Source organism: Gobio gobio (genome assembly GCF_949357685.1).
Source record: "Gobio gobio genome assembly, chromosome: 1".
NCBI lineage: Eukaryota > Metazoa > Chordata > Actinopteri > Cypriniformes > Gobionidae > Gobio > Gobio gobio.
The window spans coordinates 78,400,215-78,522,251 of NC_137097.1; the positions used below are offsets into that span (position 1 = coordinate 78,400,215).

Below are 122,037 nucleotides of genomic sequence, written 5' to 3' on the forward strand. Positions count from 1 at the left end.
TGGATATGTGCCCAAGGTTCCCACTACTCCCTTCCGGGACCAAGTGGTGAGCCTGCAAGCACTGCCTTCGGAGGAGGCAGACCCAGCCCTAGCTTTGCTCTGTCCCGTCCGTGCTCTCCGGACTTACGTGGACAGAACGCAAAGCTTCAAGACCTCAGAGCAGCTCTTCGTCTGTTACGGAGGACAGCAGAAGGGAAAGGCTGTCTCCAAGCAGAGGATGGCCCACTGGATAGTGGATGCCATCGTCTTGGCGTATGAATCCCAAGACGTGCCCTGCCCGCTCGGGGTTAGAGCTCACTCCACCAGGGGTGTAGCTTCTTCCTGGGCGCTGGCTCGTGGCACCTCGCTGACAGACATTGTAGAGCTGCGGGCTGGGCGACACCCAACACGTTCGCTAGGTTTTATAGCCTGCGTGTAGAGCCGGTGGCTTCTCGTGTGCTCGCTTCCCATAGTCAGCTTCACTGAAGTGCCCGTTCTAGTGTCGGCTTGCTGCGCCATTCCCTTCCCCTGGAACGGATACGTGCGCTTATTCCTCCAGTCGAGTTCCCCAGGATTGGCGAACCCTGTTGAGTCCTCCGCACCCCTCGGCAGTCGGATGTTGCGGAGCGTCCGACGCCAGGTCTGGCACTCGTATGCATTGGTGGAACTTGTGTCAGGCTGGGTTCCGTATGTCGTGACCCCTACGGCGGTCCCATACGTGTATTTTCCACGGTACAGCTCCCTACGGCGAGCTCGTGTCTTTCCCTTGGCAGAGTTCTCTGCCGTCTCAGTACGGTGTCGTCCCCCGCCTGCATTAGGCCGGGGCCTCCCCTGGGACTTCGTATGTCGAGCTGCCCACGGCCAGCCCATACGTATTCTTTCCACATGGTAACTCCCTCTGGGCATGATGTGGCTCCCGCAGCGTCCTTCGGGCACGCTTTCCCAGCGTTATCCAATCAAGTCTGCTGAATGGGTCTTGCGGAACAGCAGTATGACTCTTCTAGCGTGAATATTCCCGCCCGCTTCAGAACGGGGTCTGAGGGGCTCTCGCTGGGCGCTGGAAGTGGTAGTAACTGTGGCGTTTTCCATAGGGATCCCAATTCGTCGGTTATTACCGACGTACGTCGTAGTGACCGACTGAAAGGGAACGTCTCGGTTACGTATGGTAACCCTCGTTCCCTGAAGGAGGGAACGGAGACGTACGTCCCGTCGCCACAGTTCCTTCCATCACTGCTTGGCCGAGTCACTGGTTCGGCTCCTCAGTGAAAAACGTCAGTGCGGTGCTCTCGCTTCCTGTTTATACCCGCGGCGCGGGGCGGAGCGCGAGATGCAAATCTCGCACGCCAATTGTTCATTGGCCTGTTCTTAAGTTCTCGAAGCTGATAGGGGCTCTCTGAAGTGATCCCAATTCGTCGGTTATTACCGACGTACGTCTCCGTTCCCTCCTTCAGGGAACGAGGGTTACCATACGTAACCGAGACGTTTTCTGTAGTAAGCTTATTTTTGTTTGATACTTTTCTCAATAGAACTAGTGTTCGTTGTCTGTAGCCTTGAATAAGTTCTTTGAAAGTTTTGTTTTCACTGAAGGTGTGACAGCTGCAGATAACACCAACTAAGGAGTTTGTTATTGTGTTTTTGTGTCATTGGCCCTCACCCATTGAAATGAGAGTATAAAAGAACGAGTGAGGGGCTTTGTTTTTTGTCTTTCCTGACTGCAGACAACCTGCATGTCCAAATGGACCTTGGCAAGGATAAAAGCTTTTAAAGACACTTTGCATGTGTTTTTCAGTTCCAGCTTCACCATGATAATTATTAAAGTTTATTTTTTCCATGACAATTTGTGGTGATAAACGCCTGATGATAATGAGCAGAATTAAACAATTAAACAACTCCTCAAACAGCATTACCAGATTCACACATTACTAACCAGATGACTTTTTTTCTATTTTAATGAAAATAATAGTTTAAATTCACTATGATGGAGATCAGTGTTTGCATTAGTTGGGCTCTTTGCCCTGTTAACATAAGTTTTTCTCTGACTGCTTTAACTGTGTGTTTATAAAGCACATATGTTATGACATTTACATTACATTTATGCATTTAGCAGACGCTTTTATCCAAAGCGACTTAAAACTGAGGAGGACAAGAAGTGCTTCGTCATGAAGAGGCAGCGAGACACAAAAAGTGCCTGAAGTACAAAGTTTTGGACATTACACAAAGCATCCTATGCTGGGAAGGAGTAGTTACAGGGAGTGAGTAGAGGAACATAGAGGAAAAGAAGAGGAAAGAAATAAGGAGGGTTTTTTTCCCCTCAAGAGGAGGATAAGTGCTCATGAAAGAGGTGAGTTTTCAGCTGTCTTTTGAATGTTGCCAGTGAGTCTGCAATTCGGATGGAGGTGGGAAGATTGTTCCACCAGTAGGGAACAATGAATGTGAATGTTCTGGAGAGGGATTTTCTGCCTCTCTGTGATGGTACCACCAGCTGTTGCTCCTTAGCTGAGCGAAGGCTTCTGGTGGGGGTGTAGATTTGAAGGAGCGAATCAATGTATGCAGGAGCTGAGCTTGTGATTGATCTGAAAGCGAGCATTAGCACCTTGAATTTGATGCGAGCAGCGAGTGGTAGCCAGTGGAGAGAGATGAAGAGTGGAGTGACGTGGGTCCTTTTGGGTTCGTTGAAGACAAGACGCGCAGCTGAATTTTGGATCAATTGGAGCGTTTTGCTTGCACATGAAGGGAGTCCAGCCAGGAGTGTGTTGCAGTAGTCAAGCCTAGAAATTACTAGGGCCTGGGCGAGAAGCTGTGCTGCATGCTCTGTTAGGAATGGTCTGATCTTCCTGATGTTGTGTAGCGCGAACCTGCATGAGCGAGCTGTCTTTGAGATGTGTTCTTTGAAGGACAGCTGGTCGTCAAAGATTACACCAAGATTTCTGACTGACCTTGACAGGGTGATCAGAGATGGGCCTAGCTGTATGGTGAAATCATGTTGTATTGTCGGATTTGCAGGGAAGACGAGAAGTTCCGTTTTTGCCAGGTTGAGCTGCAGGTGAGGATTTTTCATCCATACCGAGATGTCTGCCAGACAGCTGGAGATTTGTGCAGCTACTGTGGAGTCATCTGGTTGGAAGGAAAGGTAGAGCTGAGTGTCGTCAGCATAGCAGTGGTATGAGAGGCCATGTGTCTGTATGAGGACCAAGCACTGAGCCTTGGGGAACCCCTGTGGTCAGTTGATGTGCTTTGGATACCCCCCCCTCTCCAGGCAACCTTGAAAGACCTACCTGTGATATGGGACTCGAACCAGTGGAGTGGAGTCCCTGTGATGCCCAGGGATGAGACGGTGGACAGGAGTATCTGCTGATTGACAGTGTCAAAGGCCGCTGATAGGTCGAGGAGAATGAAGACTGATGATTTGGAATCAGCTTTGGCTAACCGCAGGGCTTCAGTGACTGAGAATAATGCGGTTTCTGTGGACTGGCCCCTTTTGAAGCCTGATTGGTTGGTGTCCAGCTGATTATTCTGTGAAAGGAAGGAGGAAACTTGGTTGAAAACAACACGCTCAAGTGTTTTTGTGATAAATGGCAGGAGAGAGACAGGACTGTAGTTTTCTATGAGTGCAGAGTTTAATGTGGGTTTTTTGAGCGGTGGAGTTACCCGAGCCTGCTTGAATGTGGTGCGGAAGATGCCGGTGCTGAGAGATGTGTTGATGATGTGTGTGAGTGCTGGTAGGAGTGTAGGAGAGATGGCTTGTAGGAGGTGTGAGGGGATAGGATCTAGAGGACAGGTAGTGGGACGGCTGGAGAGGAGAAGTTTAGATACTTCTGTCTTCTGTCTCAGCAAAGAAATGACGGCTTGTGGTACCATCACAGAGGGGGAAAAAATCCCTTTCCAGAACATTTTCATTCAACGTTCCCAGCTGGTGGAACGATCTTCCCAACACCATCCGAAACGCAGAATCATTGACATCATTCAAAAGTCAACTTAAAACTCAGCTCTTCCGTGAGCACTTAACCTCATAAAAAATAAATAAATAAATACTTTTCCTCTCCTCTTTCTCTTTCTTCTTCCCTCCCTACTCTAGCCTGTGCTACACTGAGCAATGTACACGGTCTCAGGATTTCAGGCTCTTATTGCTCTTCTCGACTCTTCATGACCTATCACTTCATGTACCCCCAAGTTGTAAGTCTCTTTGGATAAAAGCGTCTGCTAAATGCATAAATGTAAATGTAAATGTGAGTGGTGATGTTCGGCAGAGGATTTGACTGATGAAGAATCCTGTGTGTGTGTGTGTGGGATGGGGGGGGGTACGAACTGATTGCTAATATATGAGGTTTTATTTGTGAAGAAATTGGCGAAATCGTCAGCAGATATGGAGGTGGTGGGAAGTGGTGGAGGAGGACAGAGGAGAGAGTTGAATGTTTTGAAAAGTGTGCCTGTGTTTGGGGTGCTGTTGATTTTGTTGTGGAAGTATGAATATTTGAAAAATCTGAAAGTTACTGGTAGAGGAACTGGTGGTGCATGAGTGGTAAGTTGTAGATTAAATGTAATGAATTAATGATCTGAGATGTGGAGGTCTGACTGTAGTGCATTTGCGAGTGTAAATGAGGTCCAGATGATTGCCAGATTTGTGGTTGTGTGAAGTGATGGTTTGTTGATGTGAATGTTGAAGTCACCAAGGACTATAAGTGGACTGCCATCCTCTGGGAATGAGGACAGCAGCACATCCAACTTCTCAACAAAGGTGCCTAATTGACCTGGGGGTCGGTAAATGACTACAATATGGGTGGTAACGGGAGTCGTGAGTGTAATAGCATGGTATTCAAATGAGTTATTATTGCATAGAGATGTGTGTGTTGTGTATTTCCAATTGTTCGAAATGAGAAGACCTGTACTTCCACCCCTCCCTATGTGGCGAGGGGTGTGAGAGAAGGAGAAGTTGTTAGAGAGGGCAGCAAGTGTTGCTAAGTCTTCTGGACGGATCCAGGTCTCAGTCAAGGCATGGGCGTTTTTTTTTTTTGTGTGCACTATTACATAAATCTTACCTGTTTCAATCGTATAACTGGCATATATGAATCACATTTAGTTTATTAATACAATTACATACATCTTACCTGTTTCATTTATGTATGACTTACAAATATGAATCGCATTCAGTTTATTAATTTGTTTATGTTAAAATTATGTAATCCAAATGCATGGAAAATGTATATACAATTAAAATACATAAATCTTATGTTTAGACATGTTTGTTTTTTTGAGTGACTTTCATACTTTATTTTTATTTTTAAGAACAACTGACTAAAACTTTAGTTTTTACAATATTTGCAAAATTGTTTTGTTATGAGTATTACAGTATTTCTGTTTTTGATACCAATATTTGTACAACAAATACATTTGATTATAATCACATGTTGTTGTAAATATAAAAAAACATTCTGTTTAATAGTTTACAAAAGTTCTCTGTGATTTAAACAAAACAAATACGGGGGGGGGGGGGTACTTTACTTTTCTGTAGGGATTTTACATTGTAAATTTTTTCTCTAAATGTCACAGTATTTTTTCTTTTTTTATTGACAAAACAGTAGATTATACAAGGTAGGGGATCAATGATATACATACACGTACAGAAGAGAGAGAGAGAGAGAGAGAGAGAGAGAGAGAGAGAGAGAGAGAGAGAAAAAAACAAAACAAAAAACAAAAAAACAAGAACAAAAAAAGGGAAAGAAAATAGTCATAGTAGAAGTAGTAATCATAATAATAATTATAACAACAATAATAATAGTAATAGTAGCAGTAATGGTAGTAACAGCAATAATATTCATGATAATAACAGTAATAGTAGTGGTAACATTTGTAATTTATAATAAAAATAATGGTATTAGTAATAATAATAGTAGTAGTAGTGGTGGTGGTAGTAGTGGTGGTAGTAACAACAATAATATTCATGATAATAATAGTAGTAGTAGTGTACTGTTGTTATAAATTACTAATGCTACCACTACTACTACTATTATTATCATCATAAATATTTTGGTTGTCACTACCACCACTACTATGGTAGTGACAACCAAAATATTTATGATGATAATAATAGTAGTAGTAGTGGTAGCATTAGTAATTTATAACAACAGTAATAGTATTAGTAATAATACATTTAGAGTAGTCAATAAAGTTATTGTGAATATACACTATATTCTCTAGGTCAGGGAGCTGCTCCACAATTGCCAGTGAGCACAACCAACAGACATCCCCGACATGGACACCTCCCTTCGTTCCTCCGTTCCGTGACACCCAACCCCAGCAGTTAACCCTCTATGCTTTAACTGAGTCTTCCTCTACAAAGTATGCCGGGGCACCGTAACAGGCACCTCGGCACTGGACCTAGACCATTTTATAAAATAAAGTATACAAATTTTAAATATTTATGTACAATGTTTGTTTTTTTTTTTTATATTATTTATTTAGAGTAAGCAAAGGAAATAGAATAAGACATAGAATTATAATAAGATAAGAAAAATAGTTTTATAACGTCAATATCAATACCAATACCACCATCCCTTCCACCACCAATAATATGCAGATTTACATATATAGATAATGAATTAATGATGTATTCAATAATACTCAGAGATTATTTATGATACGTTTGTTAACATGTGGTTGGGAGAGTGCGAGGATCTGGTTCCAGGTGATTTATATGAAGATGGATTAGGAATGGTTTCCAAATATCAAGAAATGTAGATATAATATTCTTGTTAGTGTATGTTATTTTTTCTAATGTGATGTATTCTGTAAGAAGATTGGTCCAGTGATTAATATGTATACAATTTTTGGATTTCCAATTTAGCAAAATTACTTTCTTGGCGATAGTTGGTGAAATGAGGAGTGTGTTTTTATATATGACAGGGAGATTATCGACTTCTATACTGTTAGTGAGTAAACAGAGTGACGGAGATGATAATGGAGAGTTTTGTGGTCACTGATATCCAAAATAAGTGAACTAGTTGACAGGACCATGTGGCGTGAGTGGTGTCTGTGCTCCCTAACCTGCATTGTGAACAAACATCTGTGTCCCTCAAGCCCATTTTAAACTTCATTCTTTCAGTGATGTGAGTCCTGTGAATAATCTTGAACTGTATGACTTGGAGGTTTGTGTTGTTAGTCATTGAAAATGTATTGCTACAGATTTCTTTCCATAGGTCGGTATTGGGGAGGAGGGTTAAATCTTGTTCCCATTTGGTCATGGCTGTTATAATTGTAGCATCATTATTTGATATAAATTCATGTAGATTGGAAGTAAATTTTTTGGAGTTAGGGATTTTCATTATGTCTTCCATTAACTGAGAGAGATGAAGTGGGTTATTGATTATGTTAATCTTGGATTTAACTATGTAACTTAATTTGTTGATATTAGTGTTGGGGTAACAGCTTAGGACCCAGGACCAGTAGTAAAAAAATGAAGACCAGGAGTCAGGAGTCAGATTAATTAAAGAAAATTTTTACTGAAGACTAGTTTGCAGTTTCATCAGCAGAAGCCAGCTCAAGAGGAGTTTGTAGGCCGCACTCCCTCTAACAGTCTCCCCGCCTCCGTCTAACGTACATACAATTTTCTGAACAGTTATACTGTTTTCAAGGTCTAGACACGTCATTACTGCCATGTGGAATGATTCTGATTGGTTCTAACAACATGCAACGTAAGCAACTTTCCACACGTAGACAGATAGGAGCATATATCTCTAAAAATGCGTAGACTTGATGTCGCCCAGGCCCAGATTAGTCCCCAGTGACCTCGGAGGTCATAGAAAAGACGCCTCCAAGTCTAGAATCGTCTGCCGAAAGGACCTTTCCAATACAATAAATATTGTAGCTGGTTTGCTAAAAAGTAATATTGAAAATTTGGAGCTTCTAGGCCGCCTTGTGACTTTGTCTTTTGTCATTTTCCCAGAGATATTTTTGGTGGTTTGTTCTTCCAATAGAAGTGAGAGGTTAATGAATTCGAGTGATTTGAACCATTTATCGGTGGGTGTTGTTGGAAGCATTGAGAAGAGATTGTTGACTTGTTGTAGAGTTTTCATTTTAACTGTAGTAATGCGGCCGTTAAGTGATAGTGGTAGGTTAGTCCAGCATTTTAAATCATCTCCAATTTTTCTTAAAAGTGGGGTATAGTTGAGATTAAACAACTCTGACAGTCTGGGGGAGATGTTGATACCCAAGTATATAATGCTACCGGTGTGGAGTGGAAGAGAAGAATTATGAGCTGTAGAATCCCAGGCATCCTCAGAAAGGGCTAGTATTGTTGATTTATTCCAGTTTATTGTGTAATCAGAAATTTTGAGAAAATTATTAATAATTTTAAAGGTTTCTTCTAGTGACTTGTAAGGGTTTTGTAAACATAACAATAAATCATCAGCATAGAGACAAATCTTATGCTGTGTGTTGATGTCTTGTACCCATTTGATATTATTGTTTTGTCATATTGCTGCTGCAAGTGGTTCTATAAATATGGCAAACAAAGAAGGAGAGTGGGCATCCTTGTCTGGTCCCTCTGTGAATGAAATTTTGTGATGTTATCCCGTTTGTGATTATCGTGGCCTTGGGTGAAGTATATACTATTTTTATCCAGTGGATGAATGACTCCCCAAAGCCGAATCTGTGTAAAGTACTGAGAAGAAATGTCCAGTTAACTTTGTCAAATGCTTTTTCTGCGTCAAGTGGTACAATTATAGTTTTGGTTTGTTTTTTTTGAGTGAGGCTAATAGGTTGAATAGTCGACATATATTATCTGAAGCATTCCTGTGTTTGATAAAACCTGTTTGATCATGGTGAATTAACATCGGGATAACTGTTTCTATTCTAAAGCTTTAAATTGCTAAAGCTTTGGTAATGATTTTTAAATCTGTGTTTATTAATGAGAGAGGGCGGTAACTGGAAGGGTGCATTGGGTCCTTGTTTGGTTTAAGTAAAAGTGTCATTACTGCTGTATTCATATGTGTAGGTATTTTGGATGTAATTTTGATTTCTGTGATTACTCTGAGGAATAATGGAGATAGAATTGGCCAGAAATGTTTATAGAATTCGGCTGGTAATGCGTACAGTTAAAATACAGTTAAAAACGCATTACAATACACATGAAAAAGTCAATATGAGGACTTTTTAACATCAGATTTTCTCTGTTTAATGTAGCTGTGTTTGTTGTGGTGTATATATATATATATATATATATATATATATATATATATATATATATATATATATATATATATATATATATATATATATATATATATATATATATATATATATATATATATATATATATATACACATTAGCGAGGCATAGGCAGCCATCAAACGCATCACTAATCGTTGCTTTCTGGATTGTGACTGTCAGACAGCACCAAGGAGCAGGGAACAGAGGTGGAGAGTCCAGGGGTCAGAAAGTAAAAGTCCTGCCATATGTTTATTCCAATCATGAACTCAGTTCAGCTGATTTCACTCATTAATTCTACCTCCTGCTGAAAAACTGTGATACTGAGCAAATCCAGGTGTTTGCAACAAAATACAGAGCAGGACTTTTTATCTTCTGAACCTGGACTTTCCACCTCTGTTCACATTTCAAAGTCTCTGCTGCCCTGTGGTGGACAACTGGAGACACTGACCATCACAAGATCTCATCAGAGGAGGATTAAACAACTCCACAAACAGCATTACTAGCTTCACACATTATTAACTTTATTTTATTATTAAAAGAAAAAATAAATATGTTAAATATGAATTTAAAACCGTCAGCAGGTGTCATATTCCAGCCTGTGTTTCCCTGTCTTGTGAGGGCTCTTTTGTTATTTCCTGTCTTGTCATGTTTTGTAGTCTTTTGTAGTTTTTCATGTTGATTAGTCTTCCCAGATGTTTCCCATTTACCACACCCCCTCCTTGTTATCTTGTTAAGCTTGTCTGCCTGTGTGTATATATATGCTTGTGGTTCACTTGTCTTTTGTCGGTCGTTGTTAGCTGTTAACCTGTTCGTGTCTTGATTCTTGAGCTCCCGGATGTCACGTTTTATTTATGGAATAGTTTAATTAAAGTTGTGTTTGCAAGTGGATTCCATCTCTCTGCTTCATCTCTCAGCATTCGTAACAGCAGGCAAGTTACAGCCGAGACTAGAGAATGGGAGATAATTTTTGGATATTAATATTTACAAACAATTTCTCATTTTATTTAAAAAAAAACAATTGCAGTAACAACCATTAAAGCTTCATGTTTATTGTTCACATTCATATATTTACAGATATCGAAGAATACATAGATAAAAATATATATTTATACATTTGTGGTCAGAATTAATGGTACCCCTGGTAAATATGATCAAAGATGGCTGTAAAAATAAATCTACATTGTTTATACTTTTTATCCTTTATTCAGAAAAATCTTACCTTTCATTGAAGTAAAATAATTGAAAGAGGGGGGTAAATCACATTATGAAATAAATGTTTTTTCTGCAAAACACGTTGGCCATAATTATTGGCACCCTTTTATTAAATACCTTTTGCAACCTTTGCCAAGAATGAGTCTTGTTCTATAATGTTGTGCTCAGTGACGCATTTGTGTGTTGATTTTGATTTGTTTTGGGTCCTGATGGAAGATCCAACTACGGCCCATTTTAAGATTTCTAGCAGAGCCCGTCAGGTTATATTGCCCGCATCTGGTGTGTTTGCTGCTAAAAAGCTCTTTTTATAGTTTCATCTGACCACAGAACCAGGTCCTGTTTGAAGTTTCAGTCGTGTCTGACAACTGAATCTGCTGGAGTTTATTTCTGGATGAGCAAGGAGGATTTTTCTTGAATCCCTCCCAAACAACATGTGGTGATGTAGGGATTGTTTGATTTTTTTTTTTTAGGCTTTATGACCCCAAGACTTAACTAATCTCTGCGATTCTCCATTTGTGATACTCTGAGAGTCTTTGTCCACTCAAACTCTCCTCCTCTCGTGCATTAGGACAATATACACACATGTCCTCGTCCAGGCAGATTCGTAACATTTTTAGTTGATTGCTTAATTATTGCCCTCATGGTGGAAATGGGGATTTTCAATGCTTTAGCTATTTTCCTATTTTGTGAAGCTCAACAATCTTTTGCTGCTCATCAGAACTATATTCTGTGGTTTTACTCTTTGTGGTGAATGATTAAGGGAATTTGGCCTTTGTGTTTCCTCATATTCATACTCCTGTGAAACAAGAAGTCATAGCTGGACAATTTCATGTTCCTAGTCACTCTGGTGTGCTAGAAAATGTCAATATGAATGAGAATATACTTCAGAGATATTGGTTACACTTTATTTCGATAGTCCACTTTAAACATTCTACTAACTATAAGTAACTTTGCAACTACATGTCAACAAACTGTCATTAGAGTATTAGTTGACTGTCAGTAGACTGGTAGGTTATGGTTAGGTGTTAGGGTCCGGGTTAGTAGAATAAGTTGAATTGTAGTTGCCAAGTTACGTATAGTCAGTAGAATGTCTGTTGGGGGACCAACAAAATAAAGTTTTAGTAAATATTAAGCAGACAGTCTACAAATACTCTAATGACAGTTAGTTGACATGTAGTTGCAAAGTTACTTATAGTTAGTAGAATGTTTAAAGTGGACTATCGAAATAAAGTGTTACCGAGATATTTACTCATAAGAAATTCTAGGGGTGATAATAATTGAGGCTAGCATGTTTTGGAAAAAAATCATTTATTTCATAATGGGATTTTCCCCCGACTTTCTATTCGTTTACTTCAGTCAAAGGTTAGGTTTTTGCAAATTGTTTGAACGATAGATCAAAAAGATAAACAATGCAGATTTATTTTTACAGCCATATTTGATCATATTTAACAAGTGTATGATAACTGTATAGTAATTTGTAAGAAGAAATTTTGCAAGCATTTATATATTCTTGTTATAAATCACTCTGTGTTGTCTTATATATTATTATTTTCTATATTATTATGACATTTTAGGCTACATATCAAAAATGGAGCCAAAAGCGAGTTTAAACTTGGTCTTACTGAAGACAAAAGTATCTGTGAACAGTTCATCAGGAAACACACTACTGGGACAAGAAGCTTTCAAATCAAAGAAAAGATCAAAATCCATCACACAAGATGTTGCTGTGCAGTCTGTTACTGTCTGTGGGTTTCCAGTCACTGTTTATGACACACCAGGGTTTTTTGACACAGACATGAGTGAAGATGAGATTCAGCAGAAATATAAAGAGGTTCTTCAGAAAAGTGAATCTGGTCCCTGTGTGTTTCTGCTGGCCATCAAAGCTGACAGATTCAGTGAAGAAGAGAGAAGAACTGTGGAGAAGATTGAGAAGCTGCTGGGAGAAAAACGGCTGGAGAAAACCTGGATTCTCTTCACTAATGGAGAACAATTGGAAAAGGGAAACATGACAATAAAAGAATTCATCGATGAATCTGAACCCTTGAAGAAATTAGTTCTGAAATTTAATCAGAGATACCACGTGCTCAGTAACAAATCAAAAGAACATAATGAAGAACAATTGAAAATACTACTTTCCAAAATGATCCTGACATCTTCAGGGTTAAAGGGTGAGTCTTCTTAAAAACATAAAAAAAATATGATATTTGAAATTTGTCCAACATACTGTTGATAAAACTTGATAAAATAACTATTTTGATTTTAAAATGTAAATTCAAAACTACATTGTTCACAAATTACTGTAAGTTGAACATACCTTGTAATGTATGCCCTTGTAATTATTGCCCTTGTATATTTTTTTTTTCATGTAGGTTTGCAAGTTGTAATAAATAAAATCAGACTACTATATAGCCATAGAGTTGATGGATTAATACTTGTAAATGATTTAAGACTATATTATAAAGATTTAATTCTGTTCTTTGCCGAGTTGTTTCTAAATGACTGCTTACATCTGTTTTCTCCTTTATACAGCATCAGAAGGAGGGATGCTAGTCAGACGGATTCCTGCCATCCTAAGCAGTCAACACACTCATGCTGACAGTCTCTCATCCAGACGGATTGCTCTTCTGGGTAAAACTGGTGCTGGGAAGAGTGCAACTGCAAACACAATCCTGGGACAGAAAGTGTTTAAATCGGCAATGAAAATGAATTCAGTCACCCGTGAATGTTCAGATGCTCAGGCCACTGTTTCAGGCAGATCTGTGTCTGTAGTTGATACTCCTGGATTCTTCGACACACAGATGAAACCTGAAGAGTTAGCCATGGAGATAGCCAGAAGTGTTTATATATCCAGTCCTGGACCGCACGCTTTTCTCATTGTGATTCCTCTGGGCAGATTCACTGAGCAGGAGCAGCAGATCCCTCAGCAGATTGAGATGATGTTTGGTCAGGAGGTGTTAAAATACTCCATCATTCTCTTCACTCATGGAGATCAGCTAGAAGAAGAGTCGGTAGAGGAGCTCATTAAGGAGAATCCTAGGCTAAGACAACTAATTCAAGAGTGTGGAGGCAGATTTCACGTCTTCAACAACAGAGATGAGAATAACAGAGAGCAGGTGAATGATCTACTGCAGAAGATTGACTCAATGATAGAGCAGAATGGAGGAGGACACTACAGTAATGAGATGTACGAAGATGCTCAGAGATTCAGAAAAGAGGAAGAAGAGAGGAGACAGAGAGAGGAAGAGGACAGAAAACTACAAGTGGAGAAACAAATACAAGAGGAGATTGAGAGAATGAAAAATATCACAGAGAAGAAAGTCAGAGCAGAGATGGAAGCTAAACTAGAAAGATTTAAAGCAGAGAAACAGAGAGAAGATGAGAGAAAACGACAAGAGATTGAGAGGCCTGGATTTGATCAATTTTATAAGCAATATGAGCAGAGGTTCAGCTTTTTAGGCATTTCAATGAGTAAACTGGACAAAATTACTACAGGCGCATGTATCGGTGGAGCGATTGGTGGAGTTTTAGGAGTTCTAGGTGGTCCTGTTGGTTTAGCTGTTGGTGTAGCTGCTGGCACAGTAGCTGGTGCTACTGTTGGAGCAGTACTGGGTTTTTTCTTCTAATGTGGGACAAGTCAGTTATCAATAATCAGCATATGAATCTCAATAATGGTGACGTGCTTAATGCCACAATGCATTCTGGGAGCCATAGACTAGTTTCGTATGATTCACCCAGAATGCATTGCGGCATGTCTCAGTTATTGAGATTCATACGCTGATTGGTGCTCAATCGCTCAGATTAGAGCACTGCTGGATAATCACTGGGTTTGAAGTGAAAGTATTTTATGAATGTATACTGAATGTATGCAGAGAGCATTCACTCAGTATCGTTATCTCATTTTATCGAAGTATCGAAGTGGCTTTTAGAGGCTTTTGCATCTGAACTCTTCATTTATTGTCAAGTTGGCCCTAAATGGCCAACATGTAAATTTGAGATGAGGTTTACACATTCCAGATAAAACTGAAATGTTTATGGACGATCTTTTAGTTGAACTCTTTTAGTTGACTCAAGAAGGAGCACACCAGGCACCTCCGGAAAGCAAAAAAAGAGAAAATAAGGATGAAGGCAGCATGCGAGGACTTACCCTCCCAGTGGAGGATTGATCTGGAGGGCCAAGCAGATGATAAGAGTCATCAGACAAATGGAAAAGTTGAACAAGAAATTAATGAATGGTGTTACAAGTTTTATGATAGAAAATCAATTTGAATGCTCCAATTGTGAAATGCTCAGAAGTTTGAATTTCTTGAAACACCGTATAATTCAAACTTGCCTTGCAACAAAGTTTACTTTTTAGATGTAAGTGTGGTTTCTTATTTTCTTGTTTAGACGTGATAATGAGCTGTTTCTTTAACAGTTTAACTGAAATCTTTAAAAGGGTTGAAGTTCAAACTGTCTGTCAGCTATAATAAGAGTTGTGTGGTTTTGACGGGGCCTGAAGCCGACATGAGTCCACTGCAAAGAAAGATAAAAAGAAATGTGTGTGTGCTTTCTGCAAAACTTGTAGTAGCCTTGGACAAATATTATGATTGCTTTAGTCCAAGATGAGTAGCTTGCCTTATAAGGAGTTATTATATTGTAAGGGCAGTCATAGCCTCTTAAGGCTGTGCCCCAGGACATGTCCAAGTATAAAAAGGAGCCACCCTTCAGGTGAAGACTTACACATTGTTTTATTTTTGCCTTTTTGGTTTATTAATCTTTGTATTAATCTTTGTATTAATCTGAAACTTCTTTTTTGAGTAAAACGAAACCATTCTGTGGTGATTCGAGAAAACTTTTAAATCAGGTCTCAGAGTGATTTTTCCTAGAGATATCTTTATTTTGTTGTAGTTTAGATATTAATATTATTAACCTGCCCAGTGCACTCAAACTCGAGATTGAGCTGGTTTAAGGATACCGCGAAGACCCTAAAGCAAAACCTGATCCTGACATCTTGGAACAACTATAATTGTTATAGGTTATGGGGATGTTTTGGATGTTTTAGGATGTTACAGCGGTATAAAACATGCAACATGATGGATAGAGGCACTTTTATGGACTTCAAAACAGATCAGCCATTCAGCAGACTTAAAAGTTGTTGATAAAATATATAAAGTAAAGATAATACACAGCAGATAATAATAAAAAGGCAACATTTAATCAATAATTATGCTTACGTTAAGAGACAATGTTATCGGGAAATGCAGCCCTGGACATTTCACTACACAACTAAAACTTGGAATCCTTTAATAATGTTGTTGGGTTGACACTCAAGAGGTTTTTTTTATTTTACCATTTGAGATTTACATTACTCTATGTTTGATGACTTATATGTTAATGAGGAACGATGGCACATGGTTACAATATGGACAATTTTAATGGTGATGGTGACATGTCAGATTCAGGTTTTGGCAGAGGGAGACTATTCAGTGACTTTCATTTACACCTGTTGCAGGAAGGGGTGATGTAGAACGAACATCACCTGATGTTTTGTTCCACTCAAGTAACTGAACAAACACCTAGTCATTTTTGGGGTAATCTATTTTCAGTCTACCCAGATTTAAGTGATCTAGCGTGGTGTAATCTCATAACACACATAGCTCAGATAGTAGGACAGGCTATACTTTCTGCTCAAAGCGGGGTAGCGCATGGGGAAAGAGAAACCAACAATGCACAGACACAAAGTTTAGGTGCAGGTCAGTCATTCTCAGAGGCACCCTCACTTAATTTGACAGGAGTTAAACTAGTTATGCAGTCTGAAGCAAAAAAGCCACCTGTTTTCAGAGGAGATGGAACAGATACTATCCGTGTGTGCATGAGTGGGAGGATTTAATGGATACTTACTTGCGGAAGAGAGGTATACCAATGCTGGAGCACTATAACAAAATCCTTTCAAGGCTGATGGGTCAAGCCAAAGACATTGTTAGAATCACCCTTCGCAGTCACACTTCCTTAAGACCCTCAAAGTGATACTTGATATTCAGAAACAGCATTTCAGTGAGGTCAGCAGTGTTTTAATCAGATAAACTGAACTATTTTTAAAAGTGTGCATACATTTTGTTCTCTGGTTTAATAACGCCTCATACAATAAGCACTTCTAACTCCTGCCACAGTGCATTCTGGGTTCAAAGTGCACAATCTGTTTAAAACTTATTCAGCTTTTCTGATTAAAACCATGTGCTGAATCGTTTCAAGCGTCACAATAAAACAAAATGAAGAGTATATTGCTCATACTCAGTCATAAGATCTGTGACTTAAGTTACTACACAATGATCATATTCTTATCAAGCAGTCAACAGCATCTGACTGTGTTTTCTCTTGCCATTGCAAACTCAGTTATAGCAGTCAGAGAAACACTAATATTAACATTAAAAAGTCAACAAACTGCCCAACTAAAGATAACACAGATCACCATGTTGGTGACATAAAAAAAACAATGTTAAAAAGTCAAGGGTCAAGAGTCCAATTAAAGGAAACACTGATTACCATAATGGTGACATCAAACTAAAATTGTATTTTCAATAAATCATCAACATATAAACCTCTGTTGATTCTCAATAAGAGCTTCTGTAGATATCTGACAGAAATAAAGTCAGTATGGTTAGTAATGTGTGAAGCTTGTTGTTCTGTCTGTTGTATTGTGGGTTTCTTGACTGGGACTCTTATTTTGAAAATTACCCGACTAAGCATTGTCAGTAAGTAGTTCTTGTAAAATGTGTAAATTGAGAATATTTTCTTTATTTTTATGTTATATTGGTAAAATAATTCAGTGTTAATTGCTCAACTGGTAACTCTGCTATTCCATTATTTATATTGTATGTATATCATAGGTTTTGAATTCTATTTACTAAAAGGATTTTATTTGTGTATTGTTTTTGATAGTTTCACTCTCATTTAATACATATTGGAGTAAACATCAGGGGCCTCATTTATAAACGTTGCGTACGCACAAAAGAAGGCGTACGCCACTCTCTACGCACTAATTGGTATTTATAAAAAGCAAACTTGACGGGAAAATGTGCGGTCCTTCACGCAAGCTCTGACCCAGGCGTACGCACAAAAACGGGTGAAATGAGAAATGGCGACACCGTCGGCAGATGAAGAAACACGTGAAAGTGTGTGAAACTGTAGACCGTTGTGTAAAAGAAATGGCAATAGGCTACTGCCTCTCATAAATAACATGAAGACTTCACAAAGCAAGTATTACAATTAACAGCCTACACAAACACCCGTTTGATCGATCTGCAGCACAAACAAACTAAATCAAACGAAAATTACAACAGAAATGCAAATTAATACATATTTGCAAAAAGAAAAGTGAAATATGTTCTGCAATAATATTGGCAATTCATCCTCATAAATAATATGGTAAACAGAACGAAATAATGTACAAAACTGATATTCTCGTCAATGTGTCCGTCTGGCGGAGCAGATATAGATTAGATAGACAGATAGATACATAATTAGGGAGATATATAGATAAATAGATCGATAGATATATTAATTGTCCGCTGGGGAAAGTTGTTTTGATAGTAAAAATTTCTTCATCAGCTACGGAATCATGGTAGGCTATTCATGCATATGCCTTTAGTTTTTTTTTAGTTTTGATAAAATAACGTATGACGACGTATGTCTCAACCATTCAGAAAGCTGCAAGAAATTACATTTGCACTGAACTAATTCCCATTTCCACGTAGATAATAGGGATAGGGATTAATAGGGATTCCGCCAGTCTCTCATCAAGAGGGGTCAGCTCCGGTGTCCCCTCTCCCCCACCCGTGACACTCTGGCGATGGAGCGCTAGACGCTTTTTTGCCTCGACTTTGATGTCCGACCATTTCTTTTTTATTTCGGCCATGGTCCGAGGTTGTGAGCAGCATTTACGGCGTCTGCAACCTTTTGCACCTCAAGTGCCTTTTTGGCATTAGTAATGCCCACACTGTGCCCTCCAAAAAATATTTTTCTCCTCTTTTCCACCTCGCCAACGATAATTTCTACTTCACATTGAGTGAAGTTACGTTTTTTGATTTCCTCTCTGTATTTGCCATGATTTCGCAATCGATGAATATTAACTTGTGGGCGTTTCACTGACTATTTATGGGCAACTATGGGCGTGACATGAAGCCGCAAAAGCTGCGCTACATTTAGAATTGATTGTGATTTATTAAGGGAAAACTGCGTAGGATGTGCGTGCGCACGGTTTTATAAATCCGAATATTTCTGTGCGTACGCACGTCCTATGTTTCATACGTACGCCACTTCTGACGCAAATCCTACGCAAAGTTTTATAAATGAGGACCCAGGAGTTTTGGAAACTACACCCTGGCTCCAGTTTTTATTTGAAGGGAGTTTGGCTCACTGCTGAATTGTGTTTAATCCTCCTCTGATGAGGTCTTGTGATGGTCAGTGTCTCCAGTTGTCCACCACAGGGCAGCAGAGACTTTGAAATGTGAACAGAAGTGGAAAGTCCAGGTTCAGAAGATAAAAAGTCCTGCTCTGTATTTTGTTCCAAACACCTGGATTTGCTCAGTAGCTCAGTTTTTCAGCAGGAGGTAGAATTAATGAGTGAAATCAGCTGAACTGAGTTCATGAGTGGAATAAACATATGGCAGGACTTTTACTTTCTGACCTCTGGATTTACACCTCTGTCTAGATCTTTAAAATGCATCAAAATTACAGCTAAGCACAACTGTATGGTGCTCTGCAGGAGTCAAAAAGGATATAAACAGTGAATTTTGAAGTGATATATTCTTTGAAACTCAGAGATGTGGATTCAGATGGCAAATAAATCACCACACGACCTTGGTGTTTGTCTAAAAATAGTAGGTAATTCGACCGGGGATTTGTACGCGGGTGGTGGGAGAAAAAACACTGACATTCTGGATTCGGACGGCATTAAAATCACTGACTAGCCCCTGTCAATGATGAAAATACCTTACAACCCCACGAGAAACAATTACAGTCAGAATAGGGCTAAAGGCTGTGGCTGAAGTCATCTGTAGTGTTTCTCTTTCATTCAGTGATTCTGCTTGTTATCATCAGGTGTCATCACTCAATCATCACTCAATTAATTACTTAAGTATCTCATTAACTCTAACACTGCTTCAGTGTTACTTTTACATCCTGCTGGTGGATATTTTTGAATTAATAGTAAATTAGTGTGTAAATTTCAGTGTACAGTGTCCTCAGTTCTTCTTTTTCTCATGCAGGTCCCCAAACATTTCCTAAACACCACAATGCTTATGCTTTCTTATTCCTGTAAATCATGTGCATACTTGTCAAATGTTTAATCAAGCATTTTCATCTGGACCTCACTGATGAATGGAAAGATTTAGTGTTTAGTGTAGATAGATTTAGAGTCAGTGTTTTCATGGTTTTAGCAGCAGAAATGTAAATCATGCAGGAAATTTAAGATTATCATGAATCATTCCACCCACATAAGCAAATATCAGACTTGTACAGAAACAGGTTCTTTGATCAGATCATTAATAAAGGAGAAAACATCACATTGTTGATCTTTCATTTGTTGATTTCTAAAATGAACCTTTAACTACACTGCTCAAGAAAATGAAAGGAACACTTTTTAATCAGAGAATAGCATCAAGTCAGTTAAACTCCTGGGATATTGATCTGGTCAGTTAAGTAACAAGAGGGGGTTGGTAATCAGTTTCAGCTGCTTTAGTGTTAATGAAATTAACAACAGGTGTACTAGATGGAAGACAACCCCCAGTGAGACAACCCCCAAAACAGGAATGGTTTTACAGGTGGAGGCCACTGACATTGTTTTCCCTACTCATCTTTTCGGACAGTTTTTCACCAGTTTTGCATTTGGCTAGGGTCAGTGTCACTACTGGTAGCATGAGGCGATACCTGGACCCTATAGAGGTTGCACAGGCAGTCCAGCTCCTCCAGGATGGCTCATAAATACGTGCCATTGCCAGAAGGTTTGCTGTGTCTCCCAGCACAGTCTCAAGAGCATGGAGGAGATTCCAGGAAGACAGTCAGCTACTCTAGGAGAGCTTGACAGGACCGTAGAAGGTCCTTAACCCATCAGCAGGACCGGTATCTGCTCCTTTGTGCGAGGAGGAACATGATGAGCACTTCCAGAGTCCTACAAAATGACCTCCAGCAGGCCACTGGTGTGAATGTCTCTGACCAAACAATCAGAAACAGACTTCATGAGGGTGGCCTGAGGGCCCGGCGTCCTCTAGTGGGCCCTGTGCTCACTGCCCAGCACTGGGGAGCTCGATTGGCATTTCCCATTGAACACCAGAATTGGCAGGTCTGCCACTGGTGCCCTGTGGTTTTCACAAATGAGAGCAGGTTCACCCTGAGCACATGTGACAGACGTGAAAGGGTCTGGAGAAGCCATGGAGAATGTTATGCTGCTTGTAACATCGTTCAGCATGACCGATTTGGTGGTGGGTCAGTGATGGTCTGGGGAGGCATATCCATGGAGGGATGACCATCCGTCGTCTCATTAGGAGCATGACCCAACGTTGTCAGGCATGCATACAAGCACGTGGGGGCCATACAAACTACTGAGTACCATTTTGAGTTGCTGCAATGAAACAATGAAATTCAGCAAAATTGACAAGCCTGCTGAATCATTTTTTCACTTAGATTTCCGGGTGTCTTTGAATTCAGTCCTATGTAGGTTGATCATTTTCATTTCCATCAAACGATGTGGCATCCTTTCGCTCATAACACATTACCCAGTCCATATTAGTATAGATATCCAGTATGATATTTTTCCCCATTGAGATCTGATGTGTTTTCAAAGTGTTCCTTTAATTTTTTTGAGCAGTATACTTCTTAAATGTGTTTCTCGTTTCTCCAAAGCTTGTGAAATAGGAACATCGACTTCTGCGAGGAACATGCGGGTGGATGCAGTGGTGGAGCCAGAGTGGTGTCCAGGGTCCAGCACTGACTGGCCACCCTGGGTGCCACTTCAAAATTTTGATCGCTAGTTGCTACTTCCATATCACCTTCTATTGAAAGAAGCGTGTATTTTGATGTGCGGCGGCGCAGCACATTGTTCATGTATTAACATTGAATATTAAGAGAATATTAACGTTAGTTGCCAAACAGATAATTAATAATAAAAGGGGCCGTGCATAAGCGCAGAGTTGTTAACAATCCTGCACCACTATTCATAGTTTTCTATTAAACGACACAATTGGTCTTAAATTGTTATTAATGCACACTGCTCAAAAAAATAAAGGGAACACTTAAACAACGCAATGTAACTCCAAGTCAATCACACTTCTGTGAAATCAAACTATCCACTTAGGAAGCAACACTGATTGACAATCAATTTAACATGCTGTTGTGCAAATGGAATAGACAACAGGTGGAGATTATAGGCAATTAGCAAGACACCCCCAATAAAGGAGTGGTTCTGCAGGTGATGACCACAGACCACTTCTCAGTTCCTATGCTTTCTGGCTGATGTTTTGGTTACTTTTGAATGCTGGCGGTGCTTTTACTCTGGTGGGAGAACGTTCTGCTGCCTGCAACATCCTCCAGCATGCCCGGTTTGGCTGTGGGTCAGTAATGGTGTGGGGTGGCATTTCTTTAGGGGGCCGCACAGCCCTGCATGTGCTCACCAAAGGTAGCCTGACTGCCATTAGGTACCGAGATGAGATCCTCAGACCACTTGTGAGACCATATGCTGGTGTGGTTGGCCCTGGGTTCCTCCTAATGCAAGACAATGCTGGAGTGTGTCAGCAGTTCCTGGCAGAGGAAGTCATTGATGCTATGGACTGGCCCGCCCATTCCCCAGACCTGAATCCAATTGAGCACATCTGGGACATCATGTCTCGCTCTGTCCAGGAGTTGGTGGATGCTTTAGTCCAGGTCTGAGAGGAGATACCTCAGGAGACCATCCGCCACCTCATCAGGAGCATGCCCAGGCATTGTAGGGAGGTCATACAGGCACGTGGAGGCCACACACACTACTGAGCCTCATTTTGACTTGTTTTAAGGACATTACATCAAAGTTGGATCAGCCTGTAGTGTGTTTTTCCACTTTAATTTTGAGTGTGACTCCAAATCCAGACCTCCATGGGTTAATAAATTTGATTTCCATTGATAATATTTGTGTGATTTTGTTGTCACACATCGATGCCAATTTTTTCATTCTTGAAGTGAACCTTTTTTTCTGTACGGTGATTTAGATTCAATGTTTTGCATTGGAGCCTTGAACATGAGAACGTGACGCGCCTGGTGCACGGCATATGACGCTTCATCAATAGCAGAGCCTTGTGCTTGAACGGATAAATATGCATAAAGGTATGCCAAAGAAAGCTAGTATCAGTTAATACGGTCAGCTATGTCTTCGGATGAAGTCAGCAGCCAATTCTTTACACCACAAACCGACACGCACATCTCAACAACCATCACACCCACGCTTCCCTCCTTCTCTCTGCTCTCTGAAGCAGATGTCTCCAAACTCATCCTTTCCAATCATCCCACTACCTGTCCGCTTGATCCTATCCCCACTCACCTCCTTCAGGCCATTTCTTCTTCTGTTACTCCTGCACTCACTCACATTGTCAACACCTCTCTTCACACCGGGACTTTCCCCACAGCATTTAAGCTGGCTCGGGTAACCCCACTGCTTAAAAAACCCTCTCTAAACCCAGCACTTTTAGAAAACTACAGACCGGTATCCCTTCTACCTTTCATTGCAAAGACACTTGAGCGGGCTGTGTTTAATCAGCTCTCTACGTTTCTTGAACAGAACAATCTCCTGGACATCAACCAATCCGGTTTCAAAAGCGGCCACTCAACTGAAACTGCCCTGCTCTCAGTTACGGAGGCACTGAGACGGGCAAGAGCAGCCTCCAAATCCACAGTACTTATCTTACTGGATTTGTCTGCTGCTTTTGACACAGTTAATCACCAGATCCTCCTGGCAACTCTCATGAAGATGGGCATCTCAGGAACCGCTCTCCAGTGGTTCAAGTCTTACCTCTCAGGTAGGTCCTTCAGGGTGTCATGGAGAGGTGAAGTGTCTAAGTCACATCATCTAGCTACTGGAGTTCCCCAGGGCTCAGTGCTTGGACCACTTCTCTTCTCCATCTACATGTCATCATTGGGATCGGTCATTCAGAAACATGGCTTTTCCTATCACTGCTATGCCGACGACACTCAACTCTACTTCTCATTTCAACCTGACGATCCATCGGTTGGTGTTCGTATTGCTGCCTGCCTAACAGACATTTCAGCATGGATGAAGGAACATCACCTGCAACTCAACCTTGCAAAGACAGAACTGCTTGTGGTCTCAGCCAACCCAGCACTTCATCATAATCTCTCCATTCAGCTAGGTTCATCAACCATAACTCAGTCCAGGACAGCCAGGAACCTTGGGGTTGTGATTGATGATCAGCTAAAATTCACTGACCACATTACTGCAACAACCCGATCCTGTAGATTTGCATTATTCAACATTAGGAAGGTTAGACCCTTCCTATCAGATCATGCCACACAACTACTGGTCCAAGCTCTTGTTCTCTCCAGACTGGACTACTGTAATGCTCTTCTTGCGGGCCTTCCGGCATGCACTACCAAACCCTTGCAACTGATCCAGAATGCAGCTGCGAGGTTGGTCTTTGGTGAGCCGAAGAGAGCACACGTCACGCCTCTCCTCATCAGTCTGCACTGGCTACCAATAGCCGCTCGCATTAAATTCAAGGCACTGGTGCTCGCCTTCAAAACATCCACTGGCTCTGCACCAATATACCTAAACTCGCTCGTTCAGACTTACACACCCTCCAGGAACTTGCGTTCTGCCAGTGAACGACGCCTTGTGGTGCCATACCAGAGAGGCATGAAATCGCTGTCACGAACCTTTTCCTGGACCGTTCCCACCTGGTGGAATGACCTGCCTATCTCAATTCGTGCGGCCGAGTCTGTAGCCATTTTCAAAAAACGTCTAAAGACACATCTTTTCCAGCAACACCTGACCGATCGAGAATAGCACTTATCATTCTATTCATTGTCTGTCTGTTTAATTTATTTAAAAAAAAAATAAAAAAAACAATTGTATTTCTGTGCTAGACTAACTGAGACTTGTTACAGCACTTGCATATTGCTGATATTGTTGCCCTTCGACTACTCTAGCTGCTTCTATTGCCCCCATTTGTAAGTCGCTTTGGATAAAAGCGTCTGCTAAATGACTAAATGTAAATGTCTAAATGTAAATGGATGAAATCAGATTTAGGATTCAACATTGTGTATTTGGTCTGAAGGTGGCCGCACCTCACTTAGTCATTTAAAGAACAAAAGAAAAAAAATAACACCCACTGATCTTTACTGAATAACTTTTGTAGTTTTAACATAAATTAATCTACGTATATTGAATTCATATACAGTGAAGATTATGCAATGTTATTTTACTTTTGATTATTCAATTTCCTGAAATACTGTTAGACCTGAACCTTCATTTAAAGCAGTTAATTCTTAGCACTGCTCTCGCTTTATGGCTGACTGTTCACTTGTATTCAATAATGTTTTACATTTATGTAACCTATAGCCACTTGTAGTTTTTGCTGTAGAATAGTCGTTGGAATCAAGAATTGTGAAATTTCTACAATTTTGGTTGTTTATTTATCAGAATACTATGTTACATCGGTAAAAACGATGAAAACAAATAAGTATTACACATTATATTCTTTCAAGTCAAGTCAACTTTATTTATATAGCGCTTTTTTACAATGCATGTTGTTTCAAAGCAGCTTTACAATGTTAAACAGGAATAATGCGACAGAATTTGATTGGGCTGTACAGCCGCTCTGGAGAAAACGGTGATGTCATCAGCTCATTTCAATTATCATACAGTGACAATGTGTGCAGATCAGTAATGTAGTTTATATAGTTAATTTAGTTTACTAATTAGATTTATTTGGATATTTAGTTGAAAATTTAGTGTCCCCAACTGAGCAAGCCAAGCCAAAGGTGACAGTGGCAAGGAAACCAAAACCCCTTCTCATCACGTCGGAGACGCATTTATTGAGGATGCCATAGGGATTTAACAATTATTAAATAGGAATATTCAAAAGATCGGAGTTTCACAGTCTATGGACCCCCTTAAGTAGCCTTGGCCACCCCCCGGCCACTCCATGTATAAAAGTCTAGTTCTGCCACTGGGTGGATGTTTGCTTTCTTATTCCTGTAAATCGCGTGCAAACAATATTGTGACATTTTAGGGAATGTTTAGGGACATGAAGATCCTGCTTGTGACTATAACGAGAAACTGTATAAGAAAATGGAGAAATGACAACACAGAGTGTGTTGACCATAATTTTGAGTTTTTTGTAGATTTTTGTGTGTTCAAATGTAACTCTCGATAGAATAGCACTGGGTGGAGGACAGTGTGTGGTTATGAAAAAAAATAATAGGTATATTTTATATGGTATCCCATAAAAAGCTCTAAAATAAATAAAACAATATAAGAAAACAAATCAATAAAATCTTTATAAAACGTAAAGATTAACAGGTTTTACATCTTCTGAATCCTTCATGTTTACATTACAAACACATCCTGGAGGTGGCAAACTGTGATTTTTTTATTTATTTTTTATTACAAATGATACAATCATTTAGAATTATTTGGATTTTAATTATATTAGAATTAGAATTATTTAGAATCATTTAGGCTATTTATTTAGTTATTTATTATTATTATTTAGGCTATTTAGAATTATGTAAGATTTACTTTAGGCATGGCATAGCTAATAAAAATGGTTCTGAAGAAATAAGCTTTACTGTGGCTTTATTTATTTATTTTCATATAGTAAATTATGCCGATGATGTGTGAATCATGATCTGATGCAGTATGAAAAGCACATATGGCAATAGTGATAAGCTGTGACATCAGATGTTGCCAGGCAGAATTCATTCTGGTATGTTCTGATACTGTTACTGGACGGATGTGGAGATTAATACCACTAGTGGTCAGTTTCTCATATTGACCCCGAACGTGTGACTGATTCACTTGGGCCAAATTTATCACAGAATTTTAGGTTAAAATTTGAATCCCTCAGACAAAGCATAACGTTTTTTCTGATATGACATATGAAAACACATATATATAGGGTGAATTCAGGATGATTGGGACATTTTTTCCAAGTAATCTCAATGGCAAAAAGTGTCCCAACCAATTGAACTTAATTTAATTCTTTGCTGCTTCATAACGGAATGGCCTCCTATTGGAGACAAACAGCTTCACATGAAAGTGAAAGTAAAATGCCAACACACGGACATTTTGTTGTGCTCTCTTCTGACGGAAGACATCTGACCTCGACTGTCTTGTGTGCGTCTCAGTAAGTAAATTCATATTAATGTACAGATGGAACACACATTTTACTGAAAGTACGTCAATTCACTCTGTAAATTCTTATCAACCCATAATAGATGGGACTTAAAGTAAAGTAAGTGTTTTAAGGCGCGGTGAGTGTTTTCGGGTTTGGGTAAATGACACCAGAACTTGATAGTAACCCTACCTACAGTTTTAAAGTTTTGTCACAATCTTTTTGAAACATAAAGGTTGTCCTGTCTGTTTAATCCCTTAAGACACAACTGACTGTGTTTACATTCATTTCCTGTCATAAAAGCATTTTGAGATGCTCGTACATTTAACCACGACATGGACTCGCGCACAGCTGCATGCACGAGCGCGCTTCACTTTTTATGCTTGCTTCCAATCTTTACACACATACGCTTTCCCCGCTGGTATAAAGGCATCATCACCCCACGCACAGTGTGAAATTCTCCGATTTCGATACAGGAAAAATAAAACAGAACTTATAACATTGGGGCTAATATGTTAGCAAGCAAGCTGCTGATAGTTTTCGACTACAGTCCTTAAAGTTAACTGCAAGGAAGCAAACCAGCTGTAGCATTATGCCAGTTCCGGACGGTTCCACCGCACCAATAACACGGGGCTGCCCGCGGACGTGCCCGACTTTAAATCGGCACTACTAAACACGTATATTGGCCAATGCCGATATATTAAAAAATGACAAATATTGGCCCAATATATTTAGTATTTAGTACTAGTATTTAGGGCTGCACGATAAATCACAATAAAACCTCATGCGATTTGGAAAAGGCTGTAAAAGTCCTGCCATATGTTTTTTCCACTCATGAACCTCTGATCACAGAGCCATCCTGCACTGACAAACTGCAAATAAAAGATAATCACAGACTTTGCAATTTCATAATCACGATTCGTCAAATCATGATATGTGCGATTTCATGTAAATTGCGATTTATTGTGCAGCCCTATTAGAGACCTGAAATCAGAGCTCAAATATACAGTGTCAAAGATCAAAACAGTCCAGCCCAATCACTTCCTGTTCATAAAAAACATATGGCCCCGTGTTACGGCCCTTTATCCAATTTGGCTCATTTAAATCACACATAAGACAAGGACCGAACACATTAGAAATCACAGATGATTGGGGTGGTCTTTCTGACGTTAATCACGCCATAAGTTTTAATAAAGTCCACAGAGACAGACATGAGGGAATGCACCTCAAAATAAACAATAATCAAATTAATAGCACAGGTAGGGCAGCAAAAGAAAACAGAAACCCTTAACTAAACCTATCGTTGCAGGAGAGAAAACAACAAACAGGTGCCACTGCTTCCCTAGGGTATTCTAAATAAATAACAAAAAGTGAACAAAGAAAATAACCACTACCTGGCTTTAAAATAATGAAACAAAAGAACATGATCAGGGCGATCGCTCCAGCATAGAGAGGTGAAGCGAGGCGAAGAGCGTTCTCGCCACGAGGCAAGAAACAAGGCGGCCAGAGAGCAGCAAGCGAGAGTTAGGAGAGAACAAAAAGAGACCCGCTCTCAACACTGGACCGGCTTAAATGCAGGAATTCCCATGACGTCACTCATTCCGCAAATCAGGGAAATCCTCATAACTCCACCTACGAACTCAGATACAAACAATTAATAATAAAATCAACAGTTCAATGCACACCCACGTAACACCCCCAAACACAAACAGTCCCGTAAGCGGAAGTCAGAGTGAAAACCCAAACCTGTTGGGGGTTATAAAGCTTCATAAAAAGGTCAAAAATTTTTGGACATCCAGAAATAGAGGTCAAAAGGTGAACACCTGTTCATGTGTCATAAATCATGTCATACAGTCAAAACTCATAGGGTAATAAATCCTTTTGACAGGTAGTCCATCATATAGACTATTTATGTGAAATGTTATAGTTATTTGTGTGCTTAATTTTTCATGTGGTTTTTTTTTTCAGACTATATCTTGAAAATGACAGAAATGACTGCCGGTTTAAATTTGGTCCTGCTGGGTAAAACAGGAGCTGGGAAAAGTGCATCAGGAAACACAATCCTGGAACGACCAGCTTTCATCTCAAAGAAAAGCCCCAATTCAGTCACTCAAAACATAGCTGTGGAATCTGGTGATTTTCTTGAACTACCAGTTCATGTTTACGACACACCAGGGTTTTTTGACACAGACATGAGTGAAGATGAGATTCAGCAGAAATATGAAGAGGTTCTAAAGAAATGTGAATCTGGTCGCTGTGTGTTTCTGCTGGTCATCAAAGCTGACAGATTCACCAAAGAAGAGAGAGAAACTGTGGAGAAGATTGAGAAGCTGCTGGGAGAAAAACGGCTGGAGAAAACCTGGATTCTCTTCACCAGAGGAGACGAACTGGAGGATGAAAACACAACTATAAAAGAGTTCATCGATGGCAATGAACCACTGAAGAGACTCGTTCAGAAATATGAGCAGAGATACCACGTGTTCAACAACAAGAAGAAAGGACCCAGTGATCAAGTTCAAATTCTGTTCACAAAAATACTTAAGACATACATTGACACAATGGGTGAGTCTTTCATAGCAATATTAAATATTCTGGACATCTTTTAACCCTTTCGCACATACGAAAGTGCTAGGACCGCTGCTCTTCACCCTGTACATGCTACCACTGGGAGATATCATTAGGAAGCATGGCGTTAGTTTTCATTGTTATGCTGACGATACTCAGCTCTATATTTCTTTGCGCCCTGACGAAACTTACCAATTCACAAGATTTACGGAATGCATAGCTGATATAAAACATTGGATGACCAGTAATTTCCTGCAACTCAATTCAGAAAAAACTGAATTCTTAATTAATGAACAAAAAAGCTCCACAAGTATTAACCTAGAATACTGTCTAACACTTGATGGCTGTTCTGTCACGTCCTCGTCGTCAGTGAGGAACCTGGGTGTGCTCTTTGATACCAATCTTTCGTTTGAAAGCCACGTTTCTAGCATCTGTAAAACTGCATTCTACCATCTTAAAAAATATCTAAATTACGGCACATGCTCTCAATGCAAAATGCTGAACAGTTAGTTCATGCGTTCATGACGTCAAGGTTAGATTATTGTAATGCTCTACTGGGTGGTTGCCCTGCTCACTTAATAAATAAACTCCAGCTGGTCCAAAACGCAGCAGCTCGAGTTCTTACTAGAACCAGGAAGTTTGACCATATTAGCCCAGTTCTGTCAACACTGCACTGGCTGCCTATTAAACATCGCATACATTTTAAAATCTTGCTTATTACTTACAAAGCACTAAATGGTTTAGCTCCCCAATACTTGAGCGAGCTCTTAACATATTATACTCCATCACGTCTACTGCGGTCTCTAAACTCTGGCCAGTTGATAATACCGAGAATATCCAAATCAACTGCAGGTGGTCGATCGTTTTCCTATTTAGCACCTAAACTCTGGAACAGTCTTCCTAGCATTGTTCAGGAAGCAGACACACTCTGTCAGTTTAAAGCTAGACTAAAAACACATCTCTTTACTGTGGCATACACATAAAACACTTTTCAATGAAATTATTGTTAGGCTGCATTAACTAGGTCAGCCGGAACCGGGAACACTTCCCATAACACCTGATGTACTCGTTACATCATCAGAAGAATGGCGTCTATGCTAATATTAGTCTCTCTGTTTATCCCGAGGTTTACTGCAGTCAGCCGTATCCGGGCCGTATCCAGATCAAATGGTGGACATGCGCCCAGACATGACCAACGCATGACCCTGAAGTGTCTGCAGAGACCGTGTCAATTAGACTCCCCCTGAAACTGCCTCATCGACACGGCATCTTAATAAAACCGTCTCCGGCGTGATGACTCCAATCTTTCGAATATTCCTATTTAATAGTTGTTTGATCGATATGTTTAAACAGTGGATCCGTCACCGGCGTGTTGCCTCCAATTCTTCGATTATTCCGATCTATTATGACCTCTGACCTGTACACTCTCAGAAAAAAAGGTACAGGGCTGTCACTGGGGCGGTACCCTAAGGTGCAAAAGTGAAAAGGTACATCTTTGTACCTTACTCACCCCTGAAAGGTACATTTTAGTACCTCAAAAGGTACATATCAGTACTTTAAGAGTGCATATTAGTACCTTAAAGGTACATATTAATACCTTAAAGGTACATATTAGTACCTTTTTTGTTATGTACCTTAGGGTACCGCCCCAGTGACAGCAATGTACCTTTTTTTCTGACAGTGTAAAGTTGCCAGAATAATAATCATACGCTGTTTGTTAATTGGCCAGAGGAGAACTGGCAGCCCGACTGAGCCTGGTTTCTCCCAAGGTTTATTTTTCTCTATCATGCCAGGATGGGGTTTTGGTTCCTTGCCACTGTCGCCTTCGGCTTGGCTTGCTTTACACACATTTTTCAATCTAAATATCCAAATAAATCTAATTAGTAAACTAAATTAACTAAATCAATTAAATTACTGATCGCCCACATTGTAATTGTATGATAATTGAAATGTGCTGATGACATCACCGTTTTCTCCAGCCAAATCAAATTCTGTCGCATTATTTCCGTTTAACATTGTAATAAGCACTTTATAAATAAAGTTGACTTGACTTTATTTAAAAGGGGGCGGGGACACAGACATCAAGAATCAGCACATGAATCTCAACAGTAAAAACGTTTGGCTCCCAGCATGCACTGCAGCATGAAGCATGTCACCATTGTTGAGATCCATGTGCTGATTCTTGATGTCTGTATCTTAAAATTTATATGAAGTAATGTGAATATAATCTAATAGTAACAAAGGAACACTTTTCTTATTATTTTCTTGGCATAAATTATTCTACTTTATGAAATATAAAACTTTATCATCTGATCATAATTTTTGTAATGATGTATGTGTTTTGGTAAACACTATTACAAAAGCCATAAACTGACGTAAAAAGATGCGAGTCAAACTGTCCAACTAAAGCAAACACTAACTAAATTAACATTTATTAATTTCAATAAAACATCAACATCTAAACATCTGTTGATTCTCAGTAAGAGCTTCTGTAGAAGTCTGATAGTAATAAAGTCAGTCTGGTTAGTAATGTGTGAAGCTGGTAATGCTGTTTGTGGAGTTCTTTAATCCTCCTCTGAAGAGATCTTCAGAGATTAAAAATGTCTTCTTTTGTCTTCAGTTGATCTAAGGCTGTGGCTGAAGTCAGTTATAGTTCTTGTGTTTCTCTTTCCTTCAGTGATTCTGCTCATTATCATCAGGTGTTCATCATGAATGGTTAATAATCGCTTAATTATCTCATTAGCTTTAACACTAATTCAGAGTTATTTTAACTCTATGTAGAGATGTGTACTCTGAGTAGAGTTAATTTAACTCTGGCTTTTTCTGTGTGGAGCGTACAATCACACAGATGTGATCAGTCTTGGCTGGTCCCTGGAGTGTACGATCACACCTGTGTGATTAGAGCGTTCAGTGCATCACATGATCAACTGTTAAATTCAAACTGCTTTCGCGCTTTGGGTGGCCCTGAGCCATAGACAGACATCCTCAGCACTGTCATATATCACAACTATCCAGTGTCTTCAACCACACAAGGTTTATTTTAGGTTTCAGACATTTAACAACAGTAAAGCAAATTTCTTTGTTGGATTTCAAATATCTTTGATTATTTTCAATTCCTTCATTTCCATTAAAATTAGACACTTTTTATTCATAAAACATTGCGGAAGTAACTTTAAAGTTTACTCTATTTTCTCCCAGTTCACCGGCCACTCACTTTCATGTATTTCTGGAGAATTCACATGTTGTAAATCCAATAGATCCAATTCTTTGAACTGCGGCACAAATATGGCAGCAGCCATCACGCAACTAATGCAATCGTTATAAATGAGTTTAAACAACAAAACACATCCACTTGCCCTGATTTGACAATAAGAATATCAGATTGTTCATGCTATAGTTAACACATTTGTGAATATTTATAATAAAAAGGAAAAATGAAATAAAAGCAGATCATCAGTCATACTGCACTATTGTGACTGCTGTGTCAAGTGACAAACAATGACGCGTCACCATGGAAACAAAGTGTTACATTCTAAATAACAGTCGCCTTGAAAAACTCATGCTGAGATGTCAACCATTAAACTTATGTGTGAAAGGGTTAATCAAAATTATTTGCAGTGAGTTCATTTTAAATAATGCTATTCAATTTCTGATTCTTTTCCTACAGTTGGAGGAGAAGCCATACTGAAGCCGAATCCACTGAAGAGAAAAATACCAGAAAATGTTGAACCAGCCGCTCCTGTCTCCAGTCTCTCATCCAGACGGATTGTTCTTCTGGGTAAAAGTGGAGTTGGGAAGAGTGCAACTGGAAACACAATCCTGGGACAGAAAGAGTTTGACTCTGTGATGAAAATGAATTCAGTAACCAGAGAATGTTCAGATGTTCACGCCACTGTTTCAGGCAGATCTGTGTCTGTAGTTGATACTCCTGGATTCTTCGACACACAGATGAGCTCTGAAGAGTTAGTGAAAGAGATAGCCAGAAGTGTTTATATATCCAGTCCTGGACCGCACGCTTTCCTCATTGTGATTCCTCTAGGCAGATTCACTGAGCAGGAGCAGCAGATTCCTCAGATCATTGAGATGATGTTTGGTCAGGAGGTGTTAAAATACTCCATCATTCTCTTCACTCATGGAGATCAGATAGAAGGACAGTCTGTAGAGGAGCTCATTAAGGAGAATCTTAGGCTAAGACAACTAATTCAAGAGTGTGGAGGCAGATTTCACGTCTTCAACAACAGAGATGAGAATAACAGAGAGCAGGTGAATGATCTACTGCAGAAGATTGACTCAATGATAGAGCAGAATGGAGGAGGACACTACAGTAATGAGATGTTTGAAGATGCTCAGAGATTCAGACGAGAGGAAGAAGAGCAGAGACAGAGAGAGGAAGAGGAGAGAAAACAACAAGTGGAGAAAGAAATACAAGATGAGATTGAGAGAGTGAAAAAGATCACAGACAAGAAAGTCAGAGCAGAGATGGAAGCTGAACTAGAAAGATTTAAAGCAGAGAAACAGAGAGAGGAAGAGGAGAGAAAACAAGAGAGAGAGAGAATTGCAGCAGAGAAGAAAGCTGATGAATCAAACGGATTTGGTAAATTTCTGTCCAAGTACTGGGGTCGTATTTTAATAGGCGCAGTTGTAGCGGGATTGGTTGTTGGTGGACTTGTTGCTCTGGCTGGTGTTGCAATAGGTGCTGGACTAGGTGCTGCAGGAATTGCAATTGGCATTGGTTATTACTGTTACAAAGAAAAACAGTAAACATTTTCATGGCAATGACTTAAAATAATCTCATATACAAAATATTTAATGATTTGTAAACTGTGATGACATTTAATGTGACAAGTCATGAGCCAATCAATCTTTAATTTGTGAAGTTGCTTGTTGCTCCTCAGTCAGTCATTGATAATAACATAAAGTGTAAATGACCATGCAAATTGAGAAAGATACTCTTCAATTTTTCCTCATCTTGCCTTGCCATGAAGGAAATATGTTCCTGTATTTACCACAGCTGGCCCCATTCCTTTGGTTTTGTTACCTGCAAACATATAATGATTAGGGAAATGTATTACTTGCAAATGGAAAAGATGCATTTAAAAGCTATAGACTTGATTGCAGTATTTTCGCTTGTAGTGTGTGATCAGGGTGTCATGGCTGGGCAAGAATTCATGACAAAACTTGTAACATCACCTCATCAATAAAGCTCTGTGATTCCACACAGTTTGCAATAAAACATCTGTACTGTCAATTTATTATACTTTAAATTATTTATTTCTGTGAAGCAAAGCTGAATTTTCAGGATCATTACTCCAGTCTATCACATGATCCTTTAGAAATCAGTCTAATATGATTCATTATCAAAGCTGGAAAAAGTTCTGCTGCTTAATATTTTTTCATAACTTGTGATACTTTTTTAGGATACTTTGATGAATAAAAAAATTATATATATATATATATATATATCTATCTATATATATATATATATATATATACATAGATATAGAAATCTTTTGTAACAACTATGTACACTACTGGTCAATAATTTGGGGTCAGTATATATATATTTTCTTTTTTTGAAATAAATCAATTCTTTTATTCAGCAAGGATGTGTTAAATTTATAAAAAGTGATAGTAAAGAAGATTTATATTAGACATTTTTTTTTGTTTTTTTTTTATAAATGCATCTTTTTAACCTTTTATTCATCAAATATATTAGACATCATAACTGTTTCCAACACTCATAATAAATCAGAATATTCGACTGATTTCTAAAGGATAATGTGATAGACTGGATGTTACACGTGACACTGAAGACTGGAGTAATGATGCTGAAAATTCAGCTTTGCATCACAGAGATAAATGATCATTTAAAGTATAATAAACTGAAAACCAATTATTTTAAATTGTAATAATATATCACAATATAAACATTTTTCCCTGTATTTTTGATAAAATAAATGCAGGCTTGATGACACAACTTTTGCCCTGTACTGTATAGTTTTACAGAAATGTGTTCCAACCACAAATACCATAACATGCAACCCTAACTTGCATCATCTGCCAAAGATGATTCCATTTAAGTGACATAAGAGAATGACTGACATTTTTGGACATGTAAGTTTATTGTATTTAAAACACCTAGATTAAAACTGCGTTTAAACAAGGTCAGTTTATTAACAATTTCGATAGAATGTTCACACATCAATTAATCATTAAGTGCATAAAAGGTGTTAGAATAATTATGAAATTTCTTCTTTTATTCCCAATATATATCAAAGAATAATGCCAAGTATAAGGAGGCTTTATTCCCAATATGTAATCAAGAATTGTGCCAAGGATAGAGAGGCCTATGTTAACCACACAAGTATGTTATGTATTGTTTTATTATGTTAAAACTGTATCGGAAGTTCTAATACAACTCTTGTAAGGAAGTTGTTGATGTAGCCAAAAGACTTTTATAAGAAGTCAGAAGAAAAAATAGTGGAGGCTTTATAGAGAGCCTTAATGTCAGGCTTTATAAGAGCCTTAAAGATAAAGATTAGTAAAGGTTTTATAGAGAACCTTTATTGTTAGGCTTTATAAGAGCCATAAGTAGAATAGAAATAGTAAAGTGAAATGAAAGGTTGTTTATGTGGCCTAAAAACTTTTATAAGAAGTTTTTTGTTTTCTAAAACTTTTATGTGCAAGCTGTTTATGAGGCCGAAAAACTTAAAGGAAGCTTTTCTTATACAACTTTCATGAATGACTTTGTAAACATGGAAAAACACAAAAACATGATATTGTATGTATGCTTTACTTTGATTTGTAGTGAATACATAGAAACATGATTTTGTAAAATTTTTTTAATTTGGTTTATAGTAACGACACGGAAGCAAAGACTTTGTAAAAAATGTTTTATTGGTTTTATAGTAAAAACACAGGAGACTTGTTTGGTAAAAAAATATTTTATTGGGTTATTAGAATGACCACACTGAGACATGTTTTGTAAAATATGTTTTATTGAAAAGATAAAGAAAGACACTGAGCCATATGTATGAAAGTCATTTATTAATGTAAAGGACAAGCAAATGAAATATAACCTGTATTAGCATGCAAGCATGTAACAAAGTAGGATGGATGAAAGAAGGATGAAAGAATACACGGCATTATATTCTAAACATGTTGAAGGAACTTAGGGAGTTGACAATGGTCCAAAATCTGGGATTGGATAAACTGTGGATAAACTGTGAATATGTGAATGAACATGTAATGAAGAGGTGTGATGTTAATGGTATATAAGGTATTGATCTCTGTATGGACATCAGAAGCTGTGAGCCACAGCTGCTTCTCCATTGGTTGATGATCCGAGTCTGACATCTACTGGTTATACTTGTGAACCGACTTTTTGTAACTTAAAACTTTTCTTTTATGTAATCATTTTTGATTGTATGTAAGACTTTTTTGTAACTGGAAAAATAAATATACTTATAATCGATTTAAAAAAGAAACAGTTCTCCACGTCTCTGCTTTCTAAAGGAGTTGAGCTGAACCAGACACGGAGGGGGTCTGTTCTTCTAGAGAGTAAGTATAAATGTATATATTTATTATCTAGTTAAGGACTCGACCTGCTTTACCTAGCCTGAGATTATAAACTAAAACTGGGTAGAAGGTGTGTGGGATCTAGATAGATTGTACACCGAATAACAAAGGACTTAAGTAAACTGTAATGATACAAGTTTTCACTTACGAACTCTGCTGGCTTTTTCCCGGTTCAGTGCAAATTGATCGTTTCTGAAGTCTGTGCAAGACTGCAGCGCCCGCCCACTTTTTTTACATAACGTACTGGTTCCAGGAGTATTTTCGTTCAATTTTCCTCTTTGGAGATTTGTTGCTTTGAAGCGTTATAAGCCATGAATCATAACTACCAGCTAAAACTTGAATAATAACGTGTACAATATTTGATCAGAAATAAAAATATTTGAAAATTTGTTAAAAAAAATACATAAAATACAAAAGTACGAGACGATGTGTGTTAAAGCCAACTGGGTAAATAAAACTACAATCCCATGAAGCACTGCAAATGATAATTGCGATAATGATAATTTTTGGCCAATTTTGCTCTGATCAGCTTCGCATTTCCGGGTTTTTGAAATCCTGATTGGCTGTTGGGCTGACTGACACTAATCCACCGATTCATGCGGAAGCTTTGTTTCTAGAAATATCCGTCATAAATGGCACGTTTCTATTATTTCTCAAATATATTTAATCTCTTTCAATCACATATATGTTCAATTTGTGATCATCTTAATATATTTAACCAACTGGTAAGGAGTAATCATAGCCTGGATGCCAGACGAATTTAGCTCCGCCCACAATTTTTTTTGCACGGGCAGTTCGGTCTGGACTTGATCCATAGAGAAGTAATTATGCCCGAACAGAAACTGTTCGGACCAATGAAATTGTCAGGGCGGGCTTTAGACAATGATGGACAGATGATAAACAGTAACGTAATCACCCACGTCATCAAAGGCGCTTGGGTTGAATTTGTTCTAATCCTAAACGGAGAACTTGTTCGTATATGCGTTCACCTTTACTATTTCTCTCAGAAATGATGATGGTGTTGGTAAGTACTCTGTGTATCCTTAAATTCTTTTTTTACAACACCGGCAAAGATCGTTTACACTCATCTTCTTCTACTAATGTGACTTATTCTAGCGTGCGCATAGACAGGGTTGCCAAGTTTTTACAGCAAAACCCGCCCAATTCCTACTCAAAACAAGCTAAAAACAAGCCCAATAGCTTTCTGAGTGGGGGGGTTCTCCGGGAAAAATGGCATTTGGGAGGTTTCGCATTCCTGGGTCTGTATATCACATAATTGGGGTCGCTTCAACCCGCGGACTTGGCAAGACAGTGCAGTTGAGTTCTGTTGACATTTGACAACTAATGTTATGCGTCGCTCCGTTGCTCTGATTGGTTGTAGGTCTATCCAATTGAGGTCTTTCCTGGTTCGGTTTAAACACGCCCCATAATCACAGCCCAACGGAGCAGTATCAGACTCAAATTCTGACTAGAATTGAGTATGACGACGTCAGGCTAGAGTAATCATGGAGTAACTAGAAATGTGCAACAGCAACAACACTAATGGAGCCATTGTTGCTGTTGCACATTTCATAGTTACTCTGAAAAGACTGTGATTAAATAATGTGCGGTGTTGAAATTAAATTATGTTTTATAGTTTCATTTTAATCTGTCAGGATTTGGTATAATATTGAATGCAGGATTTAATCATATAGGCTCTCATATAGAAATGACAGTGGAAAAAATGTTAAATTATGAAAAGAAAATTCCCCTGGTGTACAGTACATGGCATAAAAAAATGGTGGTCTAAGTAGTTATTTAGCAATGTGCAGGAACTGAAATCAAACAATTACAGTTGATTTTCATAATTCAAATAATTAAATATGTATTGTTGCCTGGATTAACTTGAAGGCATTAGACCCAGGATGTAAACAGGAAGATGAAAATATCTTTGTGTATTAAAACACTGGAATTTTAATCAAAAATATTTTAAACAGATTTTAAATGTGGGTCAAGATCGGCTATACTTATGTGGCCCACATATCTCCATTTGACATCTGGCCCATGTCTTGGGTGCCGTTTTTAACTCAGTGCCATCTTTGCCAAATCCGGGCCATGTTTGGCCCTCATGCTGTATGCCAGTTCCGGGTGAATGCCAGCTGTGCCAGACACATGCCAAATTTGTTTACTGAGCAGTACATAAAGTCAAATAAAATGTCCTGAAACTTAATTGTTTAAGTGGATATGGCTACATCAAACTGTAAACTGAATGAGAATATGAAAGCAGTGCATGCAAAACATAGTTTGAAGTCAGTCATATATATATATATATATACATATAAAATTTATTTATTAACAGGATATACTATTCTAAAATATAAGATAACATCATACATCATATAATCGCCTGTCATATATGAGGCATGAATATAATTTTACATATAAACACACATAATTAAATACACAATAAGCTGTATGTTATGCCTTTTAAAAATATATTTTCTAAATGTATTTCAATATATTTTACAGTGTTTCACATATGTGTGAATATATTACCTTTCTGTATGGGAAAACATTGGGATTTTACTCAAAAATATTTGAAATGGATTTTAAAATGTGGCTCAAGATCGGCCATACATATATGGCCCACATATCTATATTTGACATCTGAGCCAAATACTGCATTGTAGACATTGGCATCTGGTGGAATAATCTGAAACCGATCCAGCCGTTCTGTGAGCTGGGTCAGTTGAAGAGACAGCTCCGAAAAAGCGTGATGAGAAGCGGTGATCTCCTCCTGCTGTCTACCCAGAAGTACGCCTTGCTCTACGACAGTACGACAACAAGGGGCAGAAATCTACTGACAACAAGGGGCAGACACAGAAGAGAATATAAGGGAGGAAGGGAACAAGCGACAGGTGAGGGCAATAAGCTTGTGATCTGCACACACCCGCGCTGATGAATCAGCACTGATTGCCCAGGGAAGCCGATAAGGCACCCTGAACCATGACAGTTACCATGGCTGTCTGCATACTACATGAAAGGAGAAAGGGGACATACATAGCTTTTTCATAAAGCAGAGTGTAATTTAAGTGGGCAAAATAACTAACGTTTGCCACACAAACTAGCAGCAGCAGATTCTACTGTGAAAAATAGCATTAACTGGTGATAGTATATGTTACCCAGGAAATTGTTACAGCTAAACCTAGCTTCTGTAATCTTTCAACCAAGGTTTCAACCAAGGTTAGGAGTATTGATTAGGGGTGTGCAGCGCGGATAGTCACATAGAAGTCACATAGAAGTCGCGTTACCAAGTCACTGAATGTTAATTAGCCTACCTTAAGCCCTGTGTATTGTTCAATTTCACTACCCTTTCATTATGTTCGGGATGAAAACATCCACTAAATTAAACTGCTGTAAAAATGTATCAGATAAATATTTTTTAAATGTTTTGCATACATCTGTTAATCAACCTCAGTCCTGATCAAAACTACTAAATGTTTAAAAAAAAATCCAGGATTTTAACTCATAGTTCATAAATGATGCCACTGATTTGGGAAAAAAAAAAAACCCTAATAAACCCTATTTATTTATTTATTTTGCACAGGCCTATCTAAAGCAGTGGTTTTCAAACCTGTCCTCAAGGCACCCCAGGACAGGTTTGAAAACCACTGATCTACACGGTTAATGGTACCACCTGGTGATCAACAGTAAAACATTACACATTTGACCTCTTCCCAACAGGGAAAACCACCAACAATCAAGAATTATATGATGTCATGGCTTTGCAATCAAAAAATGTCGTTATAATGGAAGTCAATGGGGCAAAACAGTATTTTTTGTTAGTGTAAATACTACTGTACATAATCATTTATTGATAAAACGTTTGGTTGTTCAGCATTACACAGTCTCAGGTTTGTTTGTTTTTGTTGGGGTTTTTTTTTTTGGGGGGGGGGGGTGCATTTTTGAGATTATACAGTTATACTAGCTCTTTAGGGACAGTGTACAGGATGGTGTAACAGTCAGGATACAATATAATGAGATGAAGCAGATTCGCTTCTGTATTGTGATATTCTGTATTGCCAACAGTCTGAAATAAAGGAATTGCCATTAAGGCTCTGGTATCTTAAAACAAAATAATTCCAATTACAGTTAAGCATTAATAAAGAAATACAAATATCATTTTAGAGCCTCATAAATTCATAAACTTATTATTTCAAAAACTATGGTGCATTTCAATACTCAGTAACATAAATAATAGACTATATAATCTGGGCAAACCTGGTGGGATGTCCCCACCAAAGCTGAGACCAAACCAACACCTTTGGGGTCAGCCAACTTTGACTGACTTTGATGGAATGCTGTGAGATTGCGAACTGAGGTGAGTGACAGCTTAATGATTGTAAAGTGAGCACTCTTTCGGGCTTTCGGGGCTATAGCTATAATCCATTCAATAAAATTATTGTTTTTCATGCTGGAGAAACAACGGCCAAATACACGCTGCAAAGTTTTGGAAGTGACGTCTACATAATTGCGTGATTCACTCTCAAAATTGCAATTGACAATGATAACTAGCAAGGGACAAAAATATGGCATATCAAAATAGATAGGCGTTGTAAATGCAGAATTATAGATTAAAAAAAAATATTTGTATTATATATATATATATATATATATATATATATATATACACACACACACATATATATATATATATATATATACAGTGAGGAAAATAAGTATTTGAACACCCTGCTATTTTGCAAGTTCTCCCACTTGGAAATCATGGAGGGGTCTGAAATTGTCATCGTAGGTGCATGTCCACTGTGAGAGACATAATCTAAAAAAAAAAAATCCAGAAATCACAATATATGATTTTTTAACTATTTATTTGTATGATACAGCTGCAAATAAGTATTTGAACACCTGTCTATCAGCTAGAATTCTGACCCTCAAAGACCTGTTAGTCTGCCTTTAAAATGTCCACCTCCACTCCATTAATTATCCTAAATTAGATGCACCTGTTTGAGGTCGTTAGCTGCATAAAGACACCTGTCCACCCCCATACAATCAGTAAGAATCCAACTACTAACATGGCCAAGACCAAAGAGCTGTCCAAAGACACTAGAGACAAAATTGTACACCTCCACAAGGCTGGAAAGGGCTACGGGGAAATTGCCAAGCAGCTTGGTGAAAAAAGGTCCACTGTTGGAGCAATCATTAGAAAATGGAAGAAGCTAAACATCTCCCTCATACTGGGGGTCCATGCAAGATCTCACCTCGTGGGGTCTCAATAATCCTAAGAAAGGTGAGAAATCAGCCCAGAACTACATGGGAGGAGCTGGTCAATGACCTGAAAAGAGCTGGGACCACCGTTTCCAAGGTTACTGTTGTTAATACACTAAGACGTCATGGTTTGAAATCACACATGGCACGGAAGGTTCCCCTGCTTAAACCCGCACATGTCAAGGCCCGTCTTAAGTTTGCCAATGACCATTTGGATGATCCAGAGGAGACATGGGAGAAAGTCATGTGGTCAGATGAGACCAAAATAGAACTTTTTGGTCATAATTCCACTAAACGTGTTTGGAGGAAGAAGAATGATGAGTATCATCCCAAGAACACCATCCCTACTGTGAAGCATGGGGGTGGTAGCATCATGCGACTGCACTGTATTAAGGAGAGGATGACCGGGGCCATGTATTGCGAGATTTTGGGGAACAACCTCCTTCCCTCAGTTAGAGCATTGAAGATGGGTCGAGGCTGGGTCTTCCAACATGACAATGACCCGAAGCACACAATCAGGATAACCAAGGAGTGGCTCTGTAAGAAGCATATCAAGGTTCTGGCGTGGCCTAGCCAGTCTCCAGACCTAAACCCAATAGAGAATCTTTGGAGGGAGCTCAAACTCCGTGTTTCTCAGTGACAGGCCAGAAACCTGACTGATCTAGAGAAGATCTGTGTGGAGGAGTGGGCCAAAATCCCTCCTGCAGTGCAAACCTGCTGAAAAACTACAGGAAACGTTTGACCTCTGTAATTGCAAACAAAGGCTACTGTACCAAATATTAACATTGATTTTCTCAGGTGTTCAAATACTTATTTGCAGCTGTATCATACAAATAAATAGTTAAAAAATCATACATTGTGATTTCTGGATTTTTTTTTTAGATTATGTCTCTCACAGTGGACATGCACCTACGATTACAATTTCAGACCCCTCCATGATTTCTAAGTGGGAGAACTTGCAAAATAGCAGGGTGTTCAAATACTTATTTTCCTCACTGTATATATACACATATATATATATATATATATATATATATATACACACATATTAGGGGTGTAACGGTACACAAAACTGATGGTTCGGTATGTACCTCGGTTTTGAAGTCCCAGTTCGGTATGGATTCGGTACAGCAGTTTTACAAAATTGCTTTTTATTAATTTTTATTCAACAGTGGTTTAATGAAAAAAATTGTGTCTGTCCTTAAATGAATTAAATTATAACTAAAAGTTTCTAAAAGATAATTCTGAAAACTATATAGGGAGCCCTTACTTACATATAGCTATTAAAGATTAACAACAGAGCCCAAACTATTAGCCTAAATCAGTTGCTATTTATTTTTAGATATAACAATCAACACTCATAAGCTTCACATAAGCAGTTTTTGCATTAACTTCTAAATCAAATTATTTTTATTCGTTGTTGAAATATAATCATTTAGTGGCTGTAATTTTCATGACAGGTTTATTTAAACATACATTAAATAAACAAGACATCACTAACAGGCTAAGCAGTATATAATGAATATATATATAGGCTAATATAATGAATATAACGGCTAATATAGTGCATGTATTCAGTGAAAGAGTTGATTTCTCTAGTGAGCTACAGCTGTGGACACTGAATGACTTCTGAGTAAACGTGATTCTGCATGACATTCAGCAGTTTTATTGTCTTTCCGCGGTTGAAACACAGATGGAGCGATTACACGACATATGATACATTTCAGTAAGTTGTAATGTATCCTCAACATACCTTAAGATGTATTCATTTATGTTTATTCTTTAGGAAGAGATGATCGCATTGACTCGCGCGCCGTTTTAAGTTGAACTGATAGCTACGCTTCTATCAGTCACGTCACCCCTAGTAAACACAGATGGAGCGATTACACGACATATGATACATTTCAGTAAGTTGTAATGTATCCTCAACATACTTTAATATGTATTCATTTATGTTTATTCTTTAGGAAGAGATGATCGCATTGACTCGCGCGCCGCGCGCTGCCGCTTTAAGTTGAACTGATACGTCTATCAGTCACATCACATTAAAGCGCGTTAAAACGGCATTTATCGTTTGAATTTTGTGATAAAATGGACTGAATACTTAATATGTTCGTGTGGGAACTCGGATTGAAGTGTGTTCCGCGCTTACAACAAGCCGACTGTTAACTGTTAAAGATTACATTCATAACCGTTCGGTACACGCGTGCACCGTACCGGAAGCCCTGTACCGAAACGGTTCAATACGAATACGTGTACCGTTACACCCCTAATATATATATATATATATATATATATATATATATATATATATATATATATATATATATATATATATATATATATATATATATATTGTTAGAATAATGATGAAATTGATTCTTTTATTCCCAATGTATGTACAGGGAGACGGCCTAATGTATGGAGGTCTTGCCCCCAATGTGTAACCAAGGGTGATGCCAAATGTAAAGAGGCATATGTTAACCACACAGATATGTTATGCATGGTTTTATGATGTTGGAAATATATAGAAAATGTAGTGGAGGTTTTATAGAGAACCTTTATACTGGACTTTATAAGAGCCACATGTAGAACAGAAGCAGCAAAGTGAAATTAAGAAGTTGTTTATATGGCCAAGAGACTTTTATAAAAAGTTTTTATTTTACAACTTTTATGTATTAGCTGTTGATAAGGCCGAGGAGCCTAAAGGAGGTTTTTTTTATATACAACTTTCATGAATGATTTTGTAAGCATGGGAAAACATGACAACATGATATTGTAAAAATGTTTTACTTTGATTCATAGCAAGAATGCAGACACATGATTTGGTAAAAATGTTTTATTTGGTTTTATAGTAAAGACATGGAGACAAAGACTTTGTAAAAGTATTTGATTGAATAATTGAAATGAACACGCTGAGATATGTTTTAGGCAATCTGCTTTATTAAAAAGATGAAGAAAAACACTAAGTCATATGTATAAAAGTCATTTATAAATGTAACCAAGTATTGAATGAAGAAACAGGTTTTACCCAGGATGATGTCTTGCAGACGAGACGAAGGAGGAGATTAAGGAAACAAGCCAGAAGAAGAAGAATGAAAGAATACAGAGCGTTATATACTAAAATGTTGAAGGAATTGAGGGAGTTGACAATCGTTCAAAATCTAGGATTGGATGAACTGTGCCTGTGTAATTGAATATGTGATGAAGAGGTGTGATAATGAAATGGTATATAAGGTATTGATCTCTGTATGAACACCAGAAGCTGAGAGCGTTATGCTGCTTCTCCATTGCTTGATGATCCGAGCCTGACATCTGCTGGTGACACTTGTGAACTGCCGCTTTTGTTACTTAAGACTTTTTCTTTTTGTAAACTTTTATTTGATTGTATGTAAAACTTTTTGTTATTGGAAAAATAAATCTACTTATAGTTGATTTATAAAAAGAAATCGTTTGCCACGTCTCTGCTTTCTAAACGAGTTGATCTGAACCAGACACGGAGGGGGTCTGTTCTTCTAGAAAGTGAGGATGAATATATATTTATGATCTAGTTAAGGATTCGACCTGCTTTACCTAGCCTGAGGTTGTAAACTAAAAATAGGTAGAAGGTGTGTGGGATCTAGGCAGATTGTACACCAAATAACATGGCGCCCAACTAGCGGGGCACGATTGCTTATTGATTTCTGGCCAAAATCAATAAACAAAAGTGCTGACGAAAAACGTGACTATTGTATAGAAAGTACAAAAGAAAGAAAGCTTAAAAATAGGATTAAGGAAAAATCCTAGAAGGACTTATAAAGTCAAACGAAAATATAATTTAGAAACGAATTATATTAAACCTAATGAAAGGTTAAACCAGTAGTGTTGAAATCTCAAAGAGTGAGATGAAAGTCTAAAAAAGGAAGGAATCCTGTAGACGAAAAATAATTCAGGGAAGAATTATTATTATAACCTGGGTAGGGTTATTAAGTGCATGCACGACACTACTAAAATCTCTATAAGTATTGAGTCGGAATATAGAAAAGCGTTGAGAGCTCGTATAAGAGAAGCGCGCTCCGATAAATACATTAATAGGCTGAAAAAATAGAGATTGGCTAAATCTTTAGTACAAGAGATTTAGTATAGACTATGTGAACTGTTCAACGAAGTGCACATCGTTGAATGGGAATCATAGTGAAAAGCAGATCCATATTAGAGTGTAATATCAAATATATACTAAGTGCTGATATGGATAGAGAGAGCTTGATGAAGTAAAATCGACAATAAGAGCAAATTGCGATTTTAGCTGTGACTTCCATCCAGAAAGTTGTTAAACAAAAGTATATGAAATCAATTAAAAAGTTTCTGAAGAAAATGTCAGAAGAACAAACAATTGATGAGAGAAGTAATACTCCTGAAAGGCAAGGAGCAATAAATAGAGATATGGAAGAAGCTAGGGAAGAAACTGAGCTAGGTGAGCGAAGAAACCTAGTTTCTGAAAATAGACCTCCGATTGGAGTAACAGGAAAAAGAACTGACAGAGAAAACAATTCAAGTTCTGAGGAGAGTGAAGATGAGGAATTAAATTCCACAAGGATTAGTACTGATTGTGATATCAGTGAGGAAGAGATAGTGCTCAGAAAAGAGACTAGATTAAAGCACAAAAAAGGTGTGAAAATAACATTACAGAGAGTAACAAAACAAATACAGAATGATTGGCCAGAAGTAGAGTTAAGGGGAACTAAGTATAGAAATCCCAGTGGAAAGAAGAGAGATCAGGAATTGTTAAGTAAATGGAATAAAAGAGTAATACCTGAAAAGGAAGTAACTTATGGTCAAATAAAGACTGCCAGTATGTCTCCGTCTGCGACAGAAATAGCCGAACAAGAAGGTTGGTCAAAGGCAGGCAAACAAACTTTATTCCAAGAGGGATATGAGTATAATAGAAAAATAGTAAAAGAATTGGATAATATAATAAAAATATTGAAGAATCAGAATAAACAATTACAAAGAGATTTAGAAACAACTAGAGCTCATAGACAAATTGAGAATCTGAACAAAGCCACAGAAGAAATCTGGGAGGAAGAGAGTGAGGAGGCCGTATATCAAGAGAGACGGGAAACCCCCAGTGAAAGGGAGACTCCAGTGAGACAGCTGCAGTTCAGCACTCCACGGAAAACCGACGGGGAGAAAAGTGAGGAGCAAAATGTCCAAGCAAAATTATTAGAGTTAAAATTAACTGACGTTGTGAGAAACCAAATAGGTTCAAGGAAATCAAATGAAGATTACTGCAGTTATATGGATAGAATCATTAAAGCGGCAACGCAGGCTGGCTTAGGTTCTGAAGCAGTAACAAGATTAGTGCATACGTGCACAGGACATGCCATAACGGCGAAGGCCTTAGAAAAGGTTAGAGACCTTACAGGAGTTGAAGACAAATACAAACAATGGAAAGATATGTTAGTAAATGCAAACAGAGAGCAAATGCCCTTACTTAGTGTATGGTTATCAATTGAGGATGAAATCCCAATGTCAGATAAAGTAAGGCTGCTACGAGACGTAGGGCGTAAAATACCAGGAGGGCAAAAATTAGGAACCATACTAAATAGCACGACCAAAAAACAGATAGAAGAGAGACTAGCTGAATATGATTTAAATAGTCAGTTTATGAAAAGAAAGGAACCACAAGGAGCTAGGGTTCAAAAACAACAAAAAGATAAAGTAATGAATAAACAGAGAGCCACCGTGGAGAACGCGAGACCATATAACACAAGATTCCAAGCTAGGCAGGGTGAGAAAGGTCAGTCTAATAGGCCCAGAACCTGGAATGCAAGGAAGCCAGCATGGCAGAAGAATAATAGTGCCAGAAAACCCTTTAAGGATGACAGATATAGTAGTGCGCAAAAAACAAGTTATGTTCCAGCAGGAGAATGGGAGAAGTTAACCTCAGCACAGAAAGATCAAGTGATTCAAAAACGCAGAGGCACTGATTCCAGTGTGAAAAGATTTGGCAGAAACAAAGTGACTCACAGTACAGAAGTACAAGAAGCCACGCAAAAAGGACAAAATGTCCGAGATAGAGACAACACAGAAAATAATGAACAATGAAACGAAATTGGCCTGTTGAAGGAGAATATCTGTGATGAGAGAGTTTTGGAAAGAGATGAAGATTTGTTTGTAAAAGTGAAAGGTGTGGAATTCCTGTTAGATACAGGAGCTCAGATATCCTCCACGACAGAGCCAATAAATTACACAGGAAAAGTGCTAGTTCAGACATACAATGGAAATATAGAAGAGGAACCAATGGGAGAAAAGTTTGGTGTAAAAATGATAAAAGGTAATGAGAATTTACTTGCAGGAAGAGATCTTAAAAAGGTGCTGAGATTGAAGGAGGTAGACACGGAACAGGAGTTAACTCGCATCAAAAAGAAGATGATTGGTAGTGAAGAATCAAAGGAAGAATTAATACAAGCATTGAGAGAAGCTCCATGTGGAAAATATAAAAACGACACTGGTTTGGTTGACCAAAAATACGCACATGAGATTTTGGGCGGAACACATAAACCACAGAGACAATATCCGATAAACAAATTGGGTAAAGATGAATTGGATCAGACAATAAAAGAATTAGTGGAGCAGGGAGTTATTAGGGAAGTAACTTCAGCTATCACAAACAGTCCCGTCCAATTAGTGGCGAAACCTGGAAATCAAGGATTTCGTATGGTGACAAATTTCAGGGCCCTTAACAAACTGACCCGTCCAGACCGTCGATACCTGATTAATGCAAGAGACACAATTGAGAAAATGAAAGATGGCAAATTTCTAACGAAATTGGATCTGATTAATGGATTTTGGGCTGTCCCAATATCAGAGAATAGTCAAGAGAAAACTGCCTTCACTGTTGGAAATAAACATTATCTATACCAGCGTTTGCCACAAGGGTATGTGAACTCATCAGTTGTGTTTCAGGCAGTAATGATGGAAATATTAAAAGATCTGCCCGTGGAAGTATACATAGATGACATTTTGATTACGAATGAAAACGAGAAAGAACACGTAAAAACCGTGAAAGAAGTGCTGAAAAGAATAGCAGAGGCAGGACTAAAAATCAACATAAAGAAAAGTGAAGTCATGACAGACCTAGTTGAATTTCTAGGATTCTGGGTATCTGCAGGGAATCGAGGCATTACACAAACGATGAAGGAAAAAATAGCTGAGATAAAGACACCAGAGAATGTCAAAAACGTACAACAAATGATGGGGCTAATGAATTATGTCAGGGACGTAATTCCTAAATTTAGTCAAATGGCAAAACCAATCTACGCAACGATTAAAGGAGACAGACTGAGCTGGACTGAGGAGGCAGAAAATGCACTGTGTGCTTTAAAGGAAGCAATCTTATGTTCAGGACAGCTGGAAGGCAGAGAGGATGACAAAGATTTAGAGGTTGATCTTGATATAGACGAGGCTGGTTATCAACTAATAATGCGAAACGAAAAAAGCTGTATACCAATACGCATTATGACAGGAAACTGGGAGAGCCCAGAGAAAAAATTTCTACCAGTTGAGAAGAAATTGGCTGCAATCAGCAAGAGATATGCAGAGATAAAAGGTCTGGCTAGAGGAAGGCAAATACTGATTAATACAGATGAAATGGTATTGGCTCATCTGAATAAAAATAAAATCAAAGATGCTAAGGCCCAAAATACCAGATGGCAGAGATGGCAGAACGTTATACTAGATCCTAGCATAACTATAATCAACAAGGAGCGTAAGAAATGTCAGAAGAAAAGTTTACCATTGTTTAAAGGAATAATGGTATATACTGATGGATCTAAAACTTTGGCAGATAACGAAGCCCATTGGGCGTATATAATCAAAAAGAAAAAAGGTAACGAAGTAACAGACAAGGGATCTTGTCCTGGTACAGCCCAAACAGCGGAAGTAATGGCAGTGCTTAAGGCACTAGAAAAATTGAAAGAAATGAATGCCAAACAAGTTGTTATAGTCACCGACAGTAAATATGTAGAGGCAAGTCTAAATGAAAACTTGGAAGTTTGGGAACAGAATGGTTTCTGTAAGTACAATAAAAAGCCCATTGAACATGAGCAGCTGTGGAAGGACATAAATTCTTTAGTGAAAGATTTAGACTTAGTCGTAATCCACCAAAAGGGTCACTCGAAGGAGAAGACAGAATTATCACAAGGGAATGAAGCAGTTGATAAATTAGCCAGGCTAAGGAGAGTGGTTATAATCGAGGATAAGGGAACAGGTGCGCTTCAAAAGCTGCATGACTGTTTAAAACACCCCGGTGTAAATCTAATGGGGAAAATACTGTCAGACAATAACATAAATATTCCTAATTGGAGGAAGAAATATAGAGATATCAAGCTGAAATGCGAGAGCTGCATGAGAAAGGGATATCACAGAACAATCAGGAAAGATTATGGCAGGATACTCCCAGACAAGGCAAATGTAGAGTGGGACTTGGACATAGCTGGTCCACTCAACCCACGCACTAAAAAGGGTAATAAATTCTTTTTAATAGTAGTGGAGGCATATCTGAATAAGATTTGGGCTAAGCCATTAAAAGACCCTAGTGCTAAAAATATAATCAAAGCACTTAGTGAATTAATGTCCGCGTGGAATAGACCAGAATTCATCAGAGTAGATAATGGATCGTACTTTGTAGGAAATCAGCTTGAAAACTGGCTAGCGGAGAAACATATCAAATTGATTAAGTCCGTACGTTATCGTCCAGAAAGCAATGGATTGAGTGAACGATCAATCGGCAGCTTGAAAAGCTTTTTTCGGGCAAACTATAACAATACGGAATGGGATGAACATATGGAAGAGGCTTTGTACTTCGTTAATATGAATACGGGGATTAGAGAAGCCAAAACAGAAATCGAACAACCTGAGGATAGATGTCAGGTGGGAGATTCTGTGTGGATAAAATTAACAAATAAACATCCAACTAAACCATTCAAAGATTTAATTACTAAGAAAGACAGAGTAATGAAAATCATAGATAAGCACACGGTCCAGCTGGAGCAGAATGGCGTGTGGAGCAAAAATAACCTCATTTTAACTAAATGATAGTGAGTAACCATGAGATTTCAGTGTGTGAGCTGTAAATTTTCTGGATGGAAGGTGAAGGTTATTAGAATCAAAGAACAAAAGGATATAGCTAAAAGACAGCTATGTAACCAAAGTGTAAAATGAAAGCTATGAAAGAGACTGTGGCTGGCAGAAAAGCCAAAATAGAGAAATACAATTGCAATAGTAATATACTGAAGAGTGGGCAGTAAGAAATGGCTCGGATCATCAAGCAATGTAAGTATGGAACTATATTTTTTATTAACCTTGCAACTGCAATGAAGGGGAATGGATATTGAAGGATTTTTAAGAAGGGGAAATAAGCCCAATTGAAGTATTAAAAATCTCTTCAATACTCCATACACAAGACTTGTAAGGAAGACTAGAGTGGATGAATTTGTGAACCACTTGAGAATTAAAACACCAAGGGAAGCTTGATGTATTACAGGAATGGAGGCAGAAAGCCAGCGTGGGCCTTCAAGGTCAAGAGATCCCAGGAGACAACGAAGGTGGAATCAGCCGTGTGTACAAAGACCTGCTGTGGCGGGATTGGTAAAACCATTGCGATAGCCCTAATTATATTATGGACTAAGACTAAACTAAATGATAAAGACACAGATGAAATAGACACAGTACACATTGATCCAGATTATGAGGTGGACACTACCTTTCTGATAAACGAAGGGCAGAGTGAGAAAGGGAGAGAGCTAGAACAGGCGAAGTCGCCTGAGACAAACGGGAAAAAGATGAAAAGAGTAAAGGACAGAAATATCATAAACGAATGTAAAGAAGAATTCACAGACAAAAAATACACGATGTATGAAACAAGAGAGAAATTAAGCAATCCAATTCCTGGGTTGAAGTGGTATAGCGAAAGTACAAGAATGGCTGAAATAGCATTAGGACGAAATAAATTCGGAGAAAACGAGGAGAAGCTTTATCAGATAAGCATTAATACAAATAAATCCTGGGAAGAGTGTAGTGATAGTGACTTAAAGAAATGCACTGAAACAAGCTATAATTGGGAATTGCACAATATATGGAGAAGAAAAGTAATAGAAAAATTGATTGAACAATTTAATGGTAAAAATTGTAAAGAACATGAGATGAGTTGGATCGGATGTGCATGCATGCAGAAATGGAAATGTGAGGCAGACGAAGACGGAGCAGAAAATAATTACGATGACAGAGAACATTGGTTGTTGTTTAGTAATGCAAATGGAATCATAAGTCAAGGTGTAAAATTAATGACTATGTTGGAGCACTCTCAAAAATGGATAGATATAATCACGGAAGATAGCACAATGACAGATCAGATGATACTTCAGTTTAGATTATTTGACATATTGGAAGATGTAGCCACAAGAGAGAATGAAAAAGTAATTCCGATCAAAATAACAGATATGGAGAAAGGAGAAGGGGTAGTTATCAGTTATGACAACAACCTATTAGGAAAATATTATCCAATTCCAATTGTAAGGGTGAGAGCGAAAAGAGATAAAGAAGTTATGTTGTGGAAAATTCCTAAAGAAATAAAGGAGTACCATGGAAAAGAGAATATCCCTGAGCCCGCATTTATGATGACATGGGGTGATAGGGGAAAACTGTCAAAAGAGGAAAAAATGGTTGACTTCAAAAGATTTTGGACAGTAGTGTGGAGTGCAAGTATCTACCGATGGATGTACACGGGATGGACGTGTAACAATGAAAAGGTAGATGGGAATTGGAGGAGAAATGAGATAAATCAAGGAATATGCAGAATGGTTTCAGAACCAGTAGCAACTGAAAAAACAATTTATGCTGACACCCTAGGAACCTTCAGTTCACAAGAGAATGGTAGATGTATGCCACCATTTCCTTTCTATTTTATGTTGGCTAAAAAACTATTCTTCAACAAACAACTACATGACATAGAGCCCAGAAGAGCAACATTGAGAGAGGGAATTCAAAATATAAATGATAAGGTGAAAAAGAAATTTTTAAAAAATGGCCGGAATCGGAGAGAATACCTATGAATCAATAAAGTGGCTAATGAATAACTTTAAACTGATATTGACCATGATGACAGTAGTATTTGTATTGATTCTAATCGAGTGCACAGGATTAGGAAAGGTATTACGATTATGTATGGTAGCTGCGTGGAGATTGGGCAAATATATTAAGTGCTGTGAGCAGGACAGACCGAGATCAAACAGTTTGGCTCAAGGGCCCCGGGACTCCCCTCGGGGAATAGTCAAACCCATAAGGAGTGTAAGCAGAGTATAAGACGAATGCATGAGATGCCATGAACTATTGTGGCCGGAGACAGAAGTTATTCTGTGCATGGGTAGCCTGTGCAACAAATGCTTTGCTAAAAACCAATAATGTAATATGGTACAATGAACGAGATGTGATGGAATACTGTGTTGATGTGTTTAAGATGTTAGAGGTGATTAATGTACAAATGATGGAGAAACTGAAATATATGTTCATGGAGCTCCACCCAGTGGAGAAAGAAGTGTATAGCGACCTATTGGCTCATAGACTGTGGAGTAAGGAAGAGCAATTATTTGTACATAAATTGTATGCAGAAGGAAGGGGCCGTGATATGAAAGTGATTAAACATAATGGGATATTTTATCTTATAGCTAAAAGAGATGCGGGACTTCCAATTGAGAGAGAGGCCGAATGTCAATCCCCAATTGACCTATTGGAACCCCAGGAAAGTGACGACGGCCCAGAGCGAGGTAGTAATACCGGAGACTTTTATCCCGAAATTCAGCCAGTGTCAAGCTTGTCTGAGTAATGGGAGGGGCCGCACCTTTATCTGTGAAGCTCCTGATGGGCAGTTAATTGGGGCATGTCCGCATGAAATAACTAATGGTAAATGGATGCGTAAGAGATTTGGAGCATACCTGACGATTATTAAGCAAAGTACAAAAAATTGGCCTTCCACAACCAGAATTAACGGAAAAATAATAGGTGGTGAATTAATCAGACCAATGAACAGGAGACCCTGGGTGGCGAGATACATGAACATATCTCAAAGAAATGTTTATACTGAAACTGGACAGGTTTATGCTCAATTAACCAAGTATGATAAGAAAAGGAAGTGTTATGTGAATTATCTTGATTTGGAAATAAAAGACTAAAATTTGCATAAGGGGCATGTTAGAATAATGATGAAATTGATTCTTTTATTCCCAATGTATGTACAGGGAGACGGCCTAATGTATGGAGGTCTTGCCCCCAATGTGTAACCAAGGGTGATGCCAAATGTAAAGAGGCATATGTTAACCACACAGATATGTTATGCATGGTTTTATGATGTTGGAAATATATAGAAAATGTAGTGGAGGTTTTATAGAGAACCTTTATACTGGACTTTATAAGAGCCACATGTAGAACAGAAGCAGCAAAGTGAAATAAAGAAGTTGTTTATATGGCCAAGAGACTTTTATAAAAAGTTTTTATTTTACAACTTTTATGTATTAGCTGTTGATAAGGCCGAGGAGCCTAAAGGAGGTTTTTTTTATATACAACTTTCATGAATGATTTTGTAAGCATGGGAAAACATGACAACATGATATTGTAAAAATGTTTTACTTTGATTCATAGCAAGAATGCAGACACATGATTTGGTAAAAATGTTTTATTTGGTTTTATAGTAAAGACATGGAGACAAAGACTTTGTAAAAGTATTTGATTGAATAATTGAAATGAACACGCTGAGATATGTTTTAGGCAATCTGCTTTATTAAAAAGATGAAGAAAAACACTAAGTCATATGTATAAAAGTCATTTATAAATGTAACCAAGTATTGAATGAAGAAACAGGTTTTACCCAGGATGATGTCTTGCAGACGAGACGAAGGAGGAGATTAAGGAAACAAGCCAGAAGAAGAAGAATGAAAGAATACAGAGCGTTATATACTAAAATGTTGAAGGAATTGAGGGAGTTGACAATCGTTCAAAATCTAGGATTGGATGAACTGTGCCTGTGTAATTGAATATGTGATGAAGAGGTGTGATAATGAAATGGTATATAAGGTATTGATCTCTGTATGAACACCAGAAGCTGAGAGCGTTATGCTGCTTCTCCATTGCTTGATGATCCGAGCCTGACATCTGCTGGTGACACTTGTGAACTGCCGCTTTTGTTACTTAAGACTTTTTCTTTTTGTAAACTTTTATTTGATTGTATGTAAAACTTTTTGTTATTGGAAAAATAAATCTACTTATAGTTGATTTATAAAAAGAAATCGTTTGCCACGTCTCTGCTTTCTAAACGAGTTGATCTGAACCAGACACGGAGGGGGTCTGTTCTTCTAGAAAGTGAGGATGAATATATATTTATGATCTAGTTAAGGATTCGACCTGCTTTACCTAGCCTGAGGTTGTAAACTAAAAATAGGTAGAAGGTGTGTGGGATCTAGGCAGATTGTACACCAAATAACAATATATATATATATATACACATATATTCTGTCAGAATACACACACAGGAAAAGTTATTAATGAACACAAGTACACTTTATTTGGGAACTCAGGGCAGTGAAGGGTGAGATCGTGAGGATGGGAGAGGGGAATCAGTCATACGGCCAAGGAAGGAGCTCAGGGGTACTGGAACAGCCAGCAGCTGGAGTATCAGAAGCTTTAAAGGAAACCAACACGTTGATAAAAGTCATTGGGAGCCTGGAGATCACACAGGAAGATTCATGGAGACCAGGTAAGTGGGTCATTCCTAGTTCGAGGCTGGACGCTGATTGAAGGTGAGTGCTGGTGTTTTATGGTGAGTGGTGATGAGGTGATTGGATGCAGATGTGGGTGATTAGATCTCGGTGATTGTGATGTTGCATGAAGGAGATGAGAGAGTCTGGCTGATCTGTGACATATACATAGTATATGTATAGCTTAAGTTACACAATTTTTTTGTAAACTTGAAACTAAAGTTCAAGTAAATATTTACTTGTCCATCTGACAGTAAAAATAAAATGTGATTTTTTTTTTATAAACTTGTAGCTAAGGTTCAGGTAAATGTTTATTTGTCCATCTGATTAGTAAAATAAATGAATGACTCTACAAATAAATTAAAATAATTTACAACAACTGCAGCAATAATTTATCGAAGCATGTTATTCATTATGATGCATAAATCTCAATTTTAACAATGAAAAGTAATATACAGTCAAGCGTGCAATAATGTGCATAGTTCTGATCTACTGTCTTAACATAACTTATTCGTAATCATAAGTAGTTTCTATTAATAATGCTTAATATGTAGCTCTGTTTGACACATTTTGTATCAGGGCTCCCTGCTCCATGTCTCTATCGTCTAAGGGGTCCTTGCCCAGAAAAACTTTGAAGACCCCTGCTATAATCATCATGACATAATCAACACAGAGAATAACACTACATGATGATCACATCTGTGTCATCTGATCACGTGTTCTCTTTCTGTTCTCATCATAACAAACACAGCTACAGCAAACAGAGAAAATCTGATGTTAAAAAGTCAAGGGTCAAGAGTCCAACTAAAGCAAACACTGATCACCATAATTGTGACTTTATTATTTTCAAAAAAACATCAAAATCTAAACCTCTGTTAATTCTCAATAAGAGCTTCTGTAGACATCTGACAGAAATGGTAAATGGACTGCATTTATATAGCACTTTTAACTGACCCATGGCCATCCAAAGCGCTTAACATATTGCCTCACAGTCACTCACTCATACACCGACGGCGGTGTCAGCCATGTAAGGCGCCATCCAGCTCGTCGGGAGCAGCTGGGGTTAGGTGTCTTGCTCATGGACACCTCGACACTTGGTCAGGTGGAACCGGGGATTGAACCACCAACCTTCTGGTTTGTAGACAACCTACATGAACCACTGAGCCACTGCCACCCAAAAAAATGTCAATACTTATTTTTTTCCCAGTTCTTTATGCAAAAACGATACAAAATACAAATACTATACAAAAACAAATAAAGTCAGTCTGGTTAGTAATGTGTGAAGATGGTAAATGGTGTTTGTGGAGTTGTTTAATCCTCCTCTGATGAGATCTTCAGAGATTTAATGTCTTCTTTTATCTTCAGTTGATTTCATCTAAGGCTGTGTCTTAAGTTAGTTCTTGTGTTTCTCTGTCCTTCAGTGATTCTTGTTATCATCAGGTGTTCATCACTAACACTCAATCATCACTTAATTTTCACTTAATTATCTTATTAACTCCAACACTGATTCATTGTTACATGTAACACCCTGTAGTGTGCATACTTAACTTTCATTTAATCTGGGCTAACCCATGTGGGACCTCCATGGGAATTGAGGACAAAACTGACTGCGCCCCAGTTAGACAGCCCAAGTCAAACCCATCTGGGCCACACATGACTGTGCTGGCTGGGATGACAAATAATGCGGGAGGAGATACACGCAGAATTGTTTTGTGGAAGATCTATTTACTGATCTAAAGGCCACATTGTCACTGTATGATAATTTAAATGAACTGATGACATCACCGTTTCTCCGGAACGGCTATATGGCTGAATAAAATTATGTCGCATTATTTCCCTGTTTAACACTGTGAAGCTGCTTTGAAACAATCTGCATTGTTAAAAGTGCTATATAAATAAAGTTGACTTGACTTGACTAGAAGAAGAAGCAGAATATTAAGTATGATGAATAACAGTAATGATGCCTTGCCTTTGACAAGCACCACTAATAATAATAATAATAATAAGTCCACAGAATAGTAATAGTGATGCAAGCACCACATGATTATATCCATCTAAATCCAAAGACTGTTGGAACTGTTATTCTTTATTTCTTTTTTTTTTGCATAAAGAACTGAGGAAAAAAAAGAAGTATTGAAATTTTAAAGTATTGTGCATTGGTTACTTTCCTCGTCTCGTCTTTGTTTCTCTTCTTGTCGTTTTCTCTGATCTTCCAATATCTGCATTATAATTGCATGATGTCGTTTTCTCTGATCTTCCAATATCTGCATTATAATTGTGTTATGTCTTTCCAACATCATTCGAACTTCCATCTCTGCTCTGATTCTCCTCTCGGTCTCTTTTCTCACTCTCTCAATCTCCTCTTGTCTTTGTTTCTCCTCCTCTTGTCTTCTCTCCTCTTCCTCTCTCAGTCTCCTCTCTTTTTTCTCTCGTCTGAGTCTCTGAGCATCTTCAAACATCTGATTTCTGTAGTGTCCTCCTCCATTCTGCTCTATCATTGAGTCAATCTTCTGCAGTAGATCATTCACCTGCTCTCTGTTATTCTCATCTCTGTTGTTGAAGACGTGAAATCTGCCTCCACACTGATCAACTAGATCTCTTGATCTACAGTTCTCCTGAATGAGCTCCTCTACAGACTCATCTTCTAGCAGATCTCCATGAGTGAAGAGAATGATGGAGTATTTTAACACCTCCTGACCAAACATCATCTCAATCATCTGAGGAATCTGCTGCTCCTGTTCAGTGAATCTCATATTCACAGGAAACACAATGAGGAAAGCGTGCGGTCCAGGACTGGATATGTAAACACTTCTGGCTATCTCTGCCATTAACTCTTCAGGTTTCATCCGTGTGTCGAATAATCCAGGAGTATCAACTACAGACACAGATCTGCCTGAAACAGTGGCCTGAGCAACTGAACATTCACTGGTTACAGAAATTGTATTAAGTTTAGATCTGAACACTTTCTTCCCCAGTATTGTGTTTCCAGCTGCACTCTTCCCAACACCAGTTTTACCCAGAAGAACAATCCGTCTGGATGAGAGACGGTAGAATAGAATTCTTTGCAGTCTGGTTGACACTGTATGAAAAAAGTAAACAGATCACACAGTCACTTATATTACATTGATGTGTATTTTATATATATATATATATATATATATATATATATATATATATATATATATATATATATATATATATATATATATATATATATATATATATATATATATATATATATATATATATATATATATAAAAAAGGTAATGGAATAATTTACAAATCTCATAAACTTTTATTATATTAAAATAGAATATAGATAACATATTACATATATTACATATAACATTTTAAAATGTCATGCCAAATATGGTCTCATTTTGGATTTCATGAGAGCTACACATTCCAAAAAAGTTTGGACAAGGCCATGTTTACCACTGTGGCATCCCCTCTTCTTTTAATAACAGTCTGCAAACATCTGGGGACTGAGGAGACAAGTTGCTCAAGTTTAGGAATAGGAATGTGGTCCCATTCTTGTCTAAAACAGGCTTCTAGTTGCTCAACTGTCTTAGGTCTTCTTTGTTGCATCTTCCTCTTTATGATGTACCAAATGTTTTCTATGGGTGAAAGATCTGGACTGCAGGCTGGCCATTTCAGTACCCGGATGCTTCTTCTACGCAGCCATGATGTTGTAATTGATGCAGTATGTCTGGCATTATCATGTAGGAAAATGCAAGGTCTTCCCTGAAAGAGACGACGTCTGGATGGGAGCATATGTTGTTCTAGAACTTGGATTTTCAGCATTGTTTGTGCCTTTCCAGATGTGTAAGCTGCCCATGCCACACGCACTCATGCAACCCCATACCATCAGAGATGCAGGCTTCTGAACTGAGCGCTGATAAGAACTTGGGTTGTCATTGTCCTCTTTAGTCCGGGTGACATGGCGTCCCAGTTTTCCAAAAAGAACTTCAAATTTTGATTTGTCTGTCCACAGAACAGTTTTCCACTTTACCACAGTCCATTTTAAATGAGCCTTGGCCCAGAGAAAACGTCTGCGCTTCTGGATCATGTTTAGATATGGCTTCTTTTTTGACCTATAGAGTTTTAGCCGGCGACAGCGAATGGCACGGTGGATTGTGTTCACCGACAATGTTTTCTGGAAGTATTCCTGAGCCCATGTTGTGATTTCCATTACAGTAGCATTCCTGTATGTGATGCAGTGTCGTCTAAGGGCTGAAGATCACGGGCATCCAGTATGGTTTTCCGGCCTTGACCCTTACGCACAGAGATTGTTCCAGATTCTCTGAATCTTTGGATGATATTATGTCCTGTAGATGATGATAACTTCACACTCTTTGCAATTTTTCTCTGAGAAACTCCTTTCTGATATTGCTCCGCCGCAGCATTGGGGGAATTGGTGATCCTCTGGCCATCTTGACTTCTGAGAGACACTGCCACTCTGAGAGGCTCTTTTTATACCCAGTCATGGTCCCAATTGACCTAATAAGTTGCAAATTGGTCCTGCAGCTGTTCCTTATATGTACATTTAACTTTTCCAGCCACTTATTGCTACCTGTCCCAACTATTTTGGAATGTGTAGCTCTCATGAAATCCAAAAAGAGCCACTATTTGGCATGACATTTCAAAATGTCTCACTTTCAACATTTGATATGTTATCTATATTCTATTGTGAATAAAATATAAGTTTATGAGATTTGTAAATTATTCCATTCCTTTTTTACTCATAATTTCTACAGTGTCCCAACTTTTTCTGATTTGGGGTTGTATATACATTGAATACTTTTTTTTTTACTTTTAAAGGGAAAGTATTACATTTAATACCAAACTGAACTTGTCATTAGTGTCTTCTGGTTCACAGTTTTTTTGGACATCTCTCTTATCTAACATTTTATGTTAATCCACTAATGGGCGATTGAATAGAATCTGGTGTTTTAATTGATATCATACAGATGAAGTACTAAGTTTCAATTTTCTCACTTACACATCCTTACTGAAGATGAAATGGGCTATTTTGAAAATCAACACAGTGGTCCATTATAATGGTTATAAGTAGCCTAATGCAGGATGTCATATACATTTTTGCCTGGCAGAAGTCATACTTTTCTGATACTTCTACACAGATACTTCTACACAGTAAGTCTACATTAATCCATATAGATTTTAAAACTGAGTTTTCATTTTAAAACGCTCTCCGTCCACACTAGCGTTTTCCAAAAGTTTCTCATCCACACTGAAACGTCAGTTTCAACCTAGCTATCCAAAATCTTTGTCTGCAATTTAATAATACTGACCTTTCACCAGACCTTTCACCTGACCTTTCGCCTGACCAAAAAGAGCCTGACCAAAAAGAGCCACTATTTGGCATGACATTTAAAAATGTCTCACTTTCAACATTTGATATGTTATCTATATTCTATTGTGAATAAAATATAAGTTTATGAGATTTGTAAATTATTCCATTCCTTTTTTACTCATAATTTCTACAGTGTCCCAACTTTTTCTGATTTGGGGTTGTATATACATTGAATACTTTTTTTTTACTTTTAAAGGGAAAGTATTACATTTAATACCAAACTGAACTTGTCATTAGTGTCTTCTGGTTCACAGTTTTTTTGTCTTCTTTTGTCTTCTGGTTCACAGTTCTTCACTAAGTACTTCACAAGTACTTAGTACTTCACAGTTTTTTTCCACACTGAAACGTCAGTTTCAACCTAGCTATCCAAAATCTTTGTCTGCAATTTAATAATACTGACCTTTCACCAGACCTTTCACCTGACCTTTCACCTGACCTTTCGCCAGATCAGTTTGAAAATGTGTGAAATAAGTAAGGCTGCCCCACGACTTAAGTTTTTTCGAATAGACTAGTAGTTGTTCATTTAAGCCATTAGTCAACTATGCACTTTTTAACGGAGTGTCTATTCGCACCAAGTGCAAATAGCGTGTCTTGTTGGCAAGTGCTATTCACACTAGCTCTGCCTAACAATGCCTGGTTGGACCAAACAAGATTTAAAAACACTGCATGTACTTCAATAGCTTCAGTGGTGCAATCAGTAAAGCAAATGGCTTAAGGATCATTGGTTTTGACCCGATCGACCTGGTTTCTAATCCGACTTTTGCAGAGCTCACTCTTATCTCTTTTCTCATCACATATCACATCAGAAAGGCATTTACTTTCAATAAAAATTAAGAAAATGTTCTAAATGTGAAAATAAAATGCAGAATTAATTGTTTAATAATAATAAAAACATTTATTTGGTAGGGGTAGCCTAAACCATAGCCTAATGAGTAATATATTAGCCACTCAAGCGCACACATAAGCAAAAGTAATGATTATGAATGTGACAAAAATAGCAGGGAGACATTTTAATTGTTTATTAATAAACTCTAGTGTTTTCTGTGCCAGTGTCAGCTGAAAAGATGAAGTTGAAGACGCTGACTCGGCATCCAGTTCATGCGCAATACAAGTGATCGTGCCGGCGCCTCCATATATTGTCTGTTATATATATTTGCTTACTATTGATTAAATCCAGGCAATTGGTTGATGTAACATTGATTAAAATTAAGTTACCATTTATACCAAACAAAATTCACTTTAAAAAAGGCTTTCTACAAAACAAAACTTAATGAAGTGGTCAAAATGATTTCTGACCCACTCCAGGTCTTCCTACATTGTGCATATCATGACGTGTCCTATCTTACTCATGCTGTTCACTTTTCATAATCATAATCATCAATTACATTAAAAAAATATTTTAAACATATTTAAACATAAATATGAAACTAAATACATTTTTTTAATGGGTACAACTAGTAGCCTACAGGACAGAGCAAGTTCATGTCAGATCTGGATTTGAGCGGGTGAGCGTAAGCGGTTCATGAGTGGATTTTGCCATCAATGCAGAAATAAGCCATACTTTTTTTTATTTGCAACTCTTTGGTCTACACTTATACATTACTACCAGAGGTGGAGAGTCCAGGGGTCAGAAAGTAAAAGTCCTGTCATATGTTTATTCCACTCATGAACTCAGTTCAGCTGATTTCACTCATTAATTCTACCTCCTGCTGAAAAACTGAGCTACTGAGCAAATCCAGGTGTTTGGAACAAAATACAGAGCAGGACTTTTTATCTTCTGAACCTGGACTTTCCACCTCTGTTCACATTTCAAAGTCTCTGCTGCCCTGTGGTGGACAACTTGAGACACGGACCATCACAAGATCTCATCATAGGAGGATTAAACAACTCAATAAACAGCATTACCAGCTTCACACATTACTAACCAGACTGACTTTATTACGGTCAGATGTCTACAGAAGCTCTTATTGAGATCAACAGAGGTTTAGATTAGGGATACACAAATCCAGATTTTTGGGGTTTGGCCGAATACCAAATCCACTGGTTAAGATTCTGCCGAAACCGAATAACGAATCCTACTCCCATCCTCAGTCCATTATCACAGTAAACACATTAAGTAAACGTCCACAGCAGTTTAGGGATGCTCACAGTGACCGTTTAGTAAGAACTTTGACGATTAATATATATCAGTTAAACGGTTTAAAAAAATGTAACGCTTTTTTTTGGTTTGTTTGTTTATTTGCTACATGGTTAAAGAAAAATATGTGATATTTGTTCACTCACGGAACGGACATGTTTCGCAAAATGAAGCAATGGAAAAGAAGAAGCCAAAGCCTATTGTGTGGGACCATTTCGACAGAAAGGACGACGAAGTTACTTGCAAAATATGCTACGCGGTATTAAATTACAGTAGCAGCACAAGCTCCTGACTGGTGGAAAGAAGGGCTGTATGGAATTAGATTTGTTTAAAAAAAAAATTACGAAACTTTATGAAACGGAACAGAACTTTATAAAACTGAACGAAACTTTTTCAGAAACTATCAAAAATATCCATTACAAAAGAAGAAAAACACATTGAAAATGAAAAAAATGAACTCAGTCGCACAAATTTAACAGGATATTCAAATATGCTTCATTCTTTGTTAATGTTTTTCAAAGATTCGTTTTCGCAAATCGGTATTCTGAATGCATTGCCACAGATTTCGCTTACGCTTCGCAGTTTTTCGCTTGCTGTTTTGACACAAACATCTCGTGGGGGGGGGCTTAACAGTGATCTACTCTGATTGGATAGTGAGCTTTCGATGGACAGGTGCTCTGGAAGCCTGGAAGTATAGACGTCACTCAGTGGCGCACACACAGTGATGCCAGTAACGCGTTACTTAGTAACGCGTTACTCTAATTTGACCACTTTTTCCAGTAACGAGTAATCTAACGCGTTACTATTTCCAAACCAGTAATCAGATTAAAGTAACTTATCCAAGTCCCTGTGAGTTACTTTTTTTGTCATTTTCCTTAGTAAAAATATATATTTTTGCTTTCTTGTTTAGTCTCAGCAGGGGTTTTCCTGCATAGAGAATTACGAGGCGGCCGCTCCGTCAAATTTCTTGCCGCCTCCGTCTGTCGACAAAACTCAAGACAGGCATGTCGTGATAATTAAATAATCATCAGAAATATATATTGTCACATTATCTTTCAGCAATCATTATTAGAATATTATTATTTGCTAGTAGCCTACAAAGTCATCTAAAGCCATTCCATAGCTGAATGTCTTTCCTCCGCTGTAGCTGTCAATCATTCTCCGTTCAGCAAAACTGCGCGTCGCGTTCGGTTCCAGTCAGCAGCACGGTAAAGCTCACTCCATATGATATATTCCCGTTATAATACTTGATATGTTGATAAAATAATTTATCTTCCTGGAGTTTATCTAGCGGTTTCTTAAAGATGTTGTGCTCGCTACTCAGGTGACAACACAAGGACTATTAATTAGCATCACACGCACAATAACCAGAATTAAAAACTGTGAAGAAACAAATAATCAGTGAACTTTTGGACCGATATAGGCTACATAGTAGACTAGGATTTGTGGGCTCAACGCTCATCTTTTCTTTATGCCGTGAACTCTTCAATGTGCACTCGCGCTGCACTGCGCCCTCTGACTCCATGTTGCTTTAAGCGCATTATTCTGCACCCGGGATGCGCATAAGCGCTTTGTTGCCGCTCTGTTTTGAAGCGTTTCATATATTTTCATAGTTTTGTGCACTTAAAGATTATTAAAAAATATATTGTTCTCACGGATCGATCATATATTTGTCCCTTTACAGAGCTGCACATTACGTTTACAATAAAATATAAATCTTGTAATTTTATATTATTTGTGTAGGCCCATATCATTATTTACATTCATATATAAATTAAAAATGTTTTTCATAAATGTATTTAATAAGAACACAAAGTAATTTGTACCTTTTCATAAACATGTTTAGGGTTTTATGTTTAGTGTTTTATGTTTAGTGTTGGCAAAAACGGTTGTCATGTTTATGTTGAGGCGGCAGGGGTGTTGTTGGCAACTGATGAATGTAACTAATAAAGTAACTTGTAATCTAACTTAGTTACTTTTAAAATCAAGTAATCTGTAAAGTAACTAAGTTACTTTTTCAAAGTAACTGTGGCAACACTGCGCACACATTGGAAAACCTTCGCGTTGCTTTGCATTAAGTTTATACAAGTTTGTAAAGAATTTCTAAACAATTTAGTTTATTAGTTTGTAAAGATGAGCTCTCAGGAGAGACAGGGAGCGGCGGCGGCATCATCTTCATCATATTCCTCCTCCACTTGTTCTTCAAGGCAGTTTGAAGTTCTGTGTTACTGAAGTAACTAATGACATCGATTAAAGTTGTATCCATGTACAGTGTGCAACCGTTCTGGCTTTATTTGACACATTCATTGTTTAAAAACGTTTTATGTATCTCAATATACCGTGTAACGTGTGTGTAGCTGAGGGCTAAGGACTGTAAGGTGCTAGTTGTTGCTAAAGAGGTGGAGTTGGTCCGGGTGTGCCGGTTAGAACACCAAAGCCAGAGAAGGAATCCAGTTCAACAGATTTATTGGTACAGAGCATATGCAGAGGGGGAGCCAGGGTATAGTGGTTGCTTTATCAGTGTTCTCTGTTCACATACAGTAGACAAACATAATACTAATGCAGTGGTATCATCTGTTGCTGTGTATCATGTCCATAGAAGTGTATCAGCATATGTGTGTGGTCTGTAACAAACAAATAAAGATATGCTCTAACAAACAATGCCTCTTATCACGATTGCACTCATAATAACATGAATAGCATTAATAAGCTACTGGCTTCCCTCAAACATAAACACAATGTGTCACATATATAACAAAGTAGGGCATTATAAAACATTATAAACAGCCTGCATTATTACACTATACTGTATGAGTACTCAAGTGTTGCTATATTCCTCATTAGCGTCCATTTATCACTTGAACATCTCTATTCAATGTACAGCAATCAACTTAGCTTGAGTAACAGTGAAATCTACAATACTCACTTTCTCTCTGGACGCACACTACTTAAACACTCAAATGGAACCTAAAGATGACCATATAACTGCCGTCTGTCACGGAATCTGGGTGGCTCGTTCTCACTGAACACAGGTGATAACGGATGTGAGATTGATCGCGTGCACACAGCGTTGTGAAGTCCTCCACCGAATGCGCTGCGCTCCGCCAAAATAAAAGTCCCCGCGATCGGGAGGAAAGAGGTCATACTGTGCACTATTAATTGAGAATGAGGAGATGTCGTCACGACACAGCGCCCCGCCCCCCTTCCGCCATTTTTGGGGTCTGCCTGCCAGGTAATGGATTCGGACAGAGACTGGAGAAGAGATATTCTGATGATTACTATGTACATAGTTTTCCAAACTCAACTGAACATGAAGTTTTAATCCACCCAAGCCGATCTGAGAAAGCCATTATTTCACCACAGGGTGTCAGTCATGGTCTTAACTAGTGAGCGCGATGCTGAAGTGTGCGACACTTGATCAATACGAACCTTTATTTATTTGTATTAAACATGTTGATCACTATTCTGTCATTTTTCATTGTCAGTCATTTTACTGTATGTTATAAACATGTTTATGCCCAAAACGCTTAATTGATATTCACGGTAGGCCTAGTTGACTGTCATTTTCCTCTACTGTGTGCATCACTGTTTATTAGATTAATTCAATATTTAACATTGTTAACGTTACATCCATTTAAGGCACGTACCGAGCATTCATTCTACTTAAGAAGGCTGGAATAAAAGCACCAGCGCACACAAACGATCATTTAAATTTTTAGTCAAATTAATTTAAAAATATAAACTCAACAGGTATAAAATATGATCAGTAAGAGAAAAACACTGCTAATGATGACGAGCACTGGACTGCTGCAGGATAGTGGGGAGATATATTTATTATTCAGAATGCACAGGAAATATATTTATGGAAACATTTCAGTGCAAGGTGGTAAAGAGTTCGGAGTTCTGCCATGGCAGCTCGTATGGGTCAACGTTTTTGATATCAGCTTCTCTAAATACCTCAGCTTGGCGCTGGTAGTAAGTTTCTCCCTGTAAGAGACCTCTTCTTCTCCATTTCTTCTAAGTTTTCTCGTAATTTCTCCGCTTAAACGCCGCGATGACAATTCCTCGAGCCGTCTTTCCTGCTCTGATCTCTGTATCGCTCTTACAATGTTACCCCTGGCAACCGATAGCGTGGGATCCCAGAATGGTGTAGGGCTCAGACTCCGCCCACGACCATGACGTATCTCCTCATTCTCAATGAGACTTTCGCACAGTGTGTGTATATATATATATATATATATATATATATATATATATATATATATATATATATATATATATATATATATATATATATATATATATATATATATATATATATACAATATGTTTGCCTAATCTTCTTTTCTTTTAATGCTATTTGTCAGGGCCCAAGACAAACGTCAATTTTCCAGGTAGGCACTGAATGATGGCATGTAAGTTATAAAGCTTTAAAAAAAATGGTTTGCTTGTCGTTATCATGATGGTGGCTGACTTTGTGCAAATTAACTGGAGAGAAAGAAGGATCATTGGCTTAAATATCCTAAAGGGGCTGTTTTGTTTTTGACCTGTAGGAACAAGTGCAAGAAGACCTATTACAGCATAATTTGTACAGTAATAACTGTACAAAAGAGCAAACAATCAAACTTCATGACATAACACACACATCAGTGCATTGCAAACGTGTGAATGACAATAATAACCCGCAACGAATGGTTGCACACTGTACATGGATACAACTTTAAACTTGTAACTTCTTTTAACTTCTGTAACACAGAACTTCAAACTGCCTTGAAGAACAAGCGGAGGAGGAAGATGATGATGAAGATGATGCCGCCGCCGCTCAGTGTCTCTCCTGAGAGCTCATCTTTACAAACTAATAAACTAAATTGTTTAGAAATTCTTTACAAACTTATATAAACTTAATGCAAAGCAACGCGAAGGTTTTCCAATGTGTGCACCACTGAGTGACGTCTATACTTCCAGGTCAGAGAGCGCCTGTCCATCGAAAGCTCACTATCCAATCAGAGTAGATCACTGTTAAGCCCCCCCCCCACGAGATGTTTGTGTCAAAACAGCAAGCGAAAAACTGCGAAGCGTAAGCGAAATCTGTGGCAATGCATTCAGAATACCGATTTGCGAAAACGAATCTTTGAAAAACATTAACAAAGAATGAAGCATATTTGAATATCCTGTTAAATTTGTGCGACTGAGTTCATTTTTTTCATTTTCAATGTGTTTTTCTTCTTTTGTAATGGATATTTTTGATAGTTTCTGAAAAAGTTTCGTTCAGTTTTATAAAGTTTTGTTCCGTTTCATAAAGTTTCGTTCATTTTTTTTTTTAAACAAATCTAATTCCATAGGGCTGCAGCTATCGATTATTTTTGTAATCGATTAATCTAGCACGTAATCAATCGATTAATCGGATTAAAAAGTGTTTGTGTGTTTTTAAACAACCAAAACAAATAATGCATAACGAAAATTAAGAGGAAAAGAAATTGAATTTATTAATATGCACAACAATATGGTTTCATGCTGTAATCTAGCCCTGAAATCAAAGTAAATATCTGTTTTATGTAGATTTCTACACCTGCAGCATTTACCATTAGGCTACTAACAAATAATATATCATTTCTGGGGTGTGTGCGTGTGTGTGTGCGTGCCGTGCGTGAGGAAGAGTGAGCCCCAGTCAGACCAGTTGCTTCTTTGCAGTTTGGTACGGCAGAAATACATACATTAATTTTCAATAGAACGCTGCATTTGGCTTGCATCACTTGCATTGCGGTGCATTTTAGGTGAAGCATCCGTTCGAAAAATCGCGTCACAACATCACGTCCCGGTGTATACAGTGAATGCATGCTGAAATTATTGTTGCGTGGTGTAAGACTGAAAATACTGGTTGAGGCCCTGGTCTGAGACAAAAGGTCCCCCATATGACCTCACTTCCGCAAACTACTAAGAACTCACACAAGAATATGGTTTAATGTGAATGTTTATCATCGACTGTTATGTTTTTGGTGTCATTTGAAAGGTCTCAAAGTGAGTGGTACAGGTATCTCATATCAAGTTGCATGTTGAATTTGTTTGTCTCCTATAGTGGAAGCTCTGCTATTTCCTATATAGCTGCAGTAAACCATGTACAGGAGCATAGAATTGCCATCTGGCTACAGTGTGAAATTACAATTGCATTAACCATGAAGATGTTTTCACTACAACAGGACTCAATAACCTTGACCTTTTCAATTTCTAATTTGAGCAAGTTCTAATACTTTTCATTGGTTCAATTACCAGTGCCAAAAGGGAGGGGAGTTGTGCCGTTATCTTTTGCTTACAAAACTAGAAATGTGGCACAGATAATAGAAAACCAACTCATCCTGTAAAACAGCAAATGCTAAGAAGTCAACGTCAAAACAGATGAACTCATTTCTGCCCACAGATCTGACTAATGAGACTAATGATTAATCCAAAAATTACCTAGCAGAACTGGAGTGTAAAATGCTAAACAGCAGACAGAAGTACCACAATTTTTTGCAGGTCAAAAAATATCTGCACTAACTGAAATGTGTGAACGACACAATAACAGATCTGGCTGTAATGAGAGAAAGCAATGAGCATTGCACATGCAGCGGACGGAAGGCTGAACTGAAAGAGCAGCTTCAGGTGTCACAACACACAGAAACAACAGCAACAATTCAGACTTGGTCAATGAAACTCGGTTTCATGTGACATCTGGAATTAAAATGCCAACTTACATGATAATGGAACAAGTAAAAGAATTACACACGTCTGAATTTAATGCTTTTGAAATATTGGAATTATCTGTGGTTCGCTCTCCTCTGTTTTCTGTCTCAGGCTTACTTCTGCAAAATGGTGGAGCCCACCTGAAGCAAATCCATGACAGCGGAATTGAGACTCGGGAGATGGGTGAAAAGACATTATAAAAGGCCTTTCCACACGTCACACTATCACATTACTGCATAAATATGGCCTCCCAGTTTAGAACTGGATCGAAATTTGCAACACAATTGTTATAGATTAGATTCCACCCATCACCTAGACATGAACACTGAACACACCCCTCCATCACTATCCGCTCACAGCATCATCACCTGGGGTAGATGGTCTATCCAGGCTGAACACTGCACATCAGACGAAGATGTGTCATCTTCACACTAACAGATCCAGATAGCTTCACACACACAGGGTGGAGCTGATCTCATGATCATTGTCTAACAGAGACACAAAGAATAGCATACGCTATTCACAACAAACTGCCAACTAATGTAACACACATGAACAACTGAATGGCTACAGTCACAAATCAAGACAAATTGCAGACCTGCCATTACATTTCTAACTCTATGATTGTTGGTGGGAGTTGGAAGATCAGAGGGCCCCTGATTTCTCAACTTACCACTAATAACAGAAACATAATTAAAGTGGATAAATTTGAAGTGAGACCGCTTCAATCAATTACAAAAATTTACAATTCAACTCTGTCATCGACTGTGACTTAGCCAGATACACACACACACACACACACACACACTCTCTCTCACAGACAAAAACACACTCTGACGTTCTAAAAAACACTCTCACACAAAACCATTGATTGGTTTACACCGACCTCTTGCTACATTTCTGAATCTTATTTTGATTTTATTTTTCTGAAACTTATTTTGATTTCTGCTTATTCCTTTGAGTAATTCAGAAAAACATTTCTGAATCCTATTTTTATTTTAATTTCTGAAACTTATTTTGATTTCTGCTTATTTGTATATTGTCCATTTTACTCGCAACAATGTTTTTGGACATCAATTCAATTGAATCTCTATGTTTGGTTACACCAAAATGTAGCTGACACTCTTCATGAAATGTTGTTTTAACCCAGCACTGGTTGATTTGTTAGAATGTCATCTATTGAAATGTTTCTAGAAACAGGGTAAGAGCTTGTAAGATCTTCCTTTGTCCTTCATTGACCCTCTATAGGAGTACTATTGGCATGGTGATTGAAAATCAGGTAATTAATGAGACCAAATGTACCACTCACATTTGCTGACATGAACATGGTATTTTACATTGAACATGACATGATTTTGCTTTATTGCATTATGCGTTCCTATGCATTTCCTTACGACTGTAAGTTCATATATGTGCTCGATCGTGAAGCGGACACTTAAGATGCTTTTCAGGTGTCAAAGGAGAACCCCTTCATCCACTGAGGTCTGCCCAGACCACCGCACCGCTGGAGGTGACAGGGTGGGTCAAGGAGGGTCAGATCCTCATCGTGGAGAAGGTGCCAGGGAAGCGGAAGTTTCTCCATGAAGGAATGACACATCAACTGATCAAGTCACAAGAGGTCCAGATTGACTCTATGAACTTTGCTCACGTCACAGGAGTACAGGAAGAGAACCTGAACGCATCCATCCACCTGCCGGACTCAAGCTATACACCTGGTGAGAACAGGTGTACTGCAGGTGAACACAGCCCACTGAGCTTCTACTGATGCCAACAGTGCAAAGACAATTTTTGTGCTACATCTTCAAGGATTATAACAAACGTCTTACTGTGACCCCGTAAGTGTTCATCAGAATGTGACCCACGGGATCAAGGAGGGAATCTGTAAGACTGAAAATACTGGTTGAGGCCCTGGTCTGAGACAAAAGGTCCCCCATATGACCTCACTTCCGCAAACTACTAAGAACTCACACAATAATATGGTTTAATGTGAATGTTTATCATTGACTGTTATGTGTGTGGTGTCATTTGAAAGGTCTCAAAGTGAGTGGTACAGATATCTCATATCCAGATAGATAAAATAAAAGGTAATAAGGTTTTAAGAGTTTATGGATAACTGACTTACAAAGGAAGGTGGTCTCTCAAGCAAATGGTCACCCACCCCCATGAAGGTGTGACCACTGCATGTAAATTTCTTTTGTTAGCACATGTTTCCATGTAAAAGAGGTCTGGCTATTTAAGGAGATGCAGCAGAGAGTTTGGGGCCTTTTCTGTAGTTCAGATCGGCCCGTGAGGCTGAGAGAAAGAAATCTCTCAGCCTCACGTATTTCTTAAAGTTGGGTTTGCATCTTCTCTCTATTCCTGAGCATTTGATGTTTTGTATCGATTATCTTTGAATTGATTATGAAATTGGCATGATACATTTACCTGACATAATAAATTGTTACATTTGATTATTCTAACTGATTTTGACTTTGTTCGCTTAATGGTTAAAAGGAATAGTCAAACATTCGCTCACTTTTAGTGAGGCACAGATATTATTAAAACCTTTCATTTATGGAGTCAGATGAAATAAACGAGTAAATATATGATTAATATATTACAAATTTAACCAACCAATACTTTGCATGAGTGAGGACAGAACACGTGAGACCTTCCCCGTGTATTGGCGAACCGGCAGATTGGACCGATTTCACGGGCCTTACAGTGGCTACATAAATGTTTAAGCATATGTGATGCATTGCCACGATTGGTCTGACTGGTGCGCGAGAGAGAGACGAGGGTGCATGCGTGTGTGAATGTGTGTGTGTGTGTGTGAGAGAGTGTGAAGGGGTTCTTTTTTTAGGCTACTCTCTTGCAATTGAACGTGAATACGTTTACTACTTAAGAACATCAAAGCTAAACATCATATCTAGTCAAACCGCATCACGACATCGCTACAAATACAGTATGTGATTAAAATCAGCGAACATCAATGTATCGGCTTAGGCTGCGTTACCATTGAAGTCGTCCTGCTGTGGAGTGCTAGGTCTACTTTGCAGTAGACACATTGCACCTTGTTCTCTTCTTTTTTAAGAATGTAATGATTCCAAACTTTAGACATTCTCTGCCGTCTATGGACATCTTTACTCTCCTCCATCGTGCCAACTAAATTCAAAATGTATCACGCGCTATGGTGTGCTTCCTGAATATTGAACAGCGGTCCGTGTGAATCAGATCCCTGCGCGTATAGTGCACGTCATAGGAATTTAACGAGGCTTCGAGGCAGAATTTTGGTAATCGAGTTAATCGAGTAACTCGATGAATCGTTTCAGCCCTAGTGGAAAGCAAATGAAAGGCGTTGGCCGCTCTAGCGAGGCGTGATCTCTGTATTCCCAGGGCATCTGAAGCCTAGTGTGGTTTTGGTCAAGTTTATTAAAGTAAACATTGTCACGTATGTTCTTCTCGCCGCTGTTTCCTGATGGTTTATTGAACAACTACCCCGAGTCGCCATCTGTCGTTTCAAAAACAACACAACGGAGAGCAGAAGGCGAGCGTGCAGTCAGCAGAGGCTCACGCTGCAGAGACAGACGAAAGTACAAACTTGAGAAGATGTTTTCTTTATTTTGGGGTGGGGCGGTGGGGGGGTGTTATTCCAACCAAAATTCAACGTCTGCCCAACATTGGAGCTTGATGTCAAACAAACGTTGCATTTAGACGTCTGTCGTCCCTGAGCACACACACTACACTACATGTGTTAAAATCTACACAACATGTGTTGTCCCTGAGCACACACACTACATGTGTTAAAATCTACACAACATGTGTTGTCCCTGAGCACACACACTACATGTGTTAAAATCTTCACAACATGTGTCCCTGAGCACACACACTACATGTGTTAAAATCTACACAACATGTGTTGTCCCTGCGCACACACACTACACATGTTAAAATCTACACAACATGTGTCATCCCTGAACACACACACTACATGTGTTAAAATCTACACAACATGTGTCGTCCCTGAACACACACACACTACATGTGTTCAAATCTACACAACATGTGTCGTCCCTGAACACACACACGCTACATGTGTTAAAATCTACACAACGTGTTGTCCCTGAACACACACACACACTACATGTGTAAAAATCTACACAACATGTGTTGTCCCTGAGCACACACACTACATGTGTTAAAATCTACACAACATGTGTCCTCCCTGAACACACACACACTACATGTGTTAAAATCTACACAACATGTGTTGTCCCTGCGCACACACACTACACATGTTAAAATCTACACAACATGTGTTGTCTCTGAGCACACACACTACATGTGTTAAAATCTACACAACATGTGTTGTCCCTGAGCACACACACTACATGTGTTAAAATCTACACAACATGTGTTGTCCCTGAGCACACACACTACATGTGTTAAAATCTACACAACTATAACAAAATGTGTGATTTTAACACGTCTTCTGCCTGCTGCATAAACACAAACAGACTGCAGTACAGGCTATTGGGTGGACATTGTGAGAGACTGCAAACGAAAACAAGTGAAGAACACACTACAGGTTTTATGATTTTTCGAAATATATCTGCCAGTTTTATATACTAAAATGTGTTTTATGTACTCGTTTTAGCTTCCGATATGCTACTCCTGATAAGTAGGCTACTCACAAACTACACTTTAATGATCGAGTGATATTACCTAAAAACAAAATTAGATTAGATCTGACAAGTCATTGAAAAACCTTTAAGGTGTTCATATAAAACAAATTCTCAATCAACTCTTACCTGTATACTCCATTTTATGATAAAACATTAATGTTCAAAACCGAAAGTAAAAGGGATTGATGTGACGATGAAATGAGCAACAAAAACCTCCCTTGCGCCCCCTTGCGCCCAAACACGCTTTATTTATTCATTTATTTGTGGTTGTCTTGAGCTTTTCTTTGTCAGCTGATCTAAAAACTATGGTAAGATCAAATGGCATAAACAGTAATAATATGCATCACAAAACAATCAAACGTACATCATTTACATTTATTTAAAAAAACACTTTCTTAGCTAAATTACTTTAATAAAAGGGTGTGTCCTAAATTACTTAATCGATAACTTTTAAATCATTCTCATTGAGATTGTATAATTAAATTATTAAGAAAGTTAAATGAACTGCTTCCCTTTGTATGGGGTTCCGTTTGTGCCAAAAATAAGTCGACTGATTTGTGCTTTGTACTATACATTTGTTCTTGTGAACAGTCATTCCCTACTTGTTCAGATTATTGAGTATATGTTTATGTTTATGTTGTATTTACTGTCGTCTTGCTATGTCACGCTTACTGAGCGAGGTAAAGTTAGTTTTAGGTTTGATATTCACAGCACATCCGCCTAGGCTGCTTTAGGGACCGTCTGCAAATTCACCACACAGAGCAAAACGAAGCCCAATCAAATGAATCATCAGATGAATGTTTACAGGGCTATGGAAAATGCCTAGTGGGCAAACTGACTTATTTTATTTGGCCAATATCTTCCTTTAGACAATACCTCCCCTAATGTACATACAGTACACAAATACTTTTAGAAAGAAATATATATATATAAATTCACCAAAAGGGTTTTTTTCTTGTTCCAAAGCTTGTAGTACCTTCTTAGTGACAAGACTGACTAACTACTAATCCTCCTCTGATGAGATCTTGTGATGGTCAGTGTCTCAAGGCAGGGCCGTGCACAGACATTTTGAGGGGCAGTGGCCCAAACCACAAAAAGGGGCACTGGGGTGGGGTGGAATTGGGGTGGGGTGGCATTGGGATGGGGTGGCATTGAGGTGGGGTGGCATTGGGATGGGGTGGCATTGGGGTGGGGTGGCATTGAGGTGGGGTGGCATTGGGGTGAGGTGGCATTGGGGTGGGGTGGCATTGGGGTGGGGTGGCATTGGGGTGAGGTGGCATTGGGGTGGGGTGGCATTGGGGGTGGGGTGGCATTGGGGTGGGGTGGCATTGGGGGTGAGGTGGCATTGGGGTGGGGTGGCATTGGGGTGAGGTGGCATTGGGGTGGGGTGGCATTGGGGGTGGGGTGGCATTGGGGGTGGGGTGGCATTGGGGGTGGGGTGGCATTGGGGTGAGGTGGCATTGGGGTGGGGTGGCATTGGGGTGAGGTGGCATTGGGGTGGGGTGGCATTGGGGGTGGGGTGGCATTGGGGGTGAGGTGGCATTGGGGTGGGGTGGCATTGGGGGTGGGGTGGCATTGGGGTGGGGTGGCATTGGGGTGAGGTGGCATTGGGGTGGGGTGGCATTGGGGTGAGGTGGCATTGGGGTGGGGTGGCATTGGGGGTGGGGTGGCATTGGGGTGAGGTGGCATTGGGGTGGGGTGGCATTGGGGGTGGGGTGGCATTGGGGTGGGGTGGCATTGGGGTGAGGTGGCATTGGGCCGGGGTGGCATTGGGGTGAGGTGGCATTGGGGTCGGATGGCATTGGGGGTGGGGTGGCATTGGGGTGGGGTGGCATTGGGGTGAGGTGGCATTGGGGTGGGGTGGCATTGGGGTGGGGTGGCATTGGGGTGAGGTGGCATTGGGGTGGGGTGGCATTGGGGTGGGGTGGCATTGGGGTGGGGTGGCATTGGGGTGGGGTGGCATTGGAGTGGGGTGGCATTGGGGTGAGGTGGCATTGGGGTGGGGTGGCATTGGGGTGAGGTGGCATTGGGGGTGGGGTGGCATTGGGGTGAGGTGGCATTGGGGTGGGGTGGCATTGGGGTGAGGTGGCATTGGGGTGAGGTGGCATTGGGGTGGGGTGGCATTGGGGTGAGGTGGCATTGGGGTGAGGTGGCATTGGGGTGGGGTGGCATTGGGGGTGGGGTGGCATTGGGGTGAGGTGGCATTGGGGTGGGGTGGCATTGGGGTGAGGTGGCATTGGGGTGAGGTGGCATTGGGGTGGGGTGGCATTGGGGTGAGGTGGCATTGGGGTGAGGTGGCATTGGGGTGAGGTGGCATTGGGGTGGGGTGGCATTGGGGGTGGGGTGGCATTGGGGTGAGGTGGCATTGGGGTGGGGTGGCATTGGGGTGGGGTGGCATTGGGGTGAGGTGGCATTGGGGGTGGGGTGGCATTGGGGTGAGGTGGCATTGGGGTGGGGTGGCATTGGGGTGAGGTGGCATTGGGGTGAGGTGGCATTGGGGTGGGGTGGCATTGGGGTGAGGTGGCATTGGGGTGAGGTGGCATTGGGGTGGGGTGGCATTGGGGTGAGGTGGCATTGGGGTGGGGTGGCATTGGGGGTGGGGTGGCATTGGGGTGAGGTGGCATTGGGGTGGGGTGGCATTGGGGTGGGGTGGCATTGGGGTGGGGTGGCATTGGGGTGAGGTGGCATTGGGGTGGGGTGGCATTGGGGTGGGGTGGCATTTGGGTGGGGTGGCATTGGGGTGGGGTGGCATTGGGGTGAGGTGGCATTGGGGTGAGGTGGCATTGGGGGCGGTGGCATTGGGGGCAAGGATTAGGTGCTTGTCCGTATAAATTATCCATCTTACTCTTACTAGTCAGTCAAAACAGTTTTAATCTAATTTTGTGTCTATCAAGAATAGTAATATATGATATTGTATTATGTTGAATATCAAAGTTTTTGTGTCTATTTGTTAATGAGGGATTTGTGGGCACATTTGTGGGTTTTTGGCTTTGTGGAGTAAATGTTATAGCTTTTATTTTAAAGTAAAAAGATCAAATTAGACTCTTGGGGTAAGATGACCCAGCCATATTTGGCACAGAAGGTCCTAAGTGGCATATTGTTACTGGTGTTGAATGTAAACCTATAGATTAATTGAGTGAATTCTATAATGACAAAATCTATTATGTTTTTTTTTTTTTTATTAAGACATATCTTCAATTAAAATATGGGCAAATGAATAAATATTGATATGCTTGTACATAAGTCATAAAAAAATTACCTTTCAGATGATTATCTTTTAATGGGATTGAGATTTTTCTGTTATCAGTTAATCAATTATTTTACTAAATTGTCAAAATAAAATTTTAAGCAGAATATTTTTAGTGTTTTACATTAATGACACTTAGATATATAAATAGTAATAAGAATAATAATATCAAAAGTATTTTATATATCTGGTAACAGTTTATGGGTTATTATATGAAATCAGGCCTATATATATTCTACAAAGTTTGCCTTCTCATCCAAGAACGTGTAAACCACCAGAAATACAAAAACAAACTACCAAATTACTAATTCAGCAGATTGTAATGCATACTGTTATTATACTCATACTCATGGTCTTGTAAATAAACTACTAATGCTTTTTCAAAGTTCTCAATGTCTGGTTTTAAATGTCAGGACACTCGGAAGTCTACCAATGAAGTGTGGAGCTGCTTTGAGCCTCGTAAATGGTGTGAAATAGTGATTTATTAGCATGGCTAGCCCGATGCCCTATGCACTCCCATTGAAAACATGTTGGTAGCATCAGCTAATTTGCGCCGGATTTGGGAATGCAGGGGACAATCCGAGATGTGCTATGTGACAACACACTTTAGCTCAATATCACACCCAACTTATCCTTTAAGTAAGAGATTTTCTACTGAAATGTAATATATTAATTATATTATATATTAATGACTTTTTCCACAGATATTTAATTTTATTAATAAAGTTACACAGATCCTTTCAATGAATTGACTTGGTAATTGTTGCTACAATCAAGATCTTGTTCCCCCAATTTGTTTCAATGTGTTTGTGCTTTTTGGACATGCACATCATTATAAATAGGCCTGTTTTACAAAACTTTAATAATTTTCCCATAAATGTGTCATATATCACTGAAAATGGGAGAATCTCAGCTTTAATGTGGCATAATAAAATATGCCAGTCAGAGCGACTGTATGTTGGGAAAGAGTACAACATATTCTGTGTGTTATCTGTACAGGCGTACTCTGTTAACATGAGAAAATATCATCTCATCAAAAAATTATCCTCTAGAGGGACTCTGTCTTTCCTAGGAGATGCAGGCTGTGATGCGGAAGCATGAGATCTGCTCAGAAGTGTCATGTCCATTCAAATGACCAATGTCCCTTAGATTAATATATAATAGGTATATGATATAGCCAACTGGATTTATACATTAAGCCACGTTTACACAACGGAAAGAAAAGCGACGTGCTATCAGGCGCATTAATATTACGTTGATATTCTGCCTCATTTGTTCATTAACAGTATGCATCATCAATAAGATGCAAACTGAAATTGGTCGTCCATATACAATGACATTTTTTTCATGTTAAGCTTTTAATTTCAGTAAATGTAATGACTTAGGATAACCTAATTTTACAGACATTTGCACAGCATAAAATCATTAGAGTTACATTCAGACTTATTCACACAGAAACGGATTCTAGGATATGTATGCATTATTATTGTGAGCTCAAGCTGCTTCTGAAAGATGAAAATATACTTTCGTTTTCAGTTACTGACGGAGCACTGCAGATTCAAAACGGAATGATACCAGGATAATAATATGCCTTAAACGTGTTACATTAAGACCTAAAATGCTATAGATCTTTTAGGTTATTTCTCTGCTACATCTGATGGGATCCCAGCGCCTCCTATTGGAGACAAACGGCGTCACGTGATCCAGTGAGAGCCACTGTTGAAAGTGATAGTAACATTTCAACACGGACATTTTGTGGACATCTCACCTCGACTGTTTTGGGAGCATCTCTGTAAGTTCATTTATATGAATGTTTATTGAACAGACTCGTTTTACTGGAAGTATCTGAATTTGTTTAGTAAATTCTTCACCATGCTTTCAGGTTTGGGTAACTGTAAGCTAAAAATAACCATGGCTGCGTTTGTATAAAATAACCATGGAAATTGATGCCAGGTCGACTTATTTTCTGTATGATGAATGTTTTTGTTTCCTTCCGAGACAAAAGATCGTAGGACGCAATGAACCATCTTTTATCCACGTAATAACCTTAAAAGCAAATGTCATACATAAATGTAGTGGGATCTTCTGCATCTAAAGTAAAAACAAAAACAAAACAGATTATATAAAATTTAAATGCAATTTTTTTTCCACCACTAGTGTCCCCGCTGTGAATCTCGGCCATTTCCACTGCTGGATATACATATAACATATGTAAAAAAAGAATATAGTTAAATAATTATGCTAATAAATATTCCTACAATGTATGGAAGGCTATCTGTGCATGTATAAATATACAAATTCATGTGTTAGTTGGCCTTTAATAATGTATAATGAGCAAATCTAAAAGTATGAATATTAATAGGCTAAAATAAAGATGTAGAAATTAATAATAAAAACATTTATCCCATATGCAATTGATTATATTTTTTGTTCAACTAGTTATAATTTTCTTTTTAAGGTTATATTGCAGGTTCTCTATAATGTCTCTGTAATATTATTTGACTTCAGCCTATTTCTGTATGTCTAATTTTACATTATTAACCTCTTAACGGTCACCCCCCTTTTTGAGAATAGTCATGAAAATGCACTATCCGAACTTAAAGGGCTGTAATTCAAGAATGCTTTGCAATATAGACCTGTTTGGTCTTAAAAAAGACACTCTGCAGATTATTGCTGAAGTGAAAGCATTTCAAAAATATGAAAGTATGAAAAAGTTATTGAAGTTTAAATTTACTGTAAATGAAAAATACTGTACACTCTAAAAAAAAAGGCTCGTAATCATAGGGGAACCTTTTTTAGTGCTATATAGCACCAATTTTGGTGCTTCAGTGGTTCTTCAGTGGTTCTTCAGAGGTGCTATATAGCACCTTAGTCAAAGAACCGGTGAAGAACCTCTGAAGAACCGCTGAAGAACCGGTGAAGAACCGCTGAAGAACCACTGAAGCACCAAAATTGGTGCTATATAGCACTAAAAAAGGTTCCCCTATGATTACGAGCCAAGAACCATTTTTGGTGCAATATAGAACCTATTTTTTTTTTAGAGTGTACTAAATATTTTTATTTTATGTAAAATAAATATTTTACAAAAAATGTTTTACTCTAAAATTACTATAAAATCAAAGCCATATGTCTAAAAAAAAGGTTTGTTCCAAATTTGAAGTTGATATCACAAAAATTAAAGTCCCCATGAGATTTTGTTTAGGCGCTGTACCAAAAACAGCCACCGGGTGTCATTCACATTCCATTGATCGTTTTTTGATCGTTTTTTGTCCAAATATCACCTCCATCACAAAACAGTCAATATATATCAATATATGATATGAAAAAAGGCAATCAAAAAAAGAGAGCCAGGCGTTCCGCCAGCGATGACAGTCAAGGGGTTAAAGAATGTATACAGTGTTCATGCTATAAATAAAAATAATGCTGTAACAAAATACATAATTTGCAGAAATCAAATGCAATAATCATCATATTGTATGCATAAATATCTGTATGTACTTACAACATTCTTTTTACTATCTTTTTACAGACTCTGTGAATATCAAGCCCTGAAAGAAGCAAGAAGGGACCGTGATGCCTCAGGTGAGTAATATATATGGCTAAATATGATATGGCATGTTTTTGTCCTGTTGGTTTAAATATAAAATAGTAAATAGAATAGTAGAATAGTAAATAGAAATATTTACTCAAAGTAAATTACTTAAGTAAGAGTAAAAAAGTATCCAATAAAAAAAACTACTCAAGTAGCTAGTTAGTTACTTCATATCATATAGAGCTCCGGACGTCACATGACCCATTCTGTTTACTACTCCATATTGGCAGGCAGGAACTATGGAAGCCCGTTTCCGCCACTAAATTAAAAAATAAAAACAGTAATTGCGACTTTTTATCTCAGAATTCTTACTTTATAACTCGCAATTGCGACTTTATATCTCAGAATTCTGACTTTATAACTCGCAATTGCGACTTTATATCTCAGAATTCTGACTTTATATCACGCAATTGCGACTTTATATCTCAGAATTCTGACTTTATATCACGCAATTGCGACTTTATATCTCAGAGTTCTGACTTTATATCACGCAATTGCGACTTTATATCTCAGAATTCTGACTTTATAACTCGCAATTGCGACTTTATATCTCAGAATTCTGACTTTATATCACGCAATTGCGACTTTATATCTCAGAATTCTGACTTTATATCACGCAATTGCGACTTTATATCTCAGAGTTCTGACTTTATATCACGCAATTGCGACTTTATATCTCAGAATTCTGACTTTATATCACGCAATTGCGACTTTATATCTCATCATTCTGACTTTATATCACGCAATTGCGACTTTATATCTCAGAATTCTGACTTTATAACTCACAATTGTGAGAAAAAAAGTCAGAATTCTGAGATAAAAAGTCGCAATTACTGTTTTCATTTTTTTATTTAGTGGCGGAAACGGGCTTCCATAAGGAACAGCCGAAAGCAAATGTGAAATGAATTACAGCAGCATGAGTTGACTGCGTACTTTAATTCAAAAGACATAGACTTGTACATAGCAAAACTTAACAGATTAATCATAAGAGCTCCCTAAATTGCCCCCGAGGTGCTTTTCACGTGTATGGATAAAGGAACGGATAGCTTTCCTGTCAGGACACCTGTTGCACCAGCTGTGCGCAAGTTACAACTAACCTAGTTTTGACATAAATGGGCACTGAGTTGCACCATTAAACTTAGTTGAAGCCTAAATCTATGTATAAACTAAAAACGGAAGCCTCCGATCAGGAGTAACATGAACAGATAGAATATAATAGCAGACAGAGGTGTAAAGTCCAGGGGTCAGAAAGTAAAAGTCCTGTCATATGTTTATTCCACTCATGAACTCAGTTCAGCTGATTTCACTCATTAATTCTACCTCCTGCTGAAAAACTGAGCTACTGAGCAAATCCAGGTGTTTGGAACAAAATACAGAGCAGGACTTTTTATCTTCTGAACCTGGACTTTCCACCTCTGTTCACATTTCAAAGTCTCTGCTGCCCTGTGGTGGACAACTGGAGACACTGACCATCACAAGACCTCATCAGAGGAGGATTAAACAACTCAATAAACAGCATTACCAGCTTCACACATTACTGACCAGAATGACTTTATTTCTGTCAGACGTCTACAGAAGCTCTTATTGAGAATCAACAGAGGTTAAGATGTTGATGTTTGATAGAAAATAATAAGAGATCAGTGTTTGCTTTAGTTGGGCTCTTTTTAACATTGTTTTTTGTCTGGCTGTTTGTTATGGTGTGAACAGCAAGAGAACATGTGATCAGTTGATGTTGGCTCATTGGTGATAAGAATATAATCATCATGTTGTGGCTTAATTCACTGATCTTATGTCTGACTTTTATATTTTATTTTTTATTTATTATTAATTTCTGTTTGATTATTGTTGTGATTCTACAGCGAGAGACTAAGTTTAATCAGAAATTATCAGAATGTATTGAACACTGAACATTTTGAACTCCTGCGAGATCAACTCACACATCAAGAATCAGCCTATCAATCTCAACAATGGTGACATGTTTCTATGCCGCAATGCATTCTGGGAGCCATGGATAACTTCTGTGTGATGCGCCCAGAATGCATTGCGGCCAGAAATACACTGATTCTTGACGTGTGTGGCACATATGGCAGGACTTTTACTTTCTGACCTCGGGACTTTATATCTTTGAAATGGGTTATCGCTCATACCCCATAAAGAAGAGACGTGCGCTTGGAATAACCATATGCATTTTTTAACATGTATTGCATTAAACTAAAGTAACTAGAAAAACGTTGCCCTGTGTAACAAAGTAAAAGTACAGTTTTTTTCGTTAGAAATGTACTTGAGTTAAAGTAAATGTAACCACTTTTAAATCTACTCTTAAAAGTAAAATTGTTCCCCAAAAAATACCCGCCCACCTCTGGTCCTACCTTATCAATTTGAGCCCGAATCTGATCCGGATGATGCAGATGACCAAGCTGATCAATCAACATTGCCAGCGCGACTGGACCAGAATGTATCAGATTTGTATGTTTGCATTTGTGATCGTAGAAATGACAGACAAGTGCTACTCTATACTGCTCTAAACTCGCGTTTGAATACTCACATGTTATGAAACTCTACCCCCACATACTGATGTAGATTTGTGGGGGTGTGTTTGAACAAAGCGGAAGGTGTTGCTGAGCCTTAACTTTTACAAAGAATATTTCTTTGGGTTAGAGGCTTTGAGCTTTGTAAGCCTCATAACACACTAAAGAGAAAAAGAAAACAAGAAATCGCATCATATGACCCCTTTAAAGGTCCCGTTTTTCCAGTTTTTTTGAAGCTTTGATTGTGTTTACAGTGTGCAATATAACACGTGTTCATGTTTCGCGTGTAAAAAAACAGTATTTTTCACACAATTTACTTATCTGTATACCGCTGTTTTCACTGTCCTAAAAACAGCTGATGAGTTCCTTGTTCTATGAAGTCCCTCCTTCAGAAATACGTAACGAGTTCTGATTGTGCCAGCGGTTCCCGTGTTGTGATCATAGGTTGTGATTAGACAGCAGCTTAGCGCACGATGCCCGGTAAGGTCACGCCTCTTACCAGAAATGCATGCGCTCAGTGTTCAAGTGACGTTATTAAAGAAGGAAGTAGAGGAATGTAGTCCTAATCGGCCGTTCGCTGTAGGCTTTGAAAGGGAACTTCTGTTAAATAAAATATCTCTCTTGGCATTGAACTTTGAGCTTTATAATTTTACAGGTATTATTTATGCTCTAACAGCAACGTTACACACTAACTAAAGTTTGAACAATGGGATCACGAAGAACAGGACCTTTAAAACATCAGCGGTGCAAAAATGACATTAAATAAATACATTTTACCCCGTGGCGGTTCTAGAGTGAATTTAACAAGTGCAAGTATTTGTACTTTCAACAGATATTTTTTGTATTGTTTTGTGTTTTTTAGACCTTTGAGAACCCAGAGAGGAGAGGAGAAGGAGATGATGAAGATCTGCGGCTGCTGGTTATCGGTAAAACCGGATCTGGGAAAAGCTCCACAGGAAACACCATCTTCAATGATGGAGTGTTTGAGTCAGAAATGAGCTCTTCTTCAGTGACCAGAGTCTGTAAGACACACACTGGTGCTGTTAATAACTGGAGCGTGACAGTGATCGATACTCCAGACTTCAGATTCTCCACTCACACTGACTTTGATTCAGACTCAGAGCTGAAGAGAGCTCTTGAATTATGTTCAGCAGGAGCTCATGTGATCCTGCTTATTCTGTCTTTGAGCACTTTCACTGAGCAGGAGATGGACTTCATTCACTGGTTTGAGCTGAAGTTTGGAGCAGAAGCTCTCAGATTTACTCTAGTGCTCTTCACTCATGCAGATCAGAGACACATGAGAACACTAGGAGAAATGATCAGCAGAAACTCTCAGTTATCTGATTTTATTAATCGATGTGGTCGGAGATATCATGAGTTTAACATTAAAGCTCCAGCAAACAGACAGCAGGTGAATGAACTCATGGAGAAGATCAGCAGACTCGCGACTGAGAACACAAACTCCTGCTACACACTAGACAAGATGAAGGAGAACGAGAGGAGAAGAGAGGAGGAGAAGAGGAGAGCAGAGGAGGAGAGAGAGAGAGCAGAGGAGGAGAAAGAGAGAGAACTTCAGATGAGATTAGACAGAGTCAGAGAAGAGACAGAGGCACTAGTGAGGAGAGAATATGAACAGGAGATACTGGAGAAAGAGAGGGGAGAGGATGAGGAGAGGAGAGAGAGAGTCAGAAGAGAGACAGAGATTCCTGTGAGAGAACAATGTGCAGAGGGAAGAGTCAGTGGATTCAAACATGTTGTAAAACAGTACAAATACTTCATTCTGGCAGGCATATGTGTAGGTGCATTGATTTTTTTAATTGTTCTTGCAGTAAGACTTTCTTCCTGATCTCAGTTTTAACCGTTGATGTTTCCACTGACCTGCTCAACTCACAATATGCTTTACTAAGACTGGAGAATCAATTTCTTACCTGTTAGTTCTGATTATTGATGTTCCTCTTACTTACAAAATGTGATGTTAGTTGTTGCTAAAATTATGTATGTAATCATTATGATGAAATAATTATTGAATGTTATTTAAAGTGCATTTAACATATTTATCATATATTTCAACTATAGAAACGGAAAATTATTTCCTCTTTGTTTTTCCATTGTATTACAGATGCATGTAATTTAAAGCACGTAAGCAATTTAAAGCATGTATATGTAAGCATGCTTTCCTGTAGCTCAGAGAGTAGAGTGTGGCGCTAGCAATGCCAAGGTCATGGGTTTGATTCCCAGGGAAAGCAAGAACTGACAAAAAATGTGAACCTTGAATGCAATGTAAGTCACTTTGGATACAAGTGTCTGCCCAGTGCATGTTTTGTATTACTATATCTCTGTCAAATTTTGGAGCGATATGATCAAGATATTTTATTTTCTTGTTAAATCCATGAGGTGATATTAATACATCAGTTCATTCTCTCAATAAAATGAAATTACAGTTATCCTTACCACTGTCTGCATCTAACCTACATATTTGTGATGATCTGACCATTTGGAGATAATAAAATATCAATATTGAACATTATGAGAAGAATGTTGTGATAATATTTGGCCATATTACCAAGCAGGGCTCAGCTTTATGTACTAGAGTGACTGAGGCTTTCTTCCATCTCTTCTGAACAGGTTTGGGCTGTGTTGTTGGTTGAATGCTAAAAAAGTGAAAATATTACACTATAGAGCAGAATGAAATGTGGTGGATGCTGGCAGCTTTGACTTCAGTCTTCTTCATCCCATTAGAAGTTATGCCTGTCTTAGTCCAATGGCCTCTGCATTATAGTACTCTAACAATACATTATATGGACCTCATTTCATGTCATTAACAGCAGAGGTGTAAAGTCCAGGGGTCAGAGAGTAAAAGTCCTGTCATATGTTTATTCCACTCATGAACTCAGTTCAGCTGATTTCACTCATTAATTCTACCTCCTGCTGAAAAACTGAGATACTGAGCAAATCCAGGTGTTTGGAACAAAATACAGAGCAGGACTTTTTATCTTCTGAACCTGGACTTTCCACCTCTGTTCACATTTCAAAGTCTCTGCTGCCCTGTGGTGGACAACTGGAGACACTGACCATCACAAGACCTCATCAGAGGAGGATTAAACAACTCCACTAACAGTATTACTTTATTATTTATAATTCTTAAATAAAAAGGTAGAATTAATGAGTGAAATCAGCTGAACTGAGTTCATGAGTGGAATAAATATGGCAGGACTTTTACTTCCTGACCCCTGGACTCTACACCTCTGATTGTACTTAAGTACAGTAACAAAGTGGAAATACTGATACTATTTAATTCATTAGCAGCAAATGTGGGAATATACCATAATAACACATAGTTAGTTACACAGTAAATCCATAGTCTTCGTTTAATCTTTGTACATAGTGGTTATAGGTTAAGGCCACCTAATATAAAGTGGTAAAAAGAATCTTGCAGGAAGAAAATAAATGTTTCACAAATCAGTAATACCACCACTAAACAGTAGATATTTTTATTTCAAAAGGCCAAACGTGTTAAAATCATTTTACACTGATGGAATATATTCAACATAATTGATTGATAATACATCTGGTGGCAGCGTAACACTTTATGTAACAGATTAATGAAAATGAATTAATGAAATATGCAGCCACAAGTTGGAAAAAAACTGAATTTTTCCTGTTTAATTTCCATGCCCTTGTTGGAGAATCTGTTCATCTATGTGATAACGCTAGGTAGTAAAGCACGAGGACACAGGATTTCCAACAAAAAAAAATACTTGAAAAATGCCAAAAATATGAAAATGCCAAATAAAGAATAAATCAATTAAGTCACACAAATACTCTAGCTAGACTTAAATAAACTGAGGTCAGCAAGACAAACAATTGCATCCCACCTCACGGTAACTTAAACTCAACAGAAACAAGGATAACACAGAAATAGCACAACGCAAGTCAGTAAGTGTGCACACCAAACCAACGAACAAAGTAAATAAAGCATTGAAAATATGTCAAATAAAATATGTGTAGCGTTTTATTATAAATGTCAATATTACAAAACCTCAAATGCTATACTATAAACTTAAAGGGTAAATAAAGAGAAAGAAAAAAACTTTCAGTATAAATGAGTATATAGTGGGATGTATGCGCTGTGAGTGAATGAATGTGTGCGTGTTATCATTATCAATGTGTGGCCGCGGGTTCGGCCATCACAATCTATAATCTTTTTTTTTTTTGTAAATACATCTTCAGATGCACCAGAAGAGCAGGCAGCAGGAGACTGATGATTATTGGATAAGAAACACATTCAACAAATGTTAATGCAACAAGCAAAGGGAACAGAGATTTACTGCTCATGCTCTTGATGATTATGGCCATTAAACCGACGGCTCATCTCTTACTTTTGCTCTAAAGTTATCTACAGGATTAGCTACAACAATCTAGAAAGTAAAATAAAGGAAAAATAAAAAACAATTTTATTACCAAAAGTACCAAAACGGTTCGGTACGAATACGTGTACTGTTACACCCCTATGTATTACATAGTTACATAGTGAGATGGTGGTCTAGTGGGTTAAACCACTGAACTGATATTCAGAAGGTTGCTGATTCAATCCCAGCAATCGCCACCAGTGTGTCCTTGAGCAAGGCACTTTACTCCATGTTGCTCCAGGGGGATTGTCCGTAAGTCGCTTTGGATAAAAATGTCTGCCAAATGCGTAAATGTAAACATAGTTTTGTGTATATATAAAATCATTCATTACACAAGCTCTGATTAAAGACTAGAGTGCCAACAGTGACTGCTCAACTGCTGTCTTCACTAACAGCAACTCCAACAAAAGCTCCGCCAATACCTCCACCAACAGCTCCAACAACAGCTCCACCAACAGCTCCAATAAGAGCTCCAGTACCAACAGCTCCACTAGCAGCAGCAGCAGCTCCAGCAGCAGCAGCACCAATAGAAACTGTAGCTCCAGCAATAGAAACAGTGGCTCCTCCAGCACTAACAGCTGATACAACAGCCCCAACAGCAGCTCCAGCAGCAGCTCCAACACCAGTTAAAACCAAAGCTCCAACAATGATTCCAGCAACAACATAAGCTGCAATCTGAAAATGACGCTTGTATTTACGAATAAAATTTATAAATCCACCCTGGCTTGCTTTAGACTCTGCTCTGATTCTTTCTTCAGCCTCCTTTATCTTTCTCTCAAGCTCTTTTCTTTGTTCCTCACTCTTTCTTTCATATTCTGCTCCCATCTCTGCTCTGATTCTCTCCTCTTCCACCTTTCTCACTTTCTCAATCTCCTCTTGTATTTGTTTCTCCACTTGTTGTTTTCTCTCCTCTTCGTCTCTCAGTCTCTGCTCTTCTTCCTCTTGTCTGAATCTCTGAGCATCTTCAAACATCTGATTACTGTAGTGTCCTCCTCCATTCTGCTCTATCATTGAGTCAATCTTCTGCAGTAGATTATTCACCTGCTCTCTGTTATTCTGAGCTTTATTGTTGAAGACGTGAAATCTGCCTCCACACTGATCAACTAGATCTCTTAATCTACTGTTCTCCTTAATGAGTTCATCTACTGTCTGTCCTTCTATCTGATCTCCATGAGTGAAGAGAATGATGGAGTATTTTAACACCTCCTCACCAAACATCATCTCAATGATCTGAGGAATCTTCTGCTCCTGCTCAGTGAATCTGTCATCTACTCTAAACACAATGAGAAAAGCGTGCGGTCCAGGACTGGATATATAAACACTTTTCGCTATCTCTGTCATTAAGTCCTCAAGGTTCATCTGTGTGTCGAATAATCCAGGAGTATCAACTACAGACACAGATCTGCCTGAAACAGTGGCCTGAGCATCTGAACATTCACTGGTGACTGAATTCATTCTCATCACAGAGTTAAACTCTTTCTGTCCCACAATTGTGTTTCCAGTTGCACTCTTCCCAACTCCACTTTTACCCAGAAGAACAATCCGTCTGGATGAGATACTGGAGACAGGAGCGGCTGGTTCATAATTTTCTGGTATTTTTCTCATCAGTGGATTCGGCTTCAGTATTTCTTCTCCCACTGTATACAAAAGAAACAGAAAATAAATAAATGACATTTTAAACTCAACTCACTGAAAATATTTTTGAATAAAAGATGTCCATAATATTTAATATTGCTATTAAAGACTCACCCATTATGTCTAAGTATGGCTTAAGTATTTTTGTAAGCAGCATTTGAACTTGATCACTGGGTCCTTTCTTCTTGTTGTTGAACACGTGGTATCTCTGCTCATATTTCTGAACGAGTCTCTTCAGTGGTTCATTGTCATCGATGAACTCTTTTATAGTCATGTTTTCATCCTCCAGTTCGTCTCCTCTGGTGAAGAGAATCCAGGTTTTCTTCAGCCGCTTCTCTCCCAGCAGCTTCTCAATTTTCTCCACAGTTCTTCTCTCTTCTTCAGTGAATCTGTCAGCTTTGATGACCAGCAGAAACACACAGGGACCAGATTCACATTTCTGAAAAAGGTTCTGATCATTTAACTGTATTTCCTGCTCCTTCACCTCTGTGTCAAAAAAACCTGGTGTGTCATAAACATGAACTTGTAGTTCACCAAAAGTACCAGATTCCACAGCTACATCTCGAGTAACAGATCCAGAGCTTTTCTTTGAGATGAAAGCTTGTCGTCCCAGGATTGTGTTTCCTGTTGAACTTTTCCCAGCTCCTGTTTTACCCAGCAGGACCAAATTCAAACCGACAGGCATTTCTGTCATTGTCAAGATGTGGCCTAAAAATAAAAAGTGAAGCACACATGAAAGGTGAAAAGCACACAACCCAGCTAACAATCGTAGGTTATACGATTATAAAAAGTTTCCATTATGTTCCCATTAAGTTATAAAAAAAAAAATTCTGAGAGTCCTTAGAACATTCAATGATTATTAATGTGTATTAATGTTCTTATTTGGTTACACTACGAGTTACGTCAGTACTGACGTAATGGGGATCTCAATTCAATCTCGCCACAAGAGATTGCTGTCTTCCTTGACCTGAGTTCCCTGCCACAAGACTAAGTTACGAACAAAGGGCTAGGCTCAACACCAGTACCAAGGTACACTGGGAAGCATATACCATGGGGAGAAATGCAACACAATGCCTGCCCGCAGGGAGGACTTATGAATGCACATATGACCCACGTGTGGGCTGCATATGGAAAACTGCTTGGGTTATGTATATAACCCTTGTTCCCTGAGAAGGGGAACGAGCACTGCATCGGGACGACGCTTCGGGGATGCTCCCTTAGCATCAGCGAATCTGAAACCAGAATGCCAACTAGGCCAATCCGATTGGCGTGCGTGATGACGTCATCGTGACGGCATACCCGGAAGTATAAAAGGGTTGCTGGAGCGTAATGGCGGTAGTAATTGCTCTGAAGCATGCGCTCCAGGCGCGCCAAGGTGTGGCGTCGGGATGCAGTGCTCGTTCCCCTTCTCAGGGAACAAGGGTTATATACATAACCCGAGCAGTTCCCTTTCGAGGGAACTCGCACTGCATCGGGACGACGCTTTGGGGAACGAGTACCCACTAGGCCACACCGAAGGGTAGCGCCTGCCCTAGTGTGAAGCCGGAAACCGGGCACAGCTAGGACTGGAGCACCCTCGCACCAGGCGTCGTAGGGAGATCCAGGCTATAAAACCTGATAAAAGTGTGTGGGGTAGCCCACCCGGCCGCCTCGCAGATATCCTGCAAGGGGACCCCAGAAAGAAGGGCCACCGAAGAGGCCATGCCTCTGGTGGAATGAGCCCTCACAGCCACAGGTGAAGGCAAACTGCGCACCTGATAGGCCATGGTAATCGCCTGGACAATCCAATTACTGATTGTCTGAGTAGACGCAGGCAATCCCTTCTTAGGTGAGCCAAAACACACCAACAGTTGTTGTGATCTCCTCCACTGTGCAGACTTCGCCAGATAAACTCTTAGAGCCCTAACCGGGCAGAGTAGGTGAAGCCTCCCTTCTTCCGCCGTCACATGAGGCGGAGGATGAAATGCCTGCAGGACCAATGACCTGACCACCCTTGATGGCACCTTAGGCACGTAGCCCGGCCTAGGGTGTAAGATGGCCTTTACTCCTCCCGGGGCAAACTCCAGGCAGGTTGGCGTTACCGCCAAGGCCTGGAGATCTCCCACTCTCCTGAGAGAGGTAATGGCAAGGAGAAAAGCCACCTTAAGGGTCAGATCCTTCGGTCCAGCCGACTCCAATGGTTCGAAGGGGGCCTCAGCCAATCCTTCGAGAACCACTGCCAGGTCCCAGGTTGGAACTCTGGACCGAGCCGCAGGCCTCATCCTCCGAGCCCCACGGAGGAATTGTACAACCAGCTGGTGCCTACCCAGAGGCCCATCACCCAAAGGAGTGTGGAAAGCCGCAATGGCAGCCACGTACACCTTGAGTGTGGACGGGGTAAGCCCTGCAGAGAAACGATCTTGGAGGAACTCCAGCACTGAAGCCACTGGGCAGTTAACTGGGTCCACCTCACGTTCTCTGCACCAAGTGGAAAATACATTCCACTTGAGGCTGTACAGTCTCCTCGTAGACGGAGCCCTGGAGCTGAGTAAGGTCTCTATCACGTCTGCCGATAGGCCAGCCTCTATGAACCTGGTCCCCTCAGGGGCCAGACCCACAGGTTCCAAATCTCCGGGCGGGGGTAAAATATCGTACCCGCCGCCTGAGATAGGAGATCCCTCCTCAGAGGAATCTCCCACGGCTGACCTGCTAGCAGAGCTATGATATCCGAGAACCAAACTCGAGTCGGCCAACGGGGTGCTACCAGAAGTAGACTGACCCCCTGTCGACGGACCCTTTCCAGGACTCCCGGGAGCAGAGCAATCGGGGGAAATGCGTACAGACGCAGCCTCGGCCACGTCTGCACCATGGCATCCAGCCCCAGCGGAGCTGGATGCGTGAGGGAAAACCACAGTGGACAGTGGGACGTCTCTCGAGACGCAAACAGATCCACTTCCACTGGGCCGAACCTCTTGCATATGGCCTCCACCACCTCTGGGTGGAGTCGCCACTCCCCGGGCCTCAGCCCCTGCCTCGACAGGATGTCTGCTCCCTGATTTTGGACCCCCGGGACATACATTGCCCTGATGGACAACAGTTTCCCCTGGGTCCACAGGAGGACTTGGCGTGCTGTCTTGTACAGAAAGCGCGACCTCAGTCCTCCCTGGCGGTTGATGTACGCTACGACAGACGTATTGTCTGTCCGTACCAGGACGTGCTGGCCTCGGAGGTGCGGGAGAAAGCTCCTGAGAGCTTTGTATACCGCCATCATCTCCAGGCAATTTATATGCCAGGAGGAATGACGGCTCTCCCATGGGCCCCTCGCAAAGCGGCCGTCCATGACCGCGCCCCAGCCAGTGAGGGAGGCGTCTGTTGAAACGGATTTCCGGCAACAAGACGCTCCCAACACTGGCCCTCGGGACAGAAACCAAGGTTTCTTCCATATGGCTAGGGAACGAGAGCATTTGCGCGTTACCCTGATCATACGGAAAGGATTCCCTCTGGGGGAAAACCCCTTGGTTTTCAACCACCACTGGATGGGTCTCATGTATAGCAGGCCAAAAGGTATTATGTTGGACGCTGCTGCCATGTGACCCAGCACTCTCTGAAAGTGCTTCACAGTGATGTTGTGGCCTAGCCTTATTCCTGAGACCATCGCCTGTATGGTCTCGACTCGCGCGGGAGACAATCGTGCCCGCATCGTTGTCGAGTCCCACACGACCCCGAGGAACGTAGTCCTCTGGGACGGCGTCAACACGCTCTTTTTCGTGTTGAGTCTCAGCCCCAAGCATTTCATGTGGTTCAGAACGACATCTCGATGCCGAACCGCCACCTCGTACGACTGGGCCAGTATGAGCCAGTCGTCGATATAATTCAGCACACGGATGCCCTGAAGTCTCATTGGAGCCAGAGCTGCATCCATGCACTTCGTGAACGTGCGTGGGGAGAGGGCTAGGCCAAAGGGAAGCACTCGATACTGGTACGCTTCGCCCCCGAAAGCGAACCTCAGGTACTTCCTGTGACATGGAAGGATGGAGACATGGAAATATGCGTCCTTTAGATCTATCGTGACGAACCAGTCCTCGGACTGGATCTGACTCACGATCATGGGAATAGTGAGCATTTTGAACCTGAAGCTCCTCAGAGACAGATTCAAAACCCTCAGATCTATAATCGGACGCAACCCTCCATCCTTTTTGGGAACTATAAAGTACCGGCTGTAGAACCCGGACTCTCTTTCCAGCGGAGAAACACGCTCTATGGCTTCCTTCGCTAGAAGAGTTTTTACTTCTAGTTCCATTACCCGAACCTGCTCGGGTATCACTGCTGTCCAGTATAACCCCCTGAATTGTGGAGGAGGAAAACCGAACTGCAGTTTGTACCCCTTTTCTACAGTACGCAGGACCCATGTAGAAATGTTTGGAAGGCATTTCCATGCGCCGAAATAATCTACTAAGGGAACCAGCCTCTCGAGGCTGGCGTCCGGTGTTACACGGTTCCCGTTCCCAACCTCCTGAAGCGGCTGACCGGCAGGAAGTAGTTGGGAACGGTTCTCCGTGTGCGGACGCGCGAGCTGACCAGCCGCAGGTCTTTCCAGAGGCGGCTGGTGCAGCATGCGTTCGCGGGAAATCGATGTGGCCCGAAGCGTCATAGACGGCGGGATTACCACATCGATTTTCCCAGAGCGCCGCGGAGGAAACAACCTCGGTTGTTTCTCCACGGGGGGGACCGCTCTTAGAAGCCCAGCCGTGGCTAGGACTTCTTCCCAGCAGCCTTCCGCGCCTGAAGGACGTTCCGAAGATCGCCTTTAGGAGCTGAAGGTTGCTGCTGAGAGCGCCGCCTCTGTTGCCAGGCTCCCGGGGGAGGGGCTCTAGAAGCGACGCTCTCCTTTTGCACCTTCCGGTGCGAGGAGCTGGATGACGGCTGAGGCTGCCCGCTAGGGCCAGCCTTCCCAGGTTTAGAGCGGCGAGGGAGATACTGGTGGAAGGCTGCTGACTGTTTCTTCGCCTCCTGGTGTCTGGAAACGACGGTGTTAACCGCGTCTCCAAACAACCCAGAAGGCGAGATCGGGGAGTCCAGGAGAAAAGCTCTATCCTTCTCCTTTATCCCCGACAGATTCAGCCAGAGATGTCTCTCCACTGTCACCATGGAAGCCATGGAGCGGCCGATAGCGCGGGCCGTCTCCTTGGTGACTCGGAGAGACAAATCTGCAGCCTTCCTCAGTTCCAGAATGTCCTCCGGAGAGGGACCATCTCCCTCGTCCAACTCTTTAAGGAGGTCGGCCTGGTAGGCCTGCAGAATTGATAATGTGTGCAGGGAACCACCAGCCCGACCAGCCGCCATATATGCTTTGCCCACCAAAGATGAGGTGTCCCGACAGGGTTTGGTGGGCAAAACCGGAGCCTTAAGGGACGATGCAGAGTCGGGTGAAAGATAGCTCGCGAGAGCTTCCTCCACCCGAGGCATCGCCCCATAGCCCGCCTCGCGTGCCCCCAGAACATTGGAATAGTCCAATACTGGGGGATTGCAAACACGCGAAGAATAGGGCCGTTTCCATGATCTACACACCTCGGTGTGTAGATCCGGGAAAAAAGGCAGGCCCCGGCGAGGTGTTTGAACCCGGTGTGAGAGGAACCGGTCATCCAGCCTGCTGGGTAGCTGGATTTCCGGAGCCTCTTGTGGCCAACTTATATTTAATTTGGCCACTGCCCGGGTCAACACCTCGACCAGCTCCTCTTGGGCGGGTGGATGAAGCGATGAAACAATTCCTGCTTCATCCCCCGCCTCGGTGCCTATTTCCTCCGGCTCCTCGGAACCGGAGAGAACAAGCATCGGACCTCCCACCCCGGGGGAAGAAGCCGCAGCGCGGGCTTCCACACGGGGAGGAAGATCCTCGGAACTGTCAGAGGAGGATCGGGAAAGTGCCGCAGCAGTCCCGAAACCCTCTGACAAATCCCGCTGTGAGCCCCATGATCTGCGACGCCGAGCCGCCTCAGCGACTGCGGGTCCAGAACCACGAGGCTCACGAGGCTGGCCGGCCTCATCAAACGCAGCCAGCCGAGAGCGAAGCACCCTGAGCGTCAGTTTTTCGCAGTGCTCACAAGCGGCTCCCTCGAGAGCCGCTTGGGCATGCTGGACGCCCAGGCAGTGCACACAAAGCAGGTGTGTATCCGAGCCCGACATGAACCTGGGACACGGATGCACACACTGTTTGAATTCATTCACTCTCACACTTTCCATTTTACTTTTCTCACACACTTTCACTGACAAACAACAGTAAATAGACAGACAGTAACAGATAGCGCTATGCTGAAGAGCAATAACTACCGCCATTACGCTCCAGCAACCCTTTTATACTTCCGGGTATGCCGTCACGATGACGTCATCACGCACGCCAATCGGATTGGCCTAGTTGGCATTCTGGTTTCAGATTCGCTGATGCTAAGGGAGCATCCCCGAAGCGTCGTCCCGATGCAGTGCGAGTTCCCTCGAAAGGGAACTCCAGGGGTATCCAGCCGTAGGTAGAATATTTCAACCTCATGAGTGGCAAGGTGTCTTGACGTGGGAAGACACGTGCTCGAAGAGACTTGCCGTGGAATACACATGTGGGGGTTACCCAACGGGGGGACCATGCACATGGGGGCACCTAGCCTAGCACGAGGGCTGACCAGGTGTGCATGTACTCTGATGTTGGCTTCAACACTGCTGGAGGAACTCAGGGCTTACTGAGAGACTCACCTGAGTGGAAATGCGCACACATCCAGTCCGTGGAGTGGAATGGCACAGCAAGCGATGACACCTGAGCCTGTCCAGTTTCTGGCCACTTGGGGTGAGTACACGAGAGGAACTGGCTACACTCAGAGATTGTAGAATCTTGCGAATGTGTAGGGTGTCAGCACCTGCCTGTAAGTGGCCGAGAACTGCTGGGCAAAGTCCTCAACCACACCACCGAAGAGGCTGGCCTGGGAGATGGGGGAAATGGAGGAAACAGATTCCCTCCTCTCCGCCAGGTTCAGCCATAGGTGGCGCTTCTGGGCCACCCAAGTGGACATCAGGCCCAGGGACAGCGCAGTGACCTTCGTCAGAGGCAGTGGGCACTTCCTGCATAAGCTCTGGTTCAGCACTTTTTTTAAAACCAGGTAGAGGTGCTGTGAAGATGCAGCTGCACTCTAACGAGGTAGTGAAGGCTGAGGTAGTACAAGAAAGTTTATATGCAGTAAAATGTGCCTTTCATGAACCTTTCGTGGCCCTAAAAGCCCCTCTTCCACCATAGGATTCAGGTTAATTGACTGAAGCGATCCCCTGATCTAAGCACAATAGCACGGCGGGTTACGCAATACTCTTTCCCTTCTCTCAGGGAACCGAGGTTACGTTAGTAACCTCGAGAGTGCTTCCCTTTCGAGAGTACTCTCGTATTGCATAAGTTAGCTTACACAGATACAGTGGGGAGAACAAGCATTTGATACACTGCCGATTTTGCAGGTTTGCCCACTTACAAAGCATGTAGATACACTGTATGTGCATGTAGGTACACTGTGAGAGACAGAATCTAAAACAAAAATCAAGAAAATCACATTGTATTGTATTCTCCACTCATTACCTGTATTAACTGCACCTGTTTGAACTTGTTACCTGTATAAAAGACACCTGTCCACACATCGTGGGCCAGCGCATCCCAGCGCACCCCAAAAAAATGTTTTGGGGCAATGAGCATTGTCTTCTGAGGCGAAGAGATAGACTCTGCCTCACCGAAGACACTCCATTTTTTTTTGGGTGAAGAGACCAGTCCCCTGGGGGAATTTTGTCTCTGGATAGCATATCCGGGCCCTGGTTCAGAATGCCTGGCACATGCACTTCTCTTAGCGAGCACAGGTTGTGCTGAATTAGTGTGCAGGTTTCTTGACCTGAGTCAACCCTGGCAATTTATATAGTATACCACTGACATGTTGTCCATTCAGACCAGGACATGGTGATCCTTTATGTATGGGAGGAAAGCTCTTAGCGATAGAATTACTGCTCTCATCTTTAGACAGTTTATATGCAGCAGCCTCTCCGAGCTTGACCAAAGGCCGGAGATGGGCCTACCTTTGTGCATGGCACCCCAACCTAGGTAGGAGGCATCTGTCGAGATCACTTTCCATTTTCGAGACCATGCCCATACTCACGCCAGACTGGTACCAGTTGGCTGCTTTCCAAGGAGCCAGGGCTTTGAAACACTTTGATGCATAAGTGGCCTGACCACCACATGCGAGCCGGAGCGCAGGTTTTAACCAGTGCCGGAGGGGGCGCATATACAGTAGACCCAGCTTGAGTACTGCTGATGCTGAGGCCATGAGGCCTAACATCCACAGAAATCGTTTGAGAGACGTGTAAGTGTCAGCTTTGAACGACGCTGCTAGATAATAAATATTCTGGCTGGGCAGATATATAAACATCTTGGCAGTGTTGATCCTGAGACCCAGATATTCTAGATGGCTCACAGGACCTGTGAGTTATTAACTGCGCCTCTGATTGGGCTATAACCAACCAATCATTGAGGTAGCTCAGTACTCGCACTCCCCGTAGTCTTAGGGGAACGAGGGCTGCATCCATGCACTTCGTAAATGTACGGGGTGCTAGGGATAGACCAAATGGTAGGACTGTGTATTGATAAGCCTGCCCCTCGAAGGAACGGCCTGTGGCGGGGTACTTTCAGATCCACCAAGAAAAACCAATCCCCTGGGTGAATTTGCTGGAGGATTTGTTTTGTTGTCAACATTCTGAACGAGCTCGTCATAAGCACAGTGTTCAGATGTCTGAGATCTAGGATGGGTCTGAGACCTCCATCCTTCTTAGGAACGAGGAAGTAGTGACTGTAAAAGCCTGACTCGCTTATTGCTAAGGGGACTGTTTCTATGCCCCTTTTGCAAAAAGTTTCAACACTTTCAAGCACGTGACTCACGTTGCTTCTCACCGATGTCTCAACCATGGCACGAAAGCGCTGGGGTCTGCGAACAAACTGTAGCGAGTAACCTCCTTTTATTATGTTCAATGCCCGCTCTGATATACCGGGGATGGCCTCCCACTTTGTAACAGGCTCGTGAACTGTAATATTGACATCTCCAACCGCCTGAATATATATTACGCTTGTTTTTGTTACTAAAGGTATGTTTCTAAACTTTTCATAACATATCATAGATAACACTTAACCTGATTTTAATACATTTCTTAAACAAATTGATTTAAAACAACTTACGGAAATAGTGTGGTGACGTATGTCACATCGTGCTGTTAACCTTAAAACAGCAGGAGGAATTTTTATGTGACGTATTTGACACATTAAGAAAAATGTTAATGAGCTGCTCAATTAATTTAACAGATTCAATTATTTTTTTGTGTTATATACTTCTCTAAGTGTTATATAAAATCTGGAACTCAGAAGAATGTTAACAGCACTGTTAAAGAAATGGAAATATTGATTGTTATTGACCTGTGCTTGGGTCTGCACCAAATGCCAGGAAATCGTGCATACTTGGGAAAATGACACAAGGTGTCCCATGGTGGCTGACAAAGCAACCGTTTGCTAGCATATGTCTACATTTCACTGACAACAATGATTCGTAAAATCAGTAAGCAGGGGATAAGTGTTGGAAGATCCGTCCATGGCTTTATATGTTTAGTTAATAATTTTGAATAATAAGCATAATTTTGATATATTTTTGATATAAAAAAACTGATCTAATGGTTTTTTTATTATTACTATTTTTTTTTAACTGAGAAATAAATGCCCAATGTCACATTTATGTAACATTACAGACGGGGTCGTCGCACCCGTGGGACTTTTCCCGGTGAGATGGTTCAACACCCACACTTTTTATGCAGTTTTTCAGAAACAAATGGCTGCGCTCGCTGCGGCTGCCTCCTCTGCCCTCCTCTCAAAATATCCATAAAAACTAAATTGTATAAAATACTTCTTAGTTACATTTTTTAGAATAAAAATTGTATTGTATTTAACAATTACTTAAAACAACTTAAAACTCAGCTCTTCCGTGAGCACTTAACCTCATAAAAAAAAGAAAAAAAAGAAAAAAAAAAAAAAACTTTCCTTTCCTCTTTCTCTTCCTTCTTCCCTCCCTAGTACACGCTCTCAGGATTTCAGGCTCTCATTGCGCTTCTCGACTCTTCATGACCAATCGCTTCATGTACCCCCAAGTTGTAAGTCGCTTTGGATAAAAGCGTCTGCTAAATGCATAAATGTAAATGTAATGTAAATGTAACAATTGTATGTATTTAAAATATAGAGATGGGTTCTGTTTTAATGTACCCGAGTGTATCTAAAATAAAAAGAGTTTAATATACAGGTTTGTGGCTCTTCATTTCTTTTTAATTACCCACTTGTAAACTTATGTTCACTGTTCTTTTTTTTAAATAATAGTATTTGTATTAAATCTATATTCATTGAGTTGAATCGAGAATCGAAAATCAAATCGAGAATCGAATCGAATTGGAACATCTGAATCGATACCCAGCCTTAATTTATATATATATATATATATATATATATATATATATATATATATATATATATATATATATATATATATATATATATATATATATATATATATATATATATATATATATGTGTGTGTGTGTGTGTGTGTGTGTGTGTGTGTGTGTGTGTGTGTGTGTGTACCCTTCTTCTGTTATTGTATTCATCAAACAAAGCACAACCTTTTGAAGAGCTCGCTAAGCCCCTGATTACAGATCTTAAACATCTGCAGAAACACGTTATAAGTGTCCATTAAGCCTGATTAATAAGCCCCATAATTTTCCTAAATTGAGAAATTTGCCCAGGTTATGGATTAAGGGAGTTTTTTTAATCAAAAACGAAATGCTTTTATCGTCTGTTGTCAAAATGGCGTCTAAAGCGGAAGCGTCGAAATCGAAACTAAACAAAACTGCAAAGGGTTTTTTTTCTTTTTCTTTTTTTTTCCACTGTAAATCTTTTACAATATATTCTAAACGAAATTCGACATACCAAGAATCTCAACAAATAGGCTATTTTTTTTAATGATTTAGGTAACTGAAAATAAGCGTTTATTATATGATGTTCAGACATCTGAAACTAAAATAGGACTCTTTGACAGCATATTTAATAAACGTATTAAACAACAAAAACTAAATAAAATTACGCTACTTTATTTCAAAGTCTAGCGCTTTAAACCCGTGATTAAATGTAAACGCACTTCTGATCAATCATCAGCTGTAGCTTTTACACAACACTAAATCATCAGATTTAAGGCCAAATCAAACTCAGACTTCTTGAAACTTACCTCACAGAAGAAAATAATTCTGGATCCGTGTGAATTGTCCCTCTGATCTCGAGCTTCGGACTGTCTGTGTGTCTGCGTCTGAAGTCTTAAGTTTTCTGTCACTGGTGAAGGGCAGGCTCAGGCTTGCCAACTGTCCCGTATCTTCCTGTCCAGTTTATTGACTGCTATGCTGATCTAACCACAACAGTGCTGATCACGACGAGCCCCCAATTGCTCCACACACAAAAAAGAAAAGAAAACGAGGGCAATGTGTGATGCAGTTCAGTCGTTCAGGCAAGTGGAAATTATTCAAATGCTAATACTCTAGTGAAAAAAAGTCAATATTATATTGTAATTATGCTAAAAACAATTGTACCATCTTTACATTTATAAAAAGTATATTAGCAATATATTTTCACAATACAACTTTAACACACTTTAAAATAATTGTATTTTAGTATATGTTATTTTATATATATATATATATATATATATATATATATATATATATATATATATATATATATATATATATATATATATATATATATATATATATATATATATGTGTGTATGTATATTTTAGAAAAATATACTTAAAAGTTCTGTGTGCACTGAAATATATTTTAAAAATACATGATTTAATATCCTGAAGTTGTAGTATATTTGAGTACAATTTTTAAGTTTTTAATTCACTTCAGTTCAATTTCAGAAAGTGTTCAAATGTATTACTAATGCATCAAAAGCCAGTTTTTAAACATATCTACTGTAGTTGTGATTCGAGTGTGAATATGTTTAATGAGTTTACACTGGCAGAGAAGAATCGTGTTACAATCGTACTCACAAATATACATTAAACCAGCACTTAAAATACAACGCAAGAAAATATGAGTTAAGTAGATGAGTCTTATCAAAATTTAAAGGCAGTTGTGTTGCCATTCCTCTGTTAATACTGTATATAATCATTTTTCCTTGATTACTGAAGCGGTTGTGTGCCTTTTTTTGTGTACATCTTTTCTCCTGTGTTGAGCTAGCCAGCAAGTTAAGACCACTGTATTTTTTTACAGAGTTTAGTTAGTAATAAATTGGGTTTAGTTTAGTGGCAGTTTTGTTTATTGTTTTGGCATTGCCCTGAAGATATTGCTTCAATTTTGTGACGAAAAAAAAAGAAGCCCAATACAAAAAGACATTTTTGAAAGTTTTATTTGATTTATTCTGCTTCTCTTTCCTAGACAAGAGTCGTGGTGAAGGGTATCATTTTCATTACATTATGTTTCTCAAAATGAAACGTAGAGCCCACTTGATAGTGGCATATTGAACGATATTCTTACACAAACAGACGCTGTATTAAGCAGTATAGCCTACTTATAGTATTGAATAAAAATGTCTCTGAAACATCTGCGTGTGTATTTGTTTTACTTCAGCTGTGACGCAAACACACAGCGCGAGCGTCACTACGGGAAGCAGAGACTTCACGTCTCCGTCTGCAGCTCCTCCCCGCCCGCACTGTCGACCTCAGATTATTGAGATTCGCCATTATAAATGTGAAACATGGCCTCGTCGAGCGCCACAACAGAGATAGCAGGTAACTTTCTGTCTTTAAGAAGAATTTGAGACTACATACGCCTACATATAAGTGCGTAAGTTTTTACTTTCGATTTCAATGCGTAGTGTTGTTTACCTCCAGATCTGAAAAGGGCCTACTTTTATTTGAGCTTCCGTTAGTCGTTTCTCCCACTTTCAGTTATTTCATTATGAATAGGGGATAGCGGGGCACAACCTAATGCTTTTTGACTTTCTCAGTTTGTGTAAATCCTCTTGGGGTATTTCACATTCATTTCTCACATGTCTAGTACAGTTATGTGGTTGTGTTTCATAATACAGTGTGTACTTTTTTCTTGATTTACCCTGAAAGAATGGAAGCGAAATGTGACAACATGCCCCACAGGTGGGGTAACATGAGCATATGACAGATCTGATATGATCGAGAAACAAATATATACAAAGACAAACTAAAATATTTTGTCAATAAAATACAATTATTAACTTTTTTTAAAATAAAATAATGACTTTTTTAATTATTAAACCTATAAAAAAGTTAGTTAGTATAGTTTGACAACAAACATCTCTAAATACAGCTATACAGCATAGTTCAAAACATAATAATGAATAACGTCTGAACATTGACTCTGTCATTATTACCTTTATCTCATGGTTTCTCAATAGAATTAATAAAAGTATAGAATATAATATCATATTTCTAATAGGGGCTCACATGCATTAAACACTAACGTTATCTGCTCAACTGGGATTAACCTCGACTCGTGTCTTCTGCTGTTAGATCAGCATTAAAGAACGATCTCAACTGTTACATAACAGATATAAGATTACAATAATGTCAGATTTGTCTTATTTTAAATAAACTCAAAAAACAGAGATAAGAAATAAACAACACATTTACTTTTGCTATGGTTAAATAAATGTTCAGTGATATCTTCCAAATTCCAGATATAACTTCCAAATAAGTTGTGTGAAAACTACATGAAATATTTGTGTTGACATAACTAACTTGGCAGTGGATGTGTAGTTCCCATCATGCTTTGCAAGGGACTCCATTAGGAGAGTAAATGTAGGGGTTAAAGTGTTATTTTATGTGTCTTTCTGTAAAGGGAATTATGTTGTTAGTTAATGTTAGTGTTTAATGTTTGGTTATGTTGGACATTTAGAGGAGTTTCTGTAATGTTTTTTTAATTGTGCCGTTATGCTGAAGAGTGGCTTAGCCTGTGGTCACTCAGTGATTAATGCTAATGTCAGGAGTGATATTTTATTATATTTAATTATATACATTGTGTATTATGATGAATGTATCTGCTTATAATTGTTTTTCCAATTAATTTTTTTAATTTAAGTTTGACAAGTATAAAAAAGTCATGTTATAAATATATAAATATAATTTAAACTGTATTTGATAAAATTGAGTTGGACCAACTTTTTTATGAGTTGGGGCTACACATATTTATTGGATGGAAAACCTGCCCTCAATTAAATTGAGTTTGTCCAATGAGTTATTTTTTTGAGTGTCATGGGTTTTAAACGTTTTTCAGGGCAAGGACCCCTTAGTAGAGATAGAGACGTGGAGCAGGGACCCTACAAAATGTGTCAAATAGAGCTACACATTAAGCATATAGCCTTCGAGAAACTAACTGTTACAATTAAGAATAAGTTATATTATCTTAAGACAATAGATCAGAACTACGCACATTATTGAGCCGTATCTAGTGGGGTGAAAGGTGGTGACAATTATAGGCCCCCACTGCCCAGGGGGCCCCACTAAATACAGTAGTTATGCTCTATATCAGAGGTCTTCAACCCTGGGTACTGTCCTGCAAAGTGTATTTCCAACCTGCTTCAGCACAACTCCCTGTGTATTTTCAACAAGTGATCCTGAAGAGCTTGATTAGCGTCACCTGTCTTTAAATAGGGTTGGAGCTAAACTCTGCAGGACAGTGGGTCCTGAAGTCAGGGCTGAAGACCTCTGCTATATATATTTCCCTACTCTTATGAATCAATACAGTATAAACATTATGCCTGATAGTTCAATGAAAACCACAAAAACATACAATTTTGATAAAGAAGTTTTCCAAATCTCCTCTCTCTCCTCTCCCTAAAAAATGGTTTAGTCCAATGGTTATTATTTTTTTCAGCTCAATCAGCGGCAAACAGCAGAGAGACCCAATAGAACCGCAAGTCCCACCCCAGTTAGTAAACAGTACCAATCAGAGTTGAGGCTGCTCCGAGAACAGTTGAAGTTAGAAGTAAAGTTACAGTAGATGTGAGTCACCATTATGGTGATCAGTGTCTCATTTAGTTGGGTGTTACAGTGTTAACCAAACACATAAGCTGTTCTAATCAACTGAAGCCATGAACAAAAACTGACATGAAGAAAAATGTTTGACTAAATCACTGACTAAAAATATTAATAAATAATATCCACCAACAATACTTTCTTGCCACATTCTGAACTTTGATTTTTAAATATATTCTAGAGGGAAAATGTTTAGACGCTCACAGATATCAAGAATCAGCATATAAATCTCAACAATCGTGACCTACTTAATGCTGCAATGCATGCTGGGAGCCATGAGTTTTATAATGTGGTGGCTTAGTAGGTTTGGAGCTAAACTCTGCAGGACATCAGCTCTCAAGGACCGAACTTGCCTACCCTTAACTTAGAGGTACAAAAATGTGCCCTTAAAGGTAGGGTAGGTAAGAATTATCTTAAAAAACTTTTGTCCAAATTTGTTTAAACTTTCTTTATATGTCAATACATAATTAAAATGTAAATACTCTGAAAAAGAGAGTATAAAAATCGAGTGACTCTAGACTTTTTAATCTGCAATAAACACCGCTCATTATTTTCGTTCGGGACGAAACAAGTGATTGGCTTGGGCGACTGTCACTCTCTCTCACTACCATGGCTACCGCCACTTTTGCTAGATGATCTGCCCACATGCGCGCACCCGTTTGATTTGAGGAGTTCAAGAGTCAAGACTCGACGCAGGTCCTCTTGTCCTAAACTAAGTGCTCCTTGCCCTGCACTTCGACCACCCCGTCCTCCGCCTCTACTTCCTCGGACCCTAGTTGCCCGGTCTCGAGCCGACGATGCGGTATTTGTCTCCGGAGTGTAGCTTTGGCTTATAAATATAACTAGCTCGTTACCAAATCAAACAAAAATATATTTTAAACTTTACCAGTATCGGTATTCTAGCTTGATAGTGAGTACTAAAAGACATCTTATATTCATAAGAATATAAGTTTATATTTATAATGATAAAGTAAGATTTTTTATTACATGTGATTCTGACATGATGTCACTACATATGCACTCCGCTCCTTCTTCTCCGCTCGTCTCAGGTAAATAATGCGTCTTCCAGCTGAGCGGTCGGCGTAGCGCGTTCATGTGTTTTGGGGGCGTGGCTTTGGAAAGAGCCCAGAAGGGAGAAGGTGGAGTGAATGGAAATAGTGAGCTGTCTTTAAAACAGTCGTGAGAGGTCTACAGACACTCCATTTTTATACTTTCTTTTTCAGAGTACTGACATTTTAATTATGTATTGATATATAAAGAAAGTTTAAACAAATTTGGAAAAAAAGTTTTTTAACCTATTCTTACCTACCCTACCTTTAAGGGTCCCACCCCAGTGACGGCCTTAAAAGGTACAATTTTGTACTCTTATTTTTTTTCTGAGAAGAGACGGTTCTGCTTTTAAACAAACACAATTCTCGTCAAGAAAAAAAGAGACAGAAACAGCAGTAGTGAGTGGGGTGGCCAAGCTTAGGCCAAGGATAGCCACCCCTAGCTCCGCCCCTGCATTGAACTAGTTTTTGTATTCAGTCAAAAAGCTGCCTCTCAGCATCTCTTTTAATTATTTTAGAAAAATTCTTTAAATTAATTAAATTTTCTCCTTTTTGTAGGTAGAAGGGGAAGCTTTGGTATTGAGCAACCGAATAGTGAGTATACACATTCACAATATGCCTGTTTGTTTGCTCTATGATTTATGTAATTGTTTTTGATGAGCTTCTCTCTCTCTCTCTCTCTCTCTCTCTCTCTCTCTCTCACACACACACACACACACACACACACACACACACACACACACACACACACACACACACACACACACACACGCTCTCTCTAGTGTCCTTGAGACTGGTGCTGGTGGGAATGACTGGAGCAGGTAAAAGCTCATCTGGAAACACCATCCTGGGGAAAAAAGCCTTCATAGCTGCCAAAAGCCCTTCATCTGTGACCAAAGATTGTGGGAAAGAAACTGGAGAAGTGGCTGGAAGAGAAATTACAGTGGTAGATACTCCTGGCATGTTTGACACAGATATTTCAGAGGAGGATCTTCTGAAACAGAAGATCAGTAAGTGTATAAACATGACGGCGCCTGGACCTCACGCCATCATCCTGGTCATTAAAGTGGGTAAATTCGCTGAAGAAGAGAGATTTTCTGTGGAGAAGATCAGAGCTATATTCGGAGAAGAAGCAGATAAACACACAATCGTCCTCTTCACTTGCGGTGATGAACTGACCGGCTCTATTGAAGAATATGTGAGTGAAGCCAGTGAGGATCTGAAACAAATCCTGAGTCGCTGTGGAGGAAGATATCACGTCTTCAACAATAAAGACATGGAGGATCGTAATCAGGTTGTGGAGCTCCTGGAGAAGATAGATGCCATGATCACTGCTAATGGAGGAGGATTTTACACCAGCGACTCTTACCAGGAAGTGGAGCTCATGCTGAAAACCAAAGAAGAGGAACTGAGACGAGAATATGAGAAGAAACTACAAGAGAAAGAGAGGGAACTGAGAAAACTACAAGAGATAATAGAGACTTTAACAGTATCTGAACAAGAGAAACAAGAGAAGATCAAAGAGCTGGAAGAGCTGAATCAGAGGAACAAGATTAAAATGAAGGAGTACAAGCGATATTATGAAGCGAAGCTCAGAGAGTTCAGACTGGAGACAGAACGGACTTATACTCCCGATACAATACTGATGAAGATCTTCAAGAGGATTCAAATGTTATTCACATCCTAGTAATATGATTGTTTACTTATACTAACAGGAAAATACAGATGAAGATCTTCAAGAAGATTTGAATGTTAATGTCTATACAGTTTATGTAACATTTGTAATATAACGTTTTTTCAGGGGGGGGGGGGGGGGGGGCTGACGACTGAAAGATTTTACTAAATGTATTTTTAATCAATTATATTTTCAGCACAAATGTAAATATGCATGTAATGTAGTGATTTTAAGGCATTTTGAATTGTTATTTTGTAAACAAATAAATAAATCAGACCAAACTTCCTAATGGCTCCCCTCAATTTAATTTGCGTAAGAAGTTGTTGCGTGACGAATCTGTTTTTGACGGATAATAGCCTATGGTATAAACTGCTTGCCTGTAGTGTGGCGTGAATAGACATTCAGCTGCGCTTTTTTTTCCGCAACGTACAACAACTGCTGAGAAATCTGGACCTAACCAGAATAAAGTTAGAGGAAGATGAAGATTTCATGAATCTTGGTTGCCCTAGTAGTACTTTGCCTTGAACTGTGATGGGGGCCACCAATCCTAGTGGGTCGTACAACCTGTTTATAACAGCAGTCCACGCCTAGTGTAAGGCCTTTTATCCTTCTGGACGTGGAAGTTGAAGCAGTCTGTGTCCAGATTCCAAAGCAATTCGAGACTGTGTTGCATAGGACGCGAGCTGACACCTAAATCCAGTTCTTTCAGTGACTTGGGAACATAACAAGTGATTTCTCACACAATATTTAGTATATAATGCCAGGTTTATTAAAAGGAAAACAAGCTACAGCAGAGGTGAAATGCAGAAAAGAGAAGGAAGAATGTACAGAAAATAATATCTTAAGATAACAGAATTTGTGTTTTTAGGTTTACTTATTTAATGTTGCTCATACAGTGCCCCTTATGTTTGGATGTCAATGCCTTGAATTTAATACATTTTGAAAATATTTGAATAATATTGGGAAAATTATTCACCTGTTTTCTACTTCTCTCTCAGAAGCTCCCTTCAGAAATTTTGAATTTCTTTTTGCTGTAAAGGGGTTGTTTAATAACAGAACGTTGTCTCACCAATTAAAAGTACATTACTTTAGGTATGGGTCAGGTTTGCTGTGTAATGTTATGGAACATATTATACTCCAGTGTCAAAAATGTGGCAGAAAGAAGCATTCTGATTCAACATCTCAGAAAGATAAAGGTGCCGTTTGAACTAGTTGATATTCTATAAAAGAAGTAGAAGTTTGTTGTTAGCTGCCTCCAATAAAACCTCAAAAGAATAAACGACTTTGCTGAAAAGAGACTTAAAGTAAATATTACTGTTAAAAGTCTCTTAGAAGGTAATTCCTTGGGGATTTACTACCAACATTTAATGAAATATCTGACGAGCTCCACACTCCAGTCGGGTAGGTGGCGGTAATGCTCCTCTAAGTTGGTTGCCAACCAAAGGAAGAAGTGGCTTTGCTTTCCTTTTCCTCTCAGTTTTGTGCTTGCGATGCTAGCCTACTAGCAAAGGCCATTTCCACTGAAAACAAAATGGAAACAGTTCGTACAGCGCGACGATTCTAAGCTCAAGTATTACCTCAAAGTATTTCTGTAAGGTAAGTTTAAAATCATGTTTTTTCCCCCTAACTCTTATTTTGACTTGTGTAAAAACGGCAAATGATATCTGCTATAGTGTTTGATTGTTTACTCTTATGATAGGGTACAGTTACAGCACTATCCCATCGTTTCACGGTCAAGGCTTAAGATCTAGAGCTGTTTTGACCACTGAAATATCTTAAAAGTAGGTCAGTCTTGTCTCAGATGCACACCAGTCATGTTTGTTTCTTAAACACGTTTATAAAATCTACTTAAATGCCCTAAATTCACTAACACAGTGATACACTCACATTCACATTTTCCTGGGTCAAAAATAGTCTTTGGTGGTGGCTGACAGACATGGTCACTTACACACACACGGTCACTTACACACACACACACACACACACACACACACACACGGTCACTTACACACACACACACACACACACAGTAAAAAGTACCCTACCCACGTGATCTGCGATCTGTTTGTTTCTGTTCATCATATATTTTTTTGAGTAGAATTAGAAATTAACAAATAAACAAATAAAAATTACCCAACGAACCAAATTAGTAATGCAGTACTGAATTTAACATACATAATAATGCATCATTGCTTAGATAAAAAAAAGGAGAATTCAGCATTTAAAGGAACACGCCACTAGTTAAGTTTAGAACGGTTAGGATGCGCTTTCATGCAAAATGGAAATGTGAATTAGTAACATTCACAGATAAGAACATAACCTGTAGATGAATGTTTTGCGCTGAGGACGCACACGCATATGTCAGCGCATGATAGGGTATGTTAAATGCTAACGCATTAGCTTGAAGCTCATGGATTTAATGTGGTAACACACCATGGTATTATTGTGAAAGAGAAATAGCCAAATGTTTTTTTGTTGTTGTCATTATTCATCTCAGGGTTCGTACAACCTTTTGAGATTGGGATTTCAGGTGCTTCACACTTTTTCCAGCACTTCAAAGCTCTAAATATTATCCAATTTGAATGTTATTTTAATGTGATATTTTGTAAACTAAAAGTTTAAAGGTGTAGACCACTTTGTGGCAAACAAGCACTTTTATTTAAAAATACATGAAATTACCACAATAACCAGTAGATGGTGGCAGAGGAGCACTTATTGACTTATTAGCCATTTCCACTCCCTAATATAGATGGTTTCAACAGCAACAACATAAACAACGTTACTGCGCATGCATGCTTTTGTGGCCCAAACTTAACTTCTAGTAGACGTCCGCAAAGAATCAATAACAATAGAGGCTGTGTTTCTTACTGTGCGTTGACACTGCCGCTGGCGAGAGTCTCAAACTTCGCTCTGGCCGCCCTACCATCGATTCTGTAGAAAGAGCCGTGGATGCGCTTGACGTCGACGCATTTGACGTCTTTTTTGAACTTTATTTAAAGGGACTGCAAAGCAAACAATCATGTTGATCGGCCTGACCACAAGTAGGGTATGACTGTATAAGTTAACCTCCATGAAATTAATTAAATGTATAAAATGTGTGTGTGTATATATATATATATATATATATATATATATATATATATATATTAAAAAAAACTGATCGATTGAAAGCACTTAACATGTTTGCTAGCGAAATAAACCAATTAAAAGCCATTTGTGTGGTGTGGCTTTTGTGTTCATGGTTCAGTGCTAGTCTAATTTCAACATGCAATTTATAGGAGACGTTTGCTAGCATTGGTCTTTAATTAACTTTAACATTAATTTGTGTACAGCCTACATTACAATCACTGTCCCGAGTGAAGTGCAGCATTAATGCAAGTGGTCAAATCGGTGTTGTTTTAAACAAATTAATTGCATTTCCGCTGAAAAACAAGCCTATAAATAATGTTGCGCGCCTTCTCATCAAACCCGCCACAGCAATGATCAACCTCTCTGCCATTTTTTGCTTGGGAACGAATGTGGTCGGAACCAAAATTTCCAGGACAGCGTTCTCTGGGATCATCTCAAGTGGAGCACTGCTACATTCCCATTGGTTGCTGGCCGGTTGCTGCAGAACCGTGTCATAGCTCATTACCATAAGGTTGTGCTGATTTAAATTCTCCTCGACGCCCAAATCGACCAAGTTGCGCCGCTCTTGCCGGAGCTGTCAGGATGACTTCCTGACACTTTGACGCTCTCGCCAGCGGCGGTTTCATTTTAATTGTGCAACATTATATTAATTTAAATGTTTTTTTATTGTTTCATGTTTTTTTATAACGCCTCCCTTAAAGGGTTAGTTTTTATAAAAATGTATATTCTGTCATTAATTCTTCACCCTCATGTCCATCCCAACCCGTGAGACCGCAGAGACCAAGAAAAATATCTTCATTCGTGTTCCGAAGATAAACGAAGGTCTTACAGAATGACAGAATTTACAATTTTGGGTTTACTGAATGGAAAACCCTGCAACCGTTGACTATGAATGGACTCCTCAACATTGTGTCAGTGAAATCTGCTTATTAAAAGAGTTAAATAACTGGTATAATCATTATCCCAAAATGTGATGTTTAAATGATGGTCATTAAATGATTGGAACTAGAATCTAAATGTGGGGTCATTTAGAATTGGAATCAAAGTAATACAAAAGTAAGGGAATCAGAGATGCAATGAAGCACCAAGAAAATATGCAAGATCCCTTCAGCCACTCTGTATGTACTAAATTATAGGGCTGTGTATTGCCAAGAATAGGGATGGGTACCGAAAACCGGTATTAAATGATCCCCGGTGCTAAATTATGAAAGACTGCAGTATCGATTAGCGTCAGAGCTTTCGGTTCTGCTGTCAGTACTGGAGAAATGAAGAAAATACACTTACTTAAAATACACTTACTTACACTTAAAAAAATTCTGTGATACATTTTTCATACATACAGAGAGTGAGAGAGCTAAACAAAAGTTTAGTCTGGTTACACTTTACGGCTGTGATATTAATATAAATTTATTTTCGAGCATTACTTCCAAGGATTATAAAAATAAGATACGTGGTAAAACTATTATAAACTAGCCGTGTTCCGTCGAGCGCAACTTCCTTCCCTTCACAGCAGCAGAGCTGTCATTTCTCCCTAAACCTAAACTTAACGTCAGAATCAGTGATTGTTGTAAAAAGCAGTGTCTACTGTTGCTAAAATGCAGGACGTGTTTGGTGATAAAAAGAGCTATTAAATGCACAATAATCCACGGAAGAGACGCTGTTTCCAACTTCCAATAGTGCACCGCACGCGCTGTGAAATGGACCGAGTTGCACATTTATAGGCTTTGTGTGCGTGTCTAAACCATCTAATACACAACAAATAGACTGTCAAAATGACAGGATTGGAGAGTACTCCCTAAAACACAGTTTATGTCTTAAATGGGCGTAAATAGTTTGGAGAAATGGGAGAATATGATATTATTAGATCTGCATTCGGTCTTAAAGGGGCAGCGTCTAATAAACCTGCTGACGATTGAGCCATTAATGTGAATCAAACAAACAGGCAAAGAGAAAATAATCACAGCTCTTGAATGAATAACTTAAGCTTTATTAAGAATTAATCTATGAATTATACAATGAAAACTATGGAGCGTTATTTTACATTTCATTACTTTATTCGATTTCTTTGTAGGCCGTATTACTCAATGTTAAGGCCGCCAAAGCCTTAACATTGACCACCAAAGTGTTTTTTCACACGGCTGGCTTGTGTATTCAATTGTTTTCAATGGGAGCGCCGCGTTTTTAGAACGCCATGAGCGTACGGGGGACTGAGCGAGTATTTCACACTCACACTTTTTTTACTGGTGGCCGAGAGTTGAAGAATGTTCAACTTTGAGTAAAGCGCAGCGCTCATCACTGTCCCTTTTCACCCAGTCGTCCAATCACAGTGGAGGAGGGGCAGGACAAATAAAACACAGACCAACCGCCACATTCTGTGTGTACAACGTCGACAGATCTTATATTGTATCTTATGCATGTAAAACACCAAAAAATGCCTGCTCACTGCTCCATTTACCAATAGATGATCGTTTGCTGTTTCGTTTGCTATAGATATTTAACTTTTCAGATTATAAAGCAATGTTAATTATGTTGATTATTATTTTTTTTAATTAAAAAATATATAAAATAGAACCGATAAGAATACCGTTAAAGTACTGGATCGATAAGCAGTATCGGTAAGAGTAGTAATACCGTTAAAACCTTAATGATACCCATCCCTAGCCAAGCATCTGGCGATACAATACATATCACGATACAGGGGTTATGATACAATATATTGTTATATATTGCGATTGTTGTTTTTCATTTTCAAACTAGTTAACAACAGAAAGTGCATAGTCCATCCCATGACTGAATGACTGTTTGTTTTATATTTAATACTGTAAAGCTGTTTGCTTTAAAGCAGTCTATTGTATAAAGTGCTATTTAAAGCACTGAACTGCAGAGCTGGTGCATCCATATCCACATCGCTCAGATCAGATGCTTTCGTTCTGCTGCCAGCGCTGTCAATTCTGTTGTGTGTTTATTTTGTTACTGAGAGGAAAACGTGTTGTACATATCCTATCAAAACTTCTCAGCAGCGCGGGTGACGTCGGGATGTTAAGCGAACTCTCAGATTCGATGCGTTTCCCGAGTATTGGACTTGGCCTATTTTGCAAACAAGATGACTCTTGACAATTTCCTTAGTGGCTTCTTTATACCTGAAGCCAAAATGAGTCCTATAATTCTATCGTCTTGTGAGCTGGGTTTGCTAATGCACACACTAGCGATGCACACACCTTCATCTCGTGCTTCTCCGGCTACGCGTCAGTTACGTTCTGAGATAACACTGCCATCTAGCGGCTGGGTTTTATACAGTCTGGTTTAAACCAAACACAAAGCCACGAATCTTGGATGTAAATGTATAAATATCGATACAGTGTTTTTGAGAATCGATACAGTATCGCCAAACATAATATTGCAATATTCACGTGTACCGATATTTTCTGACACCCCTACTAAATGAACATAATGGCATGTCAGGTTTTATTTATGGCAGGCCATTTTATTTTCATCTCTGCTAAATGAGTTAATTTTTGTCTTACAGCACTTTTAGCTTTAGGCCACATCTTGAAAATGGCAGAAATGATTATAGGTCTGAATTTGGTGTTACTGGGAAACATGGGAGCTGGGAAGAGTGCATCAGGAAACACAATCCTGGGACGACAAGCTTTTGAATCAAAGAAAAGCTCCAGATCGGTCACTCAAGATGTTGCTGTTGAATCTGAAACTGTGTGTGGACGACGGGTCACTGTTTACGACACACCAGGATTCTGTCACACAGAGCTGAGTGTACTGGAGATTCAGCAGATGCTTGAAAGGTTTTTACAGAGATGTGAATCTGGTCTCTGTGTGTTTCTGCTGGTCATCAAAGCTGACAGATTCACTAAAGAAGAGAGAGAAACTGTGGAGAAGATTGAGAAGCTGCTGGGAGAGAAACGGCTGGAGAAAACCTGGATTCTCTTCACCAGAGGAGACGAACTGGAGGAAGAAAACCTGACAATAAATGAATTCATTAATCTGTCTGAACCTCTGAAGAGACTCGTTCAGAAATATGAGCAGAGATACCACGTGTTCAACAACAAGAAGAAAGAACCCAGTGATCAAGTTCAAGGCCTGCTTACAAAAATACTGAGTGAGTTTTTTATACCGATATTGAATAAATATTCTGGATATTTTTAAATCTAAATACTTTGCAGTGAGTCATAAAATGGTATTCATTTGTGTTGTTTCTACCAACAGATTTGGAGTATCCTTCATCCAGACGGATTGTTCTTCTGGGTAAAAGTGGTGTTGGGAAGAGTGCAGCTGGAAACACAATACTGGGACAGAAAGAGTTCAGATCTGAGCAGAGAATGAGTTCAGTGACCCGTGAATCCTCAGTTGCTCAGGCCACTGTTTCAGGCAGATCTGTGTCTGTAGTTGATACTCCTGGATTCTTTGAAACACAGATGAAACCTGAAGATTTAATGGCAGAGATAGCCAGAAGTGTTTATATATGCAGTCCTGGACCGCACACTTTTCTCATTGTGTTTGCTGTGAATATGTGGTTCACTGAGCAGGAGCAGCAGATTCCTCAGATCATTGAGATGATGTTTGGTCAGGAGCTGTTAAAATACTCCATCATTCTCTTCACTCATGGAGATCAGCTAGAAGGAAAGGCTGTAGAGGAACTCATTCAGGGTAACTGTAGATTAAGAGATCTAGTTCAGCAGTGTGGAGGCAGATTTCACGTCTTCAACAATAAAGCTCAGAATAACAGAGAGCAGGTGAATGATCTTCTGCAGAAGATTGACTCAATGATAGAGCAGAATGGAGGAGGACACTACAGTCATCAGAGGATTGAAAATGCTCAGCGATTCAGACGAGAGGAAGAAGAGCAGAGACAGAGAGAGGAAGAAGAGAGGAGACAGAGAGAGGAAGAGGAGAGAACAAGAGAGGAGAAACAAAAAGAGAGCTGTGTCTGTAGTTGATACTTCTGGACTCATTGACATATCCATTAAAACCTGATGGATTAATGACGGAGAACTTTCCACTTCTGGTCTGCATGCTTTCCTCGTTGTGAGGTGAGACGGAAGAGAAAACCATAGCGGAGGTGGAGACGGTTCTGCATCAGTTATCTTTTAGTGGAGCTGATGGTGCAGAGGACACACTGGAGACAGAGAGATGAAGAGGACAGAAAACAACAAGAGGACACAACTGAGACCAGGTGAGAGTGAGAGAGGACGCACAGGAGAGAAGAATATAAACAGCGACGGACAAAAGAGAGGATCCCGAGACTGAAGAAAGAAGGACAGAGCAGTACGAGAAGCGTCTACACGTTTAATTAAACGGATGAGATCAGCTCATCACTGCTGAACAACTGTGAGAACAGCTGATATAAGGTACTGGATCAGTGCCTGGTATATACATTTAGATTATATTATTTATATTAAACTCTGATTAATACTTAATTAATAATACTGGTTAATACTTAAAGGGATAGTTGAAAAACGAAATCATTTACTCGCCCTCATGTTGTTCCAAACCTGTACGAGGATGATATTTTGAAGAATGTTTGTAACCAAATAGTTGTTTTTTCCATACTATGGAAGTAATTTGTTTGGAACTATTTGTTAATATTCTTCAAAATATCATCCTTTGTTTTTAACAGAAGAAAGAAACTCATACAGGTTTGAGGGTGAGTAAATGATGACGGTCTTTTCATTTTAAAAATTGACATTTGTTCCACAAAGTCAGTTGTTCGATCATCATTCTCTGTCATTTGTATCCACACAGAGAAGAAACTTCACGTCTCTCAGCACTATTCAAGACATCTAAACAGTGTTTCAGGCTTCATGATGATGAGGTGAGCTCACTACTTCCCCTCTTTTTTTCTTTTTTGCTATTCATAGTTTTCACGTGACGTCACAACATTATAGGAACTCTCACCTGAAGGGCAAAACAAGGCTGTCCTCCATTGCCCTCCAGTCATTTGTACCAGGTTTGTAGTCAGTATTAATGTAGTAAGACAGTGATATTAAGAGATTCAATAAACACCTTATTGATGATGCACACTTACGGGCAAGCAAATGAACACTGGATATTAAAGGTTGTATCAGCGATTGGGGGTGACGTCACTTCTGTTTGTGTTTGAAGCGAGATCCCAAACAAACCAAGTTAGCTCGCCCCTCCCTCCCGTTTCGTGCATCATGAAAAAAACAATCATGCACACGCTTTCAAAAGCCTTCCCGATAACTATTCGTGTCTTGGAAAAAACATAATGGTATTCCCTCGCCCTAATCGTCGTCCTCCTCTTGGGGATTGACTCAGCCATGTTCAATTTCTCTTGTTCGTTGATCGAGGCTGGCTTCTTCTTCAGCTCCGACTTTACGCGCAGCTGTGCACGAGCGCAAAACCTCACAACACCCACCCCCTGTCGGTGATTGGTTGGAACACTAGGGGGTGTTTTGTGACTTACCATAGGCTGTGATGTGATCTCAGGTGTGCTCTCACTACAGTGTAACTGTGAAACGGGACCCCTTGAACAGTGATGCGCTGCACCGCGCTCCGAACGTTGGTTTAGCGACACATACCGGTGTTGCGGTATCATCAAAATTCATATCATAAAAATAAATACCGGTATTTGGTATGAACCGGTATACCGCCCAGCACTACGTGTACTGAACGGTTTCCGAATGCAGTCTTTAACAGTTAACAGTCGGCTCGTTTTAAGCGCGGAACACACTTCACTCCTAGTTCCCACACGAACACAGGGCTCCAGACTAATTTTTGCCTTGGTTGCACTGGTGTGCCTAACTTTTTTATTTAGGTGCACCAGACCAAAATGTAGGTTCACCCAAAAATGTACCCCGGCTCGCGTCGCCTTTAACGCCACAATTTCAAGGTCCCATTTTTATCACACTCCATATACATTAGGGTGCGTCAAATTTGAATGGGAAATTTTAATTCCGTGGGGTGGTCTTCGGGATACCTCCCTGAAATGACTTTTTTCAGGTTGGGATGTCCCATATTTCGCTATGTATTGATACTGAAATATCTGAAACGATACAATACTCATTTTCTACAGTATCGATATCAGCTGTCCTCTCCTCTCCAGCGAGTGACACGCACCCGCCTCCTCTCATGCAGTCCGGTTAATCCTCTGAACATTGCGAACGGGTGTTCTGCTGGACTTTTGTTAGTATTGGTGTGACCGGTCTGAATTTCGCGCGGGGTTGCACATAACGTTGATTCTACTAATTCCTGCAGATTTCGCGCTCGCATCTGAAGCGCACACACACACACCTTAATAAAGCCGCCTCTGACATACAAGTGCAAAAATGAGCTCCTTTTTCTATCTTATTAATGGTCAAATACACTCAAAAATGTCTCAATGCCCATCTTGGTGAGTTTTAACGTAAACACAGTCGTAACCAGCTCACAGGAACCGTGTTTGGGATCCATGCGTGCGTCAGGTCTTAAACGGACAGAAGTTATTTATTATTCGAACTACAAAAAGACAAACGATCACTTACGAGCACACATATTCTGAATGCCTTCGGCAGAACTCAAATGAGACATTTTAATCTAGAGTAAAAAAATTAATCTATGCCCACCACTAATATATATATATATTACACACAGTATCTCACGCTTTGATTGTCATAATTATGTGATAACGTTACTGATTCAAGATTCAAGATTCAAGATTCAAGAGTTTTATTTGTCACATACACAGTTATATACACAATATACAACTGGCAGTGAAATGTAAACAGGTCCGCTCCATGGACAGTGCAAATAACAGTTACAAGAAATTAAATAGAAATAGAATAAAGTTAGAATAAAAAGTATTAACATAAGTAGAATTATAAATAAATCAAGTAAAAGATAAAAAAAGGAAATAAGATAAAAATAAAAATATAAAAAATATGTGGATGATAAGTGAGATAAACTGTAGACTTAAAAATAAGTGGTTAACATAAAATATATAATATGTATATATAAAGAAGTATAATGTGCAAGGTTTATTACAGGTTGTTACGCAGTAACAATAGGGACGTAAAGTAAAGTGCAGTGCAATTGCAGTATGTGGATGTTAATGTTGAAAGACCGTATGTTTATGCGTGTGCGGGGGTGAAGTGAGTCACGTGACTGAGTTCAGGAGTCTGATGGCCTGGGGGAAGAAACTCCTCCTGAGTCTTTCAGTCTTTGCCATCAGGCTACGGAAGCGCTTACCAGATGGCAGCAGGGTGAAGTGAGAGTTTGCAGGGTGATTAATGTCTCTGATGATTTTAGTAGCTCTACCTCTGCAGCGTTTGGTGAAGATGTCCTGCAGAGACGGGAGAGCTGAGCCTGAGATGCGCTCGGATAAGCGCACCACTCTTTGCAGGGCTTTGCAGTCGTGACTGGTGCTGTTCCCGTACCACGCTGTGATGCACTGAGTCAGGACACTTTCTATCGCCCCTCGATAGAAAGTTTTCAGGATGGCTGGTGAAACCCTGAATTTCCTCAGCTGGCGCATGTGGTACAGTCTTTGCCTGGCTTTTTTCACCTGTGTCTGGATGTGTGTAGTCCAGGTCAGATCCTCGGAGATGTTCACACCCAGGTATTTGAAGCTGCTCTACTGATAGGCTATTGTAGGCTAAGGTACACTATAGTTTCTTATATTTCTTCAACGGTGTCATCATCCCCACCCCTGTTTGTAGCCATACTAGCCAAAGCCTGACACGCCGTTATACTTAAATGCCGTTACTCCGAACACTGAATGTCTCCTTTTGAAATACTAACGGGTAGGCCTTTGCTGACCCCATGGGTCAAAGGCAGCACTGGCGTTTCTTCTTTAGGTGAGATGGAAGTGATCCTGGAGGATTATGTCACAACACTTGTCGAGAAATTGAATTCTATCAATGGTTACATCTCCCTAACATTTCCTTTCTCCTCAGAAAAATTAACACATCAATTTGTGCCCAACCAACAGGTGCTGATAAGGAGCCTGAAGCCAGTCAAGGTCAGAGAGCCAAAGTATCTGGGGCCGGCCACAGTGATTGCAGTGACGAGGACAGGAGTGCAGACTGACCTGCAGCCACAGTGGATGCATGCGGGTAGACTGAAGGCTGCCCCGTGCCAAGGGGGACGTCCAGATTTACTAGGAGAGTAAACATATGGGCGGAAAGGAGCTGACGAACGCAGCGTTACGTCCATATGCGATCTGATTAGTTCATCTGGACCAACAAAACATCATCAAGGAGACCACGAACCAAGGGAAGGCTCAGATGATTTTACATCCTGGGCTGCACGCGTCGCCCCGCCCCATACCTATTCCTATTGGCTCGATCGTCTTTCATAGGCATACATGATAGAAAATGTGTTCATACTCAGTGTTGGCAGAGTAGTGCAGTCCAGTTAGAAAACTGTAAAAGAGAGGCGTCTAATACCAGACAAATAAGATAGAGCTTGAAATGTTGAGCGAGCGCATTAATCTGAAAATCTGAGACAAATTCAGGTGTTTTTGTTAACAACTCGCAAAATCCGTCGATTTCACAAATTAATCATTCAATGTTATGTGAACCAATTGATTAAAAAAAATTGTTCAAAAGGTTCAGTCACGAAACCGGTCTCGGAGATCTGGATTTTAATATAGGCCTACTTCATAAAGTGAATCACAATATTTGACCGTGGGGGCTGTGAGATTTTTTCTGATACAATTTGAGCTAAAAACTAGTCGAAATGTGATGTTTTCCAATCTAATTTTGTCCTTCTCCATGTAACCACGGAGGAGCCGAAGCTCATTATAATATGCAAAACTGTTATCCAATCATAGCAGTGGGCATTTACTTCCAAGTCTTCAATGCGGTACGCCTATAAAAACAGAGTGTTCCATGAGAGAGCATCAAAACCAGGGTAGAAAAATAGCCTATGACTTATTCATTATGATGTTTTTGAATGTAAAAAACACACGGATGTCATAAGTTGGAACTGACCCATGGTCATGACCCCTTTAATAAACTTGAGAATGTTATGGTACTGCACTGTGTCTGCCTGATCATTCTCCCAGGATAAGAGTCTTACAGTTTGGTTCAACTTTGCTTTTTTCTCCGCTGAAGACACTTTCTTCACTATAGCAAGAAACAACAAAAATATAGCACATAATAAACCACACACACGTCTGGTTCAGTATCTTTGTGGGGACTCTCCATAGACGTAATGGTTTTTATACTGTACAAACTGTATATTCTCCCCCTTACACTAACCCTACCCCTAAATCTACCCATCACACACAATAAAGGCCTGTACACACCGGGACGAATATCGCGCGCGCTTATCGCCAGCGTTTTTCGTGACGTTTTTTCGGCGTGTCTTGAGTGTTCACACCCGAACGATTTCCACTGGCGATACGCCAAGTGAACGTGCACATTCAGTAGATTGCACTCCCGGTACACAAGCTGGTGCTGTGGCACTTTACGCTTCTGACACTCACAGAAGAAGAAGAGAGACAGTATTTACGTGCTTGCCAAAACCATTCACACACTTCTTGTTAACTGGCAAGCAGCATTAGCTGCTCATCTTCTTCCTTGTCTACTTATTACTTTGTTGTATCAGTGTGTGCTTGGCTAGACCATTTTGTGCTTGAGCGCCACCAAGTGGTGTTTTACTGTCACTTAAGCAGCTCCAGGCACATGATCAAAAGCGCTGATCTCATTGGTCAGACAAACCTGAGGCGTTTTTTTTTAAATGACGCTTTTACGCTTGGCGTTTTGCTCATCGGTGTGCACATAGATATACATAATAAAGGCTAGATGTCTTAAGGCGGAGTCTCTAACGTCATTACC

The 122,037-nt window shown here is 39.5% G+C and overlaps 6 protein-coding genes across 9 annotated transcripts; 4 read left to right on the forward strand and 2 right to left on the reverse strand.

The window, feature by feature from the left end:
• Positions 1-26,666: 26,666 nt before the first annotated feature.
• LOC307125532 (GTPase IMAP family member 8-like) lies at positions 26,667-34,692 on the forward strand. 2 transcript variants are annotated; one of them, XM_079815422.1, is made up of 3 exons: positions 26,667-26,763; positions 28,720-29,313; positions 32,984-34,692. In XM_079815422.1, exons 2-3 carry the CDS (start codon positions 28,734-28,736, stop codon positions 34,075-34,077), a joined length of 1,674 nt encoding a protein of 557 aa, XP_079671548.1. In that variant the 5' UTR covers positions 26,667-26,763; positions 28,720-28,733; the 3' UTR covers positions 34,078-34,692. The 2 variants fall into 2 exon arrangements, with proteins under 2 accessions (XP_079671548.1, XP_079671547.1); XM_079815421.1 differs by having other exon boundaries at positions 26,705-26,753.
• A 19,755-nt stretch (positions 34,693-54,447) lies between these two features.
• LOC307125632 (GTPase IMAP family member 9-like) lies at positions 54,448-75,064 on the reverse strand. The gene is made up of 2 exons (XM_079815656.1): positions 74,969-75,064; positions 54,448-59,025 (listed from the first exon to the last, which is right to left on the reverse strand). The coding sequence occupies exons 1-2, from the start codon at positions 74,994-74,996 to the stop codon at positions 58,088-58,090; spliced, it is 966 nt and encodes a 321-aa protein (XP_079671782.1). The 5' UTR covers positions 74,997-75,064; the 3' UTR covers positions 54,448-58,087.
• Positions 75,065-79,804: 4,740 nt separating this feature from the next.
• On the forward strand, positions 79,805-86,735 carry LOC307125604 (GTPase IMAP family member 9-like). Its single transcript, XM_079815595.1, has 3 exons — positions 79,805-79,881; positions 81,619-81,671; positions 85,072-86,735. Exons 2-3 carry the CDS (start codon positions 81,663-81,665, stop codon positions 86,053-86,055), a joined length of 993 nt encoding a protein of 330 aa, XP_079671721.1. The 5' UTR covers positions 79,805-79,881; positions 81,619-81,662; the 3' UTR covers positions 86,056-86,735.
• Positions 86,736-87,686: 951 nt separating this feature from the next.
• Positions 87,687-101,710, reverse strand: LOC307125514 (GTPase IMAP family member 8-like). 2 transcript variants are annotated; one of them, XM_079815391.1, is made up of 4 exons: positions 101,548-101,697; positions 90,797-90,961; positions 90,368-90,692; positions 87,687-90,255 (listed from the first exon to the last, which is right to left on the reverse strand). In XM_079815391.1, the coding sequence occupies exons 3-4, from the start codon at positions 90,525-90,527 to the stop codon at positions 88,991-88,993; spliced, it is 1,425 nt and encodes a 474-aa protein (XP_079671517.1). In that variant the 5' UTR covers positions 90,528-90,692; positions 90,797-90,961; positions 101,548-101,697; the 3' UTR covers positions 87,687-88,990. The 2 variants fall into 2 exon arrangements, with proteins under 2 accessions (XP_079671517.1, XP_079671516.1); XM_079815390.1 differs by having other exon boundaries at positions 90,368-90,961; positions 101,548-101,710.
• A 1,240-nt stretch (positions 101,711-102,950) lies between these two features.
• On the forward strand, positions 102,951-108,400 carry LOC307125640 (GTPase IMAP family member 7-like). 2 transcript variants are annotated; one of them, XM_079815669.1, is made up of 3 exons: positions 102,951-103,111; positions 106,999-107,034; positions 107,223-108,400. In XM_079815669.1, the coding sequence occupies exons 1-3, from the start codon at positions 103,078-103,080 to the stop codon at positions 108,125-108,127; spliced, it is 975 nt and encodes a 324-aa protein (XP_079671795.1). In that variant the 5' UTR covers positions 102,951-103,077; the 3' UTR covers positions 108,128-108,400. The 2 variants fall into 2 exon arrangements, with proteins under 2 accessions (XP_079671795.1, XP_079671796.1); XM_079815670.1 differs by having other exon boundaries at positions 103,030-103,162.
• Positions 108,401-109,562: 1,162 nt separating this feature from the next.
• Positions 109,563-121,230, forward strand: LOC307125588 (GTPase IMAP family member 8-like). Its single transcript, XM_079815557.1, has 5 exons — positions 109,563-109,711; positions 114,771-115,358; positions 115,466-116,607; positions 117,002-117,071; positions 120,186-121,230. Exons 2-3 carry the CDS (start codon positions 114,800-114,802, stop codon positions 116,194-116,196), a joined length of 1,290 nt encoding a protein of 429 aa, XP_079671683.1. The 5' UTR covers positions 109,563-109,711; positions 114,771-114,799; the 3' UTR covers positions 116,197-116,607; positions 117,002-117,071; positions 120,186-121,230.
• Positions 121,231-122,037: the final 807 nt, after the last annotated feature.

What these genes read in the sequence shown, in the direction of transcription:
- LOC307125532 (XM_079815422.1), top strand. Translation starts at nt 28,734, where the DNA reads ATGACAGAAATGACTGCCGGTTTAAATTTGGTCCTGCTGGGTAAAACA. An exon ending in GACATACATTGACACAATGG is followed by an intron (nt 29,314 to 32,983) that starts GTGAGTCTTTCA and finishes CTTTTCCTACAG; the next exon opens with TTGGAGGAGAAGCCATACTG.
- LOC307125632 (XM_079815656.1), bottom strand. Translation starts at nt 74,996, where the DNA reads ATGTTTTATCATAAAATGGAGTATACAG. An exon ending in TCATAAAATGGAGTATACAG is followed by an intron (nt 59,026 to 74,968) that starts GTAAGAGTTGAT and finishes TTTTTCATACAG; the next exon opens with TGTCAACCAGACTGCAAAGA.
- LOC307125514 (XM_079815390.1), bottom strand. Translation starts at nt 90,947, where the DNA reads ATGACAGAAATGCCTGTCGGTTTGAATTTGGTCCTGCTGGGTAAAACA. An exon ending in GCCATACTTAGACATAATGG is followed by an intron (nt 90,256 to 90,367) that starts GTGAGTCTTTAA and finishes TTTTGTATACAG; the next exon opens with TGGGAGAAGAAATACTGAAG.
- LOC307125640 (XM_079815669.1), top strand. Translation starts at nt 103,078, where the DNA reads ATGGCCTCGTCGAGCGCCACAACAGAGATAGCAG. An exon ending in CGCCACAACAGAGATAGCAG is followed by an intron (nt 103,112 to 106,998) that starts GTAACTTTCTGT and finishes TCCTTTTTGTAG; the next exon opens with GTAGAAGGGGAAGCTTTGGT. An exon ending in TGGTATTGAGCAACCGAATA is followed by an intron (nt 107,035 to 107,222) that starts GTGAGTATACAC and finishes CGCTCTCTCTAG; the next exon opens with TGTCCTTGAGACTGGTGCTG.
- LOC307125588 (XM_079815557.1), top strand. Translation starts at nt 114,800, where the DNA reads ATGGCAGAAATGATTATAGGTCTGAATTTGGTGTTACTGGGAAACATG. An exon ending in CCTGCTTACAAAAATACTGA is followed by an intron (nt 115,359 to 115,465) that starts GTGAGTTTTTTA and finishes TTCTACCAACAG; the next exon opens with ATTTGGAGTATCCTTCATCC.